Source organism: Bos javanicus, chromosome X (assembly GCF_032452875.1).
Source record: "Bos javanicus breed banteng chromosome X, ARS-OSU_banteng_1.0, whole genome shotgun sequence".
Lineage (NCBI taxonomy): Eukaryota > Metazoa > Chordata > Mammalia > Artiodactyla > Bovidae > Bos > Bos javanicus.
In genome coordinates this window covers 86,359,191-86,503,369 of record NC_083897.1, presented here as the reverse complement: position 1 = coordinate 86,503,369, position 144,179 = coordinate 86,359,191, and the positions used below count along the sequence as shown (strand labels likewise).

General features: G+C 39.6%; 1 protein-coding gene across 3 annotated transcripts; it reads right to left on the bottom strand.

Annotated features, from left to right (window-relative positions):
* Positions 1-43,572: 43,572 nt before the first annotated feature.
* On the bottom strand, positions 43,573-131,930 carry EDA2R (ectodysplasin A2 receptor). Of its 3 annotated transcripts, XM_061409865.1 has the most exons (8): positions 131,708-131,930; positions 126,556-126,613; positions 114,560-114,656; positions 51,888-52,066; positions 51,239-51,324; positions 48,432-48,596; positions 44,898-45,303; positions 43,573-43,659 (listed from the first exon to the last, which is right to left on the bottom strand). In XM_061409865.1, exons 3-7 carry the CDS (start codon positions 114,644-114,646, stop codon positions 44,921-44,923), a joined length of 900 nt encoding a protein of 299 aa, XP_061265849.1. In that variant the 5' UTR covers positions 114,647-114,656; positions 126,556-126,613; positions 131,708-131,930; the 3' UTR covers positions 43,573-43,659; positions 44,898-44,920. The 3 variants fall into 3 exon arrangements, with proteins under 3 accessions (XP_061265849.1, XP_061265847.1, XP_061265848.1); XM_061409863.1 differs by lacking the exon at positions 126,556-126,613 and having other exon boundaries at positions 131,708-131,929; XM_061409864.1 differs by lacking the exon at positions 126,556-126,613 and having other exon boundaries at positions 43,575-43,659; positions 44,911-45,303.
* Positions 131,931-144,179: the final 12,249 nt, after the last annotated feature.

Sequence of the window (144,179 nt, the reverse complement as noted above, 5' to 3'; positions counted from 1 at the left end):
ATGATCCAAAGATCTTGACCCATTTGCCAGGTTCCGTCCTTTTCCTTTACAGAGAGGATCTGGATGTTACACAGCGAATTGGTGGGGACCAATAGCCCACAAGCAAGGAATTTATTTATTAGAGTCTGTAGTCCCTCCAGAGCCTCTCTTCTGAGGGGATATTGTTTCTGGTTAGGAAACCGAGTGGGATCTTGGAGGACAATGATGACCAGTTCAGCTTGGTAGGCTCGCCCAGGAGTCCCCTGGTCCCACACCTGCGGGTTAATTTTGTCCTACCATAGTTTTTGGTCCCTCTCTATTGGAGAGGGTGTAATGGGCTCTTCAGTAGTAACCAGAAGCTGTAGGGCTCTAGGGGCTGAAAAGCTTCCCATCACAAGGGTGGTCCCCAGTTTCGTGAGTATATCTCTTCCCAATAAGGGAGTAGGACACTCAGGGATCACCAGAAACTGGTGGGAAAATATTTGCCCATCCCAGCAACAAAGAAGTGTGCAGGTGAATCTTTTAGTAGTTGTTTTTCCTGTAGTACCCAAAATGGTACAGGATTGGGAGGAGAAGGCTCCGGAGTAGGAGGTCAGGACAGAGTAGGTGGCCCTTGTGTCAACCAAGAAATTCTCAGACCTAGCTGCCACATCCAGTTGCACCCTTGGCTCCAGCCCTGTGATGGTTATCTGTGACAGGCAGGCTGGCTGGAGGGGGCCACTTCAGTCCTGTTGGACCATCATGAGGGAAGGCTTGGCCCTTGACCTTGAGGCTCTTGGGTCTTGAGGGCAGAGTGCTGTCCAATGTCAGAATTGATGGCATTTGTAGCAAGCCATTTTAGGAGACTTGTCAAGGTTTGGACACTCTGTGGCCCAATGCCCCGCCTGTCTACAGATTAGGCATTTGCCTCATGCCTTGTCCTTCAAGGACTAGGGGTTTGCCATAGGACTTCCCTGGAGGGCGGCCAACATCTGGGCATGTCTTGTCTCCTTCTTTTTCTCCCTCTCCTGGGCCTTGGCCTCCCTCTCCTGTTCTCTGTTATAAAAGGTATTGGTGGCTGTCTGGACCATCTCATATAAAGAGGCAGCATGGTCCTGCTGCTGTAGCTGTTGTAACTTTATTCTGACGTAAGTTGCACATTGGGACAGGAATTTGTCCTTTAAAATCACCTGTCCCTTGTAAGAGTCCAAGTCCAGATTGGTAAACTTTCAGAGGCCCTCTTTTAGCCTTTCCAAAAAGGCAATGGGGTTCTCATTGGGCTCCTGAGTTATTGCTGATACCTGGGCATAGCTAATTACTTTTTGCTGGGCTGCTTTCAGTCCTGCCTTCACACAGATCAGAAAATGATCCCTTTCCCACATGTGCTCAGGGTCATTGTAATTCCAATTAGGATCTGAGGAGGGGACTGCAGTTTCCCCTACTGGGTATTTATTGCTTGACATGTGAAGCCCTGTTGCATACCTTTGGGCTTCCTTTAAGACCCTAGTATGCTCAGGGTTAGATAAAGTTTGACTAAATATGACCATGATGTCCTTCCACGTCAAGTCAAAGGCCAAGGTAATGTGTTGGAATGAATCTATATATTTGCCTGGGTCATCTGTTTAGCTTCCCAGGTCTTGTTTGATCTGTCATAGTTCTAAGAGGGAGAAGGGCTTACAGACCCTGGTTGGTCTGAATTCTCCTCCAGTTTCTACTAAGGGACATATTCGAGTTGGCTTTTGTGGAGGGGGTGCTCCTGGATATGGGGGCAAGTTTGGATACAAGGATGGAGCACCAGGCAACTTGGGAGCTGTGGGAGGTGAGTCTTCATGGCAGCGTTCCTTTTCTTGTCTGTACCTAAAACCATTTGCCTAGTAGGCTCACTTTTAGGGCATACAACAATCTTATACTTAAGACAGAGTTCCTTCATATTTCTTAGAAGAAAATTTGGACATAGGGGATCTCTGTCCATTTCCCTTGTCTTTTTCAGAATAATTCTAGCTGCAGGATGGTACTGTAATTTAAACTCCCATCCTCAGGCCAGTGTTCCTTGTCCCCCAGAGGATACTGTGGCCATGCAGTGGCACAAAAGAATTTTAAGCGACTCCTCCTTAGAGTTAGAGGATCGAACTGACCTCCTTCCAGTTATCAAGGATGCATCTCAAGGGCATCTGTTGGGAAGTGGATTGGTTATTTCCTGTCTGAGAAACAGTCATGACAGGGAGGAAAAGAAAAAAGAAAAATCTAATAGTCCCCGTTTAATTTCCATGGGTGGACTTCCTCAGGAGTGAGTCTTTTTGAGACTTACCCTATGCAGTACTTTTGCAACCTGAAAGCCAGGCGTTCCCAGGTCAGAGTGAAGGTCCCCAGGCAAGCTGAGGCATGACAGTCTCCTTTAGATCGAATCCCCAGGCAGGTTGAGGCAGGTTGGCCTCCCTAGAATTGGGTCCCTGGGCAGGTCAAGGAATATGGACCTCCTTGGACCCCTGGACTGGCGGATCCCTGAGCAGGTTGAAGCATGACAACCTTTTGAGGACCAGATCCCTAGGCAGGTCGAGGCAGGTTGACCTCCTGGGGCCCCTGGACTGGAGTTGGGCATCCCCAGGGTCTCCAGAGTGACCAGTGCTGGGTAGGATTAAGGGGTTGTAATTTTAACTCATTGCCAGTTTGTTCACCACAGATGGGAATAGATATCATGATGTAAAGCAATCCAAGCATGTGCCCTGAGACTGGAAACCTGGAGAAATGGTCATAAGTGTTATCCTCGTACTGCTCTAAGGGATTGCAAGTCAGTGATTTCCTCCCCTAGTCCTCCATAAGAGCAGGTTAGGGTGTCTCCAATGGTAAACACTTCATTGTCACAGCCCAATTTTAGGTAATAACAGAAGTAATGACAAAGGAGTGGGTTATCTGGCCCTGTTAGGGACATTAAGGTATTTAAATAATAGACTAGGTGGAGCAACACTGCCTACAAGGGGGCAGGGTCCTGGTTGTAGGGGTTAGTAATTGGCTTAAGAACAAATTGGTAAGAGGCAACAGACCAGATGTTCCATAAAAATGGAGTGGAGATTTGATCCTGGGTTATGTTTGTAACTTTAGGAGAAGGGTGGTAAGAGTTTGGGCCCAAACTGCCTGCAAGGCTAACTCCCAAAGTGGCAAACATTATCCCCGGAAGCCCAGTTGCTTTCAAGGAATGCCAACAGATGGACTTCTAGCAGGCATTGTGTGCCTGTCTCCCACCCTAGTGGGTTCACTGAGAGATACTGATGCTGCACAGGTTGTAAGAAACATGGAAGATGGAGGCTTGAATATCTAGAAGGATTAGATATTATACAGTATTTCCCTGCCAAGGGCCAGCTATTTTCTGGTTGTCCCTCTAGAAATTGTAGAGACAACATTGTGGGCCAGGATGGGGCTCAGGAAAAGAGAATGAAACCGGAGGGAAAGGCGCTGGGCACAACTTTTGAAAGAATGACATAGCACAAGGGCATAACATAAACCAATTGAAGTCAATTGGGTCCAAGATGACCAATCAAATTCAACTAAACCTTGATCCCCAATTTGTAAGCTAAATGACACACCCACAAGTGGTAGGACAGTTCCAAGGCACTGTCAAAAGACAGAGGATTGGGTGGTTCCCCAATGGTTGGGATGATCCTCCCACTCATTAGCATATGAATTCACCCAGTTCGCAAAAGCTAGCCACACCACATTCCATGGCCCAAGCACTTGCCCTCTCCAGTGGCCCACACCCTGCAGAGCGTGCTTCTCTGAATCCTAACAAATCCACCTCGTACCTATCGCTGTGTCTTTAACTGAATTTTTGCAATGAGACATCAGAGCCTGAGCTTCATTAGGTCCTGAAGTCAGGCATCATGGGTTTTGGCCGGGCTCAAGTCCTGGGAGAGAGAAGCTGGAGGAAGGGGGGAAAAAGCAGTGGAAAAAACGTGCCAAGGCATCCCCTTCATAACCTGCCAGAATATCTGCTAAATACCTGACCTGTGCTCACAATTTTATTGGCCTGACCCTTGGCACAAAGAAGATTAAGGACAGAAGAACTCCCACCAGCTTGGGTAACAGCTACTGGGGCTCAGTAGATAGAAGAGCCTTTGGGACATACTGACGAGTAGCCTCTCTAGAGTCCTAAAGTTGCACCCACTGCCACTAGCCTGTTCACAGGGGAGTTCGAGGAAACAAGAAATGAGAGATTGCAAAGGAATTAAGATTTTGTTAGGCATATGTCCTTCCAACCATAGGAGCGAGGACCTCCTATCCTAACTGGAGGTCTTCTGGAATCTGAACCTGAGCCGTGTGAGCTTTCTGCCAAGTTTGTTTTTTCTGTCCCAGTTTCCAGCACGCTGGGCTTCTTGTCACTTTCCCTGCACTGGGTTTTCTTTGAGTTCAGCTCCCACTGCGGGAGCTTTTGCTGAATTGAGCTCCTGCTGTGCTTGGCCTCCTCCTTGTGGGGGCTGCACCAAGGTTGTTTCAGCCAGGTTAAATCCGAGTCATGCCACCATAGATGTTGGGGGAGTAATTTCCTAGGTTCTGTCTCATCACAACAAAAATTTGAAGCGATGGATCAGCGTTACAGCTCTCAGATGGATCAGTGTTACAGCTTCGTGTTACAGCTCAGTTTTATTTAGAAAATACAGAGAAATACATCCTCGAGGCCTGAGGGCATGCTGACCCAAAAGACGTGAAGGGCAGGGGGGGGGAGGGGTGGTGGGGAGCGAGAGAGAGAGAGAGAGAGAGAGAGAGGGAGAGAGACCCAGCCCTTTGGATCTTCTTTTTATATGTTTCTTCTCCTCTTCCTGGGCCTGCCTTATGTAAATTGGGCTAGCCAGGAGTGCTGTTTGTTCTACCTGAGGTCCTCACTCTGGTCCTTGGACCTTCCTTTGTTCTATTTTCATGGGTTTTTCCCTTCCTCATCTTTTAGCCACTGCCATTCTGGATTCCTTTTTCCTATTCTAACTACCTAACAGAACCATTCAATTTCAGCTTCTTTGGAATTAGTCTTTGGGTGTAGGCTTGGATTACTATTGAATGGTTTGCCTTGGAAACAAAGTTCATTTTGTCACTTTTAAGATTGCATCCAAATACTGTATTTTGGACTCCTTTGTTGACAGTGAAGGCTACTCCATTTCTTATAATGGATTCTTGACCACAGTAGTAGATGTAAGAATCATCTGAATAAAATCGCTCATTCTGGTGCATTTTAGTTCAGTGATTCCTAAAATGTGGATGTTCACTCTTGCCATCTCCTGTTTGACCACTTTCAATTTACCTTGATTCATGGACCTAACACTACAGGATCCTATGCAATATTATTCTTTACAGCTTAATTTTACACCTCAGTGAATTAGATAAAGAAGAAAAAGTAAACCCATACTTAGCAGAAAGAATAAAATAACAAAGAAAAGAGCTTTTAAAAAGTGATATAGAGACTAGAAGAGAACAACAACAAAAAAATCACTGATACTAAAGGTTGATCACCAGTCCAGGTTCGATGCAGGATACAGGATGCTTGGAGCTGGTGCACTGGGATGACCCAGAGGGATGGTATGGGGAGGGAGGTGGGAGGGGGGTTCAGGATGGGGAACACGTGTACACCTGTGGTGGATTCATGTTGATGTATGGCAAAACCAATACAATATTGTAAAGTAATTAGCCTCCAATTAAAATAAATAAATTTAAATTAAAAAAAATAAAAGTTGATTTTTTGAAAAATTAATAAAATTAACAAACTTTTACCTAGACCAAGGGGAAAAAGGTAGAGGACTCAAACCAAATTATAAATGAAAAAGAAGACATTGCAACTCACAACACAGACATACCAAGGATCATGAGACTATGATTAATAATTATATTTCAACCAATTGGAAAAACTCTATTGTGTCAGTCTTTAACAATAGTCTCACTATCAGCTAGAATGCCTAGGAGCAATCACTTGGCTCCATACTAGTTATGGCTAATATCAACAGAAATTTGACAAGAAATGATGTTGTGACTGGTTCAACTCTTGTGGCTCTTATTATAATTGCAAGATGCACCTCAGAAACAACAATCAGGGAACGTTGGAAAAACAAGGTTTATTATTCTTAGGTCCTGGAGGATATGTGTCATGCTCAGGAACACATAGTTAAGTCGCAGGTAGAGAAAGAGTGAGATGGTAAGGGAGAAGCACAGGGAGAAGATAAACGGTAGGGGAAGAGGTAGAGAAAGAGAGAGGATGTGAGTTTCTTCCTTTATTGTGATTGAGGAAGGGGTACCTAGGATTTCAGGTGTTCACTATTAGCAAATTTAAAATATGACTAATTAAAGTGTGGAGAGGTGAAAGTGCTGTCATTCAAGTGGTCAGTTATCTAGGTTATCTAGGGCTTTCTAGAAGGGGAATATCATGGGTGGGATTGATTGGTTCTTAATCTAGTTGTGTATCTAGAAATATGTTTATTTGAGGTAAATGTCTTTGAAATGGATGCCTTGGAAATCAAAAGCTTAGTATCAGGCATTTATATCACAATGAAACAAGCTTATTATTAGGCACTTACACTGCTGCTGCTGCTGCTGCTGCTAAGTCGCTTCAGTCGTGGCCGACTCTGTGTGACCCCATAGACGGCAGCCCACCAGGCTCCCCCGTCCCTGGGATTCTCCAGGCAAGAATTCTGGAGTGGGTTGCCATTTCCTCCAATGCATGAAAGTGAAAAGTGAAAGTGAAGTCGCTCAGTCGTGTCTGACTCCTAGCGACCCCATGAACTGCAGCCCACCATGCTCCTCGGTCCATGGGATTTTCCAGGCAAGAGTACTGGAGTGGGGTGCCATTGCAGTAACCCATAATAAATGGTCAACTTTCTAAGGACATACAACCTATCAAGGCTGGATCATGAAAAATAGAAAATCTGAACAGACAGTAGTAACTGCAGACATTAAAGCTGTACTGCAAAACTTCTCAACAAAGAAAACCTGGATCCAGATGGTTTCAATGGTGAATTTTGCCAAACATTTAAAGAATTAGAGCCAGTCCTTCTCAAAGTCATCCAAAACAAAATCTAAGGAAGAGAACATTCCCAGACTTGTGTTACAAGTCCAATAGTATTCTGATACCAAGCTCAGACAATGAGAATAGAAAAAAAGAAAAAAAGTACAAGCAAAAAATCCTGATAAATATAGATGCAAAAACTCAAAACAAAATACTAGCAAACTGGATTCCACAGCACATAAAAGTATCCTACACCATGATCAGGTGGGATTTATCCCTGTGATGCAAGAATGGTTCAACATATGTAAATCAATAAACATGATATACTACATTAATAGAATGAAGGATAAAAATCTTATGATCCACCCAATAAATAAAGAAAAAAGCCTGACAAAAGCTAGCACCCATACATGGTAAAAGCTCCCAATAAGTCAGGTACAGAAGCAACATACCTCAGCATAATGAAGATCATATACAACAAATACACAGCTAACGTTATACACAATCAGTGGTGAAAACTTGAAAGTTTTTCCTCTAAGATCAGGAAAAAGATAAGAGTACCTGTTGCTATTCAACATTGTACTGGAAGTCCTAGGCAAAGACATTAAAGAAGAAAAATATATAAAATACATCTGAATCAGAAAGGTGAAGTAAAATTATCTTACTGATGGTGTGATCATATATATATAGATCTCTAAAGACTCCACAAAAAGCTGCAAGAATTAATAAAGAATTCAGCAAAAATGCAGAATTTAAAATTAATATACAAAATTTGTTACATTTCTATAAAATAATATTAAACTATCAGGAAGAGAAATGAAGAAAGTTTCATTTACAATAGCTTCAAAAATAATTATGAATAAATTTAACTAAAGAGATGAAAGATTTGTAAACTGGAAACTTAAAAGACATTGATAAAAGAAATTGAAGAAGACACAAATAAGTGGAATGATATGTTGTGTTCATGGATTGGAAGAGTTAATATTATTGATATGTTCATACTACTCAAAAGCATCTAATAGATAGTGAAATTCCTATAGAAATTCCTATCAAAATTCCAATGGCATTTTTCACAAAATTAGCAGAAAACCCCTACAATTCACAGAAGACCCTGAATAGCCAAAGCAATCTTGAGAAAGACAAACAAAGCTGGAAATATGATAGTTCCTGATCAATCTACTTTATAGAAATACAGTAATAGAAACAGAATAATAATGGCTTAAAATACATACATAGATGAGTGGAGCTGAATCAAGAGCCCATGATTATTACCTGCATACAAACTAATGTTTGATGAGAGATTGAAGAATACTCAATGGGGAAAAAGTAAATTCCTCAATAAATGGTGTTTTGAAAACTGTATATTCACATGCAAAAGAATGAAACTGAATGCCTACTCTTACACTGTGTGTGCTTAGTCTCTCAGTAATGTCTAACTCTTTGCAACTCTCTGGACTGTATCCCAACAGGCTCCTCTGTCCATGGGATTTTTCAGGCAAGAATACTGGAGCTGGTTGCCATTTCCTCCACTAGGAGATCTTCTGGACCCAGGGGTCGAACCCATGTCTCCTGTGTCTCCTGCATTGCAGATAGATTCTTTACCCACTGAGCCATTAGGGAAGCCCTACAAATTTTTGTAACTCTTACAGTAGTTACAAAAATTTACTTGAAATGGATTAAAGACTTAAATGTAAGATCTAAAGTCATGAAACTACTAGGAAAAATTTTTGAAAAAAACCTCCTTGACACTGATCTTGTCAATGACTTTTTGGATATGACACCAAAGCAAAAACAAAAATGAACAAGCTGGATTACATAAAACTGAAAAGTTTATGTATAGCAAAAGAAAGACCAATGAAATGAAAAGGCAATGTACAGAATGGGAGAACATATTTGCAAACCATATGTTTGATAAGGGGCTAATTTCCAAAACATAAGTAACTTCTACAACTCAGTAACAAAAATCTGTCAAAGAGGGTCTTGCTGTATTTTATTGCCTAAGTTTCCCCCTAAGAGCATTATAGTTTCTATCCTTACATTTAAGTCTTTAATCAATTTTGAGTTTATTTTTGTGTATGGTGTTAAGAAGAGTTCTAGTTTCATTCCTTTACATGTAGCTCTGCAGTTTTCCTAGTACCACATATCTTTTTTGTATTTCTATTATCTATGTATTTATTTTTAAAAATTAATTTATTTTATTTGGAGGATAATTATTTTACAATATTGTGATTGTTTTTTGCTATACATCAACATGAATCAGCCACAGGTATACATTTATTCCCCCATCCTGAACCCCCCTCCCAACCTATCTCTCTTGGTTGTCCCAGAGCACTGGCTTTGGGTGCCCTGATTCGTGCATTAAAGTTGCACTGGTCATCTATTTTACATATGGCAATATACATGTTTCAATGTTATTCTCTCAAACCATTCCACCCTTATCTTCTCCCACTGAGTCCCAAAGTCTGTTCTTTTCATCTGTGTCTCATTTGCTGCCCTGCATGTAGGATTGCTGTCTTTCTCTTTATGACTTTCTCTGCTCTGTGGCTCTAGGTTCATACACATCATTAGGACTGATTCAAATATATTCCTTTTTATAGCTGAGTAATATTCCTTTGTGTATATGTACAACAACTTCCTTATCCATTCATCTGCTGATGGACATCTAGATTGCTTTCATGTCCTAGCTATTGTAAATAGCTTAGCACCACATATTGAAGAGGCTGTTTTTTTTCCCATTGTATATTCTAGCCCCCTTTGTCAAAGATAAGTTGCCCACAGCTGCATGAGTTTATCTCTGGGCTTTCTATCTTGTTTCATTGATCTATATTTCTGCTTTTGTGTCTATATCATACTGTCTTGATGACTGTAGCTTTGTTGTATAGTTGGAAGTCAGGAAGGTTGATTTCTCCAGCTCTATTTTTCTTTCTCAAGATTGCTATGGCTATTCAGGATTTCTTTATGCTTCCAAACTAATTGTGAGATATTTTCTTGTAGTTCTGGGAAAAGTGCACTGGTAATTTGCTAGGGGTTGCATTGAATCTGTAGATTGTCTTGGGTAGTACAGTTATTTTCACAATATTGATTATTCCAATCCATGAACATGGTATATCTCTCCATCTGTTTGTGCTGTCTGATTTCTTTCATCATTGTCTTATAATTTTTTTCATGCAGGTATTTTGTTTCTTTAGGTAGGTTTATTCCAAGGTATTTTATTTTATTGTTTCAATGGTGAATGGGAGTGTTTCCTTAATTTCTCTTTCTGATTTTTGATTGTTAGTGTATAGGAATGCAATAAATTTCAGTGTAGTAATTTTGTATCTTATGAATTTACTATGCTTATCAAGTAGTTCTAGTTTTCTGGTGATATCTTTAGGGTATAGTATCATGACATGTATGGTATCATGTCACCTGCAAACTGTTTGAGTTTTATTTCTTTGTTTCCTGTCTGGATTATTTTATTATGTTTTCTCTGATTTCTGTGGATAGGACTTTCAAAACTATATTGAATAATACTTACAAAAGTGGGCACCCTTGTCTTTCAACTGATCTTATGGGAAATGCTTTCATTTTTTTTTTCTTTTCAATTTATTTTTTTTATTGAAAGATAATTGCTTTACAGAATTTTGTTTTCTGTCAAACCTCAACATGAATTAGCCATAGGTATACATATATGCGAAGAGTTGGCTCATTGGAAAAGACTCTGATGCTGGGAGGGATTGGGGGCAGGAGGAGAAGGGGACGACAGAGGGTGAGATGGCTGGATGGCATCACTGACTCGATGGACGTGAGTCTGAGTGAACTCCGGGAGTTGGTGATGGACAGGGAGGCCTGGCGTGCTGCGATTCATGGGGTCGCAAAGAGTCGGACACGACTGAGTGACTGATCTGATCTGATCTGATGTGATACATATATCCTCTCCCTTTTGAACCTCCCTCTCACCTCCTGCCCCATCCCACCCCTCTAGATTGATACAGAGCCCCAGTTTGAGTTTCCTGAGCCATACAGCAAATTCCCATTGGCTATCTATTTTACATATGGTAATGTAAGTTTCCATGTCACTCTTTCCATACATCTCACCCCCTCTTCCCCTCTCCCCATGTCCATAAGTCTATTCTCTGTGTCTGTTTCTGTACTGCTGCCCTGTAAATTCTTCAGTACCATTTTACTAGATTCCATATAAATGTGTTGGAATATGATACTTATCTTTCTCTTTCTGACTCACTTTACTCTGTATAATAGGTTCTAGGTTCATCCACCTCATCAGAACTGACTCAAATGTGTTCCTTTTCATGGCTGAGTAATATTCCATTGTGTATATGTACCAAAATTTCTTTATCTATTCATCTATCAATGGACATCAATGTTGCTTCCATGTTCTAGCTGTTGTAAATAGTGTTGCAATGAAAAATGGGGTACATGTGTCTTTTTAAATTTTGGTTTCCTCAAGTATATGCCTAGGAGTGGGATTGCTGGGTCATATGGTGGTTTTATTCCTAATTTTTAAAGGAATCACCATACCATCTTCCACAGTGGCTGTATTAATTTGCATTCCCACCAACAGTACAAGAGTGCTCCCTTTTCTCCACACCCTCTCCAGCATTTATTGTTTGTTGATTATTTGAAGATATCCATTCTGACTGATATAAGATGATATCTCATTTTAGTCTTCACTTGCATTTCTCTAATAATGAGTAATGTTGAGCATTTCTTCATGTGTTTACTAGCCATCTGTATGTCTACATTGGAGAAATGTCTGTAGATCTCTTGCTCACTTTTTGATTGGGTTGTTTGCTTCTCTGGTATTGAGCTGAATGGGTTGGTTGTATATTTTGGAGATTAATCCTTTGTCATTTGTTCCATTTGCTATTATTTTCCACCATTCTGAGGTTTGTTCATTCACTGTTCTTATAGTTTCCTTGACTGTGTGAAAGTTTTTTAAGATTAATTAGGTCCGGTGTGCATGTCGCACATCAATGGGCTGCTGTTGTTGCAGTAGTCCTAGGACCTGGGCCTCAGCGCTGGTTTGTGATGCTGGCCAACAACCGGCTGGACTTTGCCAACTCGACCTGTGATGTGGCCACAGACTTCGCACGCAGTGTGGCCCTGCTGCTGTTCTATTTGGTGGCAGGCATGAAGGCGCTGCAGCAGCAGGCCACTGGCTGCACCGGCTACCTGCTCAGTTACTATGCACAGATCATAGGGCTGGAGTGTGTGCAGCTCCCCTGCAGTAAAATGAGGTGCCAAGTCGGGCTAGGTGCTGCTCTGCTGGCCCAATAATGCTGCAGTCACCACCACATAGCTGGTGCCAACCCCTACCTGGGCGAGGAGGTTAAGGGTCTGTCCGCAGAGTACTCACTGCTGCTGCCTGGCCCACCAAGGACGCCAAGCCCAAGGACTTGACACCGGCTGGATACAGATGCCCTCCTCCATCAACTCCTTGGACTTGAGCGACTCTGGGATTTACAGGCAGGCCAAAAGGAGGCAGATCTCGCCCACAAACATGCCCATGTCTGAGACCTCGTCCCTGCTCAAGAGCGAGGTGCTGGCCCAGCGGGACTGCGAGAACTGTGCCAAGGACATAGGCTGCTACTACGGCTTCTACTCGCACAGCTTGGCCGGCCCCTCATGCCTCTCCCTCTGCTAACGCCCCACCTGGAACACTCCCTCAGTTTATTTGACCTTCGAATACCTGCAGCGAATTCGTACAGGTCTCCTGAGTGTGATTTTAACTTTTTTTTTTTTTTTTTGCACAGCAGTTTCTGCAGTTACCACATCGACCTTCAACTTGGCTATAAACCTTTTTGGTTTGCCTACTTAACTCTCCTTCTGTGAAGTTATCGTAACAGTTCCCCTCCCCCTCCCCTTCTTTTTCTCATGCTCTCCTTGTCTTTCTCTTGTCATGAAACTCTTCACCTTTAGGAGACCTGGGCAGTCCTGTCAGGTAGTAGCGATTCCGACCCGCCAAGTCTCAGACTCACCATTAACCATAGGATGTTGACTGTAGAACCTGGACCCACCCAGTGTGTCCTTTCTTATTCCCGAGTGGATGGATGGATGAATGGTAGGGATGTTAATAACTCAAGTGGAACAAAGCCTGTGAAATGACTGTATATAGTGTTAATTTACTGTAATGAATGACTAGTTTTTATTTACATTGTCAAGGCACAAAACCAGTTCACGCTTAAACTTTCTCATTAATTTCCTTTTTCTCCATCCACCCCCGCCCCTGAAAATGTTTTCTTGTGAGATTATTAACAGTATTTTAAGAGGCTCTGGAAGCTTGAAAGACTAGATAATGAAGAGTTTCTCGCTTCTCCTCAATCCATTGCATGAAAAAACTACTCCATGCCCTACTGCACACAAATAGCTAAGGAGAGGATAGGTGTCTGTTCACAGGCAAGCAGATTAAGTGGCATGATGCCTGCAAAGCAAAGTTAACTGGAATTACATGTTTTTTCCTCCTTCCTTCTAAATAGAATAGCTCAACATCAGCAATATTATTTTGCCTTGTTTGTTTTTCCCCAAAGTGACAAATCCATTACTGGTCTGTGCAGGTGCCAAATATGCTGACAAACTGTTTCTGAATATCTTTTCAGTGCCCCCCCTCTCCACCTTTATATGCTGTAAATCTTTGTAATGAATATTCTACTAATGATATAGATGACTGAATTGTTGGTAACTATAATGTAGTTTAGTGAAGATGAATTTTGTGAGTTATATATTTTACTGCCTTTTAGTTTTGAAAATGATTTCCCCACCACCTAGAAACAGCTGAAATTTGACTTCCTTGGGAAAACACTAGCATCAATGCAAATAAGACTGTTTATTCCCCCTTTTAAGTCTTGTTATATTTGATAAGGAGCTCTGATTCCCCCTGAAAATAGATTAGTAGGATTTCTAATGTTGTGTAGTAGACCTATACTTTTTCTTTTTATTTTAAAATTAATGTGAAATATGCCTCATATACAATATTCAATCTAGATTCCAGTCCATTGGGGAGATTTTTTTTTCCTAATAGTAATTCAGGGTCTAAACCTGTGTATATTTTGGCTCTTCTGTAAATCTAATGTTGTGATTTTTATATTTGTTTTGCTTTGTCTGTGAACTGAATAATTTATACAAGTACACACTCCATTGAGAAATGTTTTGTTTTTTGCTCGTTTGTATTGTCTGTATATAACAAGTTTGTATCATCTGTGTATAAGTAAAATAAATCTGGTAAAACAAACAAATGAAAAGATTAATTAGGTCTCATTTGTTTATTTTTCTTTTTATTTCTTTTAGTCTAGCAGGTGTGTTATAGAGGATCTTGCTGTGATTTATGTCAGAGTGTGTTCTGCCTATGTTTTCCTCTAAGAGTTTTAAAGTTTCTGGCCTTACATTCAGGTCTTTAATCCATTTTGTGTTTATCTTTGTGTATGATGTTAGTAACAGGATTCTCAAGTGGCTCAGTGGGTAAAGAATCTACCTGCAATGCAATCTCTGGGTCAGAAAGATCCCTGGAGGAGGGCATGGCAAACCACTCCAGTATTCTTGCCTGGAAAATCCCATGGACAGAGGAGCCTGGCAGGCTCCAGTCCATAAGGTCACAAAGAGTCAGACACGACTGAAGCAACTGAGCATGCACATATGCACATGATGTTAGAAAGTGTTAAAATTCCATTTTTTTTTTTACATGCACATGTCCAGTTTTCCCAGCACCACTTATTGAAGAGACTATCTTTTCTCATTGTGTATTGTGTCCTTTGTCAAAGATATGGTACCCATGGGTGTGTGGGTTTATCTCTGGGCTTTTATCTTGTTCCATTGGTCTATATTTCCTTTTTTGTGCCAGTACCATACTGTCTTAATGACTGTGGCTTTGTAGTATAGTCAGAAGTCAGGCAGTTTGATTCCTCCAGCTCCATTCTTCTTTCTCAAGATTGCTTTGCCTATTTGGTGTATGTTGTGTTTCCACATAAATTGTGTGTTTTTTGTTCTAATTCTATGAAAAATACCATCAGTAGTTTGATATGAATTGTATTGAACCTGTATATTTAGTTATTTCACAATATTGATTCTTCCAATCCAAGAACTTGATATATCTCCCCATCTGTTTGTGTCATCTTTGATTTCTTTCATCAATGTCTTATAGTTTTATGCATACTTGTCTTTTGTCTCTTTAGGTAGATTTTTTTTTCATAGGTGTTTTATTCTTTTTTGTTGCAGTGGTGAATAGGGAATATTTCCTTAATTTCTCTTTCTGATTTTTTATTGTTAGTGTATAGAAATGCAGAGGATTTCTGTGTATAAATTTTGTTAACATGGGTCTTCTCCCATTTTTTTCTTGATGAGTCTGGCTAATGGTTTGTCAATATTGTTTATCTTATCAAAGAGCCAGTTTTTAGTTTATTGATCTTTGCTATTATCTCCTTTTATTTTTTACTTATTTCTGTTCTGATTTTTATGATTTCTTTCCTTCTTCTAACTTTGAGGTTTTTTAAATTGTTTTTCTAGTTGCTTTAGGTGTAAGGTTAAATTCTTTATTCAATGTTTTTCTTGTTTCTTGGGATAGGCCTCTCTCAGCAGTGCTTTTAGTGCATCTCATAGGTTCTGAGTTGTCATGTTTTCATTGTCATTTGTTTCTAGGTATATTTTCAGTTGCTTTTTGATTTCTTCAGTGACCTATTGGTTGTTCAGAAGTGTATTGTTTACTCTCCATGTGTTGTGGTTTTTGTATTTTTTCCCTGTATTTGATATCTAATCTGATAGTGTTGTGGTCAGAAAACAGGCTTGAAATGATTTCTTTTTTTCCCCTAAATTTACCAAGGCTTGATTTGTGGCCCAAGATGTGATCCATCCTGGAGTAAGTTCCATGTGCACTTGAGAAAAAAAGTGAAATCTCCTGTTTTTGGATGAAATATCCTGCAGATATTGATTAGGTCCATGTGATCCAATGTATCTTTCAAAGCTTGTGTTTCTGAAAGGGTTAACAGCCTTGGTAGGGAGGTCAGAGGTCCCCAAGCAGCAGGGGGAAATAAACTGCAAGTGGCAGACTTTTTTTTTCCTTCCCTATACAAAATTAAAGGAAGCTTCTTTTAATTCTGTGTTGCCATGACAACACCTGGTTCTACCTGAATTAATACTTTTCTCAAACCTTGAGCTAACCAATGAAATGTTAGCTATGGAAATGTTTTTCTTAAGCTATGTTAATGAAACTGTATTTGCTTTGGAATCTGCCTTTCTTCAAATCGGTTCCACCTAAGGCTAACATTTTTCTCAAACCTTGAGTTGATAATAGCTCAGCAAACCAGTGTGTCTTACTCATGGAAAAGTTTTCTTAAACTATGTTAATGAAACTAAATATTTGCTTGGGAATCTGCCTTTCTTCAAGATTCATGTCAATTGTTTTATGGCTGGAGATGACTCCCCTAGTGCCATTCTATTTCAAAATGCATGCTGTGGGAGAGGGGCCTAGTGCAACTCTCTCAGTCTTAAGGTGTTTCTTTTATCCGATTAGAAACTTGCTAACAATGCAAAGAAATAGAGGAAAACAATAGAATGGGAAAGACTAGAGATCTCTTCAAGAAAATTAGAGATACCAAGGGAACATTTCATGCAAAGATGGACTCGATAAGGGACAGAAATGGTATGTACCTAACAGAAGCAGAAGATATTAAGAAGAGGTGGCAAGAATACACAGAAGAACTGTACAAAAAAGATCTTCACGACCCAGATAATCACGATGGTGTGATCACTGACCTAGAGCCAGACATCATGGAATGTGAAGTCAAGTGGGACTTAGAAAGCATCACTACGAACAAAGCTAGTGGAGGTGATGGAATTCCAGTTGGGCTATTTCAAATCCTGAAAGATGATGCTGTGAAAGTGCTGCACTCAATATGCCATCAAATTTGGAAAACTCAGCAGTGGCCACAGGACTGGAAAAGGTCAGTTTGCATTCCAATCCCAAAGAAAGGCAATGCCAAAGAATGCTCAAACTACCGCACAAATGCACTCATCTCACATGCTAGTAAAGTAATGCTCAATATTCTCCAAGCCAGGCTTCAGCAATACGTGAACCGTGAACTTCCCGATGTTCAAGCTAGTTTTAGAAAAGGCAGAGGAACCAGAGATCAAATTGCCAACATCAGCTGGATCATGGAGAAAGCAAGAAAGTTCCAGAAAAACATCTATGTCTGCTTTATTGACTATGCCAAAGCCTTTGACTGTGTGGATCACAATAAACTGTGGAAAATTCTGAAAGAGATGGGAATACCAGACCACCTGACCTGCCTCTTGAGAAATCTGTATGCAGGTCAGGAAGCAACAGTTAGAACTGGACATGGAACAACAGACTGGTTCCAAATAGGAAAAGGAGTACGTCAAGGCTGTATATTGTCACCCTGCTTATTTAAATTATATACAGAGTACATCATGAGAAACGCTGGACTGGAAGAAACACAAGCTGGAATCAAGATAGCCAGGAGAAATATCAATAACCTCAGATATGCAGATGACACCACCCTTATGGCAGAAAGTGAAGAGGAACTCAAAAGCCTCTTGATGAAAGTGAAAGTGGAGAGTGAAAAAGTTGGCTTAAAGCTCAACATTCAGAAAATGAAGATCATGGCATCTGGTCCCATCACTTCATGGGAAATAGATGGGGAAACAGTGTCAGACTATATTTTTTTGGGCTCCAAAATCACTGCTGATGGTGTCTGCAGCCATGAAATTAAAAGGTGCTTACTCTTTGGAAGAAAAGTTATGACCAACCTAGATAGCATATTCAAAAGCAGAGACATTACTTTGCCAACAAAGGTCTGTCTAGTCAAGGCTATGGTTTTTCCTGTGGTCATGTATGGATGTGAGAGTTGGACTGTGAAGAAGTTTGAACACCGAAGTTTTGATGCTTTTGAACTGTGGTGTTGAAGAAGACTCTTGAGAGTCCCTTGGACTGCAAGGAGATCCAACCAGTCCATTCTGAAGGAGATCAGCCCCGGGATTTCTTTGGAAGGAATGATGCTAAAGCTGAAACTCCAGTACTTTGGCTACCTCATGCGAAAAGTTGACTCATTGGGAAAGACTCTGAGGCTGGGAGGGATTGGGGGCAGGAGGAGAAGGGGACGACAGAGGATGAGATGGCTGGATGGCATCACTGACTCGATGGACGTGGATCTGAGTGAACTCTGGGAGTTGGTGATGGACAGGGAGGCCTGGCATGCTGCGATTCATGGGGTTGCAGAGTTGGACACGACTGAGTGACTAAACTGAACTGAACTGAACTGAACAGGTATAAAACACCTTGCTAAGAACTAGCAAGGCGGCATTCTTTCTGTCTCCTTCTGATTTCTATGTCAGAAGCTTTCTCTGTCTCATTTTATACTTTAATAAAACTCTGCTACAAAAAATCTGCAAGTGATCAAGCCTCGTCTCTGGCCCCAGATCAAAATCCTCTCCTCTGGAGGTCATGAATACTGGTGTAGCTCACGTTTCATGACCACAACTTTTCATGTCCTTATTAATTTTCTATCTGGATGACCTGTCCATTGGTGTGCAAGTGGTATTAAAGTCCTGAACTATTTTTTTGTAGCTGTCTATTTCTGCTTTAATAGTTTTTGACATTTTTTAAAATGTATTGATGTGCTCTTATGTTGGGTGCATAGATATTTATAATTCTTATATCTTCTTAGATTGATCCCTTGATCATTATGTAGTATTCTTCATTGTGTCTTGTGCATTCTTCATTTAAAAGTCTATTTCATCTGATATGAGTATTGCTACTCCCATTTTCTTTTGATTTTTATTTGCATGGAATATTTTTTTCTAGCCCCTCACTTTCAGTCTGTGCATGTCCCTAGGTCAGGGTCGAGTCTTTTGTAGACAGCATTTATAGGAGTTTTGGTTTTTTATCCATTTAGCCAATCTCATTTTATTTTCAAGATTTTGGATCATCTTTATTATTATTGCTCTGAATTCTTTTTTCAGGTAGACTGCTTATTTTCTCTTCCTTTGTTTGGTCTTGTGGGTTTTTACTATGTCCCTTCATTTGTTACATGCTTCTCTGTCTTTTCAATTCTTTAATTTACTGTGTTTGGGGTCTCCTTTCTGCAGGTCTGGGGGTTATTGTTCCTTTTAATTGTGAAGTCTGCTCCCCACAGGTGAAGTTGAAGAAGTGCCTTGTGAAGTTTTCCTGGTTGGGAGGACTTGAGACTGAGCTCTGGTGGATGGACCTGGATCTTGTCTTTCTGAAGGATAGTGCCATGTCCAGTATTATGCTTTGGGATGTCCATGGGCTTGGTATGGCTTTAGGAATCCTTCATACTAATGGTCAGATTTGTTTTTCTCTTTTGCTAATGGTTTGGCATGAGGTGTCTGACATTGGAGCTTTTCGGCCTTTGGGTAGTGATTGGTCTTAGTGTTGAGATGAAGGGATTTGGAAGAGTTCTCTTCAATTAATGCTCAATGGGGTCTTCAGGCCTCTGGTGGTTCAATGTCCTGGACTCAGATCTACCACCTTGGGGGTTCAGGCCCAACCAACTGCAGCACCAAGAATTCACAGGCCTCACAACGCAGAAGACAAAGCTTGCATACTTACAAAGAGAAAGGAAGAGAGAAAAAGGTGAAAAAAAAAAAGGATGAAAACAAGAGTCAAAAAGAAGAGTGTAATAATACTTTAAGAAGAAATATACAATAAATTTATTTAGAAATAAGACGTTTTACACATGGAAAATACCAGTTGTAAAAAATAAAAATTAAAGGAATAATAGAGAAAGAACATAAGAACAATATAGGGGGAAATGAGGATAAAGGAAGTAAGGAAAAAAAGAAAGGAGAATAAAGTATATAGGTTGGTAGCTCTACCTCTGCCTCCCTAGGAGACCCTCCAATACCAGAGTGTTCTCTGGACCTGCTTTGGCAACAGCTCAGATTCTAATCTGGCCCAATTCATGCTTGTACTTGTCTCCAGTGTCCACTGTTGCCAGAGCCAGGGCTTTTTCTTTTGTGTAAGCACTCATTGTCCTTTTATATGCTCCATAGACACAAAGTCTACCTAGTTGATCATGTGGACTTAATCTGCAATTCGTACAGTTGGGGAAAGGTTTTTGGTCCTCCTCCTTAACCACACTGCCCCTGGAGTTCAGCTGTGGTTTTATCCCCACTTCTGCATATGCATCACCTACAGGAGTCTGCTCCTAAGGCTGCCCTGGAGGACTTGGCTCTGCCCCAGTGAGGACTGATCATGGAGGTGGTGCAGCTGCTTGGATCATGGGGACCTTGGCAGCACCAGGTACACAGGGGAGCCAGTGGCCACAGATGCAGGGGTATATGGTGCTGTTAGTTTTTTTTTTTTTTTTTTCCCTTGCCTCTGGTATTTCTGCCTAAATGAGGACAGGACATTGAGTTAGTCATGGCTGCTCAGATTGTGGGGAACCTGGTCGTGTCAGGTGTTCAAGGAAGCCTGCATCCATGGGTGTAGGAGATAAGGCGCTATTAGAGCCTTTTTCTAGCCTTTGACATCTTGCATTCAAAAGGGCTTCCCTGGCTGGTCCTTCTGTGTTGCTTGGTGCAGCAGGTGCTCAAAGCCCCCCAGTGCCCCTCCCCACCCCACCTGGCTGGGGTCTTTCTCAATTGTCCCATGAATGAGGTACTCAAAGGGCCACCATGTCCGAGGTCTTCCTCCATTGGTTAGCTGCTGTGCACCAGCATGTGGGGAGAGGGAGAGGCTACAGTGATAGCTTCACCCCCTGCATGTGACTGAGCAGTTTTGCCCTTCCTCCGTGGCCACCAGGCTTTCCTCCCAGGGCATTCCCTGCTGGGATCTCCTTCCTCAGCTCCCCTTGGGTTATCTCCACACAGTCAGTAGCTGTCCTCACCTTGGGGTTGCCGTCCAATCCCTACATTCCAGCTCCCATCCACTGCTTTTACCAAGGACCAGTGTCCCTGTTCAGAGTATGTAGGGCTGAGGTACGGAATTGTCTGTGTGGTTCTCAACCCATTCAGACTGTCACAGATGAGCTGCTGCACTCTCCAACAGCCTCAAATGCTTACTTTCTGTCCCAAACAATTGTCCTGATGTGGGAATCTGCCCCTGCTTCAGTTCCTCCACCCCTCTGGTGCTTGTTCAGCCCCACTCACTTTCCTCCTCTTTTTCCCTTCATTCCTTCTTCCCACGGAGTTTTGTGTGAAGAAGTGAAGTGAAGTGAAAGTTGCTCAGTCATGTCAGACTCTTTGTGATCCCATGGACTATAGCCTGCCAGGCTCCTCTGTCCATGGAATTCTCTAGGCAAGAATATTGGAGTGGGCTGTCATTCCCTTCTCCAGGGGGTCTTCCCAACCCAGAGATCAAACCCGGGTCTCCTGTGGCTCCTGCATTGCAGGCAAATCTTTATCATCTGAGCCACCAGGGAGGCCTGAGTTTTATGTGGATCTATATATTCCTTTTCAGTGATCAGGGATTCCAGCCAGCTCTCAGCTGGTGCTCTGTGAGATCCTTTGCATCTGAAGATGTATTCCTGATGCATCCATAGAGAGTACTCCAAGTCCACCTACTCCTCTGTCATCTTGAAATCTCCTTAACCCTCCTTTTAAAGTTAAGTTTGGATGTCGCTTGCTTTCACAGCATGAAGACTCTGTGCAGGAAGCTGACATATTAGAAATCGTCTGTATTTGAGCATAAGCTTACATATGATTCTGTAATTGGGATGATTTGTAGGGGATTAGTTAATATACATTAGGAATAATACCAGTTTCAACCTCAAAGGGCAAAGAGTTGAGTTTAAGAGAAGGATGCAGAGGCAGGAAACAAAGTTGATGGAAGTTTTTGAAGGGTCTTTTAGAGGAGCAAGTAGATTACCTGCGGCCATAACCATGATAAATAAAGCTGTAAGTAGGGGAGAGAATTTTTCTATGGGGAAGAGGTTCTCAACCCCTGGCTACTCATTAGTATCACTTGGAGAGGCTTTTTTTTTTTTTTTTAATTATGTTCAGGCTGTACTCCAAAATAAGTTAAAATCTCTAGAGATGGGGATCTATGCATCAGTATTTTAAAAACTCCCCAAGTGATTCCAGTATAAAACCAAGGTTAAGAATCACTGCTGCAGGGGTGTTGGACTAGAGTAGGAAGGTTCAATTCACATTAATAAGAAATACATCCCATACAAGACAATTGGAAGGTAGAATGAAGAAGTGATTAATCAGTGATTATCAACAACTAAGGCTTCTTGGAGAGAGTCTCTGACCAAAACCCAGGCTTTTAATTTTTATCCAAATGTGTTGTTTAATATAATACTTTTCAATATTGTTATTAATTTATGACTTTAACAAGAGATCTAGTGTTATATACAGCATACAAATGAGAAGAAAAAATGCATCATGGTCTGGCTCTTTTGTTCTTCCTATTGAAAGCTTAATTTCTCAGATGAATCTGGAGGATCTGAAAATTACCTCTAGAGGCACCTTTAATGAACATTTAGTTAAAATTTCAGGGTATTAAAAACAGATGATTACAAAATAGAATGGAAAACATCAATAAAACTCATAGGTTAAAAAAGTTGCATTTACTCAGTTGCATTCTAGTCACTATTTCTTGTTATCTTCTCTGTCCTTCCTCTTCGAAATATCCTGCTACCAAAAGTGAGTCTATAGCAAAACTAGTTCTTGTATGTTCATTGTACATCAGTGTTGGAAACCTCTCATAGATCATTGAGGCCAATCTTCCTTGTGCACCATGGGGGAAACTGAGGCCACAAAAAGTACCCTTTTCTTACTCTAGCAATTCAGATCTCCAGCATGTTCTTTCAATGACAACATTGTGGCCAAGGAGACAACATGATCAATGTGGTCCTTCTGATTATATGGGAATGATTAATGTATCATGAGTTCATAATACTTTGACACTGCTATGTGATACTTAGAGATGCCTGGGGAGACTCTCTGATGTAGCCTATCAAGCTATGAACTATGAGAAATCCAGTGGAATAAATTGTTTTCTCTTTCCTGAGGTATGTCTTAGAGAGGCAGCTGTGGCATAGTGGGAAATGCTTGTGCCTCAGAGTCAGACAGACTTAGACTGGAATTCCAGCACATCATTTACTATTGCATCACCATAAAAAATTATTAAATCTGGGAATTTGAGTTTCTTTTGTAAAACGAAGGTTATAAAGAGTATCTACTGCTTAGGGATATCATGAGGATTGAATGAGACAAAATATGAAAATGAAAGAGTACATGAGAGATAACCACTAAATATTGATTCTACTTTCCTCTTCTATTTCATTGTTGCACTATTACTTAGAAAGGAGATATGAAAGAAGGGAATATACTGGCACTAGAGACCACAAGGCAAACAAAAGCTTTGGGGATGATGATCATGTGACTAGGCAGCTGCTTTAACTGGAGATCTATTTTGTCCAGGTAGGCAGCACTTGAGACATACACACACACACACACACACACACACACACACACACACACACATATGCTTTAGAAGGCCTTAAAAAACTACCTGTTGGGTATACAGAAACTTGCCAATCATGTTGTGAACATAAAATGAAAGATCATAGAAATATAGAAAATAGAAATATACAAGTGGTCCTAGTCCCTAATAAAAATAATCAAAGAATGCCTTATTTAAGAGTTTGATGACTTGCTTGCTGCTTTAATCCATCTGATTTCCCTATGTCCTTCTTGGGTAAGGAGTAGGAGTTCACTGCCCTATGACTTGTACAAGCACACGCTGATATTGGCTATAACAGATAAATGCTAACCCTTCCTATGCCTTAGTCACCGTCTATAAATTAGAGGGTTAAATCTCTTCTACTGTAGCAGAATTCAATTTTTTTGACTAAGAATGGGAAGTCTGATTGGGGAAAAAGGTCTTTTATGACACAATAGCAGGACAGACTTACCAAAGGGCCTGGATTCTTACCTGCCAATTAATTCCCAGTCACTCTTCCTCATTCCATAGTGGTTCCTTCAAAAAACTGTAGCCTGTGACTGTATTTTCCAATATCTCTTTTCCTATACCCACCCTTAAAGCTATAGCAGTTTCCTTTGTTCTTTCTCCTTTGGTTTTGAATGATATTTCCTGTAAGTTCCTTCTTGATCATCCTTTCTCTTTCCTTCAGGCTAAATAGAGAGCTCAAAATGAAGAGAAGCAAATAGGACTCTAGTTTTGTCTCTTTCTTTTGTCTTGAGTAATTGGATCATGTTTGTGTATGTGTGTGTGTGTGTGAGTATGTCTGTCTGTCTACCTGAGAGAGGGCAAGAGAGAGAGAGGGAGAGAAAGGGGAAGAGAGAAATTTATATTATTTCTGTCAGTGCAAGTATTTGGAAAGTAATCAAATTGTTAAAACAAACTCAAGTCTACTTAGATCAATGGTCACATAATATTTTTAAAACGTATTATTGAAGGATATTTTACACATGACAAAATTCATCCATTTCAAGTATGCTTTTCAATAATTTTTATTAACTTTACTGAAAGTTGCAGCAATCATCATAGCTCAATTTTAGAACATTTTCATCCCCAAATAAGATCCCTCATGCATATTTACATTTATAGATTTTTCCTGACTTACAATCAGGTTACATCCTGATAAATTCACCATAATTTGAAACTATCCTGTGTAAAATGCATTTAATATTCTTAACCTACCAATCATCACAGCTTAGTCCAGCCTGCCTTAAATGTGTTCAGAACACTTATATTATTTTACAGTTGGGAAAAATCATAAAACACAAAGTTGATTTTTATAACAATGTCTTGAATATCTCATGTGATTTATTGAATAGTGCACTGAAAGTGAAAAACAGAATGGCTATATGGTAGTGAATGGTTATAAGTGTATCAATTGTTCACCTTTGTGATTTTATAGCTGACTAGAAGCTGTGACTCTCAGCATTACAAAAGTAATTAGAGAGGGGTGGTCCTAAGATGGCAGAGAAATAGGATGGGGAGACCACTTTCTCCCCTACAAATTCATTGAAAGAATATTTGAACGCTGAGCCAATTCCACAAAACAACTTCTGAATGCTGGAAGAGGACATCAGGCACCCAGAAGGCAGCCCATTGTCTTCAAAAGGAGGTAGGACAAAATATAAAAGATAAAAAGAGAGACAAAAGAGGTAGGAATGGAGATCCATCCTGGGATGGGAGTGTCAAAAGAGAAGTTTCCAAACACCAGGAAACACTCTCACCAGCAGGTCTGTGGGGAATCTTGGAATCTCAGAGGGAAACATAACCAGGAGGATAAATAAATAAATAAATAAATAAAACCCACAGATTACGTGCTAAACAGCAACTCCCAGTACTCGCAGATGCCACCAACAAGCAGGGGCTGAACAAGGAGGCGCCGGCTGCATTGCTTAGGGTAAGGACCAGCTGGAGTGCCCTGAGGGCAATCTGAGGGAGCTAAAGTGAGATAGCAATCCAAACTGTGGGATAGCCAGAGAGAGAGGGAAAAAAAAAAAGGGAGAGACAGAGAAAACTATCCTGCAAAAAGCCCTAACCTGAGGCACTGCCAGGCCTGCTCATAGAACAAAGGACTGAGGAGAGCTAGCAGGCTGTGGACCACCCCATTCCCCACTGGAGACAAGCAGGTGGGGGGAGGGGGTGTTGGGTGGCACAGCCAGAGCCAGAAAGGGGCAATTGCAGCCCCAGAGAGGTATCCTCTAGCAAACTGCAAACAGGCTCCATTGCTGATCAAGAGTTTCTGGGATTCTGGATGGTTGACATCCGCTGGGAGGGTCGCAGCCAGAAATCAACTCCCCAGAAGAGACATACGGCACACCTGAGAAGGTGTGACCCTTGTACACCAAGGAAACCGAGCGGCTGGAACTGGGGAGGCAATAAGATGCACCGCCCACCTGAGGAGAGTGCACTCGCCAAACACATGGTTACCTGAGCTGCTCGGACCTGGGAAGGGCACAGGCCCAATCGAGTCTGCGCCTTTGGGGAGTACTCGAGAACCTGAACCTGAGCGGCTTAGACCTGGGAAGTGCACGCAACCCAGGGCCTGCCTCAGACAGTTCCCAGCAGAGTAACCTGGAGCCTGAGCAGTATAGACTGGGAAAGCACACATGTCATGATCAGGGGCAAACCCAGTGTGGTTGAAACACTGTGAGCACTCCCCACATATGCTAGGGATATTTGTTTGCAGTGTTCCTCCCTCCCCACAGAACGACTGAACAAGTGAGCATAAAAAAGTGACCACTTTCACCCCCTGGTGTCAGGGCTGAAATTAAACACTGAAGAGACCAGCAAACAGAAGAAGCTAAAATAAACAGAGGGAACCGCTTTGGAAGTGACAGGTGCAACAGAATAAAACCCTGTAGTTAGCACTGACTACATCAGAAGGGGCCTATAGATTTTGAGTAGTATAAGCTGGATCAAGGAACTATCTGAAACTGAACTGACTCCCCACTGTCCACAAGAACTCCAGAGAAATTCCTAGATATATTTTTACTATTATCACTTTTTAAATTAAAATTTTTTAAAATTTTAAGTCCTCTATTACTCCTTTAATTTTCATTTTTATAATCTACTATTACCTTGCAAAAAAAAAAGATCCTATTTTTAAAGTAAACTTCATATATATATTTTATAATGTTTGTGACTCTGTTTTGTTTTTTTAATATTGTATTGTTGAGAGTCTAACCTCTACTCTGGATTTTTAATCTTTGCTTTTTGGTATTTGTTATCAATTTTGTACACTTGAGAATCCAATCTTCAGTACCCATTTTTACTTGGGAGTGTGATTACTGGCTTGATTGCTCTCTCCCCATTTTGACTCTCCTCTTTTTCCACCAGGTCGCCACTATCTCCTCCCTCCCCCTTCTCTTCTCTATCCAACCATGTGAATCTCTTTGTGTGTTCCAGGCTGTGGAGAACACATAGGGAACTGATTATTGTCTGGATCTGTCACTCTCCTTTTGATTCCCCCTTTTATCCTCCTGGCCACCTCTTTCTCCTTCCTCCCTCTTCTCTTCTCTGTGTAACTCCATGAACATTTCTGAGGGATCCAGACTGTGGAGAGTACATAGGGAAGTGATTGCTTGCTAGCTTGCTTTCACCCCTTTTGATTCCCCTTCTTCTCCTCCTGGTCACATCTATCTCCCTCTTCCCTCTTCTCTTCTCCATGTAACACTGTGAATCTCTCTGGGTGTCCCTCACTGTGGATAAACTTTTCATCATTAACCTAGATGTTTTATCATTGGTGCTGTATAGATGGAGAAGTCTTGAGACTACTGTAAGAATAAGACTGAAAACCAGAGGCAGGAGGCTTAAGTTCAAAACCTGAGAACACCAGAGAACTCCTGACTCCAGGGAACATTCATTGACAGGAGCTCATCCAAAAGCCTCCATACCTACACTGAAACCAAGCACCACCCAAAGGCCAACAAGTTCCAGAGAAAGACATACCATGCAAATTCTCCAGCAACAGAAACATAGCCCTGAGCTTCAATATACTGGCTGCCAAAAGTCACACCAAACCAAGTGACATCTCAAAACTCATTACTGGGTACTTTATTGCACTCCAGAGAGAAGAAATCCAGCTCCACCCACCAGAAGAGACACAAGCTTCCCGAACCAGGAAACCTTGACAAGCCACCCATCCAACCTCGCCCACAGTGAGGAACCTCTACAATAAAGAGGAGATACAAACTGCCAGAACACAGAAAGGCCACCCCAAACACAGAAATCTAAACAAAATGAAAAGGCAGAGAAATACTCAGCAGGTAAAGGAACAGGATAAATGCCCACCAAACCAAACAAAAGAGGAAGAGATAGGGAATCTACCTGAAAAAAAATTCAGAATACTGATAGTGAAAATCATCCAAAATCTTGAAAACAAAATGGAGTTACAGATAAATATACTGGAGACAAGGATTGAGAAGATGCAAGAAATGTTTAACAAGGACCTAAAAGAAATAAAAAGAGTCAATATATATATATAATGAATAATGCAATAAATGAGATTAAAAAAACACTCTGGAGGTTACCAACAGTAGAATAACGGAGGCAGAAGATAGGATAGTTGAGATAGAAGATAGAATGGTAGAAATAAATGAAGCAGAGAGGAAAAAAGAAAAAAGAATGAAAAGAAATGAGGACAACCTCAGAGACCACTGGGACACTGTTATTGCCCAAACATTTGAATCATAGGAGTCCCAGAAGAAGAAGACAAAAAGAAAGACTAGGAGAAAATACTTGAGGAGATAATAGTTGAAAACTTCCCTAAAAGGGGGAAGGAAATAGTCACCCAAGTCCAAGAAACCCAGAGAGTCCCAAACAGGATAAACACAAGGTGAAACACCCCAAGACACATATTAATCAAATTAACAAAGATCAAACACAAAGAGCAAATGTTAAAAGCAGCAAGGGGGAAAAAAAAAAAAACACACAAATAATACACAAGGGGATTCCCATAAGGACAACAGCTGATCTTTCAATAGAAACTCTTCAGGCCAGAAGGGAATGGCAGGGCATACTTAAAGAGATGAAAGAGAAAAACCTACAACCCAGATTACTGTACCCAGCAAGGATCTCATTCAAATATGAAAGAGAAATCAAAAGCTTTACAGACAAGCAAAAGCTGAGAGAATTCAGCATCACCAAACCAGCTCTCCAACAAATGCTAAAGGTTCTTCTCTAGATAGGAAACACAACAAGGGTGTATAAACTCGAACTCAAAACAATAAAGAAAATGGCAATGCAATCATATTTATCAATAATTACCTTAAATGTATATGGGTTGAATGCCCCAACCAAAAGACAAAAGCTGGCTGAATGGATACAAGAACAAGACCCCTATATATGTTGTCTACAACAGACCCACCTCAAAACAAGGAACATATACAGACTGAAAGTGAAGGGCTGGAAAAAGATTCCACGCAAATAGAGACCTAAAGAAAGCAGGAGTGGCAATACTCATATTAAGTAAAATAGACTTTAAAATAAAGGCTGTGAAAAGAGACAAAGTAGGACACTACATAATGATCAAATGATCAATCCAGGAAGAAGATACAACAATTATAAATATATATGCACCCAACATAGAAGTACCACAATATGTAAGGCAAATACTAACAAGTATGAAAGGGGAAATTAACAATAACACAATAATAGTGGGAGACTTTAATACCTCACTCACACCTATGGATAGATCAACTAAACAGAACATTAACAAGGAAACACAAACTTTAAATGATACAATAGACCAGTTAGACCTAATTGATATCTATAGGACATTTTACCCCAAAACAATGAATTTCACCTTTTTCTCAAGTGCACAAGGAAACTTCTCCAGGATAGATCACATCCTGGGCCATAAATCTAGCCTTGGTAAATTAAAAAAAAAAAATTGAAATCATTCCAAGCATCTTCTCTGACCATAATGCAGTAAGATTAGATGTCAATTACAGGAGAAAAAAGTATTAAAAATTCCAACATATGGAGGCTGAACAACACGCTGCTGAATAACCAACAAATCACAGAAGAAATCAATAAAGAAAACAAAATATGCATAGGAATGAATGAAAATGAAAACACAATAACCCCAAACCTGTGGGACACTGTGAAAGCAGTGCTAAGGGGAAGGTTAATAGCAATACAGGCTTACCTCAAGAAACAGGAAAAAAGTGAAATAAATAACCTAACTCTCCACCTAAAGCAACTAGAAAAGGAAGAAATGAAGAACCCCAGGGTTACTAGAAGGAAAGAAATCTTAAAAATTTGGGCAGAAATAAATGCAAAAGAAAAGAGACCATAGCAAAAATCAACAAAGCTAAAAGCTGGTTCTTTGAGAAGATACATAAAATTGACAAACCATTAGCCAGACTCATCAAGAAACAAAGGGAAAAGAATCAAATAAACAAAATTAGAAATGAAAATGGAGAAACCACAACAGACAACACAGAAATACAAAGAATCATAAGAGAGTACTATCAGCAGCTATATGCCAATAAAATGGACAACATGGAAGAAATGGACAAATTCTTAGAAAAGTACAACTTTCTAAAACTAAACCAGGAAAAAGTAGAAAATCTTAACAGATCCATCACAAGCAAGGGAACTGAAACTGTAATCAGAAATCTTCCAGCAAACAAAAGCTAAGGACCAGATGGATTCACAGCTGAATTCTACCAAGAATTTAGACAAGAGCTAACACCTATCCTACTCAAACTCTTCCAGAAAATTGCAGAGGAAGGTAAACTGCCAAACTCATTCTATGAGGCCACCATCATTCTAATACCAAAACCAGACAAATACGCCACAAAAAAAGAAAACTACAGGCCAATATCACTGATGAACATAGATGCAAAAATCCTTAACAAAATTCTAGCAAACAGAATCCAGCAACATATTAAAATGATTATACATCATGGCCAAATGGGCTTTATCCCAGGGAGGCAAAGATTCTTCAATATCCGCAAATCAATCAATGTAATACACCACATTAACAAGTTGAAAGATAAAAACCATATGATTATCTCAATAGACGCAGAGAAAGCCTTTGACAAAATTCAACATTCATTTATGATAAGAACCCTCCAGAAAGCAGGAATAGAAGGAACATACCTCAACATAATAAAAGCTGTATGTGACAAACCTACAGCAAACATTCTCCTTAATGGTGAAATATTGAAAGCATTTCCCCTAAAGTCAGGAACAAGACAAGGGTGCCCACTCTCACCACTACTGTTCAATAGTGTTTTGGAAGTGTTGGCCACAGCAATCAGAGCAGAAAAAGATATAAAAGGAATCCAGATTGGAAAATAAGAAGTAAAACTCTCACTGTTTGCAGATGATATGATCCTCTACATAGAAAACCCTAAAGACTCCACCAGAAAATTACTAGAGCTAATCAATGAATATAGTAAACTTGCAGGATATAAAGTTAACACACAGAAATCCTTTGCATTCCTATACACTAACAATGAGAAAATAGAGAAATTAAGGAAACAATTTCATTTACCATTGCAACGAAAAGAATAAAATACTTAGGAATATATCTACCTAAAGAAATTAAAGGCCTATATATAGAAAACTATAAAACACTGATGAAAGAAATCAAAGAGGACACTAATAGATGGAGAAATATACCATGTTCATGGATTGGAAGAATCAATATAGTGAAAATGAGTATACTACCCAAAGCAATCTATAGATTCAATGCAATCCCTATCAAGCTACCATTAGTATTTTTCATAGAACTAGAACAAATAATTTCACAATTTGTATGGAAATAAAAAAATCTCAAATAGCCAAAGCAATCTTGAGAAAGAAGAACGGAACTGGAGGAATCAACCTGCCTGACTTCAGGCTCTACTACAAAGCCACAGTCATCAAGACAGTATGGTACTGGCACAAAGACAGAAATATAGATCAATGGAACAAAATAGAAAGCCCAGAGATAAATCCATGAACCTATAGATAGCTTATCTTTGACAAAGGAGGCAAGAATATACAATGGAGAAAAGACAGTCTCTTTAACAAGTGGTGCTGGGAAAACTGGTCAACCACTTGAAAAGAATGAAACTAGAACACTTTCTAACACCATACACCAAAATAAACTCAAACTGGATTAAAGATCTAAACATAAGAGCAGAAACTATAAAACTCCTAGAGGAAAACATAGGCAAAACACTCTCTGACATAAACCACAGCAGGATCTTCTATGACACACCTCCCAGAGTAATGGAAATACAAGCAAAAATAAACAAATGGGACCTAATTAAACTTAAAAGCTTTTGAATAATGTAGGAAACTATAAGCAAGGTGAAAAGACAGCCTTCAGAATGGGAGAAAATAATAGCAAACAAAGCAACTGACAAAGAATTAATCTCAAAAATATACAAGCAACTCCTACAGCTCAATTCCAGAAAAATAAATGACCTAATCAAAAAATGAGCCAAAGAACTAAATAGACATTTCCCAAAAGAAGACATACAGATGGCTAACAAACACATGAAAAGATGCTCAACATCACTCATTCTCAGAGAAATGCAAATCAAAACCACAATGAGGTACCATTTCATGCCAGTTAGAATGTCTGCTATCCAAAAGTCTACAAACAATAATTGCTGGAGAGAGTATGGAGAAAAGGGAGCCCTCTTACCATGTTGGTGGGAATGCAAACTGGTACAGCCACTATGGAGATTCACAGCCACAGTGCGGAGATTCCTTAAAAAAATGGAAACAGAACTGCCATATGACCCAGAAATCCTACTGCTGGGCATACACACTAAGGAAACCAGAATTTAAAGAGACACGTGTACCTCAATGTTCATCGCAGCACTGTTTATAATAGCCAGGACATGGAAGCAACCTAGATGTCCATCAGCAGATGAATGGATAAGAAAGCTGTGGTACATATACACAATAGAGTATTACTCAGCCATTAAAAAGAATACATTTGAATCAGTTCTAATGAGGTGGATGAAACTGGAGTATATTAAACAGGGTGAAGTAAGCCAGAAAGAAAAACATCAATATAGTATACAAATGCATATATATGGAATTTAGAAAGATGGTAGCAATGACCCTGTATGTGAGACAGCAAAAGAGACACAGATATATAGAACAATCTTTTCGACTCTGTGGGAGAGGGCAAGGGTAGGTTGATTTGGAAGAATGACATTGAAACATGTATATTATCATATGTGAAACGGGTCACCAGTCCAGGTTTGATGCATGGGACAGGGTGCTCGGGGCGGGTGCACTGGGATGACCCAGTGGGATGGGATGGGGAAGGAGGTGGGAGGGGTGTTCAGGATGGGGAACACATGTACACCCATGGCTGATTCATGGAAATGTATGGCAAAACCACCACAACATTGTAAAGTAATTAGCCTCCAACTTAAATGAATAAATTTATTAAAAAGAAGTAAAAAAAAGTAATTTGAGTGCACACTGATAGCTCAGGAAAAGATCAAAACTCAAAATTTGAAGTATGGTTTCTGTTGAATGTTTATCACTTTCACACTGCCATAAAGTCAATAGTTGTAAGCTGAACAACTTAATTATCATAAATTGGGGACTGTCTATAATTCCTTTCCAGCCTCAGTCAACTTTAATCTAACTTCTGTCTCTATTAGCTTGCCTATGTGGATATTTTATACAAATGGATTCATACAATATGCAGTCTCTTTTGTCCGGCTGTTTCATTTAGCTTGTTTGAGGTTCATTTATGACATATTATGTGTTAGTTCAATCATCTTTATTACTGAACATTACATTATATGTTTATTTGACAATTTGTTTATCCATTCATCAGTTGATAGGCATTTAAGTTGTTTCTACTATTTGGATACTATAGATAATGTTTCTATGAATATTTGTGTAAAAGTTTTTTGTGCACATATATTTTTAATTATCTTGAGGTACATACATAGTGGGGAGAAGGCAATGGCACCCACTCCAGTACTCTTGCCTGGAAAATCCCATGAATCGGGGAGCCTGGTAGGCTGCAGTCCATGGGGCCGCAGGGAGTCAGACATGACTGAGTGACTTTACTTTCACTTTTCACTTTCCTGCATTGGAGAAGGAAATGGCAACCCACTTCAATGTTCTTGCCTGGAGAATCCCAGGGATGGGGGAGCCTGGTGGGCTGCCATCTGTGGGGTCGCATAGAGTTGGACACGTATTTATTTCCACATACATAGTGAAATTATTGGATCATATAGTAATTCTAACTTTAAATTTTAGAGGAATTGTTAGGCTGTTTTCAAAAGTTGGTGCACCATTTTACAATCCCACTGACAGCGTATGGGCTTTCCCATTCTCCACATCCTTGCCAACATGTGTTGTTAGCATATTAAATATGGGAGAAACTTAGATCACTCTAGGTCTTGAGTAAGATTATAGTAAAACACAGAATTCAAAGTTAAATAGTATATCTTTAGGTGGTTCTTTAAATTCAATGAGATTGTAAACAGACTCTAAAATGGCCAGGTAGTACTTCTAAGAGATAATAATCTAGATAATCTCAAGATAATATGCTTCTATGCTTTAAAAAATGCTATGATCAAAATGAAAAAACATACAAACTCAGACACTTTGCAGATGTCACAAGACATGTGCTTAGTCCTCTTAACATGGAACCCTGTTTTAAGAAGTGTTAGTTTAGCACACAAAAAATTTTAGTAGATCTGTAGCCTACGAAAAAGACAGATGCCATAAGAAATTCAGAAATATTGAAGGAAAACTTGGATTATCACCCAGATCTCTTGGGTGGAAACTCAGTGAATCCAACTACCCTTGGTGCTGAATTCACTGATAAGAAATATGTTTCATGAGCAAAGACACACCAACCAAAGGAGGCATCTTAGTTATTTGAAAGTAGAGGAATAAACAAGGTTTTTGGATGCATTTTTAATTTATTGGCTAATATGAAATATCTCCAGAGCATCAGAAATAAAACATTCTGTCAGTAGCTACCACATATATAAGGCTCAAGATTCAACAAAATGTCTCCAAATAACCAATTTAGGATAATAAAAGTAATTGAAATTTACCTACATTCAATGTAAAACACCAGAGACCTTGGTAGTGAGGTTAGCAGGGTGTTACATGCATAAGAAATTATCTTCTCAGTACAGTAGGGGTTTGTGTTTTGGAGAAGGTGCTACAGTATTGACACTCTTACTGAGCCTGAGTCTGAGAACCTAGAAGAAGAAAGCGGCTCTCCTAGGCTCCTCTTTGTCAAAATTCAAATCTAAGTATACAGAGAAGAAAATACTAAATCAAAAAAGTAAACTCATCCACAGCAAATACTTCTCCTCCCTTACAAACAAAAACAATTTTCTTTTGCTAGTTCAAATATAGACGACTCAATTATTATCTAGTCTTAGGGGCATGTTGAAAATGTTTCTGTCATGTATCTTTTGTGATTCCACTAACAAATATTACCCAAGTAGAAAAGATACATGAAAGCAAGGCATTCAAAGATACCTGTACTTTAAGAGCAATGAAATCTTTAAAAGCACTCCCCAGGAACAAAAACTTGAGTGTGACATTTGCTATGGCCAAGCAGCAATTATGGAGAAGAAAATGGCAACCCCCTCCAGTATTCTTGCCTGGAAAACCCCACGGACTGGACGGAGGAGCCTGGTGTGCTGCAGTCCATTGGGTCACAAGGAGTCAGACACGACTGAGTGACTTCACTATAAGCAGTAATTATAAAGAAGAAAAACATCCTTCACCTCACCTCCACCCAAGATGTCTTAAAAAGCAAAGTAAAACATTTCCCTAGTTCAATTGCTAACTACAAATTTTTAAAGTTAACTTATTTAATTGGAGGATAATTACTTTATGATATTGTGATGGTTTTTGCCATACATCAACATGAATCAGTCACAGGCATACATGTGTTCTCCTCATCCTGAACTCCCCTAGAACCAAGGTGATCCTGGGTATGACTTGGGATGATCATACAATGTTCATACCATGAGGACCTTGCTCTTGATTGGCATACTCATGTACTGAGGTAAGCTTGGCAACAAAGGCTGGTGTCTTAATTGCTACAGAAAAGGCCACTGCTAAGAAGTTATTCTGGGCTGTGTATTCTAGCCAGAAAGTTTCTTGTCTTGGGTGGAGCTTACAATGAGCTTTGTATTGATTGTGTTTAAGGATATACCATTGGGCAATTTTGCTACATGGCTGCTGTTTTTTTTTTTTTTTTTCCTGCAATGTTGCTCTCAGTGTCACTATGGTAACTGTACCATGTTAAAGCAATTGTTAAAGTGAAATTATTAGGGGTAAACAGTGGAGAAAGCCCTGGTCTAGGGATCAAGAGACTTAGGTTAGACTGACTTCTAGTCTGACAAGTGACATATCTAATATAAGCTGCTTTTCTCTTCTTCAAAAGGAATATTATAACACCCTATTCAGGGGATTGTGAGGATGAAATGAGACCATAAATATAAAAGAGCTCTGTCAATTACAGTCTAGAGCAGGCACAGTGAAGATGGCTGGCTGTAATATTTTATCATTATATTATTGTTAATATAATTGTGACACAATCACTACCTTTCCCATAGATGCAACAATATTAGACTTGAATCACAACAATGCAAATGGTAACTTTTGAACACCTAAGACCTCCTCTAGCTGAATCATCTTCAATTTGGATACTGGTTCTTGCACTACCAGAAGCTCCAGACATGGCTAATTAGAATCAGTGAGATAAGAATAAGCTGTCCCAGAAAAAAATAACAGAGAACTTAAAAGTCAAGACCTAAACCCTTGGCTCACACATATTTGCCAATACCTGTGTTAAGTCAGGCTGCTTGATGCAGGCTTGCAATTCAATTGCTTCTAATCCCCAGTGCAGTACAATGGGAACTTTTAATTTTTTCCTAGGAGCTTTTTAGAACTTAACTAGTGGGTTGCCCTGGGAACCCTTAATCAGTGTTTGTAGATGAACTGTTCCCTATGATACATTTAATAAAACCTTGAAAGCAGAAGTCCTGTTGTAGAGAGCATTCATTTGCCAGTACTAGGACCTATTGAAGTGCACATGCTGTTTAATGTACTTAATTAACCACCAAGTAATTGTGGGACAAGAATTAGCTGTACAGGACTGAAAAAAAAAAAAAAAAAACAACAACTGATAATACAGAAGAATATAGCCTCCAAGTTACTTATTACATCATGCTCATGAGATATATAAGTTCAGTTCAGTTGCTCAGTCATGTCCTACTCTTTGCGACCCCATGGACTGCAGCACACCAGGCTTCTCTGTCTATTACAAACTCCCAGACCTTGCTCAAACTCATGTCCATCAAGTCAGATATGCCATCCAACCATCTCATCCTCTGTCATCCCCTTCTCCTCCCACCTTCAATCTTTCCAAAGGATCAGGGTCTTTTTTAATGAGTCAGTTCTTCGCATAAGGTGGCCAAAGTATTGGAGCTTCAGCTTCAGCATCAGTCCTTCCAATGAATATTCAGGATTGATTTCCTTAATAATTGAATGGTTTGATGTCCTTGATGCCCAAGGGACTCTCAAGAGTCTTCTCCAATACCACAGTTCAAAAGGATAAATTCTTTGGTGTTCAGCTTACTTTATGGTCCAACTCTCACATCCATACATAACTACTGGAAAAACCATAGCTTTGACTATAAGGACCTTTGTTGGCAAAGTAGTATCTCTGCTTTTTAATATGCTGTCTAAGTTGGTCATAGTTTTTCTTCCAAGGAGTAAGCATCTCTTAATTTCATGGTTGCAGCCACCATCTGCAGTGATTTTTGAGCCCAAGAAAATAGTCTGTCATTGTTTCACCATCTATTTTCCATGAAGTGATGGAACCGGATGCCATGATCTTCCTTTTTTGAATGTTGAGTTTTAAATCAGCTTTTTCACTCTCTTCTTTCACTTTCATCATGAGGCTCTTCAGTTCCTCTTTGCTTCCTGTCATAAAGGTGGTGTTATCTGCATATCTGAGGTTATTTATATTTCTCCCATGAGATATATAAGTAGAAATTAAAGGAAAAGCATAATTCTGAAGGAATCAAACAGGAAGGAATGATGAGAAATCTGAGATCCAACTGACATTTCAATAGGAAGAGGCAGTAGGTCTTCTTTCCTGTCCCCACTCAGCCACCCCTAAGTATGTTGGAGGGTATCTTTTGAGGTCTGCTAGGAGGTACTTTGGGGAATTCAGGCCCAAGAGGGAAGGTCACTTTGGCTCCTAAATATTCTGTAAGGTTCCAAGAAGGCAAATTCCCACCATGCTCCCTGTTGGAGGCAGGGAGTTATAGGACTTCAAGTAAAGGGTGAGGCCTGGGAGACTCACAGGGAAAATATTTGCCACGCCCTATGTTGCAACACAGGATCATCACTCTTCAAACATGCATAAGACGGTCCAGCTGACACGGAGTGTGATGAGTCTAAAGTGACTTGGAATAAGGGAGGAGAAAACTTGTAGGCCATAGGCGGTAAGAGCTATTCAGAGAGTAAAGCAAAAACGAAAAGAAACCCTCTCCATCCTGGATGTGGATAAAGCCATGTGTTGTTTTTCAATGGAAGACTATGCTGCTGCCTCCACAACTTAGATTATGGAGCCAGCTGATTTTTCTGGTGGTGGAAATGAACTGCTTTACTCACTATCCAAAGTCTCTTCCCTATGGTCCTTAATGATCTTTTAAAGGTTATTTAGGCAATGTCTAGTGGAGAGAAATAACCAGTGCCCCCCGACACCTCTGTCTGTCCTGCCATGGTGGTACTGGTTTAGTCGCTGAGTCATGTCTGACTCTTTGTGACCCCATGGACTGCACCCCACCAGGCTCCCCTGTCCATGGGATTTCCCAGGCAAAATACTGGAGTACATTGCCATTTCCTTCTCCAGGGTATCTTCCTGACCCAGGGATCAACCCTGGATCTCCTGAATTTTAGGTGAATTCTTTATGGATTGAGACACCAGGGAAGCCCTTCTGCCACAGTCAAGAGAAATTTCTGCTTTACCTGATCTTCCCTGGGCTCTGTTCTCAGCCATGGAATCCATACTTTGGTCTGGGGATGGGAATGTGGAGCAGGCTGCCTTTCCCAAATATGAATTGCTTTGAGTAAGTTACTATTCCTGTCTTGAACTCAGGTTCCTCATCTTTAAGACAGGTATAATGTATGAAAGAACTTTTTTTACAATCTAAAGCACTAAAGTATTATAATTGACAGATTTTTTTCCAAATATCTGCAATCTATCTGGGAGAGGCTTTTAAAGATGAGATATTTGCCCTCTCCTACCTCGAAATAAAGTTGAAGACTCAAGTCACTGCCAAAACTAAGATCAGAGACTCTTAAATTGAACACAGGAGGGTAGGAAGGACAAGTAGGGTGTACGCTTCTACTGGTTTCAATCTTTCTCCTTTCTCTCTTACCCACCAGGGGAAAATGAGTAAGATAGACAGATGGAGTCTTGTCTGACCTTACAGCTCTTCTCACTTTTCAATCTCTTGAGAGATAGTGCTGATGGAAAGTCTCTTACCTTTCCACTGGCAGAGAATATACATCAAAGCCAGATATAGGGTGGGAGTAGGGGAGCTGATGGGAGGCAGAGAGAATAGGCCCGGTATTGTGGGCAAGGATATTACCTTAATACGTTCAGGCATAGGGGTCTTATTTGGCCCCTCACCCATTTTCCTCCCCCAGAGTTGTTTTCTGGAACAGATATGCCAGAAAACCTGCTACTACAAACACTTCTAGAAAATGAAAATTTCAAGATACTGGAGAGGCCCCTAGCTTTAATAATTATGATATACATCACTGAATAATCTAAGGTCAGTCACCTTTTGTCTCTGAGCCTCAGCTTCATCATATGCAAACTGGGGATGGTAATCCTGGCCTTCAGTTCAGTTCAGTCACTCAGTCACGTCCGACTCTTTGAGACCCCATGAACCGCAGCATACCAGGCTTCCCTGTCCATCACCAGCTCCCGGAGTTTACCCAAACTCATGTTCATTGAGTCAGTGATGCCATCCAATCATCTCATCCTCTGTCATCCCCTTCTCTTCCTGCCCTCAATCTTTCCCATCATCAGGGTCTTTTCAAATGAGTCAACTCTTTGCGTCAGGTGGCCAAAGTATTGGATTCAGCTTCAACATCAGTCCTTCTAATGAACACCCAGGACTGATCTCCTTTAGCATGGACTGGTTGGATCTCCTTGCAGTCCAAGGGACCCTCAAGAGTCTTCTCCAACACCACAGTTCAAAAGCATCAATTCTTCTATGCTCAGCTTTCTTTATAGTCCAACTCTTACATCCATACATGACCACTGGAAAAACCAGAGCCTTGACTAGACGGACCTTTGTTGGCAAAGTAATGTCTCTGCTTTTCAATATGCTGTCTAGGTTGCTCATAACTTTCCTTACAAGGAGTAAGCGTCTTTTAATTTCATGGCTGCAATCACCATCTGCAGTGATTTTGGAGCCCCCCAAAATAAAGTCAGCCACTGTTTCCTGGCCTTGGGTTTGTATAAAGATCCAATGAGATGATTGTTCTGAATGGAAACTGCAAAGTTTAGTGCATATACGTAGTAAATTCCAGCATTCGCATCCTAAGATAATTATGTCCAGTCTTGGTTTTTACAAGTTAAATGACCTCCAACATTCTGGATTATGTTGATGTTCAGTCACCAAGTCATATCCAACTCTTCACGACCCCGTGGACTGCAGCACGCCAGGCTTCCTTGTCCCTCATTATCTCCTGGAGTTTGCTCAAGTTCATGTCCATTGCATTAGTGACACCATCCAACCATCTCATCCTCTGTCACCCTCTTCTCCTTCAATCTTTCCAAGCTTCAGGGTCTTTTCTAATGAGTTGGCTATTTGCATCAGCTAGTCAAAGTATTGGAGCATCAGCTTCGGCATCAGTCCTTCCAATGAGTATTCAGGGTTGATCTGCCTTAAGACTGACTGGTTTGATTTCCTTGTAGTACAAGGGATTCTCAAGAGTCTTTTCCAACATCACAGTGCAGAAGCATCAAGTGTTTGGCGCTCAGCTTTCTTTATGGTCCAACTCTCACATCCATACATGACTATGGGAAAAACCATAGCTTTGACTAGATGGCCCTTTGTTGGCAAAGTAATGTCTCTGCTTTTTAATATGCTGTCTAGGTTGGTCATAGCTTTTCTTCCAAGGTTCAAGCATCTTTTAATGTCATGGCTACAGTCATCATCTGCAAGGATTTTGGAGTCCTAGAAAATAAAGTCTGTCTCTGTTTTCATTGTTTCCCCACCTATTTGCCATGAAGTGATGGGGCCGCGTGCCATGATCTTTGTTTTTTGAATGTTGAGTTTTAAGCTAGCTTTTTCACTCTCCTTTCACCTTCATCAAGAGGCTCTTTAGTTTCTCTTTGTTTTCTGCCATAAGGATGGTGTTAAAGTGCTGCACTCAATATGCCAGTAAATTTGGAAAACCAGGAGTGGACACAGGACTGGGAAAGGTCAGTTTTCATTCCAATTCCAAAGAAAGGCAATGCCAAAGAATGTTCAAACTACTGCACAATTGCACTCATTTCACATGCTAGCAAAGTAATGCTCAAAATTCTCTATGCTGGGCTTCAACAGTATGTGAACCAAGAACTCCCAGATGCTCAAGGTTGATTTAGAAAAGGCAGAAAAACCAGAGATCACATTGCCAACATCTGTTGGATCATAGAAAAAAGCAAGAGAATTCCAGAAAAGCATCTACTTATGCTTCATTGACTACTCCAAAGCCTTTGTGTGAATCATAGGAAACTGTGGGAAATTCTTAAAGAGATGGGAATACTAGACCACATTACTTGCCTCCTAAGAAACTTGTATGCAGGTCAAGAAGCAACAGTTAGAACTGGACATGGAACAATGGACTGGTTCCAAATTGGGAAAAGAGTATGACAAGGTTGTATATTGTCACCCTGCTTATTTAACTTATATGCAGAGTACATCATGAGAAATGCTGGGATGGATGAAGCACAAACTGGAATCAAGATTGCTGGGAAAAAATCAATAACCTCAGATATGCAGGTGACACCACCCTTATGGCAGTTGTTCCATATAAGGTTCTAACCGTTGCTTCTTAACTAGCATATAGGTTTCTTGGAGACAGGTAAAATCTCTCTAAGAGCTTTCCACAGTTTGTTATGCTCCACAGAGTCAAAGGCTTTAGTGTGGCAGATGAAACAGAGGCAGATGTTTTTCTGGAATTCCCTTGCTTTCTCTATGATCCAGTGAATGTTGGCAATTTGGTCTCTGGTTCCTTTGCCTTTTCTAAACCCAGCTTGGACATCTGGACATTCTCAGTTAACGTACTGCTGAAGCCTAGCATGCAGGATTTTGAGCATACCCTTACTAGCATGGGAGATGAGTGCGACTGTCTGGTGGTTTTAACATTCTTTTGTACTGCCCTTCTTGGGAATTTGGATGAGGATTGACCTTTTCCAGTCCTGTGCCCACCACTGGGTTTTCCAAATTTGCTGACGTATTGAGTGCAGCACTGTGATAGCATCATCTTTTAGGAATTTAAATAGCTCTGCCGGAATTCTATCACCTCCACTAGCTTTATTGACAGCAGTGCTTCCTAGGGCCCACTTAACTTCATACTCCATACTTCATACTGGCTCTGGGTGAGTGACCACACCATCGTGGTTATCCAGGTCACTAAGATATATTTTGTATAGCTCTTTTCTGGGTATGCTGGACTATATAGGCTGCTATTAATACCAAGCAAATAAAATAGTTGCTCTATTCATCTGGGCAACTTTTATTTCAAAATCTGACCTATGTGAGGGAGTAGATGTCAGCCTAATTGGCCTATTATGGACATAAGGGAGACTTAAAAACAATACATGGTGGCTACACCTGAGCCTCGATGTTCTAACCTACCCCGTGGCATCAGCCATGAAGGGAGCAGTTTTACTTTATTCTAAGAAGCGTGTGAAACTGGTCGTGAAGGCTTAGCAATTGATTGGTTGTCTCTAAACTAAGAAAGCACCAATGTTTCCTGAGAGGCCCTAGGGCAGGCTTTAATGAAAACCCAAGGTCTTAAGTGTCTCCCCTAGAGCTCAGGGACTTCACAGTCACCATAAAGACCAATGCTCTGAGCTCTGAGTTTGGCCCTGGGGATGTAGAGAATCAGCCTTGGGCTTAAGAAAATCAGGCACCATGAAGGGACAAAAGAGGCAAGAAAAGAAGAAAAATAAGATAAAAGGAACTTTAGGAAGTACCATTTTAAAGGTAAAAAAGAAACTGAGTTGGATCCCCACTAAAGAAGGTAAGAAACCTATAGGTGGAAAGGAAAACCCCAGGGGGCAAAGGGATTAGCTCTGCAATTGTCACAGCCTCAGCAGTCTAAGAGATGTGTGGGGAATTGAGGTTTCACGCCTCTCCTAACATGTGTGTGTGTGTGTGTGTGTGTGTGTGTGTGTGTACTGGGGAGGGGAGCAGTGCAGAGTAGCTGAAGAGGAAAACTTTGATTTTGTCCCTACAGTGCAAGGCAGATGTATCAAGAGGATACTGAGAGGCTCCTCCTTTAGGTTCACCTGACGAAAAAGGCAGGCAGTAAAACTCTACCCCATTCATTGCCTTCTATTCTCCTCCTGTCTATAATCCATTGCCATCTATTCTCCTCCTGTCTATAATCAAGCTAAGCTAGGAACATATCTGGTAGTCCCACAACTGGGTAATCTGGCTTTCTAGGCTAGCTTTCTAGCTAGGATAGGAAAGCAAGAAATGCTGCTGGTCAGTCTTGGGAAAATAATGAAGAATCAATCCTTTGGTAGGATGAGATAGGATGTGCTCTGTCTGTAGAGTACAGGTTGTTGTAGATATCATATCCCATGCCCCTGCTGCTGTTGTGGTTTAAGAACAAGGCAGGAGAGTCCAGAGAGAATGATTGGGCTGCCAGAAGCCCAAGAGACCCAGGAAGGGAGTAGAGCAAGTTAGAAACCAATGGGGCAATCTCATTAGCTGCTTCTTCTCTCCATCCCTCAAAAAATGGTTTATGCCAGTGGTTAGGGTACAATAGCAGAAAAACATCACCTGTTTGAGGTGATGACTTAACAATTCTATCTTACTCTACATTGGTAAGACAATTTCACATGAAACTGGATTCAGTTTTAAATACTCCATACTTTAAATGAATCAAAGTGGTACTTTCCAGACAGGAGAAGCTCTCTTTAGACTTCTTCAGGGCTATCTCATGACACAGGAAGCAGATGAGGTCTGTGTGGCCCAAGGAGCAGAGCAGGACCCAGGGTTGGTTACTATAGAGAGAAAGAAAGTTTTTCTTTACATTGAGCTCAAATCCATCAGTCATAGCAACAATACACATTGATGAGTATAGCTTCCTGACATTGTAAGTAGGAGCAAGGATGACACCAACACTTTGTGGGGATATTATAAAAGGGACTCAAGCATGGATTGAAGGACTTGGAAGGGAGGTTGGACTATATGACCTTGAAGGTATCTAGACTGACCTTAGTAGCAGTCTTGGCTTTCACCTACATATTGTTTACATTTTCTTAGGTGAGATATAGGGAGGGGTAGTCAATGGGGAACCTGGACACTATCATAGCTTAGGAGAAATATTGAAATGGGTGGTGAAAGTAGTTGGTTAGTTGAAAAACAAGAGTCCACTCTCATGCTTCATATTGTCCCCTGTTACTTCCTTAAGCTTTTGAGAAAGTAACACTGGCCATGGAATAGTCACATTGATTGAATTGGACAAGCTCTGGATTGGAGCTTCAATACCTGGGCTCTAGCTCAGTTCTGCCACTGAAATGCTCTGTGACTTTGAGCAAATCATTTCTCCTCTCTGTGTCTCAGGTCTTGCCTCTATAAAATGAGGCTAACAAACCTTGAACTGCTTACCACAAAGGGATGTTATGAAGACCAGGTAACTGTAGTGTATATGTAGGGATATATAAATTGTGACTGGGAGCAAGGATGGGAAAGAAAAACTAACATGGTTTAAATACCTCTAATGAATTAGACACTGTAAAAGGCAATTGCACATGCCATTTCTCACTCACCTCTCACACTATAAGGTGAATAGTATTTCTTATTTTCACAGATTAAGGACCTGAGACTCAGAGAGGTGAAGGAATTTATACAAGGTTCACACAGCTATTAAGGAATAGAGGTAGATTTGAAATATAGGACTGCCAGATACCGAGGTTTTTGTATTTTCCCACTGTACCTTGCTGCTTGAACACATGATGGGAGATAACTGAATATAACTATTAGACAGTGGGGCCCCAAGAAAGCTTGCAAAAGGCCAGGATATAGAAATTGTTATTATGTCAACGTGGCCAGTTCCTTGAAAACTGTAGGCCCAGATCTGTGATGTATGACTGACTGGCTCAAAATAATTAGCATTACCATTGTTGTCCCTCCATCCACCAGTGTTCCTAGCTTTCTGTTCCTCTACCCCTAGCCCTACTGAACTCCAGGGGATAATTCCTCTGGGGATAGTCCCCAGTTTCTGGCCTTTCTGTCTTACCTTTCCAGCTCACCTCAGTAGAGTTAAGGGCTGAGGACTTCAAAGAGCACAGTGAGCTCTGGCCTGTCTCCAGAGCTTTCAGCTGCATTTCCTGCTAAGGTCTCAGCTCCAGTATAGGAAGCAGAACTGGAAAACTTTCGCAGATCCAGCTCTGTGCATTCAATGGGAGTGTGGACCCAGTGGGAATGGCTCTCTGAGGCACAGGAGGCCAAGGTAAAAGATTCTTGTATGGGGAAGCCATGAGTTGAGCTGCCGTTGTCATCTAGGATGGAATTAAGTGGCTGGGTCTCAAATATGCTTTCACTCAGTGGGGACTCAGGGCTGGTCTTCTGGCCAGGTGGTATGGGGAAGAGAGATCCTTCCTCTGCTGTCTCGCCAGCCTCATACTGCAGTGAACCTCCTGCAACTTGAAACAGAAAGCCACTGGGTCAGAGGAAGCCAAAAGTAGGGGCTCCTCTCAGTGGAGCAGCTGGTCCTGAGCACAAAATTGGGAAATATCTGGGAACTAGTGCACTCCTCCCCATCCCTGGGAATCAGAGCACATAGCAACAGGCTAAGATGATACAGTTGAGAAACACATTTACGTTGGGGTTTCAGACTGAGGCTACCTGGTGGTGGATCAGAGAAAAAGGAATTTCCCCAGAGAAAGGGAATCCTTTGTGGGAAACAGGAGTCTAACAATCTCCACTATAGATTTGAATATGAGCTTTATTTCCTGGTGCTATTCCTGTGTATATGTTGTGTTATATGGCAAAAGGCAATTTTCAGGTGGAATTAAGATTATGGACCTTAAACTAGGTAGATTATCCTGGATTTCCCAAGTTGGCCCACTGTAATCACACGTGTCCTTATAAAGGGAATATGGAGTAAGAAGAGTCAGAGAGAGTATCAAATATGTGAAATGAAAAGGACTTGACCACCATTGGTAGTTTTGAAAATGGGAAGGGGTCATAAGCCAAAAAGCAGGTGGTATACAGAAACCGGGACTGGCCCTCAGGAAGGAAATGGGACCTCAGCCCTATAACTGCAAGGAACTGAATTTTTCTATCTTTCTGAATGATTCAGGAAGTAGATTATCTTCTGAAGCCTCCAGAAAGGGATATAGCCTTGGCAACACCTTGATTTCAGCCTCATTAGACTCTAAGTGGAGATCCAGCCAAGCTTACAAAGCTTCTGATCTATGGAAATGGTAAGATAATAAATGAGTGTTATTTTAAGCTATTAACTTTGCAATACTTTGGCTACCTCATGCGAAGAGTTGACTCATTGGAAAAGACCCTGATGCTGGGAGGGATTGGGGGCAGGAGCAGAAGGGGACGACAAAGGATGAGATGGCTGGATGGCATCACTGACTCAATGCACATGAGTTTGGGTGAACTCGGGAATTGGTGATGGACAGGGAGGCCTGGCGTGTTGCAATTCATGGGGTTGCAAAGAGACGGACATGACTGAGCGACTGAACTGAACTGAATTTACTATAGAAGTGATTGAAAATTAATATTCCTTTCATGCATAAATCTGATTCAACATCAGGTTACAAACTAAGAGCCTATGGGATGTATGTTTGTTTGACCCCTGCATTGTGCCTTTGGTTGCTTTTAATTACAACTCATTGCTAGAACTTAACACTATTTCATACAAAAATTTAGATTCTTGGCTTCTCTTGAAAATTCAGAAGGTTTTGAAACATTGAATATTCCTACATGGTCATAAACAGCTAAAGCTGGGTAGTAGATTCCCTTTAGACAGGGGATGAACTATTCAGTTTGTCACAATTCTTACTCCTCTCTGTTGTACCTTATGTTGGATCCAATTCACATATTAATCTCATCTATACAAGCCCAGTATGCATAAAAGTCAGTGACTTCTGATAAACACCTTCCCCAAATGAGAAAATGTCTTACCCTATTTCCCCTATGGAGAACATGATACCTGCCCTTGTATCCTCAGAGAAGAGTACTGCATTATTATTTTGAAGACAGAGGAGGTGCCAAGAAAGGTTACTTATTTCCCCTCTCCTAAGGCAGGGGGAGGGAAACAGGCAGCTCTCAAATATTGCTTCATCTTCTTCCTTCTGGGCTCTGGAGCCAACATGTTTCATTGCCCATGCCCAGGGATTGGTCAACTGCTCTTATCTGAGAAACTGGCCTCCAAAGTCAGAGACAAGATGGTTCAGCCTGAGCCACAATGTTCCGGGAGACATCAGAGAGTAGAGGTGAGAGAAGCAGAATTTTAGAAGGATCATAAAGGGATAATAAGGAAATGGCAACCCACTCCAGTATTCTTTCTTGGAGAATCCCATGGACAGAGGAATCTGGCAGGCTACAGTCCATGGGGTCACAAGAGTCAGACACGACTTAGCGACTAAACCACTAAGGGATAATAGTGTTCCCCTTGTGCCCTGCATCCCTGGAAATTCTAGATTTATCTCCACTTAAGTGGTAGAGTCAAACATATCTGCTAGTCCTTTTGAAAATCATATAGCAGGCCCTATATCTGAACCTGTAAAAGGCAGATCTATATAAGCAGTATCTTTATACAGAGAGGTTGAAAAAAGTTGTGTTGCTTTGGATCCAATATCCAGTAGACTGATGAGGAGTCCTAAGCATCTGTGTATCTATTAGAATGTATCTTCCCTTTACTAAGTCAACTCCATTTACCAGCCTGGGTTCCTATTTTGGTGTTTCTGTTTAGCTCTCAGCTCCCTTGAGGGCACTGAAGGTACACCAAGACTCAGTACTTGTGATTAAAATTTTAACCGCTTGTTTGATTTTGGCCTGCCACCATCCCACCTCCCCCATATTTGCCCTCAGTGACCTGGACTTTCTGCCCCACATTCTCGGCTAATGGCTGGACTTGTGCTGAAAACAGATCATGATGTTATTCCTGACTTTAAATCTCCTATGGTCTGGGCCAGACCTCTTTGGGTATCATTACGCTCTGAGAAAAAAATCTCTAATTTTGTGAATTCCTCTGGACATTGGACTCTGTTACTCACATCTGGTATATCACTATACTGATAACCATTGCCTGAGACCTCACTCACTTTAATTATAGTCATGTCTCATTCCAGCCAGCCTTCCTCCCTTCCTGACATGCTCCAGAATCTATACCTATTTGTAGAAATGACTAGCTAGAAAAGAACTTAGAAATTAACTCTATCATTTTAAAGGTTAAGGAGAAAGATTTAAATATTAAGGAGAAAGAAGCTAGATGACTTATCTGAAATTACACAGTGATTTAGAGGTAGATTTAGAACCTAGGTCTCCAGATGCCTTTCTTAAGGGTTTTCCCATAATGTTGTAGTCCTTTATGAACTCCCATACCTTAATGAACCAGGTCCCATAAACTCACAGGGTCACCCTCAATTATCTCTGAAGTCTTGTGCCCATTACTACCCCCAGATAGTCTACCTCTGAGGCTTTTCATCACTGTAGGGAAAGTCCATTAACTCTCAATCCCATAAAGTTCCTCTATCCAGCTAGTCAGAAACTTGTTCCTGATTCATGTAATATGTGAAGCAGCTACTCTTACCACGCTGGCAATGTCTGTTGAAGAACTGCTTGCAGTAGAGGAAGAAGAGCCCCAGGAAGGCCAGGGTAAACACCACGAGCAGACTGCTCACCAGTGCAACAAGTGTGGCCTCCTGAGGGGATACTGTGGGTACATCTGCCTTCACTAAGCTCAGCTGGAAGGCACCTGTGAGACAAGAAAGTGGGGGAGGTCAGTCACTATAGGCAGTCAGTAGTGATCCTGACACTGGGTCTGGACTTCCTCAGGCCAGCACCCTCTCCCTAGGGTATTCTTCAATTAGGGCTGTTAAATTGGTTCTACTCCCTTGTAGAGCAAGGAAAAGTGTACAGAACAAAGTGAGGAATTCAAATATATTGCTGATATGGTATAAATTAGTATAGCTACTTGAAGATTCACATATCTTGTGGTCTTTCCATGTCACATCTAGTTATATAACCTAGAAAAACAGAAACAAACTAAAATGTTCATCAGGGCACAGGATAAATAAATCATGATATAATTCTATAATGTAATATTATACAGCATTTGAAATAAAAGACCTATATGGTTCAATATAAATAAACCAGAGGGGAAAAGTAAACTGGAGAGTATATAGTTTGATATCATTTATGCAAAATATTACAAAATTTAAAAATAGCATATATTGGCTATCAATATATATATGCATTTGCATGTATCAAAATATGGTTGGAGAGTATGGCAGTCATAATGCTCACCAGTTATCCACATGCTTCTCTACATATCCCAAATACCCTTGTAGTAAGGCCATCAGAGTAATTCTGGCCAATGAACTGTGAGTGGGAGTAATATATGTTACCTTCAGACTGAAATAGTTAACAGCTAATATGTCTGTCTCCTCTATCTCTTACCCTGTCCCACCAATGTGGAAGTCACATAATTTGATGGTATAGTCACAAGATGGGAGAAGACCTTTGCATAGCAAAAAGCAAACTTTTATTATATTAAACCACTGAGATTTGGGAGTTTGTTACTGTAGTATATCCTACCAACAAGATACACACAATTTTATATTACTGGTTGCCTCTGGGGAGGTAAAGAAAGACTGAAACTCAGAAAGGACAGAAAAATGAGCTCTGTTTAACCTGTGGAATCTTCGTTTTAAAAAATATCTGAAGCAAATATGTACGATTTTGAGATTTATCACAATAAACTGTGGAAAATTCTGAAAGAGATGGGGATACCAGACCACCTGACCTGTCTCTTGAGAAACCTGTATGCAGGTTAGGAAGCAACAGTTAGAACTGGACATGGAGCAACAGACTGGTTCCAAATAGGAAAAGGAGTACATCAAGGCTATATATTGTCACCCTGCCTATTTAACTCATATGCAGAGTAAATCATGAGAAACGCTGGGCTGGAGGAAGCACAAGCTGGAATCAAGATTGCTGGGAGAAATATCAATAACCTCAGATATGCAGATGACACCACCCTTTTGGCAGAAAGTGAAGAAGAACTAAAAAGCCTCTTGATGAAAGTGAAAGAGGAAAGTGAAAATGTTGGTTTAAAGCTCAACAATCAGAAAACTAAGACCATGGCATCCAGTCCCATCACTTCATGGCAAATAGATGGGGAAACAGTGGAAACGGTGGCTACTTTATTTTGGGGGGCTCCAAAATCACAGCAGATGGTGATTGCAGCCATGAAATTAAAAGACACTTGCTCCTTTGAAGGAAAATTATGACCAACCTAGGCAGCATATTAAAAAGCAGAGACATTACTTTGCCAACAAAGTAATGCCAACAAAGCTGTCTAGTCAAGGCTATGGTTTTTCCAGTAATCATGTATGGATGTGAGAGTTGGACTATAAAGAAAGCTGAGCACCGAAGAATTGATGCTTTTGAACTGTGGTGTTGGAAAAGACTCTTGAGAGTCCCTTGGGCTGCAAGGAGATCCAACCAGTCCATCCTAAAGGAGATCAGTCCTGGATGTTCATTGGAAGGACTGATGTTGAAGCTGAAACTCCAATACTTTGGCCACCTGAGGTGAAGAGCTCACTCATTGGAAAAGGCCCTGATGCTGGGGAAGATTGAGGGCAGGAGAAGAAGGGGACGACAGAGGATGAGATGGTTGGATGGCATCACCAACTCAATGGACATGGGTTTGGGTGGACTCCAGGAGTTGGTGATGGACAGGGAGGCCTGGCATGCTGCAGTTCATGGGGTCTCAAAGAGTCGGACACGACTGAGTGACTGAACTGAACTGAACTAAACTGAACTGATACTGTATAACTGAACATTTTTATGTTTTTTATATTTTTCTGCATTTAAAATATTTTTACATGTTTGAAATACTTTATGCTTTAAAAAGATATCACTCAAAAATGTGTGTTGACATATAGACAGTAGATAGACAAAAATGATGGACATATAAATGGATAGTGATATGGCTAAAGACTAGATCCTAGTATTTCAGTCTGTTACCATTTCTAACAATTAGGGACTTCTATAAACTTCAAATAAATAATGCACAAGTGTACAAATGTTATAATTTATAAAGTGCTTCTAACCTATTATTTCATTAGAAATAGCATCCCACAAGGTATAAAGAACAATTTTCATGACTTACATTTTTTTGAGATAAGGGAAATGAAGTTCAGTGAGTTCCAATGATTTTTAGAAGGTTACACAGAAAATATATTGTGAAACTATTATTCAAATGTAACAGATTCTCTTGCCAATTTACCCTATAGGAAGGAGGAGGAGGGGATAGGGGAATACTTTTCTACCCCATTTTGCTGTCATCCAATGGATTGGGGAAGAAAGGAGAGAAGAGAACTGGATACACACACTGAACTTCAGAGGTGGGTGTCTGTTTTGTGCACGGGATACATTCTTGATCTTGTAGGCCTCCAATACGTGTCTTTTGGTAGAATCTGTGGCCAGAACAAAAAGAAATGGCAAGGTGATCAAACAAGTAATGTACTTGGATTGGTGTGTCTTGAACCATAGGGCGCTTCTAAGAGTCTCGCCCTCTAGGAAGCCATCTCTCATTCTGACTCCTCTTGAGTTCTCTGCCTCTGTGTCTGTTTCTGACTTAGAATTCCAGACTCCTCACCTCTTCCCCCATTCACCAGACCCTATAGCCAAAGAGGAACTGGTCTCACAAGAGAAGGAAACACTGCTTTGATACCAACTGCTTCCTAATCTCTTTTAGATCTACAATGAGATTTACCTTGAAACTTGGGTCTGAGCAAAGTATGCCAGCATGATAAAAAAAAAAAAAAAAAGCTGTTTACAACTCATCTATAACTGACTGTGTGCTAGGCACTTTATAGGAGGATCTTGAGAAGATACTGTTTTGCCCTTATGGGAGCTTAACCTCATCATTATATGGACAGTTAGAATACTTCAACTATGCTCTGAGAGGTAAGGGTCAGTGAGATCTCCAAGGGCTAGAGAAGGACCAGAAGAGTTTGCCCTCATACAGAAGTCTCACCTGGGCAGACAGTTCCCACAGATGGCATTAGAGGTAGCTGTACAATTGGCCTGCTGGATACGATTGATGACAGCACAGGTGATGCAAGTCTGACATCTATGGTGTCCCCAGCTGCTTTTGTATCTGCGGGGAGGGCAGGCTGTGCAGTATGCATCTCCACCCTCTCCATAACCACAATCCTGTAGAGAAATGTAAGTTACTAACATTACAGAAATTTTGAGATAGGATTAGCTATGGGACTAGTGGACACTGCATAGAGCAACATTTTACAAACTGCAGGTTGCAACCCACTACTGAATCATGACATCAATTTAAAAGGTTTCAACCAGTTATTATTGAAAGCTGAAATAAGATAAAATAACATAATGACACTAAATATCAGAGTGAAGAGCATGTACTAAAGCTAGGTATTTATATCAATTATCATAAGCTAGGTCAGTTCAGTACAGTTCACTTGCTCAGTCATGTCCTACTCTTTGCGACCCCATGGACTGCAGCACGCCAGGTCTCCCTGTCCATCATCAACTCCCTGAGTTTACTCAAACTCATGTCCATTGAGTCGGTGGTGCCGTCCAACCATCTCATCCTCTGTAGTCCCCTTCTCCTCCCGCCTTCAATCTTGCCCAGCATCAGGGTCTTTTCCAATTAGTCAGCTCTTCGCATCAGGTGGCCAATGTATTGGAGTTTCAGCTTCAGCATCAGTTGTTCCGATGACTATTCAGGACTGACTTCATTTAGGATGGATTGGAACTCTTTGCAGTCCAAGGGACTCTCAAGAGTCTTCTCCAACACCACAGTTCAAAAGCATCAATTCTGTGTTCAGCTTTCTTTATAGTCCAACTCTCACATCTATACATGACTACTGGAAAAAGCATAGCTTTGACTAGACGGACCTTTGTCAGCAAAGTAATGTCTGCTTTTTAATATGCTATCTAGGTTGGTCATAACTTTTCTTCCAAGGAGCAAGCTTCTTTTAATTTCATGGCTGCAATCACCATCTTCAGTGATTTTGCAGCCCCAAAAGATAAAGTCTGTCACTGTTTCCACTGTTTCCCCATCTATTTGCCATGAAGTGACGGAACCAGATGCCATGATCTTGGTTTTCTGAATGTTGAGCTGTAAGCCAACTTTTTCACTCTCCTCTTTCACTTTCATCAAGAGGGTCTTTAGCTTTTCACTTTCTGCCATAAGGGTGGTATCATTTGCATATCAGAGGTTATTGATATTTATCCCAGCAATCTTGATTCCAGCTTGTGTTTCATCCAGCCCAGCATTTCTAATGATGTACTTTGCAAATCAGTTTAAAAAGCAGGGTGACAATATACAGCCTTGACGTACTCCTTTTCTTATTTGGAACCAGTCTGTTGCTCCATGTCCAGTTCTAACTGTTGCTTCCTGACCTGAATACAGATTTCTCAAGAGACAGGTCAGGCGGTCTGGTCTATTTAAGAATGTTCCACATTTTGTTGTGATCACACAGTCAAAGCTTTGGCATAGTCAATAAAGCAATAATAGATGTTTTTCTGGAACTTGCTTGCTTTTTCAATGACCCAACGGATGTTGGCAATTTGATCTCTGGTTCCTCTGTTTTTTCTAAAACCAGCTTGAACATCTGGAATTTCATGGTTCACATACTGTTGAAGCATAGCTTGGAGAATTTTGAGCATTAATTTACTAGCATGTGAGATGAGTGCAATTGTGTGGTAGTTTGAGCATTCTTTGGCATTGCCTTTCTTTGGGATTGGAATGAAAATTGACCTTTTTCAGTCCCGTGGCCACTGCTGAGTTTTCCAGATTTGCTGGCATATTGCGTGCAGCAGTTTCACAGCATCATCTTTAGGATTTGAAATAGCTCAACTGAATTCCATCACCATCACTAGTTTTGTTTGTAGTGATGCTTCCTAAGACCCACTTGACTTCGCAGTCCATGATGTCTGGCTCCAGGTGAGTGATCATACTATTGTGATTATCTGGGTTGTGAAGATCTTTTTGTGTAATTCTTCCGTGTATCCTTGCCACCTCTTCTTAATATCTTCTGCTTCTGTTAGGTCTATACCATTTCTATCCTTTATTGTGCCATCTTTGCATAAAATGTTCCCTTGGTATCTCTCATTTTGTTGAAGAGATTTCTAGTCTTTCCCATTCTATTGTTTTCCTCTATTTATTTGCATTGATCACTGAGGAAGGCTTTCTTATCTCTCCTAGCTATTTCTTGGATCTCTGAATTCAAATGGTTGTATCTTTCCTTTTCTCCTTTGCCTTTCACTTCTCTTCTTTTCACAGCTACTGGTAAGGCCTCCTCAGAAAACCATTTTACCTTTTTACATTTCTTTTTTTGGTGATGGTCTTCATCCCTGACTCCTGTACAATGTCATGAACCTCTGTCCACAGTTCTTCAGGTACTCTGTCTATCAGATCTAATCCCGTCAATCTAGTTCTCACTTCCACTGTATAATTATACGGGCTTTCTTTAGGTCATACCTGAATGGTTTAGTGGTTTTCCCTAGTTTCTTCAATTTAAGTCTGAATTTGGCAATAAGGAGTTCATGATCTGAGCCACTGTCACCTCCTTTGCTGACTGTATAGAGCTTCTCCATCTTTGGCTACAAAGAATATAATCAATCTGATTTCGGTATTGACCATCTGGTGATGTCCATTTGTAGAGTCTTCCCTTTGGGGTAGGTAATGCTATGACAGACAGGCAAACTCCAAACTTCTATGTCTCAAAAGAACAAAAAGTTATTTATTTCTCACACTATTTGGCTACCAGAGATTTCCTAGGGACTCTGCCTTGACTACATAGGATGACAGAGGCTTCATTTTTATGCTGCTATCATTGGAGCATCAGAGAAAAGAAAATATTGTGAGCTTATCAAAGACACTTACTCCTTGGAAGGAAAGTTATGATCAGCCTAGATAGCATATTCAAAAGCAGAGACATTACTTTGCCAGCAAAGGTTCGTCTAGTCAAGGCTATGGTTTTTCCTGTGGTCATGTATGGATGTGAAAGTTGGACTGTGAAGAAGGCTGAACACCAAAGAATTGATGCCTTTGAACTGTGGTGTTGAAGAAGACTCTTGAGAGTCCCTTGGACTGCAAGGAGATCCAACCAGTCCATTCTGAAGGAGATCATCCCTGGGATTTCTTTGGAAGGAATGATGCTAAAGCTGAAACTCCAGTCCTTTGGCCACCTCATGCGAAGAGTTGACTCATTGGAAAAGACTCTGATGCTGGGAGGGATTGGGGGCAAGAAGAGAAGGGGACAACAGAGTATGAGATGGCTGGATGGCATCACTGACTCGATGGACGTGAGTCTGAGTGAACTCCAGGAGTTGGTGATGCACAGGGAGGCCTGGCGTGCTGCGATTCATGGGTTGCAAAGAGTCGGACACAACTGAGCGACTGATCTGATCTGATCTGATCATTAGTAACTACAAAGCAAAATAAAACACAGTTCTATAATGTGCCAGAGGAGGGGAGCTGGAAATATTTGACAATGAAGTCTAATCACTACCTATTCTCAGTATTATTTTATAGAACTTTTACAGATAAAATATGTAAGCATATGTTAGGTTGTGATGAAAAATTTATTTCTTAGATTTTATTGAAGTATATATAGTTGACACAACATTATATTAGTTTCAGGGGTACAACAGTGATTCAATAATTTTTATAGATTACACATCATACAAAGTTATTATATTATTGACTATAATCTCTATAATGTACATTATATCCCCGTGAGGTATTCATTTTTTAATTGGTAGTTTATACCTCTTAATTCCCTTCACCTATTTTCCCCCTACCCCTATCCTCCTCACCCCTGGCAAACACTAGTTTATTCTCTGTATCTGTGAGTCTATTTTTGTTTGGTTAGAATTGTTTATTTGTTTTTAGATGTTTTTGAATGTCACATGTAGGTGAAAACATACAGTATTTTTTTTCTCTGTCTGATTTCACCTATTTTACTCTACCTCTCTCCTCTCTGGCAACCACTATCTTGTTCTCTACATGTGTAATTCTGTCTCAGTTTTATTACACTTTTTTTTTTTGTTTTATATTTTTAGATTCCACATATAAGTGAAAACATACAACATCTGTCTTTCTGACTTATTTCACTTCACATTATACCATCTAGATCCATCCATGTTGTTGTAAATGACAAGGTTTCATTTTTATGGCTGAGTAATATTTCCTTGTATATATCTGTCTATATATATCTTCTTTATCCATTCATCTGTTGAAGGACACTTAGGTTGCTTCCACATCTTGGCTATTATAAATAATGCTGCAATAAATACTGGGGTGCATATATCTTTTGTTTTCATATCAGAAATGAATTAATGATTTCATTTTCTGGATCAAATGGTAGCTTTTCATTGATGTATCAAGTGGTAGTTCTATTTTTAATTTTTTTGAGGAAACTTTATAGTGTTTTCCATAAAGGTTGCACCAATTTACATTCCCACCAACAGTACATGAGGGTTCTTTTTTTTTTTTTCTATATCCTCTCCAAAATTTGTTATTTCTTGTCTTTTTTGTAATAGCCATTCTAAGATATATAAGGTGATATCTCATTGTGATTTTGATTTCCATTTTCTCTGATGATTAGTGATGTTGAACATTTTTTCACATGTCTATTGGCCATCTATATATCCTCTTTAGAAAAATGTCTATTCTGGTCCTCTGTCCATTTTTATTTAATTTAAATTTATTTATTTTAATTGGAATTTAATTACTTTACAATATTGTATTGGTTTTGCCATATATCAACATGAATCCACTATGGGTGTACACGTGCTCCCCATCCTGAACCCCCCTCCCCACCAGCCTCCCACCTCCCTCCCCATACCATCCCTCTGGGTAATCCCAGTGCATCAGCCCCAAGAATCCTGTATCCTGCATCGAACCTGGACTGGTGACTCATTTCTTATATGATATTATACATGTTTCAATGCTGTTCTCCCAAATCATCCCACCCCCTCTTTCTCCCACAGAGTCCAAAAGACTGTTCTATACATCTGTGGCTCTTCTGCTGTCTCACATACAGGGTTATCATTACCATTTTTCTAAAATTCCATATATATGAGTTAGTATACTGTATTGGTGTTTTTCTTTCTGGCTTACTTCACTCTGTGTAATAGGCTCCAGTTTCATCCACCTCATTAGAACTGATTCAAATGTATTCTTTTTAATGGCTGAGTAATACTCCATTGTGTATATGTACCATTGCTTTCTTATCTGTTCATCTGCCGATGGACATCTAGGTTGCTTCCATGTCCTAGCTATCGTAAACAGTGCTGTGATGAACATTGGGGTACATGTGTCTCTTTCAATTCTGGTTTCCATGGTGTGTATGCCCAGCAGTGGGATTGCTGGGTCATAAGGCAGTTTTATTTCCAGGTTTTTAAGGAATCTCCACACTGTTCTACATAGTGACTGTACCAGTTTGCATTCCCACCAACAGTGTAAGAGGGTTCCCTTTTCTCCATACCCTCTCTAGCATTTATTGTTTGTAGATTTTGGATCGCAGCCATTCTGACTGGTGTGAAATGGTACCTCATTGTGGTTTTGATTTGCATTTCTCTGATAATGAGTGATGTTGAGCATCTTTTCATGTTTTTGTTAGCCATCTGTATGTCTGCTTTGGAGAAATGTCTACTTAGTTCTTTGGTCAATTTTTTGATTGGGTCGTTTATTTTTTCTGGAATTGAGCTGCAGGAGTTCCTTGTATATTTTTGAGATTAGTTGTTTGTCAGTTGACTCGTTTGCTATTATTTTCTCCCATTCTGAAGGCTGTCTTTGCACCTTGTTTATAGTTTCCTTTGTTGTGCAGAAGCTTTTAATTTTAATTAGGTTCCATTTGTTTATTTTTGCTTTTATTTCCAATATTCTGGGAGGTGGGTCATAAAGGATCCTGCTGTGATTTACGTTGGAGAGGGTTTTGCCTATGTTCTCCTCTAGCAGTTTTATAGTTTCTCATCTTATGTTTAGATCTTTAATCCATTTTGAGTTTATTTTGGTGTATGGTGTTAGAAAGTGTTCTAGTTTCATTCTTTTCAAGTGGTTGACCAGTTTTCCCAGCACCACTTGTTAAAGAGATTGCCTTTTCTACATTGTATATCCTTGCCTCTTTTGTCAAAGATACGGTGTACAAAGGTGCATGGATTTATCTCTGGGCTTTCTATTTTATTCCATTGATATATATTTCTGTCTCTGTGCCAGTATCATACTGTCTTGATGACTGTGGCTTTGTAGTAGAGCCTTAAGTCAGGCAGGTTGATTCCTCCAGTTCCATTCTTCTTTCTCAAGATAGCTTTGGCTATTCGAGGTTTTTATTATTTCCATACAAATTTTGAAATTATTTGTTGTAGCTCTGTGAAAAATACCATTGGTAGCTTGATAGGGATTGCATTGAATCTATAGATTGCTTTGGGTACTATACTCATTTTCACTATATTGATTCTTCCGATCCATGACCATGGTATATTTCTCTATTAGTGTCCTCTGATTTCATTCACTAGTGTTTTATAGTTTTCTATATATAGGTCTTTAGTTTCTTTAGGTAGATATATTTCTAAGTATTTTATTCTTTTCGTTGCAATGGTGAATGGAATTGTTTCCTTAATTTCTCTTTCTATTTTCTCATTATTAGTGTATAGGAATGCAAGGGATTTCTGTATATTGATTTTATATCCTGCAACTTTACTATATTCACTGATTAGCTCTAGTAATTTTCTGGTGGAGTCTTTAGAGTTTTCTATGTAGAGGATCATGTCATTTGCAAATAGTGAGAGTTTTAATTCTTCTTTTCCAATTTGGATTCCTTTCATTTCTTTTTCTGCTCTGATTGCTGTGGCTAAAACTTCCAAAACTATGTTGAATAGAGTGGTGAAACTGGGCACCCTGTCTTGTTCCTGACTTTACGGGAAATGCTTTCAATTTTTCACCATTGAGGATAATGTTTGCTGTGGGTTTGTCATATATAGCTTTTATTATGTTGAGGTATGTTCCTTCTATTCCTGCTTTCTGGAGAGTTTTATCATAAATGGATGTTCAATTTTGTCAAAAGCTTTTTCTGCATCTACTGAGATACTCATATGGCTTTTATTTTTCAATTTGTTAATGTGGTGTGTTACATTGATTGATTTGCAGATATTAAAGAATCCTTGCATCCCTGGGATAAAGCTCACTTGGTCATGGTATATGATCTTTTTAATGTGTTGTTGGATTCTGATTGCTAGAATTTTGTTAAGGATTTTTGCATCTATGTTCATCAGTGATATTGGCCTGTAGTTTTCTTTTTTTGTGGCATCTTTGGCAGGTTTTGGTATTAGGGTGATGGTGGCCTCATAGAATGAGGTTGGAAATTTACCTTCCTCTGCAATTTTCTGGAAGAGTTTGAGCAGGATAGGTGTTAGGTCTTCTCTCAATTTTTGGTAGAATTCAGCTGTGAAGCCATCTGGACCTGGGCTTTTGTTTGCTGGAAGATTTCTGATTACAGTTTCAATTTCCGTGCTTGTGATGGGTCTGTTAAGATTTTCTATTTCTTCCTGGTTCAGTTTTGGAAAGTCGTACTTTTCTAAGAATTTGTCCATTTCTTCCATGTTGTCCATCTTATTGGCATATAATTGCTGATAGTAGTCTCTTATGATCCTTTGTATTTCTGTGTTGTCTGCTGTAATCTCTCCATTTTCATTTATACTTTTATTGATTTGATTTTTCTCCCTTTGTTTCTTGATGAGTCTGGCTAATGGTTTGTCAATTTTATGTATTCTTTCAAAGAACCTGCTCTTGGCTTTGTTGATTTTTGCTATGGTCTCTTCTGTTTCTTTTGCACTTATTTCTGCCCTAATTTTTAAGATTTCTTTGCTTCTACTAACCCTGGGGTTCTTCATTTCTTCCTTTTCTAGTTGCTTTAGGTGTAGAGTTAGGTTATTTATTTGAGTTTTTTTCTTGTTTCTTGAGGTAAGCCTGTATTGCTATAAACTTTCCCCTTAGCACTGGTTTTACAGTATCCCACTGGTTTTGGGTTGTTGTGTTTTCATTTTCATTCATTTCTATGCGTATTTTGATTTCTTTTTTGATTTCTTCTGTGATTTGTTGGTTATTCAGCAGAGTGTTGTTCAGCCTCCTATATGTTGGAATTTTTGATAGTTTTTCTCCTGTAATTGAGATCTAATCTTACTGCATTGTGGTCAGAAAAGATGCTTGGAATGATTTCAAATTTTTTGAATTTACCAAGGCTAGATTTATGGCCTAGGATGTGATCTATCCTGGAGAAGGTTCCATGTGCGCTTGAGAAAAATGTGAAATTCATTATTTTGAGGTGAAATCTCCTATAGATATCAATTAGGTCTAACTGGTCTATTGTATCATTTAAAGTTTGTGTTTCCTGTTAATTTTCTGTTTAGTTGATCTATCCATAAGTGTGAGTGCGATATTAAAGTCTCCCACTATTATTGTGTTATTGTTAATTTCCCCTTTCATACTTGTTAGCATTTGTCTTACATATTCGGTGCTCCTATGTTGGGTGCATATATATTTATAATTGTTATTTCATCTTCTTGGATTGATCCTTTGATCATTATGTAGTGTCCTTCTTTGTCTCTTTTCACAGCCTTTGTTTTAAAGTCTATTTTTCTGATATGAGTATTGCTACTTCTGCTTTTTTTTTGGTCTCTATTTGCATGGAATACCTTTTTCCAGCCCTTCACTTTCAGTCTGTATGTGTCCCCTGTTTTGAGGTGGGTCTCTTGTAGACAACATATGTAGGGGTCTTATTTTTGTATCCATTCAGTCAGTCTTTGTCTTTTGGTTGGGGCATTCAAACCATTTATGTTTAAGGTAATTATTGATAAGTATGATTCCATTGCCATTTACTTTATTTTTGGGGGTTCGAGTTTATACACCTGTTTGTGTTTCCTGTCTAGAGATGATCCATTAGGATTTGTTGGAGAGCTGGTTTGGTGATGCTGAATTCTCTCAGCTTTTGCTTGTCTGTAAATCTTTTGATTTCTCCTTCATATTTGAATGAGATCCTTTCTTGGTACAGTAATCTGGACTCTAGGTTATTTTCTTTCATCACTTTAAGTATGTCTTGCCATTCCCTCCTGGCCTGAAGAGTTTCTATTGAAAGATGAGCTGTTATTCTTATGGGACTCCCCTTGTGTGTTATTTGTTGTTTTTCCCTTGTTTCTTTTAATATTTGTTCTTTTGTTTGATCTTTGTTCATTTGATTAATATGTGTCTTGGGGTGCTTTGCCTTGGATTTATCCTGTTTGGAGCTCTCTGGGTTTCTTGGACTTGGGTGATTATTTCCTTCCCCATTTTAGGGAAGTTTTCAACTATTATCTCCTCAAGTATTTTTTCGTGTTCTTTCTTTTGTCTTCTCCTTCTGCAACTCCTATGATTTGAAAGTTGTGGCATTTAATATTGTCCTGGAGGTCTCTGAGATTGTCCTCATTTCTTTTAATTTGTTTTTCTTTTTTTCCTCTCTGATTCATTAATTTCCACCATTCTGTCTTCTACTTCACTAATCCTATCTTCTGCCTCCTTTATTCTACTATTTGTTGTGTTGGTGTTCTGGTGGGTGGGGCTGGATTTCTTCTCTCTGGAGTGCAATGAAGTGTTCAGTAATGAGTTTTGAGATGTCAGTGGTTCTGGAGTAACTTTGGGCAGCCTGTATATTGAAGCTCAGGGCTATGTTCCTGTGTTGCTGGAGAATTTGCATGGTATGTCTTGCTCTGGAACTTGTTTGCCCGTGGGTGGTGCTTGGTTTCAGTGTAGGTATGTAGGCATTTGATGAGCTCCTGTCTATTAATGTTCCCTGGAGTCAGGAGTTCTCTGGTGTTCTCAGGATTTGGACTTAAGCCTCCTGCTTCTGGTTTTCAGTCTTATTTTACAGTAGTCTCAAGACTTCTCCTTCTATACAGCACCACTGATAAAAAATCTAGGTTAAAGATGAAAAGTTTCTCCACAGTGAGGGACATCCAGAGAGGTTCACAGAGTTACATGGAGAAGAGAAGAGGGAGGAAGGAGTTAGAGGTGACTCAAATGAGATGAGGTGGAATCAAAAGAGGAGAGAGTAAGCTAGCTAGTTATCACTTCCCTATGTGCACTCCACAGTCTGGACCGCTCAGAAATATTCATGGAGTTATACAGAAAAGAGAAGAGGGAGGAAGGAGACAGAGGTGGCCAGGAGGAAAAAAGGGGGGAATCAAAAGGAGAGAGACAGATCCAGCCAGTATTCAGTTCCCTAAGTGCTCTCCACTGTCTGGAACACACAGAGATTCACAGAGTTGGATAGAGAAGAGAAGTGGGAGGGAGGAGGCAGAGGTGAGCTGGTGGAGAAAAAGGAGAGTCCAAAGGGGGAGAGAGCATTCAAGCCAATAATCTCACTCCCAAGTAAAAGTGGGTACTGAAGATTGGGTTCTTAAAGGCACAAAATTGAAAACAAATACCAAAAAGCGAAGATTAAAAATCTAGAGGTTGGATTTTCAAAAATACAATATTAAAGAAAAGAAGAAGAAAAAATAAAGTCACAAAAATTATATAAAAAATATGTATATGAAGTTTGCTTTAAAAAATAGGGTATTTTTTGCAAAGTAATAGTAGGCTATAAAAATGAAAATTAAAGGAGTAATAGAGGACTTAAAATTTTAAATAATTAAAAAAAGAATGATTGTAATAATAGTAAAAATATATGTAGGACTTTCTCTGTATTGTTGTGGGCAGTGTGAGGTCAGTTCATTTTCGGATAGTTCCTTGTTCCGACTTATATTTCTCAAGATCTATAGGCCCCTTCCTATGTAGTCGGTACTAACTACAGGATTTTAACCTATTGCACCTGTCACTTCCAAGGTGGTTCCCTCTGTTTTAGCTTTTTCTGTTTGCTGGTCTCTTCAGTGTCTGATTTCTGCCCTGACACAAGTGGGGCGGTGGTGGACACTTTTTTTAGCTTCACTTGTTCAGTTGTGCTATGGGGAGGGAGGGACACTGCTAACAAATAACACTGGTGTGTGCTTGCAGTGTCTCAGCCACACTGGGCCTGCCCCCGCTCACGTTGTGTGTGCCCTCTCTGCCCACACTGCTCAGGCTCTAGGTTGCTCCACCAGGAACCGTCCGAGTCTGGCCCTGAGCTACATGCACCTCCCAGGTCTAAGCCCTTCAAGTTCAGGCACTCGGTTAGTCCTCAGAGGCGCAGACTCCATTGGGCCTGCGTTTAGTGCCCTTCCCAGGTACGAGCAGCTGAGGTGATGAGGTGTTTGGCGAGTGTGGTTGCTGCGACTTATCACCTCCCCCGTCCCTGCTGCTCGGTTTTCTGGGTGTACAACCGGCACACCTTCTCAGGCAGATGTTGACTGTCCAGAACCCCAAGAAGTCTTAGTTAGCAAAGAAGCCTGCTTGCAGTTTGGTAGATAATGTCTCTCTGGGGCTGTGATTGCCCTCTTCTGGCTCTGGCTGCCTGTCACAGGAGGGGTATGGTCTGCAGCCGGCTGGTTCTGTTCAGCCCTTTGTTCTGTGCGCAGGCCTGGCAGTTTCACAGGTTAGGGATTTTCCTGTGGTAGCTATCCCGCAGTCTGGTTTGCTAGACCAACTTAGTTCCCTCAGATTGCCCTCAGGGCATTCAGGCCTGGTCCTTACTCTAAGCAATGCAGCCTGTGCCTCCCTGCCCAGTCCCCACTTTCTAGTGGCGGGTGCAGGCGTCTATGCTGCTCCTCCACTGGGGGAGTTACTGTTGGGTTCATAATCTGTGGGTTTTAATTATTTATTTATTTTTCCTCCCTCTTATGTTGCCCTCTGTGCTTGCAAGGCTCGCCGCAGACTCGGCAGTGAGAGTGTTTCCTGGTGTTTGGAAACTTCTCTTTTTAAGACTCCCTTCCTGGGACAGAGCTCCGTCCCTACCTCTTTTGTCTCTTTTTTTTTGTCTTTTATATTTTTTCTTACCTCCTTTTGACGACAATGGTCTGCTTTTCTGGGTACCTGATGTCCTCTGCTGGCATTCAGAAGTTGTTTTGTGGAATTTACTCAGTGTTTAAATATGTTCTTTTGATGAATTTGTGGGGGAGAAAGTGATCTCCCCATCCTATTCCCCCGCCATCTTAGGACCACCATCCCTCTGCCCATTTTTAATTGGATTATTTGTGTGGCTTTTTTCTTTTGATGTTTAATGTTATCAGTTCTTTGTATAACCTCTTAATGTATATTTCACTTGCAAATATATTCTCCTATCTAGTAGGTTGTCTTTTTGTTTTGTTGATGTCCTTTGCTGTGCATGTTACAGACAGTATCACAGAAATACAAATAATCATGAATAATTATATGCCAACAAGTTGGACAACCTAGAAAACATGGATACATTTCTAGGAAAATACACTCTTTTAAGACTTAATCTTACTCTTGTAGAAGCTCAAAAATGTTTGAATGAAGATGGTATAGAGGGGAGATGAGTGATCCAGCTGGATCTTGTCTCATGTTTGGTATTGATTCAATGTAACAATGTGACAGGCCAGCCCCTCTACATTTCCAGGCATTAGAGTTCCTGACATCTGGAGATACTGAAATAGATGGTCTTTAAATATTCTTCAAGCTCTGACATTATAACCTAGGAACAAGGCTCCTGGTTCTTATGTCATAGCTCTTTGTCAAAGACACAAATCTACTTAACAAGGGATATTATTTATTTGTTAGCTGTGAAAGAAGGCATTGGAAATGCACTCCAGTACTCTTGCCTGGAAAACCCCATGGATGGAGGAGCCTGGTAGGCTGCAGTCCATGGGGTCGTGAAGAGTCAGACATGACTGAGCGACTTCACTTTCACTTTTCATTTTCATGCATTGGAGAAGAAAATGGTAACCCACTCCACTGTTCTTTCCTGGAGAATCCCAGGGATGGGGGAGCCTGGTGGGCTGCCATCTATGGGGTCGTACAGAGTCAAACATGACTGAAGCAACTTAACAGCAGCAACAGCAGCAGCTGTGAAAGAAGCTTGCTGGTTGTTCACTAAACTCATTCTCCTTTTCTCCTCAGAATACCACTAGTCAACATTGCCTTACTCCACTGCATTTCTGTAGGTCCATGTGCTTAATTTCCAGCCAATGGAATATGGATAAAATGATGCATGTATCTCTCAGGCCTGGCCAAAAAAAAAAAAAAAAACCCTTCTTTAATTTATGCTTATTTTATAATTAGAATCTCCCTAACTTTCTTTATATTTTGATTTTTCTGGTGTACAGGGACTTCCAGAGAGATTTTGGAATCAATATATTAAAAATGACAAGGACATCAGAGAAATGGAGGAAACAGCAGCTCTAAGCTTTCATTCCCTCACAGAGGTGTAGAAAGACAAACAGAAGGTGTCCAAATCAATGTTATTAGAACCCTGGAAAAGAGTCAAATGTTTACAGCAATGAAGCAAATGCTGAAATAAGAAAAAGTCATCCTGAAAATGATAGGAAAGTTTTATGCCATTTTTAGTTGCCTTTACTGCACCCTTCTCCCTAGCAAGAGTCCTCAAATGAAAAAAGTCTTAAAGTAGCAGCAGCCTATGTTCCTAATGTGAAACCCTCACTCCTAGTTCCAGAGTGAATTAAACAAAAATTCTTGAAAAATTATTATGTATGTCTATTTTAAACTATTATCTGAAGGATAGATACATGGTTCTCTTCTCTGTTTCACTGAATTCAGAATTTAGCCTGGAAAATGGGTGGGTATTTGTGTAAAATATTTTCAAAGCAAAGTAATAAGCCAGAGATGCCTGGGGAAAGAAACTATGAGTGGAGACATATAATAGACTGCCTAAGAAAAAGCTGGAGAAGATTATTTGGGAAATTAAGACATTCAAAAGCACCACTATATTTGGAGGGGTAGTTTAAAAAGGTACCAGCATGTCTATGGCAAGATACATGATTAGAAAAAAGTGGAAAACACCCAAAGCTTACATGCAAGACTGACCTACAGGCTAAGTGACAGTTTGGCTAAGTGCTGAAGGAATGCTTCAGTACAGAACCAATCTGCAAAGCCTGAGATATGTGGGGGTTTTGGTTGTTATTGTTGTTGCTTGCTTTTAACTGCTGGATTCAAGGAAATCCCTGTTAAAATATTAGCTGAATATGATCTAAATGAATACAGATTTCAGCGATCACATATAACAAGAAATACAGCTTTTGTGCAAATAGTTCTGTTACTGGGTAGGGAGAGGGTCCAAGAGGAACCTCCCTCATGGGCCTCGGTTCTTGTTGAGGACACAAAGAAGAATATGAGCTCTTACCTGTGGCAAAATCAAGTTTTTTAAGGAAAGATCATAAAGAACACCTCAAGGGGGAGGTAGGCCAAGCCAAGAGAGGCACTGGACCAGAAATGATGAAGTATCAGGGATTTTGATGGCAGGGCATTTACATATTTGTTTAGGTGGGCATGAACTGACAATTTTGATTGATAGTTGCAAGTTACATACCAACAGGTTCTACTGTGCATATCTTTCCCATAATTCAGTCTGCTACAATAAGACATATGTATGCCTGCAATGCAGGAGACCTGGGTTGGATCCTTGGGTTAGGAAGATCCCCTGGAGGAGGGCATGGCAACCCACTCCAGTATTCTTGCCTGGCGAATCCCCATAGACAGAGGTCTCTGGTGGGCTACAGTCCATAGGGTCACAAAGAGTCAAACATAACTAAGTAACTAAACACACGGCACATGTATATATAGAGTATTTATGAACCCTTAATAGATTGCCAGGAGAAATATCAATAACTTCAGATATGCAGATGACACCACCCTTATGGCAGAAATTGAAGAACTAAAGAGCCTCTTGGTAAAAGTGAAAGAGGAGAGTGAAAAAGTTGGCTTAAAGTTTAACATTCAGAAAACTAAGATCATGGCATCCTGTCCCATCACTTCATGGAAAATAGATGGGGAAACAGTGGAAACAGTGGCTGACTTTATTTTTCCGGGCTCCAAAATCACTGCAGATGGTGATTGCAGCCATGAAATTAAAAGACGCTTACTCCTTGGAAGGAAAGTTATGAACAACCTAGACAGCATATTAAAAAGCAAACATTACTTTGCCAACAAAGGTCCCTCTAGTCAAGGCTATGGTTTTTCCAGTGGTCATGTATGGATGTGAGAGTTGGACTATAAAGAAATCTGAGCACCAAACAATTGATGCTTTTGAACTGTGGTATTGGAGAAGACTCTTGAGAGTCCCTTGGACTGCAAGGAGATCCAACCAGTCCATCCTAAAGGAGATCAGTCCTGGGTGTTCATTGGAAGGACTGATGTTGAAGCTGAATCCAATACTTTGGCCACCTGACGCAAAAAGCTGACTCATTTGAAAAGACCCTGATGCTGGGAAAGATTGAGGACAGGAAGAGAAGGGGACGATGGAGGATGAGATGGTTGGATGGCATCACCGACACGATGGACATGGGTTTGGGTGAACTCCGGGAGTTGGTGATGGACAGGGAGGCCTAGCGTGCTGCGGTTCATGGGATCGCAAAGAGTCAGACATGTCTGAGTGACTGAACTGAACTGAACAGGTTCCCAGCTGCCTAAGGTCTCAGCTGTGTATCAAGAGGGCGTGTACCAGACCTGGAGAAGCCCTATTGTTAGTTTGTATCCACTGTGTGCCTAGGGAGCATACACTGGAGTTGGAAAGGTCTCGTGGTTATTTTGTACCATATCTGTGAATTCTCCTTGGCTGCACTGGGGCATGTCTGGGGTAGGATTTAGAGATAAGCTTGCATCTTTTTCAGCTAGACCACCCCTCATTGCTCATGCCTATCTTCCTACCTAACAATTTGGTTAAAACTCCTAAACAAATGGACTACTATAGCCATCATCAAATAAAGTAACAACTGAAAACAGTTAACAATGGGGAAGGGGGAGAATCTGATTTCCAGATTTACCACATTATAATTAAAACAGTGACCAGTTTTTAACAATGACAACAAAAAACACAAGGCATAAAAAGAAACAGGAATGTGTGACTCATTTAAAATAACGAATAAAATTGACAGAAACTGTTCCAGAGGAAGTCCAGACATCAGACATACTAGACAAAGATGGAAAAGTACTTTCTTAAATGTGCTCAAAGAAAGACATGGAAAAACAGAGACAAAGAATTAAAGAATACAAGGAAATAAATGTATGAGTAAAATGGGACTATCAGTAAAGAAAAATTGTAAAAAGGAACAAAACAGAAGTAATAGAATTGAAAAGTAAAATAAGTGAAATAAAAAATTCACTAGAAGAGTTCAACAGCTGATCTGAGCAGGTTTAAGAATAAATGAGCAAACCTGAAACCTGACAGTTGAATGTATAAAGTCAGAGGAGCATAAACATAAAAATAATGAAAGGAGCAAACAAAACCTGGGGAGACACCATCAAGTGGGCCAATAGACACATTATGGGAGACCCAGAAGTAAGAGAGAGAGAAAAAAAAGCCAAAATTTTTTTTGAATAAATAATGGCTGAAATTTCTAAAGATTTAGAAGAGACATGAATAACACATTCACCATGCTCAACAAACATTAAGTTGGAAAAACTCAAAAAGACCCATATTGAGACATAAACAATATGTAGATAGTCAAAGACAAAATGAAAATCTTGAAGCAGAAGGAGAGAAACAATTTGTCTAGTACAAGGGATCCTCAATAAATTCAAAGTTGATATCTTTTCAGAATCTGTGGACGTTTGAAGGCAATAAGATGACATACTTAACTGTCAAAAGAAAGAAACTGTTAGTGTATAGGAATTCATTCCTATACACTAAAAATGAGAAAACAGAAAGAGATGTTAAGGAAACAATTCCATTCATCATTGCAAAGGAAAGAATAAAATACTTAGGAATAAATCAACCTAAAGAAACAAAAGACCTAAGTATAGAAAACTATAAAACACTGATGAAAGTAATAAAAGATGACACAAATAGATGGAGAAATATACCATGTTCATGGATCAGAAGAATCAATATAGTGAAAATGAATATATTACCCAAAGCAATCTATATATTCAGTGCAATCCCTATCTAGCTACCAACGGTGTTTTTCAGAGAACTAGAACAAATAATTTCACAATTTGTATGGGAAAAAAAAAAAACCTCAAATAGCCAAAGAAATCTTGAGAAAGAAGAATGGAACTGGAGAAATCAATCTGCCTGACTTTAGACTATTCTACAAAGCTACAGTCATCAAGACAGCATGTTACTGACACAAAGACAGCTATATACATCAATGGAACAAAATAGAAAGCCCAGAGATAAATCCATGCACCTATGGACACCGTATCTTTGACAAAAGAGGCAAAAATATACAATGGAGAAAAGACAATCTCTTTAACAAGTGGTGCTGGGAAAACTGGTCAACCACTTGTAAAAGAATGAAACTAGAACATTTTCTAACACCATACACAAAAATAAACTCAAAATGGATTAAAGATCTAAATGTAAGACCAGAAACTATAACACTCCTAGAGAAAAACATAGGCAAAACACTCGCTGACATAAATCACAGCAAGATCCTCTATGATCCACTTCCCAGAGTAATGGAAATAAAGGCAAAAATAAACAAATAGGACCTAATTAAACTTAAAAGCTTTTGTACAATGAAGCAAACTATAAGCAAGGTGAAAAGACAGCCTTCAGAATGGGAGAAAATAATAGCAAATGAAGCGACTGCTAAAGAATTAATCTTAAAAATATACAAGAAGCTCATGCAGCTCTATACCAGGAAAAAAACAAAAAACAAAAACAACTCAATCAAAAAATGGGCTCAAGAACTAAACAGACATTTCTCCAAAGAAGACATACAGATGGCTAACAAACACATGAAAAGATGCTCAACATCACTCATTCTTAGAGAAATGCAAATCAAAACCAAAATGAGGTACCATCTCACACTCATCAGAATGGCTGCTATCCAAAAGTCTACAAACAATAAATACTTGAGAGGGTGTGGAGAAAAGGGAACCCTCTTACAATGTTGGTGGGAATGTAAACTAGTACAGCCACTATGGAGGACAATGTGAAGATTCCTTAAACAACTGGAAGTAGAACTGCCATATGACCCAGTAATGCTACTGCTGGGCATACACACCAAGGAAACCAGAATTGAAAGAGACACATGTACCCCAATGTTCATTGCAGCACTGCTTATAATAGCCAGGACATCGAAGCAACTTAGATGTCCATTGGCAGATGAATGGATAAGAAATCTGTGGTACAAATTCACAATGGAATATTACTCAGCCATTAAAAAGCATACATTTGAATCAGTTCTAATAAGGTGGATGAAACTGGAGCCTATTATACAGAGTGAAGTAAGCCAGAAAGAAAAACACCCATACAGTATACTAACACATACATATGGAATTTAGAAAGATGATAACGATGGCCCTATATGTGAGACAGCAAAAGAGACACAGAAGTATAGAACAGTCTTCTGGACTCTGTGGGAGAAGGCGAGCATGGGATGATTTGAGAAAATAGCATTGAAACATGTATATTATCATATGTGAAACAGATCACCAGTCCAGGTTTGATGCATGAGACAGGGTGCTCAAGGCTGGTGTACTGGGATGACCCTGAGGGATGGGATGGGGAGGGAGGTGAGTGGGATGTTCAGGATGGGGAACACATGTACACCCATGGCTGATTCATGTCAATGTGTGGCAAAAACCACTACAATATTGTAAAGTAATTAGCCTCCAATTAAAATAAATAAATTTTAAAAAAGAACATTCTCAAACAAAATACACAAAAAATAAACTCAAAATGGATTCAGGTCATAATTATAAGACCACATGCTAGAAAACTCATAGAGGAAAACATAAGGAGAACACTCTATGATATAAATAACAGAAATATCTTTTTGGATTCACCTCCAGAGTAATGAAAATAGAAATAAATATAAACAAATAGGACCTAATTAAACTTAAAAGGTTTTTCATGGCAGTAGAAACAATAAACAAATCAAAAAGGTAACCCACAGAATGGGATAAGATATTTCCAAACAATGCAACTGACAAAGGATTAATCTCCAAAATATACAAACAGCTCAATATATATATATGCAAAGAACCTTATCAAAAAATGGGGAAATGATCTAAATAGATCCTTCTTCAAAGAGGAATAATGGATGGCCAAAAAACACATGAAAAAATGCTCAACATCACTCATTATTGGGCTTTCCAGGTGGTGCCAGCCATAAAGAATCCACCTGCCAATGCAGGAGATGCAGGAAATGCAGGTTCAAACCCTATGTCACGTAGATCCCCTGGAGAAGGGAATGGCAACCCATTCCAGTGTTCTTGCCTGGAAAATCCTGTGGATAGAGGGGCCTGGTGGGCTACAGTCCATGGTGTCACAAAGAGCTGGACATGACTGAGTGAGCATTTTTGGAATTAATAATAACTAATTATTAGAGAAATACAAATCAAAACTGCAATGCAGTATCACCTCTCACTGGTCAGAATGACCATCTTCAAAAAATCTATAGACAATAAGTGCTGGAGAGGACGTGGGGAGAAGGGAACCCTCTTGCGTTGTTGATGGGAATGTAAAATGATAAAGCTACTATAGAGAACAGTATGGAGGTTCTTTGCTGCTGCTGCTGCTGCTAAGTCGCTTCAGTCGTGTCCAACTCGGTGCGACCCCAGAGACGGAAGCCCACCAGGCTCCCCTGTCCCTGGGATTCTCCAGGAAAGAACACTGGAGTGGGTTGCCATTTCCTTCTCCAATGCATGAAAGTGAAAAGTGAAAGTGAAGTCGCTCAGTCGTGTCCGACTCCTAGTGACCCCATGGACTGCAGCCTACCAGGCTCCTCCATCCATGGGGTTTTCCAGGCAAGAGTACTGGAGTGGGTTGCCATTGCCTTGTCTGATGGAGGTTCTTTAGAAAACTAAAAGTAGAGTTACCAGAAGATCCAGCAATCCCACTCCTGGGCATATATATGGCAAAAACCATACTTCAGAAAGATACTTGAACTCAAATGTTCATTGAGCACTATTTACAATAGTCAAGGCATGGAAATAACCTAAATGTCCATCTACAGTGAAAGGTTAAAGAGATGTACATTTGTATAATGGAATATTATTTCATCATAAAAATTGAAATAGTGCCTTTTGCCACAACACAAATGGAACTATAGATTATCATGCTAAGTAAGTCAGACAGAAAAAAACAAATACTATATCATCCATATGTGGAATCTAAAAAATGATACAAATAAACTTATTCAAGAAACATAAAGGGACTCACAGACTTAGAAAATAAATTTATGGTTAACAAATGAAAGGTTGAGTGGAGGGATAAATTAGGAGGTTGGTTTTAACAGATACACATTACTATATATAAAATAGATAATCAACAAGGATCTACTGTATAGAACAGAGAACTTGTCTCAGTATTCTCTAATAACCTATATGGGAAAAGGATCTGAAAAATAATATATTATGTATAGATATATAACAAAATCACTTTTCTGTATATCTGAAACTAACACAACATTGTAAAACAAGTATACATGTAAAATAAATATTAATAACAAAGAAATGAATTTGGGTATACTATTATTAACTACAAGCTTACAGAAATTAAATAAAATTAGCAAAGAATATTTGAACAATTATATACCAACATATTAGATAATCTAGATGAAGGGGGTAAGTTCCTAGAAATCCACAAATTACCTAAGCTGAGTCAATAAGAAATAGATAATATCAACAGAATTATAACAAGGAAAGACCATGAATCAGTAATCATAAATCTCTCAAAGTAGAAAAATCCAGGAAGAGACAGCTTCTCTACTCACTCTAACAAACATTAAAAGAATTACTCCTAATCTTTTTCAAAGTTTACCAAAAAATTAAATGAAATTTAATACCTAACTCATGTTATGAAGCCAGCAATAACCTGATAAAATATCAGATAAAAACACACAACAAGAAAAGAAAATTATACACCAACATTCACCATGTATATTCACTTAAACATTTCAAAAAATATAAGCATAATGAATCCTATAGCATATTAAAAGGATTACATACCAAGAGAAGCTTATCATAAGCATGCTTGGATGATTTAACATAAGAAAATCAGTGTTAACATCATTCACTAATAGAATAAAGAGGAAAAAAAAAGACATGATCATCTCAATTGCCAAATTAAACTAGAAATAAAAGGGAACTTCCCCATTATGGTAAAAAACATACATGAAAAATCCAAAGTTTATATCAAATTCAATGGTAAAATACTGACACCTTCCCCCTATGACAAACAAAAAGAATGGCCACTTTTACTACTACAAGTCAGCATCTTAATAGAAGTTCTAGCCAAAGTTATTATAGAAGGAAAATATATAAAATGGATACAAATTGGAAATAAAGAAGTCCCTGGACCACTAGGGATTCCCCTGGTGGTCCAGTGGTTAAGACTCTGCACTTACAATGTAGAGGGTGAAGGTTCGATCCCTGATTGGGGAATTAAGATCCCATGTGCTGTGCAACATGGCCAAGAAAAAAAAAAAAAAAGTAAAACTATATTTGTAGATCACAAGATCCTATGGGTAGCAAATCCAATTATTACACACAAATGCCTACTAGTCAATTTTTATAGGCTAAATTATGTGCTGTGGTGCGCTTATTCACTCAGTCATGTCCAACTCTTTGTGACCTCATGTACTGTAGCCTGCCAATCTCCTCTGTCCATGGAATTCTCCAGGCAAGAATACTAGAGTGGATAGCTGTTCCCTTCTCCAGGGGATCTTCCCAACCCAGGGATGGAATCCAGGTCTCCCACATTGCAGGTGGATTCTCTATCAGTTTAGCCACCAGGGAAGCCCAAGAATACTGGAGTGGGTAGCCTATCCCTCCTCCAGTGGATCTTCCCAACCAAGGAATCGAACCAGGGTCTCCTGCATTGCGGGTGGATTCTTCACCAGCTGAGCTACCAGAGAAGACCACAGAATTACCTCCCACCCCCCAAATCATATGTTGAGGCCATTACTCTTATACCTCAGAATGTGACTGTATTTCCAAGCTGGAATATTTACAGAGATAATTCAATTAAAATGGGATGGTAGGGTGTACCCTAATGCAATATGACTAATATCCTTACAAGAAGAGATTTTGGGGGGCAGTCCCAAGATGGAGGAGGAATTGGATAGGGGGTTCACTTTCTCCTCCCAAAGTACAACAAAAGATCATCTGCATGTGGAGCAACTCCCACAGAACAACTTCTGAACATTGGCGAAGGACACCAAACGCCCAGAAATGCAAACCAATCTCCTCAGAATGAGGATAAGGATGAAAAGAGAGACAAAGGGTTTTGGGACAGGGACTCTCCTTGGGGAGGGAGTCATGAAGGAGAAGAAGTTCACACACAATAGGAAACCTTCTCAAAGCAGGGTCAATGGGAGCTTAGGAAACTCAGAGGGAAGACTGAGAAAATTTCACCACAGAAATAGTACTGAGAAGAGGCTCACATGCTTGCATCCACAGACAACGAGTGAGAGCTGGGTGCAGAGGCATGGGCTGTGTCATTGATTCTCAGGGAAAGGACCTAGGTTGAATGCTGTGAGGACACTCTGAGGGGGCTAATGTGACATAGCACAGACAGAATGGGGAAAACGTGGGATTTCCAGAGAAACAAAGGACCGTTCCCACGGGACAGCTCTAACACCTCATTTTGATTCCTGGTGTGCTCATAGAATCAGAGTATCAAAGTGGGGTGAACTTGCTGTCATTTACAGCCCAGGAAGCAGAGAGGCAGGTGTGCACCAGCCAGAGGCAGAAGGCAAAGGGCCCCTGCAATCTCAGCCCCAGAGACCACATCTGCTGCCAAGCTGTGAGCAGACAGCCAGCCACTACCCATGTCTTCCTGGGATCCTGGACAGCTCAGATCTACTGGGAGTGTCATAGCTTGAGACCAGCTCCCCTGAGGAGACTCATGGTCCACCTGGGACTGTGACCTCACAACGTACCTGGGAGCCCAAATGGATGGCCCTAGGAGGTGCACACCCACCGTGAGCTGTGGCAATCCCTGTGTGGTCCATCCACTCATACATGCTAGCAGTATCCCTCCCTCTCCACAGCACAACTGAGCAAGTGAGCCCGAATAAGTGGCCACTCTTGCCCCCTTGTGTCAGGGTGGAGTTCAGACACTGAAGAGATACTTGCAAGCGGAGGCAGCCAGCAAGAGTAAAGAAAGAAGGGGAACCACCCCGGAAATGGCAGGTGCAACAGATTAAAATTCTGCAGGCCTTCCTAGATATATCAGGAGCCTTCTGAGTGAGCAACTCAGCTACAGCAGGAAAAGAGAACATTCATCTCAGTACCACCGGATACATAATCTCCACCTCCTATAAATTTTTTATTATAATTATTATTTAAATTTTTATTTTATTATTTTAAAATTTTAATTCTTTTTTCTTTTTTCCTAATTTTCCCCCTTTCTTTGCACCCCTTTTTCTTTTTTTCCCTCATACTGTCCTATATGTTTCTTTATTACTCTTTTAGCTTTCATTTTTTACTCTACTTTTATCTTTCTAAAAAAACTTATTTTAAAATAAATTCAATAACTTTAAAAATGTGTTTGATTTTTTTATATTGTACTTTTGAGAGTCTAATTTTTATTTTAGGTTTTTAATTTTTGCATTTTGATCTTTTGTTATTAATTTTGTATCTTAAAATTCTAATTTTTTAGTATTAATTTTCAGTTAGGGATTTGCTTATTGGCTTGATTGCTCTCTTCCCTACTGACCCTCCCTTTTTCTCCTCCTTGTCACCTCTTTCCCCCTCCTCCCTCTTCTCTTCTCTATATAACTCTGTGAATCTCCTAGGATGTTCTTGGCTGTGGAGAGTTGTTCCAGCATTAACCTATGGGTTTTGTCTTCAGTTCTGTGTGGACTGAGAAGTGAAAACCTGAGGCAAGAGGCTCAACTCCAGAACTTTGGGCTATCATAGAAATCCTCACCCCAGGGAACATTAACAGATGAGAGTCCGCCCAAAAGCCTCTACACCTCTACTGAAACCAAGCACCACCCAAGAGCCAAAGTTCCAGTGCAAGACTTCCCATGCTTATCCTTCAGAAAAACAGGAAAATAATCCTGAACATTAACAGACAGGCCACCCAAAGCCATGCCAAACCCAGAGACACCCCAAAACTCACTACTGGACACTGTACTGGCCTTCAGAGAGATGAGATCCAGCTCTACCCACCAGAACACAGACAAAATTTCCCCCACCCAAGAAACCATCACAAGGTACTGGTCCAACCCAACCCAGAGGGAGCAGACTCCAAAATTAAGAGGAACTACAACCTTCCAGTCTACAGAAAGGAGACCCCAAACACAGAAAACTAAACAAAATGAAAAGATAGAGAATTTCCAGCAGTGAAGGAAGAGGATAAAAACCTACCAAACCAAACGAAAGAGGAGGAGATAGAGAGTCTACCTGAAAAAGAATTCAGAATAATGATAGCAAAGATAATTCAAAATTTTGAAAACAAAAGGGAGATACAGATAACTAGACTAGAGATAAGGATTAAGAAGGTGCAAGATATGTTTAACAAGGACCTAGAAGAATTAAAGAACAGCCAATTAACAATAAACAACACAATAACTGAGATTAAGGCTCAAACTACCGTACAATTGCACTCATCTCCCAGGCTAGTAAAGTAATGCTCAAAATTCTCCAAGCCAGGCTTCAGCAATATATGAGCCGTGAACTTCCTGATGTTCAAGCTGGTTTTAGAAAAGGCAGAGGAGCCAGAGATCAAATTGCCAACATCCACTGGATCACGGAAAAAGCAAGAGAGTTCCAGAAAAACATCTATGTCTGCTTTATTGACTATGCCAAAGCCTTTGACTGTGTGGATCACACTAACCTGTGGAAAATTCTGAAAGAGATGGGAATACCAGAACACCTGATCTGCCTCTTGAGAAATTTGTATGCAGGTCAGGAAGCAACAGTTAGAATGGGACATGGAACAACAGACTGGTTCCAAATAGGAAAAGGAGTCCGTCAAGGCTGTATATTGTCACCCTGTTTATTTAACTTATATGCAGAGTACATCATGAGAAACGCTGGACTGGAAGAAACACAAGCTGGAATCAAGATTGTCGGGAGAAATATCAATAACCTCAGATATGCAGATGACACCACCCTTATGGCAGAAAGTGAAGAGCTTAAAGACCCTCTTGATGAAAGTGAAAGAGGAGAGTGAAAAAGTTGGCTTAAAGCTCAACATTCAGAAAATGAAGATCATGGCATCCAGTCTCACCACTTCATGGGAAAGAGATGGGGAAACAGTGGAAACAGTGTCAGACTTTATTTTTCTGGGCTCCAAAATCACTACAGAGGGTGACTGCAGCCATGAAATTAAAAGACGCTTACTCCTGAAAGGAAAGTTATGACCAACCTAGATAGCATATTGAAAAGCAAAGACATTACTTTGCCGACAAAGGTTCGTCTAGTCAAGGCTATGGTTTTTCCTGTGGTCATGTATGGATGTGAGAGTTGGACTGTGAAGAAGGCTGAGTGCCGAAGAATTGATGCTTTTGAACTGTGGTGTTGGAGAAGACTCTTGAGAGTCCCTTGGACTGCAAGGAGATCCAACCACTCCATTCTAAAGGAGATCAGCCCTGGGATTTCTTTGGAAGGAATGATGCTAAAGCTGAAACTCCAGTACTTTGGCCACCTCATGTGAAGAGTTGACTCATTGGAAAAGACTCTGATGCTGGGAGGGATTGGGGGCAGGAGGAGAAGGGGACGACAGAGGATGAGATGGCTGGATGGCATCACTGACTCGATGGACGTGAGTCTCAGTGAACTCTGGGAGTTGGCGATGGACAGGGAGGCCTGGCGTGCTGCGATTCATGGGGTCGCAAAGAGTCGGACATGACTGAGCGACTGATCTGATCTGATCTGAGAGGAAACCAAAAGTAGAGTAACTGTGGTAGAAGAATGGATAAGTGAGCTAAAAGCAAATGGTGGAAATAAATGAAGCAGAGTAGTATAATGAAAAAACAATAAAAAGAAATGAGGACAGCCTCAGACATCTCTGCAACAATGTTAAGCACCCCAACTTTTGAATCATAGGTGTCCTAGAAGAAGAAGACAAAAGGAAAGGGTATTTGAAAATGCTTGAGAGATAATAGTCAAAAACTTCCCTAAAATGGGGAAGGGAATAGTCACCCAACTCCAAGAAGCTCAGAGAGTCCCATACAGGATCATCTCAAGGAGAAACACACCAAGATACATATTAATCAAACTAACAAAAATTAACCACAATGAGCAAATATTAAATGCAGCAAGGAAAAAGCAACAAATAACATACAGGGTGATCCCTAAAAGGCTAACAGCTGAACTTTCAACAGAAACTCTGCTGGCCAGAAGGAAATGCCAGGATATACTTAAAGTGATGAAAGGGAAAAACCTACAAGCAAGATTACACTATAGAGCAAGGGTCTCATTCAGATGTGAAGGAGAAATAAAAAACTTTACAGATAAGCAAAAACAAAGATGATTCAGCACCTCAAACCTGTCTCTTCAACAAATGCGAAAGGGAAACAGAGACAAAGTCAATAAAAGGGAATTCAAAACAGTGAAGTAAATGATAATGGGATCATACTTCTCACTAATTACATTAATGTAAACAGGTTAGGTGCTCCAAACAAAAGACACAAATTGGCTGAATAGATATAAAAATAAGACCCTATATATGCTGTCTACAAGAGACTCACTTCAAACTTAGGGGCACATACAGACTGAAAGTGAGGGGCTGGAAAATACTATTTCATGCAAATGGAGACCAAAAGAAAGTGGGAGTGGCAATGCTCATATCAAATAAAATAGACTGTAAAATAAAGACTGTTATGAGAGACGATGAAGGTCACTACATAATGCAGGGACCATTCCAAGAAGAAGACATAAATATTATTATTATATATGCACCCAACATAAGAGAACCAAAATACATAAGGTAAATGCTAAGAACTATTAAAGGGGAGTTCATCTTTTAGTATCATATCTTTTTGCCTTTTCATACCATTCATGGGGTTCTCAAGGAAAGAATACTGAAGTGGTTTGCCATTCCCTTCTTCAGTGGACCACGTTTTGTCTGAACTCTCCACCATGACCCGTCCGTCCTGGGTGGCCCTACATGGCATGGCTCATAGCTTCACTGAATTAGACAAGACTGTGATCCATGTGATCAGTTTAGTTAGTTTCCTGTGATTGTGGTTTTCATTCTGTCTCCCCTCTGATGGATGAGGATAAGAGGCTTTTGGAAACTTCCTGATGGAAGGGTCTGGCTGTGGGGAGAACTGGGTCTTGCTCTAGTGTGCAAGGCTATGCTCAGTAAATATTTAATACAATTTTCTGCCGATGGGTGGGGCTATGTTCCCTCCCTGTAGTTTGGCGTAAGGCCAAACTATGGTAGGGGTAATGGTAACCTCCTCCAAAGGACTTATGCCAGTATGATGCAAAGAGTTGACCCATTGGAAAAGACCCTGATGATGGGAAAGATAGAAGGCAGAAGGGGGAGAGGATGACAGAGGACCAGATGGTTTGATGGCATCACTGACTCAATAGACATGAGTTTGAGCAAGCTCTCGGAGATGGTGAAGGACAGGCAAGCCTGGGATGCTGCAGTCCATGGGGTTACAAAGAGGCACAACTGAGTGACTGAACAACAACAAAAATAAAGGGGAAATTGACAATACCACAATAATAGGGGGGACTTTAATACTCCAGTCACACAATGAACATATCATCCAGACAGAACATTAATAAGAAAACATAAGCTTTAAATGATACATTGGAACAGTTGGATATAATTGATATCTATAGGGCATTTCACACAAAAACAATGGATTTCACCTTTTATCTCAAGTGCACATGGAATATTCTCTAGGACCAATCATATCCTGGGCCACAAATCAAGTCTTGGTAAATTTTTTAAAAAATTGAAATCTTTTCAAACATCTTTTCTGATCACAATGCTATAAGATTAGATATCAACAGTAAAAAAACAACAAACACATGGAATTGTGTTCATTATTCAGAAGAACCACCCTTCTGAATAATCAACAGATCACTGAAGAAATCAAAAAGGAAATCAATATCTGCATAGAAACAAATTAAAATGAAAAAATGACAAGTCAAACCTATGGAATCAGTAAAAGCAGTGCCAAGAAGGAAGTTTATAGTAATACAGTCTACCTCAAGAAACAAGAAAAACTTCAAATAAACAACCTTACATTATACATAAAGCAACTAGAAAGAGAAGAAAAAAACCCCCACTAATGGTTAGTAGAAGAAAAGAAATCATAAAGATCAGAGCAGAAATAAATGAAAAGGAAATGAAGGAGAATATAGCAAAAATCAATAAAAGAAAAAATTGGTTCTTTGAGAAAATAAAATAGAAAAAACATTAAGCTGACTCATCAATAAAGAAGGGAGAAGACTAAAATCAATAAAATTACAAGTGAAAAAGAAATTACAACAGACAACACAGAAACAGAATCATAAAAGACTACGATGAGCAATGATATGCCAACAAAATGGACAACTTGGAAGAAATGTAAAATGCTTAGTAAAGTATAACCTTTCAAAACTGAACCAGGAAGAAATAGAAAATATGAACCGATCAATCACAAGCATGGAAATTGAAACTATGATAATAAGTTTATAAACAAAAGCCCAGGACCACATGGCTTCAAAGGAGAGTTCTACCAAAAATTTAGAGAAGAGCTATCCTGCTCAAACTTTTCCAGAGATTTATAGAGGAAGGAAAACTCAAAAAATCATTTTACAAAGCCACCATCACTCTGATACCAAAACCCAACAAAGATGCCACACAAAGAGAAAATTACAGGCCAATATTACTGATGAACACAGATGCAAAAATCATCAACCAAATCCCAGCAAACAGAAACCAACAACATATTAAAAAGTTCAAGCATCATGATCAAGTGGGCTTTATCCCAGGGATGAAAGAATTCTTCAATATATGCAAATCAATCAATGTGATATACCATACTAAGAAATTGAAAGGTAAAAGCCATACAATTATTTCAATAGATGCAGAGAAAGTCTTTGACAAAATTCGAAGCTCATTCATGATTAAAAAAACTCTCAAGAACTGATTCAAATGTATTCTTTTTAATGGCTGAGTAATACTCCATTGTGTATATGTACCACAGCTTTCTTATCCATTCATCTGCTGATGGACATCTAGATTGCTTCCATGTCCTGGCTATTATAAACAGTGCTGCGATGAACATTGGGGTACACATGGGGAACATGTGTACACCTGTGGCAGATGCATGTTGATGTATGGCAAAACCAATACAATATTGTAAAGTAAAAAATAAATAAATAAATAAAATATTAAAAAAAAAACTCTCAAGAAAGTAGGCACTGAAAGAACAAACTCAGTATAATAAAAGCCATATATGCAAACCCACAGCAAACATTATCCTCAATGGTAAAAAACTGAAAACATTTCCTCTAAAATCAAGAACAAGGCAAGGGTGCTTCCTCTCATCACTACTATTCACCATAGTGTTGGAAGTCCTAGCCATAGCAATCAGAGTAGAAAAATAAATAAAAAATAATTCAGATTGGAAAAGAAGTAAAACTCTCACTGTTTCCAGGTTACACAATTCTCTACATAGAAAACCCTAAAGATGTCACCAGAAAATCACTAGAGGTAATCAATGATTATACTAAATCACAGGATATAAAATTAATAACAAGAAATCCTCTGCATTCCTATACACTAATAATGAAAAATCAGAAAGAGAAATTAAGGAAAGAATCTCATTCACCACTGCAACAAAAAGAATAAAATACTTACAAATAAATTTAGCTAAAGATATAAAAGACCTGTATACAGAAAACTACAAAATGCTGATGAATGAAATCAAAGATGAGACAAATAGAAGGAGAAATACATCATGTTCTTGAATTGGAAGAATAAATATATGTGAAAATGACTATATTACCCAAAGCAATCTATAAATTGAATGCAATCCCTATCAAACTACCAATGGTACTGTTCACAGAACTGGAACAAATCATTTCACAATTTGTATGGAAACACAAAAGATCTTGAATACCCAAAGCAATCTGGAGAAAGAATGGAAATGGATGAATCTACCTTCCTGACTTCAGACTATAGTACAAAGCTACAGTCATCAAGAGAGTATGGTACTGCCACAGAAACAAAAATATAGATAAACGGAACAATATAGAAAGCCCAGATATAAATCCAAACACCTATTAAAAACTTATCTTTGACCAAGGAGGCAAAAATATGCAAGAGAGTAAAGACAGTCTCTTCAACAAGTGGTGCTGGGAAAACTGGTCAATTATATGTAAAAGAATGAAACTGCAACACTTTCTAACACCATACACAAAAATAAACTCAAAATGGATTAAATACCTAAGTGTAAGAACAGAAACCATAAAAACTTAGAGGAAAACATAGGCAGAACACACTATCGACATAAATCACAGTAAGATTGTCCACCTCCCAAAGTTATAGAATTAAAACCAAAAATAAACAGATAGAACTTAATTAAACTTAAAATCTTTTGCACAATGAAGGAAAGTATAAGCAGGTGAAAAGACAACCCTCAGAATGGGAGAAAACTATAACAAATGAAACAGCTCACAAAGAATTAATCTCCAAAAAATACAAGCAGCTCATGTAGCTCAATGCCAGAAAAACAGATAACCCAATCAAAAGTAGCTGAAGACCTAAACAGACATTTCTCCAAAGAAGACATTCAGCTCAGTTGCTCAGTCGTGTCCGACTCTGTGACCCCATGAACCGCAGCACGCCAGGCTTCCCTGTCCATCACCAACTCCTGGAGTCCACCGAAACCCATGTCCATCGGGTCGGTGATGCCATCCAGCCATCTCATTCTCTGTCATCCCCTTTACCTCATGCCTTCAATCTTTTCCAGCATCAGGATCTTTTCCAATGAATCAGCTCTTCGCATCAGGTGGCTAAAGGATTGGAGTTTCCGCTTCAACATCAGTCCTTCCAATGAACACACAGGACTCATCTCCTTTAGGATGGACTGGTTGGACCTCATTGCAGTCCCAGGGACTCTCAAGAGTCTTCTCCAACACCACAGTTGAAAAACATCAATTCTTTGGTGCTCAGCTTTCTTTATAGTCCAACTCTCACATCCATACATGACCAATGGAAAAACCATAGCCTTGACTAGATGGACCTTGATGGCAAAGTAATGTCTCTGCTTTTTAATATGCTGTTTACATTGGTCATAACTTTCTGTCCAAGGAGTAAGTGTCTTTTAATTTCATGGCTGCAATCACCATCTGCAGTGATTTTGGAGCCCAGAAAAATAAAGTCAGCCACTGTTTCCACCGTTTCCCCATTTATTTGCCATGAAGTGATGGGACTGGATGCCATTTTCTTAGTTTTCTGAATGTTGAGCTTTAAGCCAACTTTTTCACTCTCCTCTTTCACTTTCATCAAGAGGCTCTTTAGTTCTTCTTCACTTTCTGCCATAAGGGTGGTGTCATCTGCATATCTGAAGTTATTGATATTTCTCCTGGAAATCTTGATTCCAGCTTGTGCTTCTTCCAGCCCAGCATTTCTCATGATGTGCTCTGCATATCAGTTACATAACCAGGGTGACAATATACAGCCTTGATGTACTCCTTTTCCTATTTGGAACCAGTCTGTTGTTCCATATCCAGTTCTAACTGTTGCTTCCTGACCTGCATATAGGTTTTTCAAGAGGCAGATCAGGTGTTCTGGTATTCCCATCTCTTTCAGAATTTTCCACAGGTTATTGTGAACCACACAGTCAAAGGCTGTGGCATAGTCAATAAAGCAGAAATAGATGTTTTTCTGGAACTCTCTTGCTTTTTCGATGATCCAGCAGATGTTGGCAATTTGATCTCTGGTTCCTCTGCCATTTCTAAAACTAGCTTGAACATCTGGAAGTTCACGGTTCATGTGTTGCTGAAGCCTGGCTTGGAGAATTTTAAGCATTACTTTAGTAGTGTGTGAGATGAGTGCAATTGTGCGGTAGTTTGAGCATTCTTTGGCATTGCCTTTCTTTGGGATTGGAATGAAAACTGACCTTTTCCAGTCCTGTGGCCACTGCTGAGTTTTCCAAATGTGCTGGCATATTGAGTGCAGCACTTTCACAGTATCATCTTTCAGGATTTGAAATAGCTCAACTGGAATTCCATCACCTCCACTAGCTTTGTTTGTAGTGATGCTTTCTAAGACCCACTTGACTTCACATTCCATGATGTCTGGCTCTAGGTGAGTGATCACACCATCGTGATACAGATGGCTAATTAACATATGCTCAGCATCACTCATATTATAGAAATTCAAATCTAAACTACAATGAGGTATCATCTCACACTGGTCAGCATGGTCATCGTCAAAAAGTCTACAAACAATAAATGCTGGAGAGGGTGTGGAGAAAAGGGAATCCTCTTATACTCTTCATGTGAATGCAAACTGATGCCAAGTAGTATGGAAAACAATATGGAGATTCCTTTAAAAAAAAACTAGGAATAAAACTATCATATAAGCCAGTAATACCACTACTTGGCATTGAAAAAGACACATGTACCCAAGTATTCATTACAGCATTGTTTACAATTGCTAGGACTTGGAAGCAGCCTAGATTTCCATGTATAGATAAATGGATAAGGAAGTTATAGTATATATACACGATGGAATATTACTCAGCTATAAAAAGGATTGAATCTGAGTCAGTTCTAATGAGGTGAAGGAACCTAGAGCCTATTATATAGAATGAAGTAAGTCAAAAAGAGAAAGACAAATACCATATATTAACACATATATATGAAATCTAGAAAGATGGTATCAATGACCCTATGTATAGGGCAACAAAGGAGACACAGACATAAAGAACACATTTTGAATTCAGTGGGAGGAGGAAGGGTGGGATGATTTGAGATATTAGCATTGAAATGTATACATTACCACGTGTAAAATAGATAACCAGTGTGAGTTTGATTTATGAAGCAGGGCACCCAAAACAGGTGCTTTGTGACAACCTGGAGGAATATGGTGTGGAGGTATATGGGAGGGGATTCAGGAAAGAGGGGACACATATATGCTTATGGCCGATTCATACTGATGTATGGGAAAACTGTTACAATATTGTAAAGTAATTACCCTCCAAATAAAGAGATAAATTAATTAAAAATAAGAAAGAGATTAGGGAATAGAGAAAGGGAGAAATCACATATATGCATGCATAGAGGGAAAATCGTGAAAACAAAGAGCAAGAAGAGAGATGTAAGCAAGGAGGGCCTCAGAATGAATAAAAGCTAGTCCACACTTTGATTTCAGCATTCTAACCTCTAATATATACACACACACACATAATCAGTTCAGTTTAGTTCAGTCACTCAGTCACGTCCGACTCTTTGTGACCCCATGAACCACAGCATGCCAGGCCTCCCTGTCCATCACCAGCTCCCAGAGTTTGCCCAAATTTATGTCCATTGAGTCGGTGATGCCATCCAACCATCTCCACAACTGGATGTTGTTTTTGCTTTGGCTCCATCCCTTCATTCTTTCTGGAGTTATTTCTCCACTGATTTCCAGTAGCATATTGGACACATACCATCCTGGGGAGTTCATCTTTCAGTGTCCGATCTTTTTGTTTTTCCATACTGTTCATGGGGTTCTCAAGGCAAGAATACTGAAGTGGTTTGCCATTCCCTTCTCCAGTGGATCACATTCTGTCAGACCTCTCCACCATGACCTGGCCATCTTGGGTGGCCCCACATGGCATGGCTTAGTTTCACTGAGTTATACATATATACATACACACACATATTTATAACAACTATTGATGTTTTTCAGTCACTAAGGCTTTTCTGATTCTTTGTGACCTCATGGACTGCAGGACACCAGACTTCCTTGTCCTTCACCATCTCCTGGAGTCTGCTCAAACTCATGTTCATTTAGTTGGTGATGCCCTCCAACCATCTCATCTTCTGTCACCCACTTCTCCTGCCCTTAATCATTCCCAGCGTCAGGGTCTTTTCCAGTGAATCAGCTCTTTGCATTAGGTGGCCAAAGTATTAGAGCTTCAGGTTCAACATCAGTACTTTCAATGAATATTCAGGGTTGATTTCCTTTCTGATTGACTGGTTTGATATCCTTGCAGTCCAAGAGACTCTCAAGAGTCTTCTCAAGCAGCACAATTCAAAAGTGCTCAGCCTTCTTTAAGGCCCAACTACATGACAACTGGAAAAATGATTTTTCTTTGCCAATGGACCTTTGTTAGCAAAGTGATGTTTCTGCATTTTTGCTGTCTAGGTTTGTTATAGCTTTTCTTTCAAGTATCAAGCGACTTTCAGTTTCATGGCTGCAGTCACCATCTGCAGTGATTTTAGAACTCAAGAAAATGTCTGTCACTGTTTCCATGTTTTCCCCATCTATTAGTCTTGAAATGATGGGACCAGATGCTATCTTTATTTGGCATCTTAGTTTTTTTAATGTTGAGTTTTAAGCCAAATTTTTCACTTTCCCCATTTATCTTCATCAAGAGACTCTTTAGTTTCTCCTCACTTTCTGTCATTAGGGTGGTGTTGTCTGCATATCTGAAGTTATTGATATTTCTCCTGGCAATCTTGATTCTAGCTTGTGATTCATTAAGCCCAGTATTTCCCATGATGTACTCTGCATAAAATTTAAGTAAGTAGGGTGAAAGTATACATCCTTGACATACTCTTTTCACAATTTTCAACCAGTCCTTTGTTCCATGTATGGTTGTAACTGTTGCTTCTTGTCCTGCATACAGGTTTCTCAGGAGGCAGGTAAGGTCCTTTGGTATGCCATCTCTTTAATTGTTTTCCACAGTTTTTTGTGATACACACAGCAAAGGATTTAGAATAGTCAATGAAACAGAAGTAGATGTTTTTCTGGACTTCTCTTGAAGTTTCTATGATCCACGATTGTTGGCAATTTGATTTCAGGTTCCTCTGCCTTTTCTAAGTACAGCTTGTACATCTTGAAGTTCTCAGTTCATATGCTGTTGAAGCCTAGTTTGAAGAATTTTGAGCATTACCTTGCTATTACGTGAAATTCAGACAATTGTACAGTAGTTTGAACAGTCTTAGGTATTGCCCTTCCTTGGGATTGGAATGAAAACTGACCTTTTCCAGTCCTGTGTTCACTGCTGAGTTTTACATGTTTTTTGGCAGATTGAGTGCAGAACTTTAATAGTATTATCTTTTAAGATTTTAAATGGCTCAGCTAGAATTCCATTATCCACACTATCTTTGATTTTAGTAATACTTCCTATGGCCCACTTGATTTCCCACTCTAGGATCTGTCTCTAGGTAAGTTATCACACCATGGTGGTTATCTGGGTCACTAAGGCCTTTTTTTGTGCAGTTCTTCTGTGTATTCTTACCACCTCTTCTTAATCTCTTCTGCTTCTGTTAGGTCCCTGCCATTTTTGTCCTTATTTTGCCTATCTTTGCATGAAATTTCCCCTTGATAGCTCTCATTTTCTTACCTCTAGTCTTTCCCATTATATTGTTTTCCTCTATTTCTTTGCATTGTTCATTTAAGAAATTATATATGCATAGATTCTAGACACATATATAGTTATAGTTCTATAGTTATAGTAGGCCTAGCAAAGTAATACATATATGAATTCAGAAAAGTAGCAATATGCAAGATAAACACAGAAAAATCTGGTGTATTTTAATACCCCACACGAAACAATCCAAAGAGGAAATTAAAAAGTAGTTACACTTCATGATATCTAAATACATAAAATATCTGGAAGTTAATTTAACTGAAGAGAGGAGTGTCCAAAATGGCACGATAGGAATAGTGTGAGCTAATCCTCTGCCATTGGCATACAATTGCAATTATTTACAGAGGGACTATTGATAACAACGCTTGGAAGATTAGAAAAAAAAGATCTTCCACAGCTCAAGGTAAAGAAAGAACTACACCAAAAATGTAGGAAGGATAAAAGTATGATATATTCAAGACATACATCCCAATGTGGGTGATCCATAAGTGGGAGGACAACTACAACTGCAGAAGTTCTCCCCTAAGGAGTAAGGGGGCAGAGACCCATATTAGGGTCTACAGTCCAAGAGTCCTGAACTGGGAACACAAGTCCCCAGGACATTTGGCCATTTGGGTTTACTTACAGGAGAGCCAAAGTGTTGTGGGAAACAGAGACTCTGTTCTTATTTTTTCTAATTAATACATTTATTTGGCTGCACAGGTCTTAGTTTTGTCATGGAAAATCCTCTAGTTACACCATGTGAACTCTTAGTTGAGGCATGCTGGGTCTAGTTCTCTGACCAGGGATCAAACCCCAGGACCCCTGCATTGGGAGTGTGGAATCTTAGCCACTGGAACACCAGGGAAGTCCCATAGAGACTCCATTCTTAGAGGATGGAGAAACTGGAGAGCAATTGTACCAAACAAAATTTCACACACTCCAGGACCCAGATCAGAAGCAGTAATCTTATAGGATGCTGGGGCAGACCCACCTGTTGGTCTTGGATTGCCTCCTGGAGAGACAAGATGCAACTGGAGACAGCTCACCCTGGGGATATAGATACTTATTGCAGCAATTTTTTTGTGAGCTGGTTCTACCATGAAGATACTGGTGCTGGTTATTGCCATTTTGGAATCACACTTCTAGTTTATTAGTGCAGTGACCCAGCCGTGCCTGGGTAAGCAACACCTACAGCCAAGCAACTAGTCACCAGGTAGGGATGAAGACCCACTAGTGAGGAGGAAGGCTGCCTTAAGATCCCTTGAGCCTACAGCCAACCAGGAACACAACTCAGTCCACCAGATGGCCTAATACTTTGGCCTGCAACAAACCAGTTCACCAGCACTAGACCTGGGAACACAAGGGCCTTGCAGCCACAGATGCTGAAATCTGACTATGTTCACCTACTGGGACAGCATTAGCTCTGAGATCAGCTTCACTCACCAGTTGACAGAAACTATCCCCAGGTCCCGGTGAGTCCAATTCTGCTCACCAGTGACCTGAAACACCAACACTGGGATCCCCGTGGTCGCATGACCCGGTTCTGCCACCAATGATCTGGTACTAGCCCTGAGAAATTCTAGGCTTCAGTCCTACCCTTCAGTGGGCCAATACCAGCTCTGGGATGACCCGGCCCTGCAGCCAGAGGCCTCAAGACATGGTTCTGTCTACCAGTATGCCAGCACTAGCCCCAGGACATGGCTTCATTCACCAGTGGGTGGACAACTGCCCAGAGATACCTTGGACCCTAGCCAGGTGACCCATGATGTAGATCCATTCACCAAAAGGCCAGCATCTATTTGGGACACCCTAGACCCAGTACCTAGTTATGTCAGGAAATGACCTAGCCCAGTAGTAGAACAAAAACAGATCTGGGAATACCAACCCTCAGCCACCCAATGCAGAACCTGGCTCCCCCAACAAGAGGGCCAGGACTAGCCCTGGGAAAACATAGGGTTCTGCAGCCAGCTACCTTGTGATCTGGACCTACAAATCTGTGGCAGATAGCCTCTTCACAAGGAAGGGCCTAGCAACCAACTTGACTGGGAGTGAGACACAACCTCCATACCACACACAGTAGTCAGCCTGCCACTATAGGAGGACCCAGACAACTCACATGGGGGATAACCCTATCTCTGATGACCAAAAAGGAGTGCAATGCTGAGGTGCATAGGACATTTCCCCCCAAAAGCCACTTATACAATATAACCAATATACCAAATGCACAGAAATGAAAAGAGGATTAGGCAAAATTAACAAAATGAATATGTTCCAAATGAAGGAATAAGTTAAACTACAGAAGAACTAGTGAAGTGGAGATAGACAACCTACCTGATAAAGAGTTCAAAGTTATGTTCATAAAGATGCTCAAAGAACTCATGAGAAGATGATATAAACAGAGTGAAATGTTTAAAGTTTTAAATAAACAATTAGAAACTATAAAGAACAATAAAAGAGGTGGAAAATGAAGTAAGCAAATGAAACATACAATAAAAGGAATCAATAGTAGATTATATGACAATGATACAGAGGACCAGATCAGTGACTTGAAAAACAAAGTAGTGGAAATCACTGAAGCAGAACAGAAAAAAGAAAAAAAAATACATAAAAAATGAGGAAAGAAGCATAAGTTCAAGATGGCAGATTTGAAGGACGTGGGCTTAACCCTTTCTGCAGAAACACCAAAATCACAATTAACTGCTGAACAATCATTGACAGGTAAACACTGGAACCTGCCAAAAACAAAAAGATACCCTAAAATCAAAGACAAAGAAGAAGCCCCAGTGAGATGGTAGGAGGGGAGAAACTGATAAAATCAAATTCCATACCTGCTTGGAGTCTGACCCACAGACTAGAGAGCAATTGTATCACAGAGGCCCTGCCACAGGAATGAAAGTCCTGAGTCCATGTCAGGCTTCCCAGTTGGGGTTCTGGCAATGGGAGGAGGAGCCCACAAAGAATCTGGCTTTAAAGCCAATGGTGTTTGATCACAAGAAATCATAACAGACTGAATATTAATATCCATAATATGTGTGCTTAGTTGCTCAGTCTTGTCCAACTCTTTGTGACCCCATGGACTGTAGCAAGCCAATATTTCCTGTCCATCACCAAATCTCAGAACTTGCTCAAACTCATGTCCAATGACTCAGTGATGCCATCCAACCATCTAATCCTCCATTGTACATTTCTGCTCCTGCCTTCAATCTTTCCCAGAATCAGGGTCTTTTCCAGTGAGTCTGTTCTTCAAATCAGGTGGCCAAAGTACTGGAGCTTCAGTTTCAGCATCATTCCTTTCAATGAATATTAAGGACTGATTTCCTTTAGGGTTGATTGGTTTGATCCACTTTCAGTCCAAGGGACTCTCAAGAGTCTTCTCCAACACCACAGTTCAAAAGCATCAATTCCTTGGTGCTCAGCTTTCTTTATGGTCCAACTCTCACATCCATACATGACTACAGAAAAACCATAGCTTTGACTAGATGGACCTTTGTTGGCAAAATAATGTCTCTACTTTTTAATATGCTGTCTAGGTTGGTTATAGCTTTTCTTCAAAGGAACAAGCATCTTTTCATTTCATTGCTGCAATCATCATTTGCAGTGATTTTTGACCCCAAGATAATAAAGTCTCTCACAGTTTCCATTTTTTTCTCATCTATTTACCATGAAGTGATGGAACCAGATGCCATGATTTTCATTTTTTGAATGTTGAGTTTTAAACCAGCTTTTTCACTCTCTTCTTTTACTTTCATCAGGAGGCTCTTCAGTTCCTCTTCACTTTCTCCCCTAAAGGTGGTGTCATCTGCATATCTGAGGTTATTGATATTTCTCCAAGCAATCTTGATTCCAGCTTGTGCTTCATTGAGCCCAGCATTTGGCATGATGTAATGTGCATAGAAGTTAAATACACAGGGTGACAATATACAGCCTTGAGGTACTCTTTTCCCAATTTGGAACTAGCTTGTTGGTCCATGTCCGGTTCTAACTGTTGCTTCTTGACCTGCATACAGAATTCTCAGGAAGCAGATAAGGTGGTATAGTATTCCCATCTCTTGAATTTTCCAGTTTGTTGTAATCCACAAAGTCAAAGCTTTAGTGTAGTCAATAAAGCAGGAGTAGATTTTTTCTGGAACTCTCTTGCTTTTTCAATGATCCAATTGATGTTGGAAATGTGATCTCTTGTTCCTCTGCCTTTCCTAAATCCAGCTTGAACATCTGGAAGTTCTCAGTTTACATACTGTTGAAGCCTCACTTGGGGAATTTTGAGCATTACTTTACTAGCATGTGAGATTAATGCAATTGTGTTGTAGTTTGAACATTCCTTGGCATTGTCTTTCTTTGGGATTGGAATGAAAAACAACATTTTTCCAGTCCTGTGGCCACTGCTGCGTTTTCAAATTTGCTGGCATACTGACTGCAACACTTTAACAGCATCTTCTTTTAGGATTTGAAATAGCTCCACTGGAATTCCATCACCTTCACTAGCTTTGCTCATAATAATGCTTCCTAAGGCTCACTTGACTTCACACTCCAGGATATCTGGCTCTAGATGAGTGATCACATCATCGTGGTTATCTGGGTCATTAATATCTTTTTTGGATAGTTCTTCTGTGTATTATTACCACCTCTTCTTAATATCTTTTGCTTCTGTCAGGTCCATACCGTTTCTGTCCTTTATTGTGGCCATCTTTGCATGAATGGTCCATTTGTATCTGTGATTTTCTTAAAGAGACATCTAGCCTTGCCCATTCTATTCTTTTCCTCTATTTCTTTGCATTGATCACTGAGAAACACATTCTTGTCGCTCCTTGCTATTGTTTGGAACTCTGCTTTCAAATGGGCATATCTTTCCTTTTCTCCTCTGCCTTTAGCTTCTCTTCTTTTATCAGGTATTTGTAAGGCCTCCTCAGACAACCATTTTGTTTTTTGAATTTCTTTTTCTTGGGGATGGTCTTGATCACTGCCTCCTGTACAATGTCATGAACTTCCATCCACAGTTCTTCAGGCAATCTGTCTATCAAATCTACTCCCTTGAATCTATTTGTCACTTCCACTGTATAATCATAAGGGACTTGATTTAGGTCATACCTGAATGTGTTCAAGCTGAATTTAGAAAAAAAGGCAGAGGAACCAGAGATCAAATTGCCAACATCCACTGTATCACCAAAAAAGCAAGAGAATTCCATTAAAAAAAATCTACTTCTGCTTTATTGACTATGCCAAAGGCTTTGACTGTGTGGATCACAACAAACTGTGGAAAATTCTTCAAGATATGGGAATATCAGATCGCCTTACCTGCCTCCAAGGAATCTGTATGCAGGTGAAGAAGCAACAGTTAGAACTGGACATGGAACAACAGACTGTTTCCAAATTGGGAAAGGAGTACACCAGGCTGTTTATTCACATGTGAAATGGCGGGCTTGATGAAGCACAAGCTGGAATCACAATTTCTGGGAGAAATATTAATAACCTCAGATATGCAGATGACACCACCTTTATGGCAGAAAGTGAAGATCTAAATAGCCTCCTGATGAAAGTGAAAGAGGAGAGTGAAAAAGTTGGCTTAAAACTCAACATTCAGAAAACTAATATCATGGCATTCAGTCCCATCACTTCATGGCAAATAGATGGGGAAACAATGGAAACAGTGTGAGATTTTATTTTTTCAGGTTCCAAAATCACTGCAGATGGTAAGTGAAGCCATGAAATTAAAACATTCTTGCTCCTTGGAATAAAAGTTATGACCAACCTAGACAGTGTATTAAAAAGCAGAGACATTACTTTGCAAACAAAGGTCCATCTTGTCAAAGCTATGATTTTTCCAGTAGTCATGTATGGATGTGAGAGTTGGACTATAAAAAAAGATGAGCACTGAAGAACTGATGCTTTTGAACTGTGGTGTTGAAGAAGAGGCTTGACAGTCCATTGGACTGCAAGGAGATCCAACCAGTCTATCCTAAAGGAAATCAGTCCTGAGTATTCATTGGAAGGACTAATGCTGAAGCTGAAGCTCCAAAATTTTGGCCCCCTGATGTGAAGGACTGATTTACTAGAAAAGAACCTGATGCTGGGAAAGATTGAAGGTGGGATGAGAAGGGGAAGAAAGAGGATGAGATGGTTGGATGGCATCACTGACTCAATGGACATGCATTTGGGTAAGCTCTGGGAGTTGGTGATGGACAGGGAAGACTGGTGTGCTGCAGTCCTTGGGGTCACAATGAGTCGGACACAACTGAGCGACTGAACTGAACTGAGCTGAATGGTCTAGTGATTTTCCTTGCTTTCTTCAATTTAAGTCTGAATTTGGCAATAAGGAGTTCATGATCTGAGCCACATTCACCACCCAGTCTTGCCTTTGCTGACTGTGTAGAGCGTCTCCATCTTTGGTTGCAAAGAATATAATTAATCTGATTTCATTATTGACTATCTGGTGATATCCATGTGTAGAGTCATCTCTTGTGTTGTTGGAAGAGGGGGTTTCCTATGACCAGTGCATTCTTTTGGCAAAACTCTGTTAGCCTTTGCCCTGCTTCATTCTGTAGTCCAAGGCCAAACTTGCCTGTTACTCCAGGTATATGTTAACATCCTACTCTTTAATTCCAGTCCCTTATGATGAAAAGGACAGCTTTTTGGGTGTTAGTTCTAGAAGGTCTTGTAGATTTCCATAGAACCGTTCAGCCTTAGTTTCTTCAGCATTACTAGTCGGAGCATAGACCCAGATAACTGTGATATTGAATGGTTTGCCTTGAAAATGAACAGAGATCATTCTGTCATTTTTGAGATTGCACACAAGTGCTGCATTTCAGACTGTTTTGTTAACTATGAGGGCTACTCCATTTCTTCTAAGGCATTCTTGCCCACAGTAGTAGATATAATGGTCATTTGAATTAAATTCTTCCATTCCAGTCCATTTTAGTTCACTGATTCCTAAAATGTCAATGTTCACTCTTGCCATCTCCTGTTTGACCACTTCCAATTTACCTTGATTCATGGACCTACCATTCCATGTTCCTATGCAATGTTGTTCCTTATAGCATTGAACTTTACTTCCATCACTAGTCACATCCACAACTGGGTGTTGTTTTCACTTTGGCTCTGTCTCTTCATTCTTTCTGGAGCTATTTCTCCACTCTTCTCCAGTAGCATATTGGGCACCTAGTGATCTGAGGACTTCATCTTTCAGTGCCATATCTTTGTGCCTTTTCATACTGTTCATGGGGTTCTCAAGGCAAGAATACTGAAGTGGTTTGCCAGTCCCTTCTCCAGTGGATCATGTTTTATGAGAACTCTCCACCATAACCCATCCATATTGGGTGGCCCTACACAGCATGGCTCATAGTTTCATTGAGTTAGACAAGGCTGTGGTCCATGTGATCAGTTTGGTTAGTTTTGTCTGATTGTGGTTTTCATTCTGTCTGCCCTCTGATGGATAAGGATAAGAGGCTTATGGGAGTTTCCTGATGGTAGAGAATGACTGTGGGGGGAAACTGGGTCTTGTTCTGATGGTTGGGGCCATGGTCAAGAAATCTTTAATCAAATATTCTACCGATGGGTGGGGCTGTGTTCTCTCCGTGTTCTTTGGCCTGAGGTCAAACTATGGTAGGGTTATTGAAAGTAATGGCACCTTCTTTTAAAAAGTCTATTTTCCCAGTTCTGTGGAAGTTCTATAAACAAATCCTACTAGCCTTCAAAGTCACATTCCCTGGGGGTTCTCAGTCCCTCTCCCAGATTCCCAGGTTGGGAAATCTGTTGTGGATCCTAGAACTTTCTTAACAGTGCAAGACTTTCTTCGGTAGAATTGTAGATATGTATATGTGTGTGTGTGTGTGTGTGTGTGTATATATATATATATATATATATATATATATATATATGTATCAGTTCAGTTTGGTTCAGTAGCTCAGTCGTGTCCGAATCCCTGTGACCCCATGAATTGCAGCACACCAGGCCTCCCTGTCCATTACCAACTCCAAGAGTCCACCCAAACCCATGTCACACATTTAGAAATGTATTTCACAGATATAATGACATTTGTAAAAAATGGACAAATGGTTCATGTGTGAAGCTACTCATTATAGTACTATTTGTAATAGAAAAAAATTCCATCAGGAGGAGACTGGTTGAATAAACTATGGAAGATAAACAACAGAGTATCTTGCAGGTATAGAAAGGAATGAGGATAATCTATATAGAGTGAAATGAAATGATCTCCTAGACATATTGTTAAATGAAAAAGAAAATCAAGGTCGAGAAAAGCAAGCTACCATTTACCTAAATATGAAAGAGTAAAGTTGGTCCAAGTACACACACATACATATGTGCTTATATTACAAAAAGAAACAATAGAAGGATAAACCATAAAACAAAAATTAAAACAATAATGGAGAGGAGGGGACATACCTAAAAGAAGAAGGAAGGAATACGTTGGATGGGACAAGCATAGAACTGAGAATTTGAGAATATGCATTGTTTTATAGATTAGGCTTTTATTTTTTTAAATTTATTTTATTTTTAAACTTTACAATATTGTATTGGTTTTACACAATGATATAACAAGATTAAATTGAAAATAATCCAATTGTTTAAAATTTAAATGAAACAAGTCAACCTAAAATGAAAGAGAGAGAGAGAGAGAGAGAAAGAAGAAGATGATGAAGAAGAAAAAGAAGAAACTGAAGGGGAAGAAGAAAGGTGAGGGGAGGGGAGAAGAAAGAAGGGAAAGGAAAGAGAAGAGGAAGGGAGAGGAAGGAGGATGTGTGTGTGTGTATAATGCTATCATCATGACTGAAACATAGTAAGTCTTTAATATACATTAGGTATTGTTCTTATCGGAGGCATTTCTTTATCATGAGCACTGGAATAAAAAGACCTGGACCTCACTCCTCCGTTGTTCACTTGCTAGACAAGGGAATGATGAGACCTAGCTAGCTAGTATTTATTGGGAATCAACCATGTGTCAGTCATGCCTCTTTATTTTATTCATAAATTCAAACAATATTTAATGAGCAACTACTCTGTGTAATGATGCTATTCTAGATGTTGTGACTAAAATGAATCAATCAGAAAAATTCCTGTATAACAATCCCAAGTTGTACACTCTCATCTATGTTTCACAAATAAGCAGGGTTGAGGTACAGTGGTGTATCACAACAAGTGACCCATCCTGGGAAAACTCTTCCATAATCAGAGATACTAGGCTGCAGTGGGTGCAACATGGTCAGTTGTTCAGTCGTGTCCAACTCTTAGTGGCCCCATGGACTGTAGCCTGCCAGGCTCCTCTGTCCATGGGATTTCCCAGGCAAGAATACTGGAGTGGGTTGCCATTTCCTTCTCCAGGGCATCTTCCCAACCCAGGGATAAAACCTGCCTCTCCATGTATTGGAGAAGGAAATGACAACCCACTCCAGTGTTCTTGCCTGGAGAATTCCAGGGACAGGGGAGCCTGGTAGGCTGCCATCTATGGGGAGGCACAGAGTCAGACACGACTGAAGCAACTTAGCAGCAGTAGCAGTGCCACCTGGGATGCAAGGGGGATTCCAAAGCAACATGTATCCAGTCCAAAAAGACTCTCTGTCCTGTGAGTCTGAAATTTCTCCCCGACCGAGAGACATGTGGCAATGGAGTATTGGTGCAATGTGATGGTTCAGTTCAGTTCAGTTGCTCAGTCGTGTCTGACTCTTTGCGACCCCATGAATCACAGCACGCCAGGCCTCCCTGTCCATTACCAACTCCCGGAGTTCACCCAGACTCACGTCCATCAAGTCAGTGATGCCATCCAGCCATCTCATCCTCTGTTGTTCCCTTCTCCTCCTGTGCCCAATCCCTGCCAGCATCAGAGTCTTTTCCAATGAGTCAACTCCTCACATGAGGTGGCCAAAGTACTGGAGTTTCAGCTTTAGCATCATTCCTTCCAAACAAATCCCAGGGCTGATCTCCTTCAGAATGGACTGGTTGGATATCCTTGCAGTCCAAGGGACTTTCAAGAATCTTCTCCAACACCACAGTTCAAAAGCATCAATTCTTCTGCGCTCAGCCTTCTTCACAGTCCAACTCTCATATCCATACATGACCACAGGAAAAACCATAGCCTTGACTAGACGGACATTTGTTGGCAAAGCAATGTCTCTGCTTTTGAATATACTATCTAGGTTGGTCATAACTTTCCTTCCAAGGAGTAAGCGTCTTTTAATTTCATGGCTGCAGTCACCATCTGCAGTGATTTTGGAGCCCCCCAAAATAAAGTCTGACACTGTTTCCACTGTTTCCCCATCTATTTCCCATGAAGTGATGGGACCGGATGCCATGATATTTGTTTTCTGAATGTTGAGCTTTAAGCCAACTTTTTCACTCTCCTCTTTCACTTTCATCAAGAGGCTTTTAGTTCCTCTTCACTTTCTGCCATAAGGATGGTGTCATCTGCATATGTGAGGTTATTGATATTTCTCCCGGCAATCTTGATTCCAGATTGTGTTTCTTCCAGTCCAGTGTTTCTCATGATGTACTCTGCGTATAAGTTCAATAAGCAGGGTGACAATATACAGCCTTGACATACTCCTTTTCCTATTTGGAACCAGTCTGTTGTTCCATGTCCAGTTCTAAGTGTTGCTTCCTGACCTGCACACAGATTTCTCAAGAGGCAGGTCAGGTGTTCTGGTATTCCCATCTCTTTCAGAATTTTCCACAGTTTATTGTGATCCACACAGCTAAAGGCTTTGGCATAGTCAATAAAGCAGACATAGATGTTTTTCTGGAACTCTCTTGCTTTTTCCATGATCCAGCGGATGTTGGCAATTTGATCTCTGGTTCCTCTGCCTTTTCTAAAACCAGCTTGAACATCGGGAAGTTCACGGTTCACGTATTGCTGAAGCCTGGCTTGGAGAATTTTGAGCATTACTTTACTAGCGTGTGAGATGAGTACAATTGTGCGGTAGTTTGAGCATTCTTTGGCATTGCCTTTCTTTGGGATTGGAATGCAAACTGACCTTTTCCAGTCCTGTGGCCACTGCTGAGTTTTCCAAATTTGCTTGCATATTGAGTGCAGCACTTTCACAGCATCATCTTTCAGGATTTGAAATAGCTCCACTGGAATTCCATCACCTCCACTAGCTTTGTTCATACTGATGCTTTCTAAGGCCCACTTGGCTTCACATTCCAGGATGTCTGGCTCTAGGTCAGTGATCACACCATCGTGATTACGTGGGTCGTGAAGCTCTTTTTTGTACTGCTCTTCTGTGTATTCTTGTTACCTCTTCTTAATATCTTCTGCTTCTGTTAGGTCGATACAATTTCTGTTCCTTATCGAGCCCATCTTTGCATGAAATGTTCCCTTGGTATCTCTAATTTTCTTGAAGAGATCTCTAGTCTTTCCCATTCTGTTGTTTTCCTCTATTTCTTTGCATTGATCGCTGAGGAAGGCTTTCTTATGTCTTCTTGCTACTCTTTGGAACTCTGCATTCAGATGCTTATATCTTTCCTTTTCTCCTTTGCTTTTCACAGCTATGAAATGTGATGGTATCCTACCTCAAAAAGTGCACTGGTCTCGAGTGTCCTTTCCTTTCCTCCACAACTCAGAGACTTCTTTCCTCTAATCTAGATGCATCAGAGACCTGGCTCAATCCCTTACATCCCCTAGACAGGATCAGGTAAGAGTATTGAGAGCCAGAGAAGAACTAGATAAATCACACAGACCAAAATCACAACCACAAAGACTCTGAAATTTAAATTATTAGAACCAGACTCACAAAAGTAGACTACGATCTGTGTGATAAACACAAACAGGTAACTGTCTGCTAAAATAAAAGATTTAAATAGAACCCTGAATCTCCTAATTGAGAAAATGTCCAAAATGTGAAAGAAAAATCTCCTGTCAAAACAAGAATCAGGGAAATGCAATGTGAATAAGAAATGGCAATCACTGACACCAATACTTAGATGAAACAGATGTTGGAATAACCTGACAAGGATTTTAAGGCAGGCATCAACAAGCAATCACAAATTATACTGAGAGAAAAGAAAAATTAGAAAATCACAGCAAAGAAATAGGAATTATAAAAATATGTAATTTTACATAGAAATTCTAAAGATAAAAACAGAAATAAATCTCACTATATGAAGTCAGTAGTAGTGAGGAGATGGCAGATAATAGAATCACTGAACTTGAGGACAGAAAAACAGAATGTATGCAATCATGGACCTGTGGGACAACAATGAAAGTTCAAACAATTATATTATCATAATTTCATGAAAATAAAAGTAAAATATGTGACTGAAAATATTTTCAAAGAAATAAATGTTAATACTTCACAAATTTGGCAAAACAGCTACTGATTCAAGAGGATGAGAAATTCCTAAATAGAGTAAGTTTAGAGAAATGCAAACCAAAACATATTGTAATGAAATTTCTAAAGACTAAGAAAAAATCTTAGAAGTAGCTAGAAATAAATGACACCAACTAAAGACAATACCAATAGAAATGACAGAGGTTTTCTAATTGAAGTTATGCAGGCTTCAATGAAGAGGTCAATGTTTCTCAAGTGCTGAAAGAAAAAAAAAACTGTCATAAGTGCAAATTCTGTATTCAGTGAAAGTATCCTTTAGGAATTAAGAGGAAATAAAGATATTCTGAGGCAAAGGAAAACTAAAAGAATGTGTTTCTAGTAGATCTATTCTTAAAGAATGGATAAATTGAGTTCTTCAAAGAGAAATAAAAATTCAAACAGAAAATAAATGATTAAATTATAGAAGAAGAAATTCTGGAGCATCAAGAAGAAAATAAGAAACATTGAAAGAGCAAAAATATGGGTATATACAATCAACTGTCCTCATGAGTTTTATAAATTGTGTTTATTGGTTAAAAGAAAAATCTCAAAATTATCTGATACTCATAGCAATGATATTTGTAAGTGAGAAAGTAAAGGAACCTAAGTAGAATGAATGTTTCCATACTGTATTCAAAAAATGATAAAATGTTGATATCAGTGGAGAGTGTTAATTCACATGTGTATAATACAGTAAATCCACTCTAAGTCCACTATATACAAATGAATTCCATTCTGAGAGCATGTTCATTAAGTCCAATTTGTTTGTAAGTCCAACAAAGTTAGCATAGGTACCCAGTTGGCTATACAGTAGTGTACTGTCATAGGTTTATAATACTTTTCACACAAATAATACATAAAAACAAAAAATAAAGAGAACATTTTAAATCTTACTGTATATAACCTTGAAAAGTACATTAGTACAGTGCAACAGCTGGCACACAGGTGTTGGCATCTATTGAATGGGCAAGATTTAATGACTGGAGAGGGAGAGGAGGTGGGAGATAGTAGAGATAAAGGATTGTCAACAATAGGAGATGGAGGGCAAGCTGCAATTTCACTCACATCTGACACTGATGGAACACATACTTGTATCTTTGAAAATTCACAACTTGAAGGTTCAAATGTAGGGGACTTAGTATACCCATAATGATGTCAAGGAAAACTATACAAAATTATCACAAATAAATCAAGATGGAATCCTAAAAATTTGTTCAAGTAATCCACAGGGAAGCAAGGAATGATGCATGGAAGAACAAGAAACATAAAAAACAAATGGATAAAATGGCATACTTAGGGTCTAACATATCAACAGTTACTGTAAATATAAAAAAATTAGTACACCAATTAAGAGCTGAGATTGGCACAGTGTATACAATAAACACTATCAAATTGCCCTCAGTAAGAATTTCAGGGATGGCTTCAAGATGGTGGAGGAATAGAATGGGGAGAGCATCTTCTCCCCTACAAAAGATCACCTCTCCCACATCAAAAGATCATCTCCATGTGGAACAATTACACCCAACAACTTCTGAACACTGGCAGAGGACCCCAGATGTCCAGAATGGCAAAACAATCTCCTCAGAATGAAGGGTTATGTCTTCTGTGCTGTGTAGCCTGAGAAGTCTTGATGCCACTGTAAGAGGTTAGGCCTGAACCCCAGAGGCAGTAGACTCAACTCCAGTTCTTTGAACCATCAGAGAACCCCCAAAGCCATGGAACATTAATAGATGAGAGCCCACCCAAAGGCCTCCATACCTACACTGAGACAAAACTCCACCAAGAGCCAGCAAGCCCCCAGTGCAGCGTGCCCCATTCCAATCCTCCAGCAAAACAGGAACACAATGCTGAATATTAGCAGACAGGGTGCCCAAAGCCATAGCAAACCCATAGACACCCCAAAACTCACTACTGGACACTGCAAAGCCCTCCAGAGAGAAGATATCCAGTTCTATCCAACAGAACACTGGCACAAGTCCCCCCACCCATGAAACTTTCACAAGGCACTGGTCCAACCCCACCCATGGGCAGCAGACTCCACAATTAGGAGAAACTACCACCCTCCAGCCTGCAGAAAGGAGAACCTAAACACAGAAAACTAAACAAAGTGAAAAGACAGAGAAATACACAGCAGATGAAGGAACACGGAAAAAACTCAGAAGATCAAACAAATGAGGAGGAGATAAGGAATCTATCTGAAAAATAATTCAGAATAATGATAGGAAAGATGATCCAAAATCTTGACAACAAAATAGAGGCATGGATAAATAGTTGGAGGCATGGATTGAGAAGATACAAGAAATGTTTAACAAGGACCTAGAAGAATAAATGAAAAAACAGTCAACAATGCAATAACTAAGTTTAAAAATACAGTGGAGGGAACCAACAGTAGAGTAATTAAGGCAGAAGAATGGATAAGAGAACTGGAAGACAGAATGGTGAAAATAAATGAAGCAGAGAGGAATAAAGAAAAAAGAATAAAAAGAAATGAAGATAACATAAGAGACCACTGAAACACCATTAAGCACCCCAACTTTTGAATCATAGATGTCCCAGAAGAAGAAGATAAAAGGAAAGGGCATGAGAAAATATATGAGATTATAACTGAAAACTTCCCTAAAATAGGGAAGAAATACCCATCCCAAAAGCCCAGAAAGCCCCAGGCAGGATAAGCTAAAGGAGAAACATGTCAAGATACATATTAATCAAACTAACAAAAATTAAAAACAAATATTAAAAGCAGTGAGGGAACAGCAACAAATAACACACAAGGGGATCCCCATAAGGTGAATGACTGAATTTCAACACAAGCTCTGCAGGCCAGGAAGGAATGGCAGGAATACTTAAAGTGATAAAAGGGAGAAATCTACAGCCAGGATTACTCTATTCAGAAAGGATCTCATTCAGATGTGAAGGAGAAATCAAAGGCTTTACATACAAGCAAAAGCTAAGAGAATTCAGCACCACCAAACCAATGCTTCAACAAATGATAAAGGAACTTCTCTAGATAGAAAACACAGCAAAGGCCTATAAAAACAAATCCAAAACAAAATAACAAAATATAAACACAATATTAAACTGAAAAAAATAAAGTAAATGGTAATGGGGTCATACATATCAATAACTACCTTAAATGTAAACGGGCTAAATGCTCCAAGAAAAAGACATAGATTGGCCATATGGATACAAAAACAAGACTCCCATATATGGTGTTTACAAGAGATTCACCTCAAATCTAGGGACACACATAGACTGAAAGTGAGGGGCTGGAAAAAGATATTCTATACAAAAAGAGATCAAAAGGAAGCAGAAGTAGTAATACTCATATCAGATAACATAGACTTTAAAATAAAGACTGTTTTAAGAGATAAAGAGGAACACTGCATAATGATCAAGATATCAATCCAAGAAGACAATTATAAATATATATGCACCCAATGTAGGGGCACTTCAATCCATAAGGCAAATGATAACAACTATTAAAGGGGAAATTGACAGCAACACAGTAATAATGGAGGCCTTTAATAAATACTCCACCCACACCAATGGACAGATCATCTAGATGGAAAATTAATAAGGAAATACAAGCTTTAAATGACACATTGGAGCAGTTGGACCTAACATATCTACAGGGCATTTAATCCAAAACCAATAGATTTCACTTATTTTCTCAAGTGCACATGGAACATTCTTCAGGATAGATCACATCCTGGACCATAAATCAAGTCCTGTTAATTAAAAAACAACAACAACAACAACAACAAAAACCAAATCATTTCAAACATCTTTCTTGATCATTATGCAGTAAGATTAGATATCAACTACAGAAAAAAAGACTATAAAAAACACAAACACATGGAAGATAAACAACACAGTTCTGAAGATCACTGAAGATATGAGAAAGTAAATCAAAATATGCATAGAAACAAGTGAAAATGAAAACACAACTACTCAAAACCTACAAGATGCACTAAAAGCAGTGCTAACAAGGAAGTTCTTAGCAATACAAGCTTACCTCAAGAAGCAAGAGATACATAAAGTAAACAACCTAACATTACACCTAAAGCAACTAGAGAAAGAAAAACAAAAACAAAAAACCAAAGTTACTAGAATGAAAGAAATCAGAAAGATCAGAGCAGAAATAACTGAAAAAGAAATGAAGGCAGCTATAGCAAAGATCAACAAAACTAAAAGCTGGTTCTTTAAGAAGATAAACAAAATAGACAAACCATTAGCCAAACTCATCAAGAAAAAACATGGAGAAGACTCAAATCAATAAAATTAGAAATGAAAACAGAGAAGTTACCACAAACAAATCAGAAACAAAAAGGATCATAAAAGACTGCTACAAGCAACTATATGCCAATAAAATGGACAACTTGGAAGAAATGGGCAAATTCTTAGAAAAATATAGCCCTCTAAAACTGAACCAGGAGGAAACAGAAAATATGAACAGACCAATCACAAGTATGGAACTCAAAACTGTAAACAAAACTCTTCCTAACAAACAAAAGCCCAGGACCAGATGGCTTCACAGTTAATTTATACCAAAAATTTAGAGAAGAGCTAACACTTATCCTACTCAAACCCTTCCAGAAAGTTTCAGGGTAAGGAAAACTGCCAAACTCATTCTATGAGGCCACTATCACCCTGATACCAAAACCAGATGAAGATGACACACATGCAAAAAAAAAATAATATATATATATAGGCTAATATCACTGTGGAACGTAGATGAAAAAATCATCAACTAAATTCTAGCAAACAGAATTCAACAACATATTAAAAAGATCATACATCATGATCAGATGGGCTTTACTGCAGGGATACATAGATTATTCTATATATGCAAATCAAACACTGTGATATGCCATGCTAACAAATTGAAAGATAAAAACAAGATGATCATCTCAGTAGATGCAGAGGAAGTCTTTGACAAAATTCAATACCCATTATGATAAAAACTCTCCAGAAAGTAGGCACAGAAGAAACATACCTCAACATAATAGAGACCATATACAACAAACCCATAGCAAACACTATCCTCAATGGTGAAAAACTGAAAGCATTTCCTCTAAAATCAAGATGAAGGAGCCACTTTCACCACGACTATTCAACATAGTTTTGGAAGCCATAACCACAGCAGTCAGAAAATTAAAGAAACAAAAGGAATTCAGATTGGAAAAGAAGCAAAACTTTCACTGTTTGCAGATTACATGATTCTCTACATAGAAAACCTTAACAACACCATCAGACAATTACTAGAGCTAATCAATGAACATAGTAAAGTCATAGGATATAAAATTAATACACAGAAATCCCTTGCATTCTTATACACTAACAATGAAAAATCAGAAAGAGAAATTAAGGAAACAATTTCATTCACCATTGCAACAAAATGAATAAAATACTTAGGAATAAATTTATCTAAAGAGAACACCTATATACAGAAAACTATAAAACACTGATAAAATAAATCAAAGATGACACAAACAGAGAGACACACCATGTTCTTGGACTGGAAGTATCAATATAATGAAAATGACTATACTACCCAAAGTAATCTATAGACTCAATGCAACCCCTATCAAACTATAAACTGTACATCTCACAGAACTAGAACAAATAATTTCACAATTTGTATGGAAACACAAGACATTTTGAATAGGCAAAGCAATTTGAGAAAGAAGAATCGAGCTGGAGGAATCAACCTTCCTGACTTCAGACTATACTACAAAGCTACAATCATCAAGATAGTATACTACTGGCAAAAACCCAGAAATATTTACCAATGGAACAAGATAGAAAACCAGAAGATAAATCCATACACCTATGGACACCTTATCTTTGACAAACTAGGCAAAAAAAAAAAAAAAAAAAAAAATACACTGGAGAAAATAGTGTCTTCAACAACATCATCTCATACTGGGCAGAATGCCACCATCAGAAAGTCTACAAACAATAAATACTGAGAGGGTGTGGAGAAAAGGGAATCCTTTTACACTGTAGGTGGCAATGAAAATTGATACAACCACTATGGAGTATAGTATGGAGATTCCTTGAAAAACTAGGAATAAAACTACCATGTGCCCCAGCAATCCCAGTACTGGGCATATATCCTGAGGAAACCATAACTGAAAAAGACACATGTACCCCAATGTTCACTGCAGCATTATTTACAATTGCTAGGATATGGAATCAACCTAGATGTCCAGATGAATGGGTAAGGATAAGATAAGGATAAGAATAAGATAAGAATGGATAGCAACCTAGATGTCGTCAGATGAATGGATAAGGAAGTTATGGTGCATATACACAATGGAATATTACTCAACTATAAAAAAGAACACATTTGAGTCAGTTCCAATGAGGTGAATGAACATAGAGACTATTATACAGAGTGAAGTAAGGCAGAAAGAGAAAGACAAATATATATTAATGCACATATATGAAATCTTGAAAGATGGTACTGACAATCCTATGTGTAGGGCAACAAAAGAGACACAACATAAAGATGAGACTTTTGGACACAATGGGAGGTGAGGTGGGATGATTTGAGAAAATAGCACTGAAATATACACATTACCAAATGTGAAATAGATAGCCAAGGGGAGTTTCATCTATGATGCAGGGGATCCAAAGCTGGTGCTTTGTAACAACCTGAAGAGGGGTGGGTAGGGAAGCAGTTGGAAGAGGGGTTCAGGAGGGCAACGATACACATATGCCTATGGCAAATTCATGCTGATGTATGACAGAGGCCATTACAACATTATAAACTAATTATCCTACAATTAAAATAAATTAATTAATTTTAAAAATAATTTCTTAAATAGGAGTTTCATTTCTTAAGAAATTAGAAAGGAAGAAAGTATCATGAAAAATTTATATTGAAAATTTTGTTTCCTAATGGGGAAACAAAGAAAACATGTTCAAATGATCATGTCCCCCCAAATTCTTTTCCTGCTAACTAGTTTTATAACAAGAAAAATATTGATGTTCTTAATTAATTTTACCAAGCTAACACAGTTCTGATATAAAATTTGAGGCACAAGGGCTTCCCTGGTGCCTCAGACTATAAAGAATCTGCCTGCAATGCAGGAGTCCTGGGTTCGATCCCTATGTTGGGAAGATCCCCTGGAGAAGGGACTAGCTAACCACTCCAGTATTCTTACCTGGAGAATTCCATGGACAGTGGAGCCTGGCAGGCTACCATCCATGGGGTCGCAAAAAGTCATACACGACTGAGCAACTAACACTTTTACTTCATTTTCAGCATAGTGCTGATATCAATTTTGATGCTGATAGTGTACTTATTTATTATGCTGCTACTGCTAAGTCGCTTCAGTCATGTCCGACTCTGTGCGACCCCAGAGACAGCAGCCCACCAGGCTCCCCCATCCCTGGGATTCTCCAGGCAAGAACACTGGAGTGGGTTGCCATTTCCTTCTCCAACGCATGAAAGTGAAAAGTGAAAGTGAAGTCACTCAGTCGTGTCGGACTCTTAGCGACCCCATGGACTGCAGCCTACCAGGCTCCTCCATCCATGGGATTTTCCAGGCAAGAGTACTGGAGTGGGTTGCCATTGCCTTCTCCAACTTATTTATTATACTTATTTATAAATAAGAGTACTTATTTATTATAAATAAAATATTAACATAAAACATAAGAGGGCATTTAACCCAAAATCACAATAAAAAATGCCTTATCCTGGGGATGGAAGATATTTTAATTTTGGAATTTATTAATATAGGTTATCAAATTAATATATCAATGATACAGTCATTAAATAGTCAAGAAATAATGACAAAATGAAATAAAATTAAAAATCACTTCTGATTTTTAAAAATATTATACATTATATAAAAGATTTTTAAAATACTCCATATTCTGCTATATGTATTTCTAGTCAGGTGCCCTACATGAGTGAAGGATGAATGATAAACAGTGAGTAGAATAGGAAAACAAAAATTCAGAAACAGTTCACAACACTGCAAATAAACAAACACCAAAAGGTGATATTTTCCCCTATCAAATAAAAAAAGGAAAAACAAAACAAAACAAACTCCTCTCATGTTAGTAATGTAATGTGACAAAGGAAGACATAAAATAGATGATAGACACATACATTATTTATGCTTGGTTAGGTTTCTGGGATATACTAACTCCATGCACTATTGACAATAATTGTAATTATAGTGGAAATTAGTAAAATAAAGGAAAAAAAGTGTTATCTGCTAATATATTACAGGATTCTTAAAACTGAATGCATTATTTAGATTGATCATTTTACTTCTAAAAATGTCCTGCTGGAAGAGTGTTGCTCTTCTCTAAAGATTTATTTACAGTGATGTTTACAGTTAATCCTGGAGAAGGAAATGGCAACCCACTCTAGTATTCTTACTTGGACAAGTCCATGGGCAGAGGAGCTTGGTGGGTTACAGTCCATGGGGTCACAAAGAGTTGGACACGACTGAGTGACTAACACTTTACAGTTCATATGAGTGAACTTAAAAACTAAATAAAATAAATTATAAAAATAAGATTGTGTCAGATGCTGTTAGCTTCTTATCCAAAATTCATTGCTCATTTTCTTCCTTATTAACATAACATTTATTTAATTCTGGGTGGTAAAGTGACCAGTCTCAAGAACTGATTCTTTTTTTTTTTTCTAATTTTATTTTATTTTTAAACTTTACATAATTGTATTAGTTTTGCCCAATATCAAAATGAATCCGCCACAGGTATACATGTGTTCCCCATCCCGAACCCTCCTCCCTCCTCCCTCCCCATACCATCCCTCTGGGCCGTCCCAGTGCACCAGCCCCAAGCATCCAATTGGTCTTATTCTGTTATGGCAATATCATTTTTGCTTGCCAAGTACTCATGTCCTAGCATCGGATGCAATTTTGAGATACTTATAATGCCCAACTCTGGTTAATATGATACAAAAGATTCAAAAGGAAATCTGTTGGGGAGCTTCTAGGAAAACGTGTGTGTGTGCTAAGTCACTTCAGTTGTGTCCAACTTTTTGCGATCCTATGGACTATAACCCACCAGGCTCCTCTCTGTCCGTGGCATTCTCCAGGCAAGAATACTGGAGTGGGTTGCCATGCCCTTCTCCAGGGGATCTTCTCAACCCAGGGATCAAACCTGTGTTTCTTCTGTCTCCTGCATTAGGCAGGCAGGTACCTTACTGCTAGCGCCACCTTCTCCCCTTACAATATTAAGCTGCTTTTTCCCCTGCCCCTTCTTCCTAACTGACTATGATGTAAGGATGTAATGCTTTCAGTTATGGTAACCAAAAGACCACAAGCATGAGGAAAAAATAGCAAGGTGCCCAGGATGTTGACAACATTCTGCCCAACCAACACCAAGGTTTCTTGCTTCCAGATTTTATTACATAAGTAAACGTGTTTATGGTTCAAATCAGTTTTAAGTTTTATGTTATTTTTAACTTAGTACATCCTAACTGAATAAAAGATTGATTTGCCCACAGCAAAGCTGGGACTCAAATCCATGTGCATCTGTCTCATGTTTATTTTTACTGAACCACTGTGACTTTAAGCAAGACACATATCCTCTTTGAGTCTTAGTTTCATCATCTAAAATGGGGTTTATAATACCTTCTTGGTGGGAAAGACAGCCAAATGAGATAATGCACATGAAAGCTCTTTATAAAGCACAGACTGCTATACAAGCACAAGCTATTTATATGTAAAGTTGTTGGAAGAACACAGTATTGCAGTTAATTCATTTTTTTCCTGAGCTTTATAGTAGTGCTAAAACAAATTACAACCAAAGAGATGCTTAGACACTTCATCATGGGCTAATTTTGAGAGTTCGGTAACAAATAACAGTTTGACAGAAAGACCTGTTTTTTCCCCTTGGAGAAGTTTGGGTTTGTAAATATGGGTGACTTATCTAATACCTTGTTCTTATAAAAGTGCTGAGACTTCTGATCATGAAGATCAAGGTGATATTTAAAATAGATTTTATCAAGCCAAGCAGCTTATTCCATTGGGTCCATCCTAATGTCCAGCATGACCAAACTCTTGGTGATCATTCCTTGGTCTTGAGATCCCTTATAAATCATGTGGGTACCCCACTGTGGTATAGAATGTTATGTGTAGAGGAGTTAAAATTAGAATTAGTGCTTGTTTCTTGATATCCCTGGGCCTTAGTCTCTATTTGCAAAATAGGTAGAAAAGAGGCAGGCTAAATAATTACTACATTTTGTTTCAGTCAGGGGATCATGTCACTCTCCAACCTGTGAAGTGAAGTGATAGTTGCTCAGTTGTGTCCTACTCTTTGTGACTCTTGGACTGTAGTCTACCAGGCTCCTTGTCTACGAAATTCTCCAGGCAAGATTACTAGAATGGGTTGCCATTCCTTTTTCCATAGGATCTTCCTGATCCAAGGATCAAACCGGGGCCTCCTGCATTGCAGGCAGATTATATACCATATAAGCTACCAGGGAAGCTCAAACCTAAAACTCTCTGAAGGATTCCTGGTGCACTTAAAAAAAAATTTCTCAACATAAACTTGAAGAGTCCCCATGATTTGGCAATATCTCTCTCTGAGACTTCATTATGTACTACTCTGTCTCTCACCCAACAATCATCAGCTGTACTTACATTCTTCCTCTTCTTTGAACATTCCTAGTTCACTCTCACCTTGGAACTCTGTAGTAGTTCTATCCTCTTCCCAGAAGGCACCTCCTTAAAAAGGCATTCCTGTACTACATGATAGGAGCTAACCAGTCATTCTGTATAAGATCACTGTAATTTAATTCTTGTCATACTTCCATATCTATGTATGTATCTTTTTCACTGTTTCACTAATTTACTTATGATTGATTCATGTGGAGGTTTGACAGAAAACAGCAAAATTCTGTAAAGCAATTATCCTTCAATAAAAAATAAATAAATTTAGAAAAAAAGGTAAGGTTGGTGAAGGCAAAAAATTTTGTTTTGCCACATCCACAGTGCCTAAAACCATGCCTGCCAGTTTGTAGGTGTTTAAACTATCTCCCAAAAAAGAAATGAAAACAGGCAAAATGGTTGTCTGAGGAGGCCTTACAAACACTGTGCAAAGAAGAGAAGCACAAAGCAAAGAAGAAAGAGAAAAATATACCAAACTGAATGCAGAGTTTCAGAGAATGGCAAGGAGAGATAAGAAAGACTTCTTAAGTGAACAACGCAAAGAAATAGAGAAAACAATAGAACTGGAAAGACTAGAGATCTCTTCAAGAAAATTAGAGATACCAAGGGAATATTTAATGCAAATGTTAGTCACTCAGTCATGTCTGACTCTTTGCGACCCCACGGACTGTAGCCTACCAGGTTCTTCTGTCCATGAGATTCTTCAGGCAAGAATATTGGAGTGGGTTGCCATTCCCTTCTCCAAAGATGGACACAATAAAGGACAGAAATGGTATGGACCTAAGAGCAGCAGAAGAGATTAAGAAGAGGTGGCAAGAAAACACAGATGAACTATACAAAAAAGGTCTTAATGACCTGGATAACCTCAATGGTGTGACCACTCACCTACAGCCAGAGATCCTAGAGTATGAAGTCAAGTAGGCCTTAGGAAGCATTAGTAGAAACAAATCTAGTGGAGGTGATGGAATTCCAGTGGAGCTATTTCAAATCCTGAAAGATGATGCTGTTAAAGTACTGCACTTAATATGCCAGCAACTTGGGAAAACCCAGCACTGGCCACTGGACTGGAAAAGGTCAGTTTTCATTCCAATCACAAAGAAGGGCAATGTGAAAGAATGTTCAAACTACCACACAATTGCACTCATTTCACATGCTAGCATGGTAATGCTCAAAATAATTCAAGCTAGGCCCCAACAGTACATCAACTGAGAACTTCCAAATGTACAAGATGGATTTAGAAAAGGTAAAGGAACCAGAGACCAAATTGCCAACATCTGTTGGATCATAGAAAGAGAAAGGGAATCTAGAAAAACATCTACTTCTGCTTCATTGACTATACTAAAGCCTTTGACTGTGTGGATCACAACAAACTGTGGAAAATTCTTAAAGATATGAGAGTACCACACCACCTTACCTGCTTCCTGATAAACCTGTATGCAGACCAAAAAGCAACAGCTAGAACCAGACATGGAACAATGAACTGGTTCCAAATAGGGAAAGGACTACATCAAGGCTGTATATTGTCACCCAGCTTATTTAACTTATATACAGTCAGGTCAGTTCAGTCACCCTGTCATGTCCAACTCTTTGAAACCTCATGGACTGCAGCATGCCAGGGTTCCCTGTCCATCACCAACTTCCAGAGCTTGCTCAAACTCATGTCCATTGAGTCAGTGATGCCATCCAACCATCTCATCCTCTGTTGTCCCCTTCTCCTTCTGCCTTCAATCTTTCCCAGCATCACAGTCTTTGCCAATGAGTTAGTCCTTCCCATTAGGTGACCAAAGTACATCATGTGTACAGATATACAGAGTACATCATGTGAAATGTTGGGCTGGATGAAGCTTAAGCTAGAATCAAGATTACCAAGAGAAATACCAATACCCTCAGATATGCAGATGACACAACCTTAATGGCAGAAAGCAGAGAGGAACTAAATAGCGTCTTGATGAAGGTGAAAGAGGACAGTGAAAACACTGGCTTAAAACTCGGCATTCAAAAAACTAAGATTATGCGATCTGGTCCCATTCAGTTCAGTTCAGTTCAGTTGCTCAGTCGTGTCCGACTCTTTGCGACCCCATGAATTGCAGCATGCCAGGCCTCCCTGTCCATCACCAACTCCGAGTTCACCCAAACTCATGTCCATAGAGTCTGTGATGCCATCCAGCCATCTCATCCTCCACTGTCCCCTCTTCCTCCTGCTCCCAATCCCTCCCAGTATCATAGTCTTTTCCAATGAGTCAACTCTTCGCATCAGGTGGCCAAAGTACTGGAGTTTCAGCTTTAGCATCATTCCTTCCAAAGAAATCCCAGGGCTGATCTCCTTTAGAATGGACTGGTTGGATCTCCTTGCAGTCCAAGGGACTCTCAAGAGTCTTCTCCAACACGACAGTTCACAAGCATCAATTCTTCAGCGCTCAGATTTCTTCACAGTTCAACTCTCACATCCATATATGACTACCAGAAAAACCATAGCCCTGACTAGATAGACCTTTGTTGGCAAAGTAATGTCTCTGCTTTTCAATATGCTATCTAGGTTGGTAATAACTTTCCTTCCAAGGAGTAAGCGTCTTTTAATTTCATGGCTGCAGTCACCATCTGCAGTGATTTTGGAGCCCAGAAAAATAAAATCTGACACTGTTTCCACTGTTTCCCTATCCATTTCCCATGAAGTGATGGGACCAGATGCCATGATCTTAGTTTTCTGAATGTTGAGCTTTAAGCCACCTTTTTCACTCTCCTCTTTCACTTTCATCAAGCGGCTTTTTAGTTCCTCTTCACTCCAGTCCCATTGCTTCATGTCAAATAGATGTGGAAACAATGAAAACAGTGACATATTTTATTTTCTTGGGTTCCAAAATTACTGTGGACAGTGACTGCAGAAATTAAAAGACGTTTGCTCCTTGGAAGAAAAGCTATGACAAACCTAGCCAGCATATTAAAAAGCAGAGACACCACTTTGCTGACTAGGTTCATATAGTCAAAGCTATGGTTTTCCAGTAGTCATGTATGGATGTGAGCGTTGGACCATAAAGAAGCCTGAGCACCGAAGACTTGATGCTTCTGCACTGTGGTGTTGGCAAAGACTCATGAGAGTCCCTTGGACAGCAAGGAGATCAAAGCAGTCAACCTTTAAGGAAATTAACCCTGAATATTCACTGGAAGGACTGATGCTGAAGCTCCAATACTTTGGCCACCTGATGCAAAGAGCTGAATCATTGCAAAAGACCCTGATGCTGGGAAAGATTGAGGGTAGGAGGAGAATGGGGTGACAGAGGATGAGATGTTTGGATGGCATCATCGACTCAATGGATATAAGTTTGAGCAAACTCAGGAGATAGTGAAGGATAGGGATAGGGAAGCCTGGTGTGCTGTAGTCCATGGGGTCGCAAAGAGTAGGACATGACCTAGTGACTGAATAACAATGAACAAAACCAGTAAGTGATTGCTGAATTAATAGACAACTGCAGAAAATATGTGAGTGTGAAAAAAATCTGCTGGCTGTCTGCTCCCAACCTTTGTGTCCTCAACTTCAGTCTCAATTTAATACCACTCTCAGTTTCTGGGATCAATGGGGACCTGAAGCAGAAACAATAATGCACCTCTGCAAATCAGGGTTGAGTATATAATTCCTGCCTTGTGGGTTGTTTTGTTACCAACTGGGATTCTAGACCCTTCCTAGTTCCCCATCAGTGAATCCTCTCTTGCAGTTTCCTCAGTGGCCCAGTTCCTCTATACAGAGGCCACATTTCAGCCTACTCAGTTCTCTCTTTTCCATTCCCAAGACTTGATAGCTGGCTCCTGAACCCCAAATGAGTGGATCTTGCTTTAGTTGACATATGTCTATAATACTTAACAGCCTTCTTAAGCCTTTGTATTATATATCTCCTCTTGAGATACTCCATTATCTCATGGAATCCTCACCTGCCTCTGATGCTGCCAGGTTGAATTCTTAATGGAACTGTGAATGCTATTGTCATAATCTTTGGATTTCATATGTTTTATTTGCTAAACCTATTAGCCACAGATGGGGTTGACTCTCCTAATCTTGGACTTTCTTGGTTGCCAGTCTGCTTTTCTAGGATGTAACAGAAATAAGTATCCTGACCAGGGGTACTTACCTTGGAGAGCTCTTGTCCAGGTCCACACAGTTGGCAAGTGACACACCGTCCCCATTGGTCCCAGTACTCATTTTCTTGGCAATCCATGGTGGGAAGGCTATGGGCACAGAATACAATTATGGAACAAATGGAAAGGATCTCAAGGCAAGTAGTGGCTTCCATCTCAGTTGGTTTATGGACCTCTTAGTCTATTCTCTGGACCTGGGTTAGAAGGTTTGAGGAAGCCAAATCAAAACAGCTAATGCCTAGATAGCACTAACCATGTGCCAAGAAGTCTTAAATGGTTTAAATGTAATAATTCAAGCTTTAAAACAACCATATCATAAATTATTATTAACCTAATTTTGAATATGTGAAAAATGAGACATAAAGGCCAAGGAATTCACCAATGTTCATACAGTTAGTGGTTGTAACACTTGCTGAACTGGAAAGAAAATGATAAGACAAGAAGCTGGTATCTGCCTAGAAACTAGAGTATAGCCACAATCTCTCACATGTTACCAGCTATCAACAGTTTTGAAAGCACTTTCATACTCATTATATTTGATCCACATAACATTCATGTTGCAAGCAATAGAGATTATTATCCCTTTGTGGATGAGAAAGCTGAAGCATGGTTCTCTTTTGCCAAAACTGTCTCAAGTACCTTTGAAGACAACTAGCTGTCATTGCTTCTGTCCTTGGAAGCGTGGGAGGGGAGAATGATCCAGCTTGAAGAAATGTCCTGGTACATCAAAGTGCAGAGAAAAGGAAACACTACTCAGATAACAGGTTTCAAAATACAAATGGTATAGGGCACTGGCACTAGCATTGGTCAAAGAGTTGGGAGATATCGGTTCTATCCTGGATACAGGTTTGTTGAGGACTAATAAGCTTCCTCAGGATATGGGACTTTCAGGGTTGAAACTAGGACAGTCTCAGGTAAACTGGGATGGTTGGTCAACTTACTTGGCTCTTCTTTCAATCTATGATTCTGTATGAGTCACTTTATTTTTTCTGGCTTCAGTTACTTAATCTGAAGAAAGGGGTCGGTACGTTCCTTACCTACCTTATATAGTCCTTGGAATGATTAAATGAACTAAGGTCCATCAAAGCATTCTGAAGGATTTGAGAAGTTATACAAAATAAGATAGAGTTGAGTATATAGAGAGGTAATTTTCTACAAAGATGAATTTTACTGTAAGTAACTGATACATGGGGCTTGCATTGCTCAAAGAGAAAGGTGGGGTGAGGTTCTTTTGTTCACTCCTTAACCTCATACCACGGTGAACTTAAGGTGGTTTCTCAAAGTATATAAAATCCTAAATGTGTACTTCCAGTCAGAAGAGAGGAGAGTGTGTATGTATAACTTGTGCTAGATACCATCATTCCTCCCTTTAAAAGTCCCCAGTAGCAATGGAATAAGTTTTCCTGTCTGGGATTCTTGCTTGAATGTACCTTTTCCCACGATCAACTGGGCCATTCTTTCCCATTTCTTAATTCAGAACAAAGTAGACTACAAAATCTATTTTTTACATAAGCTTAAGATGCCCCCGTCTGTTGTTTTTATTATTGACCCATAGTGTCAGCCTCAGTAGGCACACTCCCCTCCCTACCCCGCATCATGTCATTAGGAACAAGAACTATCAGTGGTCTCACAGCTCTCATGACAAGATAATTAAGTGTCATGGGCACAGGGCCAGAATACTGGTCTGGGCAACTCCCCTGTATCCTATTCTTGCCCACAAAAACAGAAAATCATTGGCAGGAGCCAAAGAGCAGTCATGCCCTTATGATAAGCTCCCAATATAGGCATCTGAAATCTCCATAGCATCTGTTTCTGCCCTTTGGGTATCTGAGACACTTTATTATATTTGGTATCCAGAGCCCCTTCCATCTAATAAATGTCATGTGGCATGAATCTTAATATGTCCCTCTAACCTTGGCTTTGAGACCTGTGAGTAGGCAAGTTAGGTGTATGGCCAAATCCCCATATCAGGCTCCAGGGAACAAACATAGGGCTTTTTTTTTTCCTTCTACTTTGTCAAACTGTTTATCCCAAGCAAGCAAATTAAACTGTCTTTCGCAATAAGTTTAACAAATTACCTTTTTTAAAGAGAAGCCACAATGACTCTGATCTGTTATGAAGAGGTCATGGCTATGAGTAAAATTGTCTAATAATGGTTAAATTATTACCAAGGGACAAACTCAGGCCTTATGTCAAGTTCTTCCCTGTGGTCAGCAGTGTCCTGTAGTACATGTACTGCCTTTTTATTTTAAGAGAAGGTGAGAGAGAATAACTAAGTTTTGAGAAAATCAGAGCTACTCTGAGGTGCCCTATAACTGCAGCTAGACACTCTTCCAAAGTATCCCAGAAGATACATCTGAATCCTCCAAACTGCTGTATAAGTCAGCAACATAGATGGATCTATAAAATTTTGACATATGTATGGATGTGTGCTAAGTCACTTCAGTCGTCACTGACTCTTTGCAACCCCATGGACTATTGCACACAAGGCTCCTCTGTCTCTGGCATTCTCCAGACAATAATACTGGAGTGGGTGGCCATGTCCTCCTTCAGGGGATCGTCACGAACCAGGAATATAACCCACAGTTCCTGTGTCTCCTGCATTGCAGGCAGATTCTTTACCATTGAGCCACCAGGGAATATACTCATACAAATGCTTCCAGATAAAGATAAAAAACCTTTTCATTACCTCAGCAGACTCTCTCATACCCCTTCCCAGTCAATGCCATTTCCTTCTCTGAAGTAATTTCTATTCTGACTTCTATCACCATTATTAGTTTAACCTGTCCTTGAATGTCATGTAAATTTGATTCATATGAGAGCCTTCTTTTTTTCTGGCTTTCTTTGCTCAGTACAACATCTGTGAGATTTACCCATGACATTGTGTATAGCAACATTTATTCCTTACCATTGCTGTATAGTATTCCACTGTTTGGATATGCCATAATTTATTTTATGTGTGTTTTTTTTTTTCTTTTGGTTGATGGGCATTGGGCTGTTTCTTTCTTTTTTTTTAATTTTATTTTTAATTTAAATTTATTTATTTTAATTGGAGGCTAATTACTTTACAATATTGTATTGGTTTTGCCATTTATCAACATGAATCCACCACGGGTGTACACATGTTCCCCATCCTGAACCCCCTCCCACGTCCCTCCCCATACCATCTCTCTGGGTCATTCCAGTGCACCAACCCCAAGCATCCTGTATCCTGCATCAAACCTAGACTGGTGATTCATTTCTTATATGATATTATACATGTTTCAAAGCCATTCTCCCAAATCATCCCACCCTCTCCCTCTCCCACAGAGTCCAAAAGACTGTTCTATACATCTGTGTCTCTTTTGCTGTCTCGCATATAGGGTTATCATTACCATCTTTCTAAATTCCATATATATGCATTAGTATACTGTATTGGTGTTTTCCTTTCTGGCTTACTTCACTCTGTATAATAGGCTCCAGTTTCATCCACCTCATTAGAACTGATTCAAATGTATTCTTTTTAATGGCTGAGTAATACTCCATTGTGTATATGTACCATTGCTTTCTTATCTGTTCATCTGCCGATGGACATCTAGGTTGCTTCCATGTCCTAGCTATCGTAAACAGTGCTGTGATGAACATTGGGGTACATGTGTCTCTTTCAATTCTGGTTTCCTCAGTGTGTATGCCCAGCAGTGGGATTGCTGGGTCATAAGGCAGTTCTATTTCCAGTTTTTTAAGGAATCTCCACACTGTTCTCCATAGTGGCTGTACTAGTTTGCATTCCCAACAACAGTGTAAGAGGGTTCCCTTTTGGGGCTGTTTCTAATTTGCGGCCATTTAGAATAAAGTTGTTACACTATGGTCAAATGATTTTCAAAGAGAGTGCCAAGACAATTCAATGGGAAAGCAATAAGCTTTTCAAAAAAACATATTGTGACAACTGCATAGTCACATGAAAAAGAATCAAATTGGACTCTTATCTCATACCATATATAAAATTAACTTAAAATGGACCAAACCTCTAAATGAAAGATATAAAACTATAAAACTCTTAAAGGAGTTTTTATAAGGAAACAAAAATGTTTATAATTAAATTTTTTTCTTATAGGAAAATATAGGTATAAACCATGATCTTTGATTAGGCAATGATTTCTTAGATCATAGCACCAAAAGGAACACAACAAAACAGGAAAAAAATACATAAATTTTACTTAACCAAAATTTAAAACTTTTGTGCTTCAAGGACACTATCAAGAAAAAGAGGGAGAGGGTGGGAAGATTTGGGAGAATGGCATTGAAACATGTAAAATATCATGTATGAAACGAGATGCCAGTCCAGGTTTGATGCACGATACTGGATGCTTGGGGCTAGTGCACTGGGACGACCCAGAGGGATGGTATGGGGAGGGAGGAGGGAGGAGGGTTCAGGATGGGGAACACATGTATACCTGTGGCAGATTCATTTTGATATTTGGCAAAACTAATACAATTACATAAAGTTTAAAAATAAAATAAAATTAAAAAAAAATAAAAAGACAACCCACATAACAGGAAAAAAAAAAAAAAACTGTAAGTTATAGAGAACTGACAAGCTATATGAAGGGCTTCCCTGGTGGCTCAGACAGCAAAGTATCCACCTGCAATGCAGGACACCCAGGTTCGATCTCTGGGTTGGGAAGATCCCTTGGAGAAGGGAATGGCAACCCACTTTAGTATTCTTGCCTAAAGAATTCCATGGACAGATTTTGCAGGCTACAATCCACGGGGTCCCAAAGAGTCGGACACAACTGAGTAACTAAGCATGAACACACAAACTATATATCAATGTATGTGTGTATATACACATATATATATATATATATAAAATACACATGTATAATGTATATATTGTAATAAAATATATATATTATATAATATATATATTGTAATACACACACACACACACACACACATATATATATATATATATATATATATATATATATATATATATAATGGGCTTCCCAGGTGGCACTAGTGGTAAAGAAAGGGAAAGGGAAGTTGCTCAGTCGTGTCCAACTCTTTGTGACCCTGTGGACTGTAGCCTACCAGGCTCCTCCAGCCATGGGATTCTCCAGGCAAAAATACTGGAGTGGGTTGCCATTCCCTTCTCCAGGGGATCTTCCCGACCCAGGGATCAAGCCCAGGTCTCCTGCATTGAAGGCAGATGATTTACCCTCTGAGCTACCAGGGAAGTAGTGGTAAAGAAACTGCCTGTCAATGCGGGAGACATAGGAGATACTGGTTCAGTCTCTGGGTTGGGAAGATCCCCTGCAGGAGGGCATGGCAACACACTTCACTATTCTTACCCGGAGAATCTCATGGACAGAGGACCCTGGCAGACTACAGTCTATAGAGTTGCACAGAGTCGGACATGACTGAAGTGACTTAGCACACACTTAGCACATACAATATGGAAATCTTATGACTCAACAATAAAAGGACAAATAATCTAATTAAATATTTGAATATACGTTGCTCAAAAAACATATTAAAATGGCCAATAAGGACAAAAAAAAAAAAAAAGATGCTTTAACATCATTAGCAATTAGAGGAATGTTGATCAAAATCACCATGAATACTATTTCATACCCACTAAAGTGGCCATAATAAAAAAAAGGGGGATGATTAAATGTTGGGAAGGATGTGGTAAATTGCAACTTCATATACTGCTGGTAAATGTAAGCTGGTGTACTCTCTTTGAAAAATGGTTTTGCAGTTCCTGAAAATATTAAACATAAAGTTACCATGTGATCCAGCAATTCCTATGTTTTGTTATATAACCAAAATAAATGAAAATACATATTCACACAAAAATCTGGACATGAATATTCTTAGCACCACTATTCATAATAGCCCAAATCGTAGAAACAACTCAAATATAAATCAACTGATAAGTGGATAAACAAAGTGTAGTCTGCTGCTAAGTCACTTCAGTCATGTCCGACTCTGTGTGACCCCATAGACGGCAGCCCATTAGGCTCCTCTGTCCCTGGGATTCTCCAGGCAAGAATACTGGAGTGGGTTGCCATTTCCTTCTCCAATGCATGAAAGTGAAAAGTGAAAGTGAAGTCGCTCAGTCGTGCTCGACTCTTAGCGGCCCCAAGGACTGCAGCCTACCAGGCTCCTCCGTCCATGGGATTTTTCAGGCAAGAGTACTGGCAATACAATTAAATATTATTTAGCTAGAAAAAGGAGTGAAATACTCAGTAAGGACTGCAACATGGATGGACCTTGTATAATGCTAAGTGAAAGAAGCCACACAAAAGGACAAATACATGATTCCATTTATATGAAATATCCAGAATAGACAATTCACAGAGGCAGAAAGTAGGCTAGTAGTTGCCAGGGGCTGAGGGAAGGAGAGAATGTGAAATAACTACTCAATGGGTACTGTCTGGAACTAGATAGTAGTGATGGTGTGTGATTTGGTTAATATGTTAAAAAAAAAAACAAAAAAAAAAAAAACGGTGAACTGTACACTTTACAAAAGTGAAATTTATGACCTGAGAATTATGGTTCATAAAAATCCTAGTTCTTCAGCGTTTCCTTTAATACCTTGAACTACCCTATATCATTCTATTAGACAATGCTTGTTATTCCCCAAATTAAAATTTAAAAAGGTATTATGAATATTCTTATATATGCCTCCAAATGATTTTTAATGCAAAGTTATCTATTAAGTGCTGTTTGGGTTATTGATTGGGTTTAACCAGAGGGGCTGACAAGTGGCAAGATGACTAGAGTATATCCTTATTTTGTCTGTCTTTGTCATGTGACTGTTCACCCTGTCTATCCTCTTGTCCTGATCCTGTCCCCTTTGAAAAAAATAATCTAGAAAAATAAGAATGCAAGTTGACAGGGAAAAGGATAAGCAATGAGAATGACATTAATAGTAATTCCCACATGAGCTCATGGTGCCCTGAAAAATTGACATTGCCAAGTTTCTGCTGATATTAGGTACTTAAACTACTGCCAGTGCAGCTGCCTTTGGCCACAGCTTGTGACTGCTGTTCTTCTCAACTTGCACATGCCTGTGGGATGAAGCGTGCTTTCTCTATCTAGGACGGGTGGGCAAAACAGGATGACAGGTCTAAATTAAGAACTCAGGACTTGATGGAAGATATTTGCCTTGCCTGGGCAGTGCCGGAGATGTGAGATTAAAGAGGATGAGGAAGACAGCAGGTGGTCCATGCCCTGCCCATTCCTCTCCTTGTGAGCCTACCCAGTCACCCACATGCAGGGGACTGGCAAAAATCAAAGTAGGTGCTCAGTGCGGGCTTGAGAATAGTAATTTCTTTGAAAATCAAGCTTCTAATCTGTGCAATGCCTTCATTATTTCCAGATGTTTGGCCTATAATCCAGATGTTTTATCACTTGGTGCTGGCTCTCAGCCTTCTCTTTCTTGGCATGGCTCAGGGCCACTTCTATCCCAGCTTTCTCTTGCCCATAATCTGCTTCCAAACTATCAAACTTCATATCTTCTTTCTGCCCACATATTTGTGAATTCTGCATTCCTCAGAATGGTGAGTGGTCCCAGGTCTAGCTGTGCTATCAAAAGTGTATTCCTCCCCATTGCTGGACTCAAGGTCCCCAATCATACCATGAGGATTTGGTCAAATCTTTGACTAGTGGTTCTCACCTAGTGCATCTTGGGAACTCCAAAAAACACATATATTTTGTTTGCATTTCTGAGATTCTGATGTACTTGGAATTTTTAAAAATTCAGGAGGTAATTCTCATGTACAGCCAACTTTGAAAGTCATCGTTTGTTTTTTCTGTTTTGGTTCCTCAACTCAACTTGTGGGATCTGAGTTCCCGAACCAGGGATCAAACCCAGGCCTCCAGCAGTGGAAGTTCAGAGTCCTAACCACTGGGTAGTTAAGGAATTCCCTGAAAATCATTTAAAACCCTTTTTGGCTCTTGTACATTTTTCCTGAATATTAGGTGCAGTCAGAAAAATGCAGTCTAAATGCAGTTACATTTAGAGGGAACTTGATGAGGGAGTAACTTGAGGCCTACTCATTTATTTTTCTGGAAAGAATAAGTAATAGTGTGACATGGGCTGAAGGTGGAATGATCCTTTAAAACATGTTAAATCATGTCACTTCCAACCTCAAAATGCATTGATGGCTCTCCCTACTCAATAAAACTAAAGTCCTCATAATGGCCAATGAGGCTTTAGGTGATCTTCCTATCTCCCCATCACCTCTTTGATCCCATAATCTACTCTTCTTCCTATTATTCTCTTAACTCAAACCATGCCAACCTCCTTGCTCTTCCTGAAACTAACCTGAAAATGCTCCCACCTTAAGGTCTTTGATACTCACTGTTCCCTTAGTCAGGCATGTGTTCCCCTAGATATGTACATCACTACTTTCCTCACCTTCTTCAGTTCTTTGATCTTATAATATCTTCTTAGGGAGGCTTTTCTAACCACCCTCTTAAAACTTCAACTTCACACCATATTCCCTATGTCTTTCTCCTGTTTCATTCTTCTCAATTGAACTTATGACCATCTGACACATTTTATATCTTACTTATTTACTTCTTTATTGCTTGTTTCTAACACAACTAAAATGTAAGCACCATGAGATCATGGTCATTGTGTTTAGTACTTCATCCCCAATGCCTAGAACATGCCTGGCATACAGTAGAGACTAAATAAATATTTGTTGAATGAGTGAATGGTAAACATTTACAAAAAAAAAAAAATGGTAACAATTTTCTGGCCTAGTGAAAGGTTTTACAATTGGAAAGGGTTTCATACCAGTTAGCTCAATAGTTTCTTCCAATAACTCTGAGAATAAGCCATGGATTGTTATCATCAATTAATGGATTTTTAAAACAGAGGCTTAAAGTGAAAAAAAAAAATACCTCAAATACACTGAAGAATCATACAAAAAAGATCTTCATGACCTAGATACCCATGATGGTGTGATCACTCACCTAGAGCCAGACATCCTGGAATGTGAAGTCAAGTGGGCCTTAGGAAACATCACTATGAACAAAGCTAGTAGAAGTGATGGAATTCCAGTTGAGCTATTTCAAATCCTAAAAGATGATGCTGTGACAGTTCTGCACTCAGTATGCCAGCAAATTTGGAAAACTCAGTGGTGGCCATAGGACTGGAAAAGGTCAGTTTGCATTCCAAACCCAAAGAAGGGAAATGCCAAAGAATGTTCAAACTACCACACAATTGTACTCATCTCACACCCTAGCAAAGTAATGCTTAAAATTCTCCAAGTCAGGCTTCTAGGGTATGTGAACTGTGAACTTCCAGATGTTCAAGCTGGATTTAGAAAAGGCAAAGGGAAACAGAGATAAAATTGCCAACAAATCATTGGCAATTGTTGACCCATCAAATTGTTGGATCATCGAAAAAGCAAGAGAGTTGCAAAAAAAAAATCTACTTCTGCTTTATTGACTACACCAAAGCCTTTGATTGTGTGGATCATAAACTGTTGAAAATTCCTAAAGAGATGGGAATACCAGACCACCTTACCTGCCTCCTGAGAAATCTGTATGCAGTTCAAGAAGCAACAGTTAGAAGTGGACATGGAACAACCAACAGACTGGTTCCAAATCAGGAAAGGAGTATGCCAAGGCTGTATATTGTCACCCTGCTTATTTAACTTATATGCATTATTTAACTTATTTACCTTATAATGAGAGTATACGATGTAAAATGCCGTGCTGGATGAAGTACAAGCTGGAATCAAGATTGCTGGGAGAAATATAAATAACCTCAGATATGTAGATGACACCACCCTTATGGCAGAAAGTGAAGAAGAACTAAAGAGCCTCTTGATGAAAGTGAAAGAGGAGAGTGAAAAAGTTGGTTTAGAACTTAACATTCAGAAAACTAAGATCATGGCATTCAGTCCCATCACTTCATGGAAAGTAGATTGGGAAACAATGGAAACAGTGACAGACTTTATTTTGGGGGGCTCAAAAATCACTGCAGATGGTGAGTGCAGCCATGAAATTAAAAGATGCTTGCTCCTTGGAAGAAAAGTTATGGCCAACCTAGACAGCATATTAAAAAGCAGATACATTACTTTGCCAACAAATCTGTCTAGTCAAAGCTATGGTTTTTCCAGTAGTCATGTATGGATGTGACTATAAAGAAAGCTGAACACTGAAGAATAGATGCTTTTGAACTGTGGTGTTGGAGAAGACTCTTGAGAGTCTCTCAGACTGCAAGGTCAAACTAGTTAATCCTAAAGGAAATCAATCCTGAATATTCATTGGAAGGACTGATGCTGAATCTGAAACTCCAGTACTTTGGCCACCTGATGGGAAGAAGTGACTCATTGGAAAAGACCCTGATGCTGGGTAAGATTGAAGGTAGGGGGAGAAGGGGATGAGAGAGGATGAGATGGTTGGGTGGCATCACTGACTCAATGGACATGAGTTTGAGCAAGCTCTGGGAGTTGGTGATGGACAGGAAAGCTTGGCCTGCTGCAGTCCTTGAGGTTGCAAAGTGTCAGACATGACTGAGCACCTGAACTGAACTGAAATTTATTTAACTAGCATTAAACAAAGCCAGGACTCACAGGTAATTTAAGACTTATGATTATGACATGCTTTCCAAGGCAGTATTGAACTCTAAATTAGGGAATGGAGGTCCTCCCAGGCTGTCACTTAAATTTACGATTTCCTCAGTAATCTTATAGGGACAAAAATATTTTCTGAACATTCATCTGTTCTTTAAAGAATGACTAGATAGGTTTTCTGCTCAAGCCCTAGGAGATAAGTGCCAGGACAAACATGGTAGCACTAGGAGCAGAAAGGAAGTGATGATGGGAGATACAGATCTTACAAGGAAAGTCCATAGGACTCTACAATTACATGGACATGAGAATCGAGGGAAAGACACAAGTCAGAGAAGATTCTAAAGGTTTCTGCCTGGGAAGCCAGGTTAATCTTGGGACCACAAAGAGTGCAAAAGGGGAGTTCCTTTTTAGTTAAAAGCAATGACAACAACAACATACTTAGTATTAAATTGTTTTAAGTTTGGAAAGTTGGAGTAAACAAAGGAACATGTCAGTGGTGGTGCCCAACAGGCAATTAAAATATGTAGAACATAGGTTAGGGCTAGAAATAAGTCAAATGCATAAAAATACCAGTTCAGTTCATGGATGCACATCAGAATTATCTGGGGTACTTTAAAACATAGGGCTTCCCTGTTGGCTCAGATGGTAAAGAGTCTGCCTGAAATGCAGGAAACCTAGGTTTGATCCCTGGGTCAGGAAGATTCCCTGGAGAAGGGAATGGCTATCCACTCTAGTCTTCTTACCTGGAGAATTCCACGGACAGAGGAGCCTGGCAGACAACAGTCCATGGGTCACAAAGAGTTGGACACAACTGAGCAACTAACACTTTCACTTTTAAAACATACTTAAACCTTAGATGAATTAAAAAAAAAAAAAAAAACTTTTGGAAGGTTAAGCAGCATTGGCCTAAGTAAATCACAACAGAGGCTTGATGAGCTAAGAACAATGTTAAGAATGAAACACTAATGGACATCCATATTTGAAGCTGGAAGAAGAAGAATAGCCAGCAGCAACCAAGAAGGGAAATCCAGGGAAGAAAGAATAGAACCTGGATGGGATAGTACAGGACAAAGTTTTAAGAAGTAAAAGATAAGCAATAGTGTCAGCTGTTGGTACAGGTAGGTGAAGGAGCATCAGGACTGGAAATGCATTATTTTGTTGGTATGTGACAAAAGTAGATTGTCTTTTAATATTCAAATATATCACAATATGTGCATGGAATAGAAATAATTCAGAGACCACAGGTGGTTGTTACAGTTTTTATCAAGCTTCTCTTTTCATTTACAAAGTGGTTGAAATATTTCAACTGTTAGTGATAGCAATGTTTGGTCCAATACTGTTGATTAGTATATCAACAGAGGAGAATAAAGAGAGCTAGCAAAGTTAAAGATGTCACAACTATTTACCTTGTTTTTTATTCCAGTGTACAGAGCAACAGATAATGACTCAGCAAGAATAAAGATGCTGGGGTAGAAAAATAAAATAAAATTTTATTAAAAACAATTGTCACTGTACAGATAGAATTAATATCCAATGGGGCAATTCTAATTCATCCAAAAGCAAATGTTAACCATGTGAGTTAAAATCTTTCTCCTTCAAAACATGTGAAAACACACAATAAAAAAAAGCACAAATCTAAAAAAGACAAACATAACTTAAAAGACTGTAAATTGAGGGGGGGCATGCTAAAATGTATATAAATATGTGGTTAGTGTCTGGAAACTGCTGAAAAAATTGTTAAAGGGAGTGGGGAAGAGAAAAGTGTAGCTAAGAATATGGTGATATAATTAAGACCAGCCATCTTTGGGCTGATTATGAAAACATATCCAGTTCAGTTCAGTTCAGTCGCTCAGTCATGTCTGACTCTTTGTGACCCCATGAACAGCAGCACGCCAGGCCTCCCTGTCCATCACCAACTCCCGGAGTTTACCCAAACTCACGTCTGTTGAGTCGGTGATGCCATCCAACCATCTCATCCTCTGTCATCCCCTACTCCTCTTGCCCTCAATCTTTCCCAGCATATTAGGAAAACAATGATTGCTAAAATAGTTTTCCCAAGTATGAGCAAGGGTACAAAAACTACTCTGGATGATGTTCAAGGGATAAATGAAATAATGTGTGTGAAAGTGCTCTGGAAACTCCAAATTGTGCTACACATATGAGGGGTTGCTATGAGTGTTGTTTCTATTCCACCCAGAGTTTGGGAGCAAAGGACATTGAAGAGAGGCCACAGGTCAGACAAACAACCAATACCCCAAATCACTGCTTTTGTTCCCCAGTGTCCCTAGCCAAAGTGAGTCACATTCATGTACTGACCAACACAAGATACCATGAAATTCTGGTATCATTAAAAGCTACCTACATCACCAGCAGTAGGCTTCTCAGGTGGTTCTAGTGATAAAACAAACAAACAAAAAACCCCACCTGCCAATTCAGGAGACTTAAGAGACATAGGTTTGATCCCTGAGTCAGGAAGATCCCCTGGAGGAGGGCATGGCAACCCACTCCAGTATTCTTACCTGGAGAATCCCCATGGACAGAGAAGCCTAGCAGGCTACAGTTCATAGGGTCGCAAAGAATCAGACACAACTGAATTGACTGAGCATGCACATGCATGGGTGCACACACACACCACCAGTAGTACTAGGTGACTTCCCAAGGATGATATACTCTTGACTGAGTTCTCCCAGCTGAAAACTGGATTTGTAATATGATTTTTTTACAGGGTTAGGAACTCGATAAAACTCATTCAAGTGCTCTCATTTCTGATTTTTATTAATGTTCTTTGGTCTTGCCCCATATTCTCTCCACCCTGTCCAATTTACCAGACTATCTGGAATAGCTTTATCTCTCTGAGGATGTCAATAAGAACAGTGCTTTTTCTCACAAAGCAATCTAAATTCTATCATATGCACTATCTCTTCCTCACAGGCCAGAAATATCCTAAGGAAACAGACATACAAACTGATAAGCATTTGCAAGCACAGCTCAGGGCTACTTATCCTCACAATATGAATGGGAGAATCAGTCCATAGAGTGAAGCCTGTCTGTACAGGATGAGATATTGATGCCAAAATATTGCTTGACTTTTATTTTTTAGGCTGCCTAAGGAAAAGATAGGTGGCGGGATAGTGGGGGAAAGGTGAAACTGATATAACAAGAAGTTCATGATCTCATATGTAAATGTACATCCTATAAAACAATGTTCAGTATCGTACAATCTTAGAATTAGACAGAAATTCAAAAGTCATCTTATTCCCAAAGGTCTGTTGCTCAATAAAGAAATGCCATCCATATCTACTTGAACTCCTTTAGTAATAGGCAGGCACCTCAGTTCATTATGTTTTTTTTTTTTTCCCCTCATCTTTGGTAACTGGCTAAAACTTCAAACCATCAAATAATTGAAAACATTGTCATGGAATCTCAAAAGGATTCTTTAAGACAACCTAACCTCATTTCCTTGATGATCCAGATGGGGAGACTGAGGCTCCTCTAGAAAGTATAGAATTTCTCTTCATTTACATAGCCAGTCAGTGGCAGAGCCAGGACTAGAATTCGAAGCCTCCAAATTTAGGACCTAGTATCAAAAGTAAAACAAAACAAAACTGACCTTGGAGTAAGAAAAATCTGGTTTCCAGTTTTTGCTCACTTACTAACTCGATGATTTCTAGCAAGTTTCATTTTCTTTGGGCCTATTTGGCCACCTGTACAATTAAGACCAGAAGACCTGGACCTTCCCTAGGGTTAAGTAGTCAGTGGGATTATGTATTTGAAAGTACATGGCACATAGTGGGAATTTAAGAAATAATAAATTACAAAGGAACTTGTCACATTCATCCATCATGTTCCTTTTAGTGTTTCCCATCACTTTGAATGTACCACCACCACTCCAACTTACATAGCTTAAAATCTCAGAGTCTTATTTGACATAACAGCATGCTATAAGAGTAAAGATGGAAGAATTTTTGACCCGGGAATGAAAGATGAATGAGAATCTGGTCTTTGGTTTTCAGATCTTTGAGGAACTATCCTGAAGAGACTGAGTAGACTTCTCTGAGTGGCCCCAGAGAGAATGACTAGAACCTCTGGAAGCCACAGGAATACTGAGTTTAGCTTAACAAAAGGAAGAACTTTGGCAGAGTCAGGGCTTTCTATGACGGGAATGGACTCTCTCAGAGATTATTAAGTACATTCCCTCTGAAAGTATTCAGGCAGAAACTAGCAAAGATTTTATAAGGTGTAGTTAATTGGAGTGAAAGAAAATTATGATTCATAAAAACCTACTATGCATCAGATATCATGCTAGACATTTTACAAGGATTACTTCTTTTAATCCTTTCAACAAACTTATGATATGGATACTATTCTCCCTCTAAACAGTTTTGGAGAAATTCGTATTTCTCAGTGGGCTAGCTACCTGCATAATAAGTGAGTAGTAGGAACAACGCTTTGCTGTATCAAACTGGTTGGCATTAAATGCAGTAGTACTTCATTTCTTGTGTACAAAAATCACACTCCCAGGACCTATTTCTAAATGTCCTTTGAGTACTGTTTTGGTCCTGGTTGGAAATAAGGAATAATTGATATGCTTAGGATCACAAACAGCAAAAGTAGCAGACTCAGAACTTTAATAAGCTGTGTCTAACTCAGAAATTGGATACCCTTTCTATTTGTACCATCCACAAAAATGGATGGAATTAGTGGAATACACAACATTTTAAAGTCTAAACCAACCCCAAAAGATATTGAATCTCTCATTCTTCTTTTTTCAATCTCATGTAATTTGTTAACTTCCAAATTCTGCAGATTTATCTTCTGTGATATCTTGTTAAATTCATTGCCTCATTTCCATTCCCATAGTCACCACCTCCAGGGTCTCATTCCCTCTCTGCATCTGGTTTATCTACCTCTCATGTTTTCCTATTCCAATTAAGGTAACTCATGTTTACCAGATTATTCTTTCTGAGACACAGATTTGTCTTCTTCCTTTAGCTCAGAAACTTTCAATGATTTTCCAAAGTCTGATGAATTAAAGAGAAAATCTAGCATTCAAAAGTCTTCCATGGTTTGTCATCAATCTACCATGGCAACTTTAACTTCCATTTTCCACCTAATTGTAATCTAAAATCCAGTTCAGCTGGTGTTCTTTTCACAAGCCCAGAGCTTCCCTTACTCCAAACAGTTGTTCTTGTTTTTTTCTCTGCTTGGACTGCCATCTCTCCTGTTTCCACCTGTTGAAATCCTATCTGTGTTTCATGGCTCATCATAAATAATAATAATAGTTAACATTTATAAAGTGCTTATTTTGGTCCAGCCACTGTGCTAAGTGTGTGCAATTATTTCACACAGATTATCTAATTTAATTCTCACAGAAACTTAATAAAGTAAGCTCTATTATTATCTATGGCTTTAGCCTAGATTAAAACAGAATTCAGAGAGGGTGTAGTAATTATGCTTGATCAATGTCACACAGTTAATAAATGGTAGGGATGGGATTTGAGTTCAAGTAGTCTGGCTTTGCAGCTCTGAAAGGTGCTAAAATGTCAAAAAAAAAAAAAAATTCAAAAACCCTTTCTGATTTTCTCTGGCTTAATTAGATGTGATCCTTATCTGACAACATCAAAACATTTTGACAAGATCTTTAAAGCTTATCTTATTTAATTGCTAATATACCCATGACGAGGTGCTAGTGGGCACAGACTATGTCTTTAGGCATATGTCTGTCTCATATAGTGTGGCACAGAGTAGGTGCTCAATGAGTCTGTTATGTTGAATTGGAGGTATGCTGGGGTGAAGGAAGGGACTGCAGAATTGTGTAGGGGAAGATACCCCATACTCTCCTGCCTTAGCCACCCTGCATGGTGTGATACTGGTCAAAGCTGCCAACATCTGTCTAAATAATATCTTGCAGTCTCTGCTTCCCCAGCCTAGTTTCCTGGCGGGTCTTTTCTTGTCCCCCAGTTCTCACAGCTGTCTTAGCCTTGGCCAATGTTTGAGATAAGGCAGGATCAAAATATCACTGCCCTGGGTTCAGTTTCCAGGAATGAAGGATCAAGTGAAACCCAGCCCGGTGGGTGAGGGTGAAAACTGAAAGCCCCCAAATAGAACCTACAAGCTCTTTACACAAGCCCCGACTTGCCCAGGGGCCACGTGGGTAGGCCAGCAGCTCAACTTTCTTAGGGATACTTTACAAATATGATCCGTCTCCTCCCTCCCTTCCCTAAGCTCCTAGACTCCTTCTCTTCCTTATCTCCCAACTGCAGATAGGGGTGTTGGACGGTCCAGGCATGTTTCCAAAGGACATAGGGGTACAGAAAAAGCCTACCCAGGGGAACTGGCTCACCAAGGTCATCAGGGTATTAGTGCAGGTCCCTGGCATCTTATACAGCACTTTCTGGATACAGATGGGTGGGTAGACAGACAGCCACAGGACACCTTCCCAGCCATTCTGACTTTGTAGCACCTTAGCAGGATCAACCTAACATGATCCTGAACTCCAATATCTATGCTCCACAAATCTCAACCACCTTGCCACACCAGAGAGTGTTCCACACTTACCCTGTAAATGAATGGATGGATGGATCTTGCTCCAGCAACAGAATTCTTGGACAAATGTACCACAGCGTGGGCCAGATATCCCACCAAGCCCCCACTTCTCAGCCCCCAGCCTCCATACCACACACTCAGTAGATGAAATCCATTACAGTCAAAGCTCTGCTCTGACTCATTTCACATGTGCAGCAATAACAGCCAGAACCTATTCTCTTTCCTTTCATACTACTGCCTACTTCCCCACCCCCATGAAGCAGCTATTGGATCACTGCAGTGTCTAGGCGTGGCTACACAAAGAAGTTTCACCCCTGACAGGGAGAGTAGGGGAGGAGTTGGGGAAGGGTGGGTGAATAGTGAAAAAGCCCCACCTTTGGCAGGAACTGGAAACTCCAGGTACTAAAGCAGGGAGAAAGGGAATAGAAGCAGGAGAGGTTGTGGAACTGGTTAAGATCTGTGGCTTCTCGGGAGGACTTGAGTCTTTGTGGCAGAGTGTCACTTCTGTACATAAGCCTCACTCATTCAAGTCGTTCCTTTGTCCACTGCATTATGCTTATTTCCTTACTGTCACTGGATTGTAATCTGTAATAATTTAGTTGATAAATTTGCTTGGTTGTTTAATGTCTGTCCTTTCCCTTCCACTAATCAGTAAACATTATGAGCTAACACTCAATAACAACACTTATGCAACACTTGATATCTTCCAGGCACTCTTCTTAATGTTTTACATATATTAACTAATTTAATCCTCATAACTACTCTAGTTTGATTCACAATTTAGAGATAAGAAAACTGAGGCATAGTCTGATTGCCCAATGTCAAATAACTAATATGTGACAGAGCTGGGAAGGAGACTGGTATATAGAAGAAGGAATAAATAAATTAACTAGAGAACCAGGGGTAAAGGACAGAATGGAAGAGGTCAGAAAGACTTTGAATATGTTTAATTTGAGTAGCCACAGAGCCCCACAGGATGAAGAAATGTGAGCTGGCTGCAAGAGGACCCTTTAGCCTGGGGGCACTCTCCCATGGACACATTCTTGCTATCTTTTTTTTTTTTTTTTTTTAAACACAAGTCCTTTCCAGCTAAGACGGAAACATTCTTCAAGGTCAAACTTAGGAGACTTTCAACAACCCTAGCCTCAAGAGCTCAAGATCTTCCCTTCACCCCTTCCCTATAAACCATGCCTCATTTTTTTGTACTTTGTTTTTTTATTTTTTTTAAATTATTGGAGTATAGTTGATTTACAATGTTGTGTTAGTTTCTGCTGTACAGCAAAGTGAATCTGTTATACATATACATATATCCACTCTTTTTTAGTCTTTTCCTGTGTAGGCCATTACAGAGTACTGAATAGCATTCCCTGTGGAACTCTAATAAGTAGGTCCTTATTAGTTATCTATTTTATATATAATAGTGTATATATGTCAATCTCAATCACCCAATTTATCCCTTCCCCTTCTTACACTCTGATAGCCATAAATTTGTTTTCTACATATGTAATTTTATTTCTGTTTTGTAGATAAATTAGTTTGTTCCCATTTTTAGATTCTACATATAAGTAATATCATATGATATTTGTCTTTCTCTCTCTCTTAGACTTCACTCAGTAGAACCAAGACTCATTTTAAAACTACTGCCTCACTAGTATCATTATTATTCACCTTCCCTCTTGTGCCCAACCTTTCTACTCACAAAACATACCCTTCTTCCCACTGCAAAGTAAAATCTTTTACCACATTGCCTCATCAAATAATAGCCTCATCTCTCTTTCTTTCTCAGCCAAATTTCTGGCTAAAGTAGTCTTCATTCACTGTTTCCATGTCTTCACTTTCCATTAGCTTTCCAATTTATTGTAACCTGGCTTCTAGCCCAATGCTCTTTCCCTGAGGTCACAAATGACCTTTATACTTCCACATTTTAGAGAACATTTTCACTCATTTTCTTATTTATTTATTTTTTTTTCAGTATCAGCCACCCTTTATTTTGGGAAACATTATTTCTTGTGTTGGAAAACATGGTCATCTCCTGGTTTTCCTCTATTTCTCTAACCCTTCTCAGATTATGTCACTGGATATTCTCCAGTGATATAATATTGGCAATGCTGGGACTCTCAAAACACTTTATACATACAATCTCATTTATCCCACAGAACAACTCTTTGAAGTATTATTTTCCTTATTTTATATATGTGGAAACTCAAGATCAGACAAGTTAACTGAATAGCCCAAAGGCACACAGCAAGTACAAGCTTAATCCAGAATTATAACCAGAACCTGACTCTAAGCATGCTACATTGTGCTGTCTTGCTCCAATGAATAAGGACAGGGCACAATAGAATGTCTTTGGAGTCTAAATTGGGATCCCAGAACGGCCACTTAAAATTAAAAAAAAAAAAAATTGCATATTGTGTCATTTTAGGCAAGTACTTTAATCTCTCATAAATTCTGTTTCCCTATCTATAAAATATGGAAAGAAACAAGGTCAGAAGATTTGAGAATATTTATAGACTTTCTAATCCAGTTCCAGACACAGGAACTCAATAACTGAGACCTGTTAGAATGAGAGTGATAACTACTATGTCTATAATTATTAATCTTTTCCCTCTACTTTTCTACCTTTTATTATTATTTTAACCTTATTAGTCTACTTTCTTGTCACTAGTTTCTAATTTTATTTGTTTTTTCCTGATTCAATCCTCCTCTAAGAGAATGTAATTTCGACTGAGGCAATTAGTCAAATCCCTGTGTTTTCCCTACACACTACCTTCTTAGGCCTAGGACTGGAAGTTCAGCACACAGTGACGAGAAGGCTGTATAACTCTGACTATTCTACAAATGTATTTGCTAATAATATTACTTTTAAAACAACAGGTAGCATAGTCCTCTAGAATTCTTTACACATGTATTTCCTGTAATTATTATTACTATGGGAAGGTGCCATTATTATTACTATGCCAATTTACTAATTGTAACCTGGAAAAGGAAATGGCAATTCACTCCAGTATCCTTGCCTGGAAAATCCCATGGACAGAGGAGCCTGGCGGGCTATAGTCCATGAGGTCACAAAAGATTCGGATACAACTTGGCAAATAAACAACAACAACACTAATTGGAAACGCCAGAAATGCCATCTCTTGCATGTGTACTATATGCAGGAACTGAGATAGGCAATTTATATGTTATCTGAATAACCCTTCTAGAGCACATCCAAGATCTGGGGATTATTAGCTCTATCTTAAAGATGAAAAAAAATTAAATGGAATATATAAAACATTAAGTGACATCCAAATGAGCACAGAATTGCTAAGCAGAAGTATTGAGATTTGAACCATTTTTACTATACCATGCTACTTCTTACCTACCAACAGCCTTGTGGGGATAGAAAACTGTCACTAGGAATGGAAACAAACAAAAAAAAGATTTAGATACTTCATTCTAAAGCTCTACTTATAGGATGAGGTCCATAGTAACTTGAAGCAGCATTTCTGCAAAATATTACAGTTGTTTATCTCAGTTCAGTTTCAAAATGAATCCACAGCATGATATGCTTGGCACATAAACAAACACATAAGTTGACAATAAATAAATGCATAAATAGGGGAAAGAATAAAGCTATTGTGACCACACTAAGGAATACACAATCATAAATGATTAATAATCGTATAAGGGACTTATCTTCTGCTTCTGATAGGTCCATATCATTTCTGTCTTTTATCGAGCCCATCTTTGTATGAAATGTTCCCTTGGTATCTCTAATTTTCTTGAAGAGATCTCTAGTCTTTCCCATTCTGTTGTTTTCCTCTCTTTCTTTGCATGGAACAACAGACTGGTTCCAAATAGGAAAAGGAATATGTCAAGGCTGTATATTGTCACCCTGCTTATTTAAATTATATGCAGAGTACATCATGAGAAACGCTGGGTTGGAAGAAGCACAAGCTGGAATCAAGATTGCCGGGAGAAATATCAATAACCTCAGATATGCAGATGACACCATCCTTATGGCAGAAAGTGAAGAGGAACTAAAAAGCCTCTTGATGAAAATGAAAGAGGAGAGTGAAAAAGTTGGCTTAAAGCTCAACATTCAGAAAACTAAGATCATGGCATTTGGTCCCATCACTACAAGGAAATATATGGGGAAACAGTGGAAACAGTGTCAGACTTTATTTTGGGGGGCTCTAAAATCACTGCAGATGGTGATTGCAGCCATGAAATTAAAAGACGCTTACTCCTTGGAAGGAAAGTTATGACCAACCTAGATAGCAGATTCAAAAGCAGAGACATTACTTTGCCAACAAAGGTCCATCTAGTCAAGGCTATGGTTTTTCCAGTGGTCATGTATGGATGTCAGAGTTGGACTGTGAAGAAGGCTGAGTGCCGAAGAATTGATGCTTTTGAACTGTGGTGTTGGAGAAGACTCTTGGGAGTCCCTTGGACTGCACGGAGATCCAACCAGTCCATTCTAAAAGAGATCAGTCCTGGGTGTTCTTTGGCAGAACTGATGCTAAAGCTGAAACTCCAATACTTTGGCCACCTCATGCGAAGAGTTGACTCGGTGGAAAAGACCCTGATGCTGGGAGGGACTGGGGCAGGAGAAGGGGACGACAGAGGATGAGATGGCTGGATGGCATCACTGACTCGATGGGCATAACTGTGAGTGAACTCCGGGAGTTGGTGATGGACAGGGAGCCCTAGCGTGCTGCAATTCATGGGGTCACAAAGAGTCAGACAGGACTGAGCGACTGAACTGAACTGAAGGGATTTATCTAGTATCCAGAGAGCAGGTTCTAAAATTCTTATTTTTAGCATTGGTGAGACATCCAGATATGCAGGCATTGCCACACCCCACACCCCACTATGTTTGGTTTGAGAAGCCTCAAGCCTTGATCACTTTCTGCCCATATCTGAAGGGAAAGGCTCTCACAGGGTAGAAGGTTTAGATGAGGTTTGTTTCTTTTTTTATTAATTTATTTATTTTAATTGGAGGTTAATTACTTTACAATATTGTATTGGTTTTGCCATACATCAACATGACTCCACCACAGGTATACCCATGTTCCCCATCCCGAACCCCCCTCCCTCCTCCCTTCCCATACTATCCCTCTGGGTCGTCCCAGTGCACCAGTCCCAAGCAACCACTATCATGCATCGAACTTGGACTGGCGATTCATTTCATGTATGATATTATACATGTTTCAATGCCATTCTCCCAAATCATCCCACCCTCTCCCTCTCCCACAGAGTCCAAAAGACTGTTCTATACATCTGTGTCTCTTTTGCTGTCTTGCATACAGGGTTATCATTACCATCTTTCTAAAATTCTATATATATGCATTAGTATACTGTATTGGTGTTTTCCTTTCTGGCTTACTTCACTCTGTATAATAGGCTCCAGTTTCATCCACCTCATTAGAACTGATTCAAATGTATTCTTTTTAATGGCTGAGTAATACTCCATTGTGTATATGTACCACAGCTTTCTTATTCATTCATCTGCTGATGGACGTCTAGGTTGCTTCCATGTCCTAGCTATCGTAAACAGTGCTGCAATGAACATTGGGGTACACGTGTCTCTTTCAATTCTGGTTTCCTCAGTGTGTATGCCCAGCAGTGGGATTGCTGGGTCATAAGGCAGTTCTATTTCCAGTTTTTTTAGGAATCTCCACACTGTTCTCCATAGTGGCTGTACTAGTTTGCATTCCCAACAACAGTGTAAGAGGGTTCCCTTTTCTCCACACCCTCTCCAGCATTTATTGCTTGTAGACTTTTGGATTACAGCCGTTCTGATTGGCGTGAAATGGTACCTGGTTGTGGTTTTGATTTTCATTTCTCTAAGAATGAGTGATGTTGAGCATCTTCTCATGTGTTTGTTAGCCATCTGTATGTCTTCTTTGGAGAAATGTCTATTTAGTTCTTTGGCCCATTTTTTTGATTGGGTCGTTTATTTTTCTGGAATTGAGCTGCAGGAGTTGCTTGTATATTTTTGAGATTAGTTGTTTGTCAGTTGCTTCATTTGCTATTATTTTCTCCCATTCTGAAAGCTGTCTTTTCACCTTGCTAATAGTTTCCTTTGTTGTGCATAAGCTTTTAAGTTTAATTAGGTCCCATTTATTTATTTTTGCTTTTATTTCCAATATTATGGGAGGTGGGTTATAGAGGATCCTGCTGTGATTTATGTCGGAGAGTGTTTTGCCTATGTTCTCCTCTAGGAGTTTTATAGTTTCTGTCTTATGTTTAGATCTTTGTATCTTAAGTGGGCAAAGTGAGGACATATGGGTTGAATGTACAGGCATACAGATTTATACTCAGTATAAAGCATGGTTTTCTAATAATGACAGTGAAGGGTTAAGTCAGTCTCCAGTGCTCCAGATAACAGTATCTCACATTTATCTTCACTAATATAATGTTACCAGCCTGGAACTGAGCAGCTATGGTTATTTTCTTTAGTGTCTGCCTCCTGTCTGGATTTGGAGCGATTCCACCAGAGGAGAGTTTAGACCCAAGATTGCCCTCCATCCAACCACCTCTCAAGACTCTCCCTAGCAGGATCTTGTGAACTTTGGTTGTGTTTGCACTCAGTGAGGTGCAAGTTGGCCTCTTATGAGAAAGCTCAGTGCTAACCAGGCAGGCTGGAGGAGGAAGTGGATGCAAGCTTAGCTATAGAATCTATAGGCAGTGTTACTACTAAGCCTCAGGGAGTAGGTCTCTCCAGAAATATCCCTAGAAACCAGTCAGCACCTAGGAATGAGGTGAAGGCAGTTTGAGGGCCTGGACTTAGAGATAGGTGTAGGGCAAAGAGAAGAAGTTGCCAGAAAAAATAAGGATTATTAACTTCTCCATATTGCTCTTAAGCTACTATCAGGCCCTGTTCTAAGTGTGTCTTAACTAATTTATAACAGCCGTATGAGATAGGTACCATGATTACCATCCTTATTTTTCAGATGAGAAAACAAGATATATAGAGGCCAAGGAGCTTGTTCATGGTAATACAGCCAGAAAACAGCAATGGATTCCAGAACTCTCACTCAGGTCTCTGGCAGCAGAATCATTACATGGAAGTTTTTTTTTTTGTGTGTGTGTGTGTGTTTGTGATCTTTTTTTAAAATGGAAATTCTCTAACCCCAACCCAGATCTAATGAATCAGAAATTTCCAGGGATAGGCCCAGAAATCTGTGTTTTAACAAGCCCTCCAAGGTAATTCTGATGCCCACTCAAGTTTGAACACCACTGTTCTAATGCACTAAGTGAAATAACTTCTCTCCTTCCCAATTAGAAGCTCTTCCCATCTTCCCTGCACAACTATTCTAAATTTCTACAGTTTCCCTAAAGTCCCTACTTTGGCATCTTGTTATCAGTCCAGAAAAATGGACCCCTACCCTTATCATCAAGAAAACAGATGCTATTAGGTATGAATCCCTTCCATCACTTTTCTTTATGCCAGTAAGTTTCTCTCTCCATCCACCCTGGCTTTTCCTCTTGGTGGAGAGGAGAGAGAATAAGCCTATCCTCTCTCTCCTGACCCTATGCACCCTGATGTTTTAACCTCTTTTCCACAGGTACCTTTATTGTTCACCTTTCCTCTTGTGGCCAGTCACTCTACCCACAAACATATTTGAATTCCTCCCATTGGTGGGGGGGAGGGGGGAATCCTTTTCTCTTGACATCTTCATGATTTACTATGCCTCTGGGTTTATTTCAAGAGACTTAAAGATTCTCCAGCAATAACTCCATGCCTACTTTCACTCAACAACTTCCCTCAACTTCCCTTTAATAACCTTTATCTCTCTAATCCCCAGCCCTCCACCTATAGAGAAGCAGTCTCACTAAGCTAAGAGGTTCCCCGACCTGATCCACATAGAAATCAATCTTCAGCCTCAGAACATCATTAGTTATCACGTCACCCCCTGCTGGGGAGGCTCCACACTTAAGAAATGAGAAGATTCCACCCAGTTCCTCTATCACTCCGTTCAGTTCAATTGCTCAGATCAGATCAAATTAGTCGCTCAGTCGTGTCCGACTCTTTGCGACTCCATGAATCGCCACACGCCAGGCCTCCCTGTCCATCACCAACTCCCAGAGTTTACTCAGACTCACGTCCATCGAGTCAGTGATGCCATCCAACCATCTCATCCTCTGTCGTCCCCTTCTCCTCCTGCCCCCAATCCCTCCCAGCATCAGAGTCTTTTCCAATGAGTCAACTCTTTGCATGAGGTGGCCAAAGTACTGGAGTTTCAGCTTTAGCATCATTCCTTCCAAAGAAATCCCAGGGCTGATCTCCTTCAGAATGGACTGGTTGGATCTCCTTGCAGTCCAAGGGACTCTCAAGAGTCTTCTCAAACACCACAGTTCAAAAGCATCAATTCTTTGGCACTCAGCCTTCTTCACAGTCCAACTCTCACATCCATACATGACCACAGGAAAAACCATAGCCTTGACTAGACGAACCTTTGTTGGCAAAGTAATGTCTCTGCTTTTGAATATGCTATCTAGGTTGGTCATAACTTTCCTTCCAAGGAGTAAGCGTCTTTTAATTTCATGGCTGCAGTCACCATCCGCAGTGATTTTGGAGCCCAGAAAAATAAAGTCTGACACTGTTTCCACTGTTTGCCCATCTATTTCCCATGAAGTTGTGGGACCGGATGCCATGATCTTAGTTTCCTGAATGTTGAGCTTTAAGCCAACTTTTTCACTCTCCACTTTCACTTTCATCAAGAGGCTTTTGAGTTCCTCTTCACTTTCTGCCATAAGGGTGGTGTCATCTGCATATCTGAGGTTATTGATATTTCTCCCCAACTTTTTTCGACCCCATGAACTGCAGCACGCAAGGCCTCCCTGTCCATCATCAACTCCCAGAGTCCACCCAAATCCGTGTCCATTGCATCGGTGATGCCATCCAACCTTCTCATCCTCTGTCATCCCCTTCTCCACCGGCCCTTAATCTTTTCCAGCATCAGGGGCTTTTCAAAGGAGTCAGCTCTCCACATCAGGTGGCCAAAGTATTGGAGTTTCAGCTTCAACATCAGTCCCTCAAATGAACACCAAGGACTGATCTCCTTTAGGATGGAATGGTTGGATCTCCTTGCAGTCCCAAAAACCTATATGACAGCCTCCCACTGCATATGGCATAAAATTTGAGTCTTTTAATGTATAATATTTTTTTGAACTTTGATGAAACTGTTAAGAAATAGTTGGATTTTGTATTTACTTTAAAGTTAAGATTTAGATTATTTTCTATTGAAGTGGGTATGGGCAGTGTGAAAAAAAAAAAGTAGGACTTGATGGATTCCTAGGTTCTAGGCTGAACAACTGGATGCATGGTGACAACATTTATTTAGTTGAGAAGACTGGCAGAGAAGCAGTTTTATGGAGGTAGAGAATCATGTATGTGGTTTTGGGCATATTAAATATATATTTTTTCAAAATAGTGATAATTGCAACTGATTATTTTGCCTTTTAAAAATTAATTTTAATGGAATATAGTTGATATGCAATGTTGGATTAGTTTCTGCTGTACAGCAAAGTGAATTAGCTATGTATTTACATATATCCACTATTTTAAAAATTCTTTTCCCATATAGGATATTACAGAGTATTGAGTAGAGTTCCCTGTACTATTCAGTAGGTTCTTATTAGTTATCTACTATATATATAGCAGTGTACATATGTCAATCACAATTTCCCAGTTTATCTCTCCCTCCCCGCCAACCTCATTAAACCCTGGTAACCATAAGTTCATTTCTAAATCTGTAACTCTATTTTGATTTTGTAGATAAGTTAATTTGTTCCCTTTGTTTAGATTCCACATATAAGCAATATCATGTGATATTTTTCTGTCTGAACATGTCACTCAGTATGACAATCTCTAGGTCCACCCATGTAACTATAAACAATGTTATTTCATTCTTTTTATCACTGATATTACAACATTTTCTTTTATCCATTCCTCTGTTGATGTACATTTAGATTGCTTTCATGTCCTGGATATTGTAAATAGTGCTGCAATGAACTTTCAGGTGCATATTTATTTTTCAATTATGGTTTTCTCCAGATAAATGCCCAGGAGTGGGATTACCATAGAATATAGTAGTTATATTTTTAATTTTTTTAAGGTACCTCCATCAGTTCACTTCAGTCGCTCAGTCGTATCCGACTCTTTGGGACCCCATGAATTGCAGCACGCCAGGCCTCCCTGTCCATCACCAACTCCTGGAGTTCACTCAAACTCACGTCAATCTAGTCAGTGATGCCATCCAGCCATTTCATCCTGTGTCGTCCCCTTCTCCTCCTGCCCCCAATCCCTCCCAGCATAAGGGTCTTTTCCAATGAGTCAACTCTTCACATGAGGTGGCCAAAGTACTGGAGTTTCAGCTTTAGCATCATTCCTTCCAAAGAAATCCCAGGGCTGATCTCCTTCAGAATGGACTGGTTGGATCTCCATGCAGGCCAAGGGACTCTCAAGAGTCTTCTGCAACACCACAGTTCAAAAGCATCAATTCTTCGGCACTCAGCCTTCTTCACAGTCCAACTCTCACATCCAAACATGACCACTGGGAAAACCATAGCCTTGACTAGATGGACCTTTGTTGGCAAAGTAATGTCTCTGCTTTTGAATATTCTATCTAGGTTGGTCATAACTTTCCTTCCAAGGAGTAAGCGTCTTTTAATTTCATGGCTGCAATCCCCATCTGCAGTGATTTTGGAGCTCCCCAAAATAAAGTCTGACACTGTTTCCACTATTTCCCCATCTATTTCCTTGAAGTGATGGGGCCAGATGCCATGATCTTAGATTTCTGAATGTTGAGCTTTAAGCCAACTTTTTCACTCTCCACTTTCACTTTCTTCAAGAGGCTTTTTACTTCCCCTTCACTCTCTGCCATAAGGGTGGTGTCATCTGCATATGTGAGGTTATTGATATTTCTCCTGGCAATTTGATTCCAGCTTGTGCTTCTTCCAGCCCAGCGTTTCTCATGATGTACTCTGCATATAAGTTAAATAAGGAGGGTGACAATATACAGCCTTGACGTCTTCCTTTTCCTATATGGAACCAGTCTGTTGTTCCATGTCCAGTTCTAACTGTTGCTTCCTGACCTGCACATAGGTTTCTCAAGAGGCAGGTCAGGTGGTCTGGTATTCCCATCTCTTTCAGAATTTTCCACAATTTATTGTGATCCACACAGTCAAAGGTTTTGGCATAGTCAATAAAGCAGACAGAGATGCTTTTTCTGGAACTGTCTTGCTTTTTTGATGATCCAGCGAATGTTGGCAATTTGATCTCTGGTTCCTCTGCGTTTTCTGAAACCAGCTTGAACATCTGTTCACGGTTCACATATTGCTGAAGCCTGGCTTGGAGAATTTTAATCATTACTTTACTAGCGTGTGAGATGAGTGCAATTGTGTGGTAGTTTGAGCATTCTTTTGCATTGCCTTTCTTTGGGATTGGAATGAAAACTGACCTTTTCCAATCCTGTGGCCACTGCTGTGTTTTCCAAATTTGCTGGCATATTGAGTGCAGCACTTTCACAGCATCATCTTTCAGGATTTGAAAGTGCTCAACTGGAGTTCCATCACCTACACTAGCTTTGTTCATAGTGATTCTTCCTAAGACCCACTTGACTTCACATTCCAAGATATCTGAATCTAGGTGAATGATAACACCATCATGGTTATCTGGGTCATTAAGATCTTTTTTACATAGTTCTTCCATGTATTCTTGCCACCTCTTCTTAATATCTTCAGCTTCTGTTAGGTCCATACAGTTTCCTTCATTTATTGTGCCCATCTTTGCATGAAATATTCCCTTGGTATCTCTAATTTTTTTTGAAGAGATCTCTAGTCTTTCCCATTTTTTGTTTTCCTCTATTTCTTTGTATTGATAACTTAGGAAGGCTTTCTTATCTCTCCTTGCTATTCTTTGGGACTTCACATTTAAATGGGTATATCTTTCTTTTTCTCTTTGCCTTTAGCTTCTCTTCTTTTCTCAGCTATTTGTAATGCCTCCTCAGGCAACTATATTGGCTTTTTGCATTTCTTTTTCTTGGGGATGGTTTTGATAACAGACTCCTGTACAATGTGATGAACCTCTGTACATAGTTCTTTAGGAACCTCTGTACATAGTTCTTTAGGCACTCTGTCTAGAATTCTAGTCCCTAGAATCTATTTGTCACTTGCATTGTATAATCATAAGGGCTTTGATTTAGGTCATACCTGAATGGTCAAGTGGTTTTCCCTACTTTCATAAATTTAAGTCTGATTTTGGCAATAAGGAATTCAAGAACTGAGCCACAGTCAGCTCCTAGTCTTGTTTTTCTGTCTGTATAGAGTTTCTCCATCTTTACCTGCAAAGAATATAATCAATCTGATTTTGGTATTGGCTATCTGGTGATGTCCATGAGTAGAGTCATCTCTTGTGTTGTTGGAAGAGAGTGTTTGCAATGACAAGTGCGTTCTCTTGGCAAAACTCAGTTAGCCTTTTCCCTGCTTC

Coding starts and splice junctions, on each gene's coding strand:
- EDA2R (XM_061409865.1), bottom strand. CDS start 114,646: ATGGATTGCCAAGAAAATGAGTACTGGGACCAATGGGGACGGTGTGTC. Junction 52,067..114,559: donor CTGGACAAGAGCTCTCCAAG/GTAAGTACCCCT, acceptor ATTTCTCTACAG/GATTGTGGTTATGGAGAGGG. Junction 48,597..51,238: donor ACCCACCTCTGAAGTTCAGT/GTGTGTATCCAG, acceptor CTTGTCTCACAG/GTGCCTTCCAGCTGAGCTTA.